At 34.0% G+C, this 140,963-nt stretch overlaps 11 protein-coding genes and 2 pseudogenes across 11 annotated transcripts; 5 read left to right on the top strand and 8 right to left on the bottom strand.

Annotated features, from left to right (window-relative positions):
* Positions 1 to 34,874: 34,874 nt before the first annotated feature.
* On the top strand, positions 34,875 to 37,099 carry LOC11430872 (L-type lectin-domain containing receptor kinase IX.1). The gene has a single exon (XM_003628824.4). It carries the CDS (start codon positions 34,901 to 34,903, stop codon positions 36,947 to 36,949), a length of 2,049 nt encoding a protein of 682 aa, XP_003628872.1. The 5' UTR covers positions 34,875 to 34,900; the 3' UTR covers positions 36,950 to 37,099.
* A 3,437-nt stretch (positions 37,100 to 40,536) lies between these two features.
* LOC11430871 (lectin 7-like) lies at positions 40,537 to 41,325 on the bottom strand. The gene has a single exon (XM_003628823.3). It carries the CDS (start codon positions 41,323 to 41,325, stop codon positions 40,537 to 40,539), a length of 789 nt encoding a protein of 262 aa, XP_003628871.1.
* A 2,232-nt stretch (positions 41,326 to 43,557) lies between these two features.
* On the bottom strand, positions 43,558 to 44,572 carry LOC11430870 (lectin 7-like). Its single transcript, NM_001424910.1, has one exon. It carries the CDS (start codon positions 44,544 to 44,546, stop codon positions 43,746 to 43,748), a length of 801 nt encoding a protein of 266 aa, NP_001411839.1. The 5' UTR covers positions 44,547 to 44,572; the 3' UTR covers positions 43,558 to 43,745.
* A 12,741-nt stretch (positions 44,573 to 57,313) lies between these two features.
* On the bottom strand, positions 57,314 to 57,919 carry LOC11437989 (lectin 7-like). The gene has a single exon (XM_003628819.4). The coding sequence runs from the start codon at positions 57,917 to 57,919 to the stop codon at positions 57,314 to 57,316; it is 606 nt and encodes a 201-aa protein (XP_003628867.2).
* Positions 57,920 to 61,634: 3,715 nt separating this feature from the next.
* Positions 61,635 to 62,417, bottom strand: LOC11419518 (lectin 7-like). Its single transcript, XM_003628818.3, has one exon. It carries the CDS (start codon positions 62,415 to 62,417, stop codon positions 61,635 to 61,637), a length of 783 nt encoding a protein of 260 aa, XP_003628866.1.
* Positions 62,418 to 64,774: 2,357 nt separating this feature from the next.
* On the bottom strand, positions 64,775 to 65,554 carry LOC11444812 (lectin 7). The gene has a single exon (XM_003628816.3). The coding sequence runs from the start codon at positions 65,552 to 65,554 to the stop codon at positions 64,775 to 64,777; it is 780 nt and encodes a 259-aa protein (XP_003628864.3).
* A 3,183-nt stretch (positions 65,555 to 68,737) lies between these two features.
* On the top strand, positions 68,738 to 69,740 carry LOC11440495 (lectin 11-like). The gene has a single exon (NM_001424926.1). It carries the CDS (start codon positions 68,773 to 68,775, stop codon positions 69,616 to 69,618), a length of 846 nt encoding a protein of 281 aa, NP_001411855.1. The 5' UTR covers positions 68,738 to 68,772; the 3' UTR covers positions 69,619 to 69,740.
* Positions 69,741 to 72,115: 2,375 nt separating this feature from the next.
* On the top strand, positions 72,116 to 74,368 carry LOC11445302 (L-type lectin-domain containing receptor kinase IX.1). Its single transcript, XM_003628813.4, has one exon. It carries the CDS (start codon positions 72,239 to 72,241, stop codon positions 74,192 to 74,194), a length of 1,956 nt encoding a protein of 651 aa, XP_003628861.1. The 5' UTR covers positions 72,116 to 72,238; the 3' UTR covers positions 74,195 to 74,368.
* An 8,002-nt stretch (positions 74,369 to 82,370) lies between these two features.
* On the top strand, positions 82,371 to 84,481 carry LOC25501401 (L-type lectin-domain containing receptor kinase IX.1). Its single transcript, XM_013590616.3, has one exon. It carries the CDS (start codon positions 82,384 to 82,386, stop codon positions 84,394 to 84,396), a length of 2,013 nt encoding a protein of 670 aa, XP_013446070.1. The 5' UTR covers positions 82,371 to 82,383; the 3' UTR covers positions 84,397 to 84,481.
* Positions 84,482 to 88,451: 3,970 nt separating this feature from the next.
* LOC11428254 (L-type lectin-domain containing receptor kinase IX.1) lies at positions 88,452 to 90,531 on the bottom strand. The gene has a single exon (XM_003628805.4). It carries the CDS (start codon positions 90,529 to 90,531, stop codon positions 88,579 to 88,581), a length of 1,953 nt encoding a protein of 650 aa, XP_003628853.1. The 3' UTR covers positions 88,452 to 88,578.
* Positions 90,532 to 98,231: 7,700 nt separating this feature from the next.
* Positions 98,232 to 100,445, bottom strand: LOC11437987 (L-type lectin-domain containing receptor kinase IX.1-like; annotated as a pseudogene).
* Positions 100,446 to 112,318: 11,873 nt separating this feature from the next.
* Positions 112,319 to 114,463, top strand: LOC11437986 (L-type lectin-domain containing receptor kinase IX.1-like; annotated as a pseudogene).
* Positions 114,464 to 130,937: 16,474 nt separating this feature from the next.
* LOC120577339 (uncharacterized) lies at positions 130,938 to 133,510 on the bottom strand. Its single transcript, XM_039828528.1, has 5 exons — positions 133,193 to 133,510; positions 131,618 to 132,149; positions 131,416 to 131,525; positions 131,197 to 131,250; positions 130,938 to 131,091 (listed from the first exon to the last, which is right to left on the bottom strand). The coding sequence occupies exons 2-5, from the start codon at positions 131,650 to 131,652 to the stop codon at positions 130,985 to 130,987; spliced, it is 306 nt and encodes a 101-aa protein (XP_039684462.1). The 5' UTR covers positions 131,653 to 132,149; positions 133,193 to 133,510; the 3' UTR covers positions 130,938 to 130,984.
* Between the last annotated feature and the right edge of the window lie 7,453 nt (positions 133,511 to 140,963).

Genomic DNA, 140,963 nt, shown 5'->3' with positions numbered 1-140,963 from the left:
ATTATTTATATTTCACTACCAAACTTCAGATTACTAGAGTTCATTCTCCCTAAAAATCGGAGAGTTAACATCAAGAAAACATTTTGACCGCTTGAAGAGTTAAAATCAAATTAATTAACTAAACAAAAATGTTGACCACAATTTTCCCCTTAATAAATAAAATATGATTTCGTTAATGAAGTGGTTTATGCCGTTATACCAAAAGGTTGACAAAAGACAGGTGATTTGGTGAAAATTGATATTAAAGTTACTACTTGCCCCCGAAGAACTTCTAGTCTAATAATATTCCTACTACTAAAATGGAGGCATTTGATGTGTACCTAATCCTTAATGGTAGAAAATTCACATGATGTTTAGATTCAATGCATCATCAACTTTTTTATCCTTAAGTTTGATAGTTTAACCTACATAAAACACACATTATATATAACAGATAATTGAGTTTTTTTTTAACCGGATATACTCCGCGCGTAACTGATGAGACTAATCCCGCGAGCATTGTCGCATCAAATAGACGGCAAACTCTCCCTAAGAATTTTAATGTTGCTGCATGCCTAATGCTGGATTCGAACTCATGACTTTGATTAAGCTAAAAGAAACTCGTGTTATCTCATGTAAGCGCTCTTGGATCAAATAATTGAGTTTAAGTGGTTAACAAAAATTTAGTATTTGAGAATTAATCGCTCTTGAAAATTCAAATTCAAATCATAATTTAAAATTATTCTTCAAACTTTGTTTATCACCTAATTCTCGATTGAACTATAGATTAGTGTATATTTTTATATAAACCAAATACTTAAATAGGAAGGAAAAAAAACGTATTTTGTAAGAAAAGACCTACCTAGTACATGTGTGTATACAAGAAGAATCTAAAATGCTTTTGTGGAAGAAAGTTAAGAAGAGCTTTCAAATTTCAGAAACCAAATTGAAAGCTAAGAAAAAGTCTTTGTAAAGCTGAGAAAAATAATTATAGGAACCACTAAGATACAAAGTTGGCAACCAAAACCAATGTTATGTCATTGTATACTCAATATAGAGTCAATAGTGCCCTCAAAGTATATGAATGGTACCAACCACTCCTTTCTAGACACGGTTTACCAACAAAAGCTTCTCCCGTGATACCTTTTCTTGAGGCTACTCATCAATCTGAACCATTACATGAGCTTAAAATAAATTATCTAGGATGAGGACCATTGATATTAAAAATTAGTTAGCAAATAATTGTGCTAATTATTTTATAGCTTGGATAATTTGGTAACATAAAAGTTGTTGAAAGTGTATTTTAAATCTAATTCAATATACAAACTTTTGTCGATGAACAATTTCAAAACATATACACTTTTGGTAGTTTTTTAAAAAAAAAAAAGAATCTATACTTTTGGTAGTTGAACCGTAAGTATTTTGGTGTCATGGGCGAAACAATGCCCTTGACAAAACAATAAATTATCCCTTTAAATATTTCAATATTTTTTCTTGCATTTTTTTTTTTGTAAAATATTCATTTACAATCGAAGTTATCTAAAAATATATTTCGACAAATTTAATCAAAACGAATTAAAAAGAAATATATCTATATAGTACTAACTACTAAGTAAAAATAATAATTTTGGTGCCGCTAAAAAAAATGGTGCCCTGAACCTCCGCCCCTTCCGCCTAACCTCAGGGCCACCCCTGTTGAATGTGTATTATATATGTTTTGTACTAGTCCAAAAGTTTAGTCGGTTATAAATTAAGACTGCTTTTTTATACTATTCTATGAGTTTCTTGCGCATTATATATAGTATGGATTATAAAATTCGAACAACATAAATATCCCATAAAAACCTTCAAATTACTTTGAAATAAATTTTTTTTCACACATTATTAACAAAACAATTTTTTTATAAGGAGGGTGTATATAGATATATTTGTGCTATACGGGGGTGTATATAGCAAATCATGCTAAAATGACCAAAATCATTACCCAGCATCAGCACAGCCCTTTATCATGTCAATGTTTGAAACCTTTTGATGAACTTTGCTATATACACCCCTTAGAAACAAAATATTTATATATACATCCCCGACCTTAATTTATTTTTTGGACCCCCTACCGACATGGGCCCTAGGCCGTGGCACCTCCAGCCTATGCTTAGGACCGGCCCTGCTCACAACGTATGTATCTCTTTATGCTCTATCTTCACTCTATCTTATGTACATACTCGAGTGTCAGAGCACCTCTTACAAATGGTATCAGAGCAGGTTAATACAGATCGTGCCTTGGGTCATTATAAAATTCAATAAAATGCAGTGGGACCATTGGGTTCCGGATATTTATTCTAAATGCCATATCTAGCTGAGCTTGATCAACTCAACCTAGTGTATGACAATTAGAACAAATGTCTGAGAGCTGAATAAGACCTGGGAGGAATGAAGTATACGAAAAAGGGAAGTCAGGGTGTCAAGATTTATAAGAAATCTTGGTATGGAAGTATTCAACGCCTAAAGGTGGTTGGTGATCTGTGAAGATGAAGATTTTTCAGGAATGGATATAAAATGTTATGGGTAAAATAGATTACTTTAACGTCATTGAAAAATACTTTGTATGTGGAAACAAGAGAAGAAAGAGGTTCAAGAATGATAAAGGGATGATCGTAACCTTAGCAAGAGCCGCAATATAAGAAGCATAAGTAAGGTGTAGAAGGAAGAAATAATTCTGAGTGCGAATTTGAGATTGGATGATTAGCAAGAGGAAATTTATTAGACGATTAACGAAATTTATAAGCCCTCAGAAGGAGTATAGGATGTAAAAAAAAGGAAGGACTCAACGCTCAGAACGGACATGATTTTAATGCCTGGGTTGTTAAGTGAATTAATTGAAGATAAGTAAATTATTAAAGAGCAGACGAAGTTAACCTCTCAATGCGATCTTTAAGTCACCAAACCTCTCCAGTACGTTGTGGTTCGGGGACGAACCAAGCGGAGGCTGGTGGGCATGTAACAACCAAAGCTAACGAGGGCAGAGAGTGGTCGTCGGTGCACAAGGCACGACAATTAGCGGCTCCCGACAGCTTCTAGACGAAACGAATCACACCATAATGAGAGGGATCCTGAGGCCGTGCAGGTATGAGACTGCATGATTGAAGGAAGGCTTATAAGAATTGTTTGGTACTACCTACATCAACAAGATGCATCTTCTTTTCGGTAGCTCTTTCCATAACAGCTTCATAGTTAAGCGTGCTTGAATTCAGGGCCGGCCCTAGGCATAGACGGGTGGTGCGACGGCCTAGGGCCCATGCCTGTAGGGGCCCAAATTTTTGTTATTTTTTTTAATTTTTATGGTGGGAGGTGTGGTATAGAAATATTTTTTTATATGGGGTGTGTATAGCAAAGTTAACAGAAAGGCCCCAAATATTGAAATTATGAAGGTTTGGGCTGAAGCCTGTTAATGTTTTTGACCCTTTTTTTCGTGATTTGCTATATATACCCCCGTTTAGCACAAAGATTTTATATCCATCCTCCTTATAAAAAATTTTGGTTGTACTTAATAATGTGTCAAAATATCATCATTGTAGAAATTGGTGATATTTTGTTGGGTCCTTTGTTGCTAAGAATGTGTCTCATTAATATTAAAAATATTGTGATATTTATTATTCAAGAAATTTGAATAATTTTATAACCAAATAAATTATATTTTAGTTGAAAATGAGTTTACTAGAGAAATTAATCTTAATCTTGTTTTTTAAATGTTCAAAAAAATTAAATTATATCAATATAGTAATTTCAACTTTCTTGAATTGATTGAAAAGATTGAGAAAATTTCAATCAATATAGTTAAAATTTCTTAGGTGCTAAAATTTTAGTCGCTATTTTTCAATATAGTAATGTCAACTTTTCTAGGTGTTAAAATTTCAATCTCTATTTTTAGGTGTTAAAATTTAAGTCTACTTCGCGATTTTATTTTGTTTTGGTGTCTATGAAGTATTTGATTTATTTTCAGATGTTACAAAAAAAAAAACATGTATTTGATAGTGAAAAACGGAAAAAAAAAAAACGAATTGAATAGTTAATAAAATCACATCAACGAACTAATTTTGTTTTATAGCATATTATGTAAGGAGCTCTTTTCTCATATTATGCCTAAGGTTTGAAAAACTCTAGGAACGGCCCTGCTTGACTTGGAGCAATTTTGGATGAGCGACCTTCTGAGTAGTTTTCTAGAAAGTGTGTGAGTGAGGATAAAACACGCTGAAAAAACTTGTATTGATTTGTGAGATCAATCGGCAATGCTTAAAGTCGTAGAAGATGTTACACAATATTTATTCAAAAAAAAAAAAAGATGGTACACAATATATAAAAAAAATGCATTTTCACACATGCAATGAAATTTTTATATACAATTAAACGTAATAGAAAAGAGAATAGATAATCCCGTTATTTAATCTAATATTGTATGACAATTTTTTATTGCTCAAAAAAATTGTCATGAGGGATCTTGTGATAATGAAACATACCTTTTATTCACTTTCTGCTCAATATACCAAAGATTCAAACCTAATATGCAAAATCAGAGAATGATTGTAGAGAAGTTGTTTCCTCGCTTCCCCTAACTTAAGTAAACAAATATAAAAGGTATAAGAATAAAATGAATTATATGAAAAAAGAGTAGAGACATAACTGATATATGATGATACTTACTGATGAAAGAATGATTATGATGGTTAACAAATAAGTAAATAGATGATGCTACACAATTTAAAGATCGCACAACAAGAACTGGTACTCAAAAGAATTGAATATTGAAGGATATACGAGTACTTAACTATTTTTCTTAAGAGAGTTTGATCACAAAAGTACACGTATTATGAGGCTAAACTATATTTAAATAGACCATATATTTTTTTTAATTTTTTTTAAGGAAGTTAAAATGAAATTATAACATTCAACCTTCTTTATTTATTATTTTATTTTTATTAATTGTTTTAAGTTTTTTAGGAATGTTTTTAATATCTTTTTAAAGAGATGACTTTTAGTTGTCATTTTTTAATTTATCATTTTTTTAATTTATCTTTTGTGAAGAAAAAAAGGTTGATTTGGATAGTACAATATTATAATAAATAAATTTTATTTAGATTCATGGTGGTGCTGGGGGTTTGAACCCCGACCTTACATATATACTTAGAGATTTGTTGTATGTTTCCTGTAATTTTTTCCGAACCACAACCTAACTCCAAATTTCATAATTTAAATATTATTTTAAAATTTTGATTATACTTTTTGAATTTTAACACGCTGTTCGATTTAATTTGTTACTTTATCTTTTTGTTGGTTCCAATGCTTATCAATGAAATATTATATTAAAATTTTAAAATTATTTGAATTTTAATAGGTTGTTTTAATTCACATAATTTACTTTGAATTCAAAATGTTGACTGATATTTTCTTGGTCAAAAGGAATGTTGACTCATTTAATTATTTTTAATTTTGCAATTAATTTAAAATTTTAATTGATCTTGATTTGAAATTTATTTATAATTTCCATTAATATAAATATTTTACTCAATATTAATATCGAAAAAATATATTTAAATTTTTTTAAAAAAAACCATATCCCAGTAATATCATTTATTCATTAAATTTACCTTAAATATTTGAATATTAGTACATAGGATTTTTTGTTTTGTTTTGTAGTTAGATGAATGACAAAGTCATTATAAACTCACACGCACGTGGAGGTACGGAGTTCGAACCCCGGTCATAACATTTCGGCCTAACAATTTCAACATCTTTGTCAGTAGAGCTAGGACTTGTGGATTAGTACATAGAATTTTATTACCTTATTCTAATACATTATCATATTTTGTTTTAAACACTTTTATTTTACAACCGTAAAATTTATTTAAAACATAAATCATTATCATTCAAGCCACAAAGAGTCACCTTGTGCTTGACACAAGTCACCATTTTGAAAAGGCAGTAATAATTATTAAGCGTTTTTTATTCCGTGATTTTATTTTTAGATATTTGTTCTTTTGAATTTTAACTTTATTGATTCTGAAAAAAAAATTGTTTTTTTTAAAAAATAAAATAGTATTTTTTAATTCGTCTTTTTAAAATTAGTTTTTGGAATATCTATTTTTAGTTTGAATGTTTTTGGACAAATATTTTTTGTCATCTTTTTAAAAAAGTTACCTTTTCATCGTTATATAGATTTACTTTATTTTATTTTGAAAGGTTACCATTTTAAAAAAGTATTATTTTTTAGGACAAACTTTTGATTTGGATTTATCTTATAGAAAAGGTAGTAACTTTTTTTGAATAAAAATAAAATATTGTTAATTAGTATTTATTTTTTTTACTAGTATACAAAGCGAGTGACGATCAAACTTTCAATCTCTTAGGAAAAAATAGAAAGTTAGGTTCGTTACGATCTGTAGTTGGTAACCACAATGTATCCGAAAGAAAGTGATAATGTTTCGAGGCAAATGGAAAGTCTCCATTAACTTTTCAACTGGAGAAGTGGTGGCCCACAAAATCTTGAAATCGAAGGGAGAAAGAAAACCTGGAATGACTACTCTTGAAAGTCATGATTAGAGTGACATCATGCTTTGGAATACATAGAGTTTTCTCAAAAATGTCAATTCTCTCTTTTGAATGTATTCAGTCGAAAATAACATTTTTTGGTGGCAATTTGTTAGTTGGTATTTTCACTAGCATAATTTAATGTGGCCAATATTAGTTGACTTTTATTCTGGTAGGAATCGAAACCTTTCCCTCAGTTAAAGGAGTTTTGACGAGATGTTGGACTTAGCATGAAAAAGTCTGGAAGCCTTAAAGTTCAACAAGATACGAGTCAAGAAGTAAAACCGTCGAAGTCAAGCAATTTCCTTTGGAGCGGGAAGATTCAAATTTCAAAAAGAGAAGCGGTTTCCTCAAAGGAGAATGTGGGAGACAAGCGGTTGTCTACATGGAAGGAGTGCTGATCGTGAGATTAGTTTCTTTCCAAGTTATTTCTTATGTATAAATAGTAGTTTTCCATAGGGAAAATGGGTCGCAAATCACCTATATAAAATTCTAAAACACTCGAAGTACCAGTGTGAGTGAAAAAAGTCATAAAGAATGTATGTAAAGTATTTGTCGAACCTCCTTTATTTTTAATGCATTGTATTTTACTGTTCCTTTAAGTTTCTGCAATTTAAACTTAATGCATTTACTTTGCTTTTAAAACCATTTTTCTGTCGAAAGACGCCACACAATTTCGTCCCATTCGTTAAGCAACCTATGAACTCGATGAACGCACGAAAACAAAGTGTACAACGTGTCCTAGAATCTCTAGTTTGGTCCTGCTCGTACGTAATAATCAAAGTTCATGACCTACCAATCTTGCAAGACTGATGAAGGATTTTTACCTCTCATAAAACTATTTACATGTAAGTATATATAGGATCGTGTCCATAGGGAGTTGCGTATTTCATAAGCATTTTCACAATATTTGTCACATTAAGTGTTTGGGTATAAATTGTTTGTTTGTGTAAAACTATTTTCCTAATCGACATAAAAGTAAAACGAGAAGAGATAGGGCTATTCCGCTTGCGGTCAGAGACATCAACCAAGCGTAACAGCTGCAATCTCTCGATCGATTAACGGATTCTAGCTTTTTAAACTATATTATCACAATCACTCGACAATATCATTCGTGTCCAAATGATATCGTTATTTCTAAGGGATCGTTTAAACATCGATTTCCCAAACATTTAAACGATCACGAAGTCGATTGGATAATTTAATCGACGATTTCCCAACCGATTAATTTACCCAAAAGCATTAAGTTCTAGATTAAAAGTGATTATCAAATATTAACATCCATGTCTAGAGTGATAACTTAAGATAGATTGTTATTTTATTTCTAGATTCAAAAGTATGTGTCCATATCATTTTGAATCTCAATAAAACAATAAAAGCAAGAATAACAACAATATTGAATAAATAAGCTAGAACCATATATTAAAAGATCAAAAGATTACATAATAGCTTGTTTGAATACCTCAAAACTACAAGAGTAAATGTAGCTACATATGTCTATGATAGCTTTGCAAAGGATGAAGAAAGGGTGAAGATTCCATGACAAGATCCATGATGTCTCAACAAATCTTGGCTTGAATCTACTCCTAACTACCTTGCTTTGTGTTTCTCTCTCTAGAAAAGCCCTAGTCTCTCTCTAAAACCAGAAAAATATGAATAAAAATGTAATTGAATCCATTGGAAAGAGAAGAGAAAACTATTTATATGGGCTGACTGCATGCCAGTTCGCTTAAGCGAAGCAGAGTTCGCTTAAGCGAACATCCAGGAAATCTCCAATTGATCATTGAGGTACTGCCACGTGGTCCCTATCTTCTGAAGTTGGATGAACTTCGCTTAAGCGAAGCACAAGCGAACATGTGAGCGAACTTTCCTGGAGCTCACTGGAACTTGGTCGCTTAAGCGAACTGACCTTTCTTCATGAGCGAACTGGAAGCGTGCTTGTAAGCGAACAGAACGGTTGCTCTCTGTAAATGGTTCGCTTAAGCGAACGGACCTTGGTTCAGGAGCTTCCTTCTTTTGGTCCTTGCGTGTCATTTCCTGCATAAATTGGGTAGAGTCCTTGCAAGTCACTAATTTACCTAAGTTAACACATGAAATATGTTACTTTTGAGCACTTATCAAAGACCAAAATCTCTAAGCTTGGAATTGAAATATGCATGCAACATTACATTAGTTGATTTAATATCTATATGTTGTTATACCCTGTTTTTGGACCTAAAAATACTGGGCCCAATTTCATCAAAAATCAACTGCATAGTTCAAATTGTCTCTGCCTCGCAGTATTTTCAATCACAATTTTACCTGTGTTTTTTCTTGTATAAAACCTTTTGAAATGTCTTTACTTGTCTTGTAAGTCACTCAAAAGTGTCTCTGAATCATTACATTGCTTTTTCTACAGTTTATTTCAAAATTTGCAAAAAGTCATGCAGAAGGGTATTTTGGTCATTTCCTGCAGTGGGACCCATTTTCATCCTTGTGACTGTCTCTGAGTCTTTTCAGATTATTTTTAACATTTCATCAGTAAACCTTGTTAAAATTCATTTCAAACTTGCGTCTGAGTCAGTGTCAAGTCTGTTTGAGTCAGTTTAGGTCATTTTTAGCCCTAGGGGCATTTTGGTCATTTCACACGAAATTTTGGCATAGAGAGGTTACTTTGAAGTACCTCATTTAGGTCATTGGTTCGTTTTAGTCCGTTTTGTCAATTTTATTTTTGTTTCGCTTTACGTTTGATCAAATTGCGTTTTTTTATTCAATTTTATTTTTTATTGCATTTTGGTCCCTCAATTGAGGTCCCAAAATTGCGTTTCAGTCCAGTTTCTTTTCCAATTTTCATTTCAGTCCTTTTTGGATTATTTGCAGTTTAGTCCTTGAAGTTTTATTTTTGCAGAAAGGTCCAAAGTCCGTTTTTGTCCAAGGCCGCGCCATTCTTTTTTTTTAGGTCCAGGTGTCACTTTCTCATTTGTTCAGAGGCACACATGTCAAGCTATAAAAGGTGTACAGTGCCACACAGATCCATTAATCACACGCCAACTCATAAACACAAATTCAATTTTCTTTTTCCAGCAACTGAATCAAAACAGAAAAATTTCTCAGATTCATCAAGAACACCAAGAACAAAAACCCTAACCGTTTTCCAGAAACCCTAATTTTCATCAGAATCACCATTTTTTTTATCAATCCTCAGAGATTCGTGTGAATCTTCATCACCGGATTGAAGGTTTTCCTGCAATTCCAAGTGCGAGCTCACATTGAAGCAAGCTCAAGCACTGATCACAGGATTTCCTCGCGTGGATCTAAGAAACATTGAAGCAAGCTCAAGCACGTAATCACAGAGAAGCAGAGAAAGAGTCAGAGAAGATGAAGAATCTGGACCGGTGAAACAAACAGAATCAAAATCATCAAGAACAGAATCAAGATTTCCAAAGATTTCCTCCATTAAAGGTTTCAACCAAAACCTTAGGTAAAACTCATAACCTTTTCTCAGAAAATAATATCATAGTTTAAACCTGTAAAAGATCACGCAAGCAAGCATATCAAAAATTTCCAGAATTTAGATAAAGCCGTAACCGTAAACACAAAATCTAGATCCGCAAGGATCTAAGTTTTGAAAGCAAGAACGAGTACCAGAAAAGTAATCAAACAACGAAACGATGTAAATCTTTAAAGATCTAAACGTTTTTTGTTCAAAAATCAAAAATCATTTCAAAACCGTATAAAGTTTTCCAAGATCTACGTCGTTTCGAACCGAATTTGAAAAAACGATTACCGGATTCGTGTTTAGGGTTAAAGGACGAATCAAAAGATGTAAAAATCTGTAAATTCTGGAAATTTTAGGTCACCGGAGTTCATAAACTCGCCGGAGAAGATGAAGCTTCCGGCGGACCTTCAAGGTCTCCGCCGTGGCTTCATCCTCGCCGGCGGCGAGGTTAGAGAGAAGTGAGAGGAGAGGGAAATTTAGAGAGAGAAGGAAATGAAAGAAATGGATTGGACCGGTATCCATGTCCTTATATAGACGCGTGAACCGGTCCGGTTTATTTCGTTTTCATTTTGAACCGTAGGATCTAGGGTTTCTTTTGTTGAATGGCTGTGATGCGTTGTTGCTGTATGCTTGATTTACGTTACCATGCGCTACGTGTTTTGAACCGTTAGATCTGGGTCCGGATCAATCCAACGCCTCTGAGGCCTTTGGATGATCCAGGTCCAGTCTGTTTTGGGTTTTGGTTTGGGCCTCAGTTTTCTTTCACGTTTTCTTGCTTTGTTTTGCTATTTGCACTGTTTTTCTTTGCTATTTGAACCAATGTCTTGATTAAAAATCTTGATAAATTTCCTAGAGAATCCATGCTCACTTCTTGATATTTTCTTGGTGTTTTATGGTATTTTTGCATATTGGAATTGGCAAAATTCTCGTATGATTAATCCATGGCATTTTAATTCTTTCTTGGATTATTTCTTATGATTATTTTGTCAATTCTATCATTGATTTGTGAATATGTGATAAACGCCATTTGACATGTTAATGTGAGGTGCTCATGCCTACAATCCTATGTTTACTTTGCTGTTTTGGATTGATTCATGAAACTTTGATTGTATGAGCAATGTATGCATATTCTAAAAAAAATGATAAAATGATAATTCTATCTCAAAATTGGTATGAAGCTAAGCTTGTTCGTTTCTAATGATCCTATGTTTATAGCCTGAGATAAAAGAAACTATTTCAAACTTGCTATAGCATGAGAATTAGAAGCTACAAATGCCTTAGGTTTCATATCAAAATTTTAGGTTTTATTACCATTTTATTACTATCTTTATGGCATTTTATGCGTTTTTGCCTCTTGCTACTCTTTATGCTTTATTTCACTAACAAGTTTATTTCCATGTTTCATGCATCTCATTTAGCATTCCCTCCACTTTCTTTAGCCTAGCATTTATTTTTTGCAAGTTTTAATTCATTTGGCAATGTAATTTGTTATCATTGGTTTGTAGCTTGGCAAAGGGGCCATAGAATGTATTTAGGTAATTTTTGTAATATGGACTATGGACACTATGACGCACCGACACGCACACACTCACCTTAGATGTATGCATAGGATTGTATGGTTAAATAAGCGTTTAGGTTTTAAACACTTAGAGAAAATCCATTTTTTTTAAAAAAAGAAAAAAACAATTGAACTTCACTTCAAAAATTTTCATAATAAATATGAAGTCAACACTTCATTTTTTCCTTTCTTTTTTCTTAAGAAAAATTCAATTCATCTTAATCATTTAGACTTTCTTTTCAATCACTAATCAAACCTCACTTTTTGCTAAATCTAATGCCCTTGAGGCCTCTCATCTCTATTCTTCAAAATCTCTTTTCAAACTTAAAATCAACCAATAAAAACAAAAACCATCTTTGAGCAAGAACTACGCCGGTTTTGATCCCGTAAAACGGTACGTAGGCAATGAGTCAAAACTCATCCAAGCCGAAATAAAAAATCAAATTCTACTTCTTCTCACCCCCCATTCTTAACTAATCACACTTTCTTTTTTTACAAATAAGCAATAAAACTAAAGCGTAGAAATAAACTTAGGAGAGCGGTTCTTATGGAATACCATAATCGCTCCGGGTGCCTAACACCTTCCCGTAGCGAAAACGACCCCCGAATCTAGAGCTTCTTAAGGGTTTTTCTCCTTTTACCCTTCCCAAGAAAAAGAGAGATATCAACGGTCAAAAGGTTCAAGTCCAATTAATGGCTTGGCACCCAAAAACCATGATAACAGAAATGGCGACTTCACTGGGGAATCTTTTTAGCGGGTCGCGCCTAGTTTTCCTTAGTTTATATTTACGCTTTGTTTTATTGCTTACATGTGTGAATACTTGTTTATTTTCATTTGACGTGTGGGGTGAGAATATCAAAAGTCCTAACCCGGGCTGAGTGAACTTATGTTTAGGTAGAGATATAATCGACAATTCGATCCGGGGGTTGCCTCGTGTATTGGATTATGCGATCAATCTCACATAGCTGAGGCATTTTGAGGGTGATATTGTCGGCGTGTGTTGTCATGCTTAGGCACTTCACTTTCAATCGTTCGACGAAGCTATGAACTGTAGTTACCAAACCCATCCTAGCCTTTTTAGGACGTAGTGCGGTGGCTAAATTGAGTGTTGTCTCAAACTTTAGTCGTCACGCGATACTACACTCAAACTAGACCTTCTCACAAATAATCATGGAACGGGTGTCGTCCTGTACTACCATGATATATGTGAGAGAGGTTGCAGTTTGGGAACTGTGTTAGAACCTTGGTTACTACTATCCAAAGCCTTAGTTCACCGGACGCCGTGTCCATCCGTGGCCCTGTTACTTTGAACCTCAACCCACTTTGTAACTAAACAACACAATCATGCATACATGCATTCATGCATAAACATTTTTCATGCATTCATCGAAGGGTTTAAACAAATGGAAATTTTTGTAAATAATCACAGGTATGAAGAAGACTAAGTGCTACAAGTTCAAGGAAGTGGATTTGGTTAGTCTGAGAGAGTTGGCACTCAAGGTCAAGAGTCAAACAGGGTTCCGACTCCGGTATGGGGGATTGCTTACTTTGCTCCGAACCGATGTGGAAGAGAAGCTAGTGCACACTCTAGTGCAATTTTATGATCCGAGCTTCCGTTGCTTCACTTTCCCGGACTTCCAGTTGGTTCCTACTCTCGAGGCTTACTCCGATCTAGTGGGTTTACCCATAGCCGAGAAGGCACCTTTCACCGGTCCCGGGACTTCTCTTACTCCTCTGGTTATTGCTAAGGATCTCTACCTCAAGACTTCCGACGTCTCCAACCATCTTATTACCAAGTCTCACATCCGGGGTTTCACTTCGAAGTATCTTCTTGATCAGGCTAATCTCGGTACTACTCGTCAGGATACACTCGAGGCTATCCTTGCTTTGCTTATCTACGGGCTCATTCTCTTTCCGAACCTCGACAACTTTGTGGACATGAATGCTATCGAGATCTTTCATTCCAAGAACCCGGTTCCTACTTTGCTAGCGGATACCTACCACGCCATTCATGACAGGACTCTCAAGGGCCGTGGGTATATTCTTTGCTGCACATCTCTTTTGTATAGGTGGTTTATTTCGCACCTTCCGAGTTCCTTCCATGACAACTCGGAGAACTGGTCCTACTCGCAGCGGATTATGGCCCTTACTCCTAATGAGGTCGTCTGGCTCACTCCTGCCGCTCAAGTGAAGGAAATCATTATGGGTTGCGGAGACTTTCTCAATGTACCTCTTCTTGGTACCCGTGGAGGAATCAACTACAACCCCGAGCTTGCTATGAGACAGTTCGGTTTCCCTATGAAATCGAAGCCCATCAATCTTGCCACATCTCCAGAGTTCTTCTTCTACATGAATGCTCCCACCGGACGAAGGAAAGCTTTCATGGATGCTTGGTCCAAGGTTCGAAGGAAGAGTGTGAAGCATCTAGGTGTGAGATCCGGTGTCGCTCATGAGGCCTATACCCAGTGGGTGATAGATCGAGCTGAGGAGATTGGTATGCCTTATCCAGCTATGAGATATGTGTCTTCATCCACTCCGTCTATGCCTTTACCTCTACTTCCCGCAACTCAGGATATGTATCAGGAGCATCTAGCTATGGAGAGTCGTGAGAAGCAAGTGTGGAAAGCTCGGTACAATCAAGCCGAGAATCTAATCATGACTTTGGATGGTAGAGATGAGCAGAAGACTCATGAGAATCTGATGTTGAAGAAAGAGCTAGCTAAGGCCCGGAGGGAACTAGAAGAGAAAGACGAGCTGCTTATGAGGGATTCCAAGAGAGCCCGAGGACGACGAGACTTCTTTGCCAGATACTGTGATTCAGATTCCGAGTCCGATGATCCTCCGACTACTTCCTATGCTTGAGGGCTTCATGTGTTTATCTTGTTGAAATTTCAAAGTCTTCCTGTTAAAAATACTATGTAGTTTTGATTATTTGCAAGATTTCTAATTTGTTTAAAATTCCTTCGATGAAAAAATAAGTCTTTTGCATTTGCATTTGCATATCATGCATCATATGCATCATGCATTGGTCACAAAGGCTTCCAAGCGCTCACTATCTCCTGGTTTCTCTGCCTCAGTGTGAAAAGTGGCTCGTGCTCAGAGGATTTACGAACCTGATAGAACCGATCGAACCAGAGAATACAGAAGAAAGAAAAGAGCTATGGAAGAAGAGAACGCTCAGCTTCGCACCGAGTTAGCCTCTCTAAAGGAGGAATTGGCTAAAGCTAATGACGTCATGACTGCTCTACTAGCTGCTCAAGAGCAATCAGCTACAGCTATCCCTACAACCACAGCTGCACCAGTAACTACAAGCGTGCTCCCTACCACTTCTGCAGACAATCGCTTTACTATGCCAGTGGGGTTTCCGTATGGGCTTCCACCGTTCTTCACTCCCGTTGCTACAGCAAGCACCTCGGGCACTGCTAACAATGTTCTGATCCCTGCAACAAATGCCGCCTCCATCATTGCTACTTTGCCACAAACAACAGCAGCTGTCACTGAGCCTCTGGTACACACTCTGCCTCAAGGTATTAACATCAACACACAGCACAGAAGCATCCCCGTAACCAAGACTATGGAAGAGATGATGGAGGAACTTGCTAAAGAACTCCGTCACGAGATCCAGGCCAATCGAGGGAATGCAGACTCTGTCAAAACTCAAGACCTTTGCTTAGTGTCAAAAGTGGATGTTCCTAAAAAGTTCAAGATTCCGGACTTCGACCGGTACAACGGGCTAACTTGTCCTCAAAATCACATCATCAAATACGTCCGGAAGATGGGCAATTACAAAGACAATGATTCCCTTATGATCCACTGTTTTCAGGATAGTCTGATGGAGGATGCCGCAGAGTGGTATACTAGTTTGAGTAAGAATGACATCCATACCTTTGATGAGTTAGCCACCGCTTTCAAGAGCCATTATGGGTTTAACACTCGACTGAGGCCAAATAGGGAGTTTCTCAGGTCCCTATCTCAGAAGAAGGAGGAAAGTTTCCGTGAATATGCGCAAAGGTGGAGAGGGGCGGCTGCCCGTATCACTCCTGCTTTAGATGAGGAAGAAATGACCCAGACGTTCTTAAAGACGTTGAAGAAAGATTATGTTGAGAGGATGATCATCGCTGCCCCGAACAACTTTTCGGAGATGGTCACCATGGGAACCCGCCTTGAGGAAGCCGTCAGGGATGGGATCATTGTGTTTGAGAAAGCTGAATCCTCTGTGAGTGCATCGAAGAGATATGGTAATGGACACCACAAGAAGAAAGAAACTGAAGTGGGGATGGTATCAGCTGGAGCCGGTCAATCCATGGCTACCGTTGCTCCCATCAATGCAGCTCAAATGCCTCCGTCATACCCATATATGCCGTATTCTCAGCATCCGTTCTTCCCACCGTTTTATCATCAGTACCCTTTGCCGCCGGGCCAGCCTCAAGTGCCCGTCAATGCAATTGCCCAACAGATGAAACAACAGATGCCGGTTCAACAACAACAACAAAATCAGCAAGCTAGGCCTACTTTCCCTCCGATACCGATGTTATATGCTGAGTTGCTTCCAACTTTACTCCAGAGAGGGCATTGTACAACTAGACAGGGTAAGCCCCCACCTGATCCGTTGCCTCCAAGGTTCAGGTCTGATCTCAAATGTGACTTTCATCAAGGTGCCTTAGGTCATGACGTCGAGGGGTGTTATGCTTTGAAGTATATCGTGAAGAAGCTCATCGATCAAGGGAAGCTGACTTTTGAGAATAATGTCCCACACGTCCTCGACAATCCTCTTCCAAATCATGCCGCTGTGAATATGATCGAAGTGTGTGAAGAAGCTCCGAGACTTGATGTCCGCAACGTCGCAACTCCTCTGGTACCTCTACACATCAAGCTGTGCAAAGCTTCTCTGTTCAATCATGATCATGCCAAGTGTCTGGGATGTCTCCGTGATCCTTTGGGTTGTTATACTGTTCAAGAAGACATCCAAAGCTTGATGAATGATAATCTTCTGACTGTCAGTGATGTTTGCGTGATTGTGCCGGTTTTTCACGATCCGCCTGTCAAGAGTACACCTTTGAAGAAGAATGCTGAGCCTTTGGTGATAAGATTGCCAGGACCAATTCCTTATGTTTCGGATAAGGCTGTTCCATACAAATACAATGCTACTATGATAGAAAATGGAGTAGAGGTGCCTCTAGCCTCCTTTGCCACAATAAGCAATATTGCCGAAGGGACTTCTGCAGCGCTAAGAAGCGGGAAGGTTCGTCCGCCGTTATTTCAGAAGAAGGTAGCTACACCGACCATTCCACCAGTTGAAGAAGCAACTCCAACCGTTGTTTCGCCCATTGCTACAGATGTGAACCAGCCTGGCAAATCTATAGAGGATTCAAATTTAGATGAGATTCTGAGAATAATAAAGAGGAGCGACTACAAGATCGTTGATCAATTGCTGCAGACTCCTTCGAAGATATCTGTATTGTCATTGCTCTTGAGCTCCGAGGCTCACAGGAATACCTTGTTGAAAGTGCTGGAGCAGGCTTATGTTGACCACGAAGTTACGGTAGATCGTTTCGGGGGCATAGTGGGAAATATTACTGCTTGTAACAACCTCTGGTTCAGTGAAGAAGAGTTGCCGGAAGCGGGAAAGAGTCACAATCTGGCTTTGCACATCTCGGTAAATTGTAAATCAGACATGATATCAAATGTGTTGGTGGATACAGGTTCCTCACTCAATGTAATGCCCAAGACAACTCTAGATCAGTTGAGCTGCCGTGGGACCCCGTTGAGGAGAAGTACTTTCTTGGTCAAAGCTTTTGATGGATCTCGAAAGAATGTGCTGGGGGAGATAGACTTGCCAATAACCATTGGCCCTGAGAATTTCTTGATTACCTTCCAAGTGATGGACATTAATGCATCCTACAGTTGCCTGCTGGGAAGACCGTGGATACACGATGCAGGTGCGGTTACTTCCACCTTACATCAGAAGTTGAAATTTGTGAAGAATGGAAAACTCGTTACAATCCATGGTGAAGAAGCATACTTAGTCAGCCAATTGTCTTCTTTTTCTTGTATTGAAGCAGGGTCTGCTGAAGGGACTGCTTTCCAAGGTTTGACCATTGAAGGTGCAGAGGCTAAGGAAGCTGGGGCCGCTATGGCTTCATTGAAGGATGCTCAGAGAGCCATCCAAGAAGGTCAGACTGCCGGCTGGGGCAAGGTGATACAGCTCTGTGAGAACAAGCGTAAGGAAGGTCTCGGGTTCTCCCCGTCATCAAGGGTTTCCTCAGGAGTCTTCCACAGTGCAGGGTTTGTTAATGCTATCTCTGAAGAAGCCACTGGATCTGGTCTCAGGCCTGTATTTGTTACACCAGGAGGCATTGCGACAGATTGGGATGCCATTGACATTCCTTCAATCATGCATGTTTCTGAGTAATGTGTCTTGTTGCTTTAATGCTTTGTTTTCAAAATAACAATCCTCTCGCTCTGCCCAAAGCGAGAGTGATATTTTCTGTAAGGGCATGTTTGTTTCGGCATTGCCGTTGATTAATAAAATTTTGTCGTTTCTTCCACGACTACTTTTTTTTTAGTGCTTTTTCCCTTGGAAACAATGGTAATGCCAGAAAAAACCAAAACGTTTGTATTTTCTTATTAATTTCAAAAATCTGCATGAAAAAAAAAAACTCTTTCTAAAATCATCCAATCATTATATGCAGGTTGAACCATAATAAACCCGTTGAACACAGTAATCCTACGGTTCCTCCAAATTTTGAATTCCCTGTGTATGAAGCCGAAGATGAGGAAGGTGATGACATACCATATGAGATTACTCGGTTACTTGAGCAAGAAAAGAAAGCCATTCAGCCTCACCAGGAAGAGATTGAGCTTATCAACATAGGTACCGAGGAAAACAAGCGAGAAATCAAGATTGGTGCTACTCTAGAGGATGGGGTTAAACAGAGGATCATCCAACTCCTCCGGGAATATCCGGATATTTTTGCATGGTCCTATGAAGATATGCCAGGTCTAGACCCTATGATCGTGGAGCATCGGATCCCTACCAAGCCTGAATGTCCTCCCGTCAGACAGAAATTGAGAAGGACTCATCCTGATATGGCTCTCAAGATTAAGAGCGAGGTTCAAAAACAGATTGATGCGGGTTTCCTAATGACAGTTGAGTACCCTGAATGGGTTGCCAATATTGTACCAGTGCCAAAGAAGGAGGGTAAAGTCCGAATGTGTGTTGACTTCAGGGACTTGAACAAAGCCAGTCCAAAAGACAACTTTCCGTTACCTCATATCGATGTGCTTGTTGACAATACTGCTCAGTCTAAGGTGTTTTCCTTCATGGACGGTTTCTCCGGTTACAATCAGATCAAGATGTCTCCTGAAGATAGAGAAAAGACGTCTTTTATCACTCCATGGGGTACTTTCTGCTACAAAGTGATGCCGTTCGGCCTAATCAATGCTGGTGCTACCTACCAAAGGGGAATGACTACTCTGTTTCATGACATGATTCACAAAGAAGTCGAAGTATATGTGGACGACATGATTGTGAAGTCAACAGATGAGGAGCAGCATGTTGAATATTTAACAAAGATGTTTGAAAGGTTGAGAAAATACAAGCTGCGATTGAATCCTAACAAATGTACATTCGGCGTCAGATCCGGGAAGTTATTAGGCTTCATTGTCAGCCAAAAGGGCATTGAAGTCGATCCTGATAAAGTCCGGGCCATCCGAGAAATGCCAGCTCCACGGACAGAGAAGCAAGTCAGAGGCTTCCTCGGACGTTTGAATTACATCTCCCGATTCATATCTCACATGACCGCAACCTGCGGGCCGATCTTCAAGCTACTCAGAAAGAATCAGCCTGTTGTATGGAATGATGAATGCCAAGAAGCTTTTGATAGCATCAAGAATTATCTGCTGGAACCACCTATCCTTGTCCCATCCGCGGAAGGAAGGCCTTTGATTATGTATTTGGCAGTGTTTGATGAATCCATGGGATGTGTACTTGGTCAACAAGATGAAACCGGGAAGAAAGAGCATGCTATCTACTATCTAAGCAAGAAGTTCACCGACTGTGAAACTCGGTATACAATGCTTGAGAAGACTTGTTGTGCTTTAGCTTGGGCTGCCAAACGCCTGCGTCATTATTTGGTGAATCATACAACTTGGTTGATATCCAGAATGGATCCGATCAAGTATATCTTTGAGAAAGCTGTTGTTACTGGGAAGATTGCACGCTGGCAGATGCTTTTGTCTGAATATGATATTGTGTTCAAAACTCAAAAGGCAATCAAAGGTAGTATTCTTGCCGATCATCTTGCTTACCAACCTCTTGATGATTATCAACCAATTGAGTTCGACTTCCCCGATGAAGAGATCATGTATTTGAAATCCAAAGACTGCGACGAACCGTTGATTAATGAAGGTCCAGATCCCAATAGCAAGTGGGGTTTAGTCTTTGATGGTGCTGTCAATGCTTATGGTAAAGGAATTGGGGCAGTCATTGTATCCCCGCAGGGGCATCACATCCCTTTTACCGCCAGAATTATGTTCGAATGTACCAACAACATGGCTGAGTATGAAGCATGTATCTTTGGGATCGAGGAAGCAATTGACATGAGAATCAAACACCTCGACATCTATGGAGATTCTGCGCTCGTCATCAATCAGATAAAGGGTGAATGGGAGACCCACCATGCTAAGTTGATTCCTTATCGTGATTATGCGAGACGTTTGCTGACATATTTTACAAAGGTTGAGCTGCACCATATTCCTCGTGATGAGAACCAAATGGCTGATGCTCTTGCTACTCTATCCTCCATGTTTCGAGTAAACCATTGGAATGATGTGCCAATAATTAAAGTGCAACGCCTTGAAAGACCTTCGCATGTGTTTGCTATTGGGGATGTGATCGATCAGGCTGGTGAAAATGTGGTTGACTATAGACCCTGGTATTACGACATCAAACAGTTCTTGCTAAGCCGTGAGTATCCGCCGGGTGCTTCCAAACAAGACAAGAAGACCTTGAGAAGATTGGCCGGCAGATTCCTGTTAGATGGAGATATTCTGTACAAGAGAAACTATGACATGGTATTGCTAAGATGTGTTGATGAACATGAAGCAGAGCAGTTAATGCATGATGTACATGACGGTACCTTTGGGACCCATGCTACAGGGCATACTATGTCAAGGAAGTTGTTGCGAGCAGGTTACTACTGGATGGCCATGGAGCATGATTGCTACCAACACGCCAGAAAGTGCCACAAATGTCAAATCTATGCTGATAAGATTCATGTGCCTCCGCACGCCCTCAATGTTATTTCGTCCCCGTGGCCGTTCTCAATGTGGGGCATCGACATGATTGGAAGAATTGAACCGAAGGCTTCAAATGGTCATCGTTTCATTTTAGTGGCAATTGACTACTTCACCAAGTGGGTTGAAGCAGCATCTTATACCAATGTGACCAAGCAAGTGGTAGCTAAGTTCATCAAGAACAACATCATCTGTCGATATGGTGTTCCCAGCAAGATCATTACTGACAATGGTACCAACCTGAATAACAATGTGGTGCAAGCTCTTTGTGAAGAATTCAAAATTGAGCATCATAACTCTTCTCCTTATAGACCTCAGATGAATGGTGCAGTTGAGGCCGCCAACAAGAATATCAAAAGAATTGTCCAGAAGATGGTAACTACTTACAAGGACTGGCATGAGATGTTACCCTATGCTCTGCATGGTTACCGTACTACCGTGCGCAGTTCAACCGGGGCAACCCCTTTCTCTCTTGTATATGGTATGGAAGCAGTTCTTCCTTTGGAGGTGGAGATCCCGTCTCTCCGTGTGATCATGGAAGCAAAGTTATCTGAGGCTGAATGGTGCCAAAGCCGGTATGATCAGTTGAATTTGATTGAGGAAAAACGTATGGATGCCATGGCTCGTGGACAGTCATACCAAGCAAGAATGAAGACTGCTTTTGACAAGAAAGTCCATCCTCGAGAATTCAAGGTAGGGGAACTTGTATTGAAAAGGAGGATAAGCCAGCAACCTGACCCAAGGGGCAAGTGGACGCCTAACTATGAAGGTCCTTATGTTGTCAAGAAGGCCTTCTCCGGTGGTGCTTTAATCCTTACACACATGGATGGTGTAGAACTTCCAAATCCAGTGAATGCCGATATAGTCAAGAAATACTTCGCCTAGAAATGTGAAAAGAACAGCGTGGTAGGTCGAAAACCCGAAAGGGCGGCCTAGGCAAAAATGCGCTTCCCGGTGGATCGAAAACCCGAAAGGGCGGTCCAGGCAAAAATAAGGGACAAAAGAAACAAATATGAAAAGCTCGCTGAGATTGTACGCAACTCAGGCAAGAATGAGCGTCTCGATGAGCCGAAAACCCGGAAGGGCGGTTCATGCAAAAATGAGATTGAAACAAAAGGCAAGTAACTATATCTGGCCAACCACCGTCCCCCTTGGGGCATCTACAACTGTTAATGACCATCTTCATCTGAATCTTCTGTACTTGTGAATTCAAAGTTTTTTGGGAAATGTAATGATTACTGTGTTCAATGTACCACCAACCAATAAAATTACCATTTTCCAAGCTTTGTGAATCCGTGGAGTCATGCCTTTGGCTGACCACCACTCTTATACATCAATTTGAGCCTTTGCTTTTGTTTGAAAATTCTATTTTTTTCTTCTACTTTCAAAGCTATATACAAAACATTTTCTTTCTATTTTGATAATGACAATGCTTGAAACAAACATTTTGAAAATTGAAAACTTTTTGTCTATTTTGAAAAGCAAACCTGAGCAACAGGGTACATTCAAATGAAACATGCATGAGTGAGAGTATGTTGATGTCTATTTCAATATGTGTTACAAGCAGGTTCTCCTCCAGGATAGTCTGTGGTCAATGGCAAGAATGAAAAAACAGAATGAAAATGCATGAAAATGAAAAGGCTCGCTAAGTCGAAAACCCGAAAGGGCGGCTTAGGCAAAAATGAGCACCCCGCTGGATTGATAACCCGAAAGGGCAATTCAGGCAAAAATGGGGCATTGAAAAGAATTTATTTCCCCGGTGGATCGAAAACCCGAAAGGGCGATCCAGGCAAAAATGGGATGCAAAAATGAATGAAATTAAGAATATAACATGCAAAAAGCATTGACCACAGATGCAATGTCTACAACATACCCAGCACTGAAATGCCCAGCACAACGGCATTTTCCCCAGTCAGGTCTTCCAAGATTCTATCTCCAGCAAGTTGCATATCTACCTGCCCTCAGCTATGGTTCCGACACGTCTCCCAACGACGTCATCTCCAAAGAGGATTTCCAAGAATGTGTAATATAGCACGAGCCACTACGTGCCCAATACTCTAATGTCTTGTCTTCCCCGTGAAGTCGTGCCTACAAACTGCCAACAGTCATGCATTACAAGCATTCATACATGCATAATCATGCATATTGCGTACCCATGCGTTTAATGAAACTGTTATATCATCCATGCATATCGCATTTCCAATGTCAACATCAGTCTCAATTTCTACCTTTCAAATCAAATCGACGTCAAGTCAATCTCAATCTATATTTTGTCAAACAAACTAATCCCCAGTGAATATGTTTCTGTTTGGTCAAGTGGCTAGTTCAAGTCCAAGAACAGCTTGTACCTATCAATTTGCTTATGTTATCGGTCGAGTGCCCAGCTCAATCCAAGAGCAGCTTGTACCTGTCAATATGTTTCCGTTTGGTCAAGTGACTAGCTCAATCCAAGAGCAGCTTGTACCTATCTATCTGTTTGTCTCCGGTGGAGTAACCAGTTCGCATCCAAGAACAAGCTCGCACCTGTCTATTTACCATGTTTTTCAGTCGGGTGACCAGTTCGAAACCATAAGAACAACTCGCACTTTCCAATATCCCCAAGTGAGTTACCAGTTCGAATCCATAAGAACAACTCATGTTTGTCCAGTAACCTCTATCCCCTGTGAAGTGACCAGTTCGAATCCATAAGAACAACTCGCAGTTGTCTGTTTGTTTCATTCCCGGTCAAGTGGCTAGTTCGAATCCAAGAACAGCTTGTACCTGTCCAACTTGTTTCTAGTTTCCCGTTACTCTGCTATTCACTATCTTTGTCAATGTCTACCAATCCCGCAATGGATACGACACATTTTGTTAATTCCAATCTCCATGAGGTCTTGCATTCATAATCCAAATGATGCATAGCATGCATATTATTTGAAAATGGGTAGGCGTATTTTTACGTCCAAACACAGTGCAAATGTTAATATTTAAGTAATCTTCGTCCTGTCAAGCCAAAGACTCCGTCTCTTGACTCTCCAGACAAAGAAACTTAAATAGGGGCAGCTGTTATACCCTGTTTTTGGACCTAAAAATACTGGGCCCAATTTCATCAAAAATCAACTGCATAGTTCAAATTGTCTCTGCCTCGCAGTATTTTCAATCACAATTTTACCTGTGTTTTTTCTTGTATAAAACCTTTTGAAATGTCTTTACTTGTCTTGTAAGTCACTCAAAAGTGTCTCTGAATCATTACATTGCTTTTTCTACAGTTTATTTCAAAATTTGCAAAAAGTCATGCAGAAGGGTATTTTGGTCATTTCCTGCAGTGGGACCCATTTTCATCCTTGTGACTGTCTCTGAGTCTTTTCAGATTATTTTTAACATTTCATCAGTAAACCTTGTTAAAATTCATTTCAAACTTGCGTCTGAGTCAGTGTCAAGTCTGTTTGAGTCAGTTTAGGTCATTTTTAGCCCTAGGGGCATTTTGGTCATTTCACACGAAATTTTGGCATAGAGAGGTTACTTTGAAGTACCTCATTTAGGTCATTGGTTCGTTTTAGTCCGTTTTGTCAATTTTATTTTTGTTTCGCTTTACGTTTGATCAAATTGCGTTTTTTTATTCAATTTTATTTTTTATTGCATTTTGGTCCCTCAATTGAGGTCCCAAAATTGCGTTTCAGTCCAGTTTCTTTTCCAATTTTCATTTCAGTCCTTTTTGGATTATTTGCAGTTTAGTCCTTGAAGTTTTATTTTTTGCAGAAAGGTCCAAAGTCCGTTTTTGTCCAAGGCCGCGCCATTCTTTTTTTTTAGGTCCAGGTGTCACTTTCTCATTTGTTCAGAGGCACACATGTCAAGCTATAAAAGGTGTACAGTGCCACACAGATCCATTAATCACACGCCAACTCATAAACACAAATTCAATTTTCTTTTTCCAGCAACTGAATCAAAACAGAAAAATTTCTCAGATTCATCAAGAACACCAAGAACAAAAACCCTAACCGTTTTCCAGAAACCCTAATTTTCATCAGAATCACCATTTTTTTTATCAATCCTCAGAGATTCGTGTGAATCTTCATCACCGGATTGAAGGTTTTCCTGCAATTCCAAGTGCGAGCTCACATTGAAGCAAGCTCAAGCACTGATCACAGGATTTCCTCGCGTGGATCTAAGAAACATTGAAGCAAGCTCAAGCACGTAATCACAGAGAAGCAGAGAAAGAGTCAGAGAAGATGAAGAATCTGGACCGGTGAAACAAACAGAATCAAAATCATCAAGAACAGAATCAAGATTTCCAAAGATTTCCTCCATTAAAGGTTTCAACCAAAACCTTAGGTAAAACTCATAACCTTTTCTCAGAAAATAATATCATAGTTTAAACCTGTAAAAGATCACGCAAGCAAGCATATCAAAAATTTCCAGAATTTAGATAAAGCCGTAACCGTAAACACAAAATCTAGATCCGCAAGGATCTAAGTTTTGAAAGCAAGAACGAGTACCAGAAAAGTAATCAAACAACGAAACGATGTAAATCTTTAAAGATCTAAACGTTTTTTGTTCAAAAATCAAAAATCATTTCAAAACCGTATAAAGTTTTCCAAGATCTACGTCGTTTCGAACCGAATTTGAAAAAACGATTACCGGATTCGTGTTTAGGGTTAAAGGACGAATCAAAAGATGTAAAAATCTGTAAATTCTGGAAATTTTAGGTCACCGGAGTTCATAAACTCGCCGGAGAAGATGAAGCTTCCGGCGGACCTTCAAGGTCTCCGCCGTGGCTTCATCCTCGCCGGCGGCGAGGTTAGAGAGAAGTGAGAGGAGAGGGAAATTTAGAGAGAGAAGGAAATGAAAGAAATGGATTGGACCGGTATCCATGTCCTTATATAGACGCGTGAACCGGTCCGGTTTATTTCGTTTTCATTTTGAACCGTAGGATCTAGGGTTTCTTTTGTTGAATGGCTGTGATGCGTTGTTGCTGTATGCTTGATTTACGTTACCATGCGCTACGTGTTTTGAACCGTTAGATCTGGGTCCGGATCAATCCAACGCCTCTGAGGCCTTTGGATGATCCAGGTCCAGTCTGTTTTGGGTTTTGGTTTGGGCCTCAGTTTTCTTTCACGTTTTCTTGCTTTGTTTTGCTATTTGCACTGTTTTTCTTTGCTATTTGAACCAATGTCTTGATTAAAAATCTTGATAAATTTCCTAGAGAATCCATGCTCACTTCTTGATATTTTCTTGGTGTTTTATGGTATTTTTGCATATTGGAATTGGCAAAATTCTCGTATGATTAATCCATGGCATTTTAATTCTTTCTTGGATTATTTCTTATGATTATTTTGTCAATTCTATCATTGATTTGTGAATATGTGATAAACGCCATTTGACATGTTAATGTGAGGTGCTCATGCCTACAATCCTATGTTTACTTTGCTGTTTTGGATTGATTCATGAAACTTTGATTGTATGAGCAATGTATGCATATTCTAAAAAAAATGATAAAATGATAATTCTATCTCAAAATTGGTATGAAGCTAAGCTTGTTCGTTTCTAATGATCCTATGTTTATAGCCTGAGATAAAAGAAACTATTTCAAACTTGCTATAGCATGAGAATTAGAAGCTACAAATGCCTTAGGTTTCATATCAAAATTTTAGGTTTTATTACCATTTTATTACTATCTTTATGGCATTTTATGCGTTTTTGCCTCTTGCTACTCTTTATGCTTTATTTCACTAACAAGTTTATTTCCATGTTTCATGCATCTCATTTAGCATTCCCTCCACTTTCTTTAGCCTAGCATTTATTTTTTGCAAGTTTTAATTCATTTGGCAATGTAATTTGTTATCATTGGTTTGTAGCTTGGCAAAGGGGCCATAGAATGTATTTAGGTAATTTTTGTAATATGGACTATGGACACTATGACGCACCGACACGCACACATTCACCTTAGATGTATGCATAGGATTGTATGGTTAAATAAGCGTTTAGGTTTTAAACACTTAGAGAAAATCCATTTTTTTTAAAAAAAGAAAAAAACAATTGAACTTCACTTCAAAAATTTTCATAATAAATATGAAGTCAACACTTCATTTTTTCCTTTCTTTTTTCTTAAGAAAAATTCAATTCATCTTAATCATTTAGACTTTCTTTTCAATCACTAATCAAACCTCACTTTTTGCTAAATCTAATGCCCTTGAGGCCTCTCATCTCTATTCTTCAAAATCTCTTTTCAAACTTAAAATCAACCAATAAAAACAAAAACCATCTTTGAGCAAGAACTACGCCGGTTTTGATCCCGTAAAACGGTACGTAGGCAATGAGTCAAAACTCATCCAAGCCGAAATAAAAAATCAAATTCTACTTCTTCTCACCCCCCATTCTTAACTAATCACACTTTCTTTTTTTACAAATAAGCAATAAAACTAAAGCGTAGAAATAAACTTAGGAGAGCGGTTCTTATGGAATACCATAATCGCTCCGGGTGCCTAACACCTTCCCGTAGCGAAAACGACCCCCGAATCTAGAGCTTCTTAAGGGTTTTTCTCCTTTTACCCTTCCCAAGAAAAAGAGAGATATCAACGGTCAAAAGGTTCAAGTCCAATTAATGGCTTGGCACCCAAAAACCATGATAACATATGTTATGAATAATAAAGTTAGTGAATGTCCATTCTTGATCTTCCAAGTTCTATAACTCCCATTAGTGGAATGAATTGTTAGTGCTCTTTGATTGCATGTGAACATTCACTTGCTTATTTGTATCCTATAAATAGGACTCATGTTTTGATGTAAAGAGACATTTGTGAAGAAAACAATATACTCTATTGTTCTCCCTTTATCTTTTTCTCTCTAGTTTTCTATGTTGTACAATATCTTGCAATACTTTGGATTAATTTCATAACACGTTATCAGCACGAAGCTCTATCAATCGGAGGAGCAGAGGCTTTGCATTCGTTACAGTGAATATTGATGAAGAAGCAAAACCAGAACTTAATTATAGGTAATTTTATATGAATCTTTCCTTTAAGCTCCTTTTCAAAATGATCACTCTGAGTGTATCAAACAATCACTGAAGGAATGCTTAAATAATGATTCATTTTGATCATTTGTGATATATTTTTCGAAGAACAACAAGATCAATGAAAGCTCCTGAAGAGTTGTAATATTGTTAGATGAAGGAAGAAAGTTACACATTGAGATTTAATTATATTAATCTAAGTCTCATAAAATTTCATTGAGTTTTAAGATAGCCATCTAAATGGATATTATATTATAAAAATGGAGATATTAAATATCTCTGTATTACAAGATATCTGGAGAAAATAAGTGTAGTGGAAAAATTATTTTTGTCTTTGATTTGACTACACTTGTATTAGTGCAATGGAAGCACATATTATTGTAAATCAGAAGTTTACAAATTGTTGGCAAGACCGGTTGGGTTATCTCGGATCTATTATGTTGGCATAAACTAATTTATGAGATTATTATGTCAACAAATTTGACTAAGCAGAGTTTATCATCTGAACTTTTCAGAAAACATTTGATAAGTATCATTTGTCAATTGATATTGAATAACTGGTAGCATATGTTCATAAAAATGGACTTGAAGATCCATTCTTTAGACGTCTGAAGTTAATTGTAAGATTGATACTTATGAAACCATACCTTATAAACTCTAGTTTGGTTATGAGATCATACCTTATAAACTCTTTTGGGAATCAATAATCTTGTATGTTGAGATATTGATTTGCATCAAACCAACACATTACTATATAGGCTTAATAGTAGTTTTAGCCCCCTAACTTTCCCAAAGTTGCGATTTTGGCCCCCTAAGAAAAAAATTACAAAACCGCTCCCTAAGTGATTTTAGACATATATTCTTTAGACACATATTCACCCGAAGTGAATTCAAGAACTTTTTCATACTTGATTAAGTTCAGTAGCACATGAAAATGCTTAAATTATATGAAATATGTGCTACAATATATTTGTATGGATCACTTGACAGTGATGATTATATTAAATTCCCTGAAGGATTTCATATACGTAAGACATACTATCAAAGTTATTAAAAAGATGATATCATTTGTCCATTTTAAGGATATGAAAATGAATTTCTTATAATCAATTTTATGATAATCGTATAAATATTATTAGAACTCCTGATGAGATTCTAAAATTTGTTATATAAAGGTCGATATGAACAAATCTATATTTGATTATGTAATAGAATGATTGTGATGTCACTTGATGTGAGTAAAGATCACATCCTCAAGAAAATTATGAACAATTTGAATTGATCAGGTAAGGAAACTAATGTATTTTGCTTATTATATATATCATGGTATTTTATGTTTGTCAATGTTAGTAAATACATATATTGCAGCAAAGTCAAGCATACAATTTGTATCTTAAAGAAACAACAGTATCATCCGATCATTTGAAAATGTTAGCAAGTGGAGAATACTCTTTGTTAAGGATTATGATTTCACACATACAAGAAATCTGATTTTCTAATTTTATAAGGAGACTCTTTCTACAACTCCATGTGAAGACAATATCTCAAGAACTGCTAATTTGTACTCCCTCCATCCCAAATTATAAGAAAAAAAAAATAAAAATACACATATTACGAAAATAAAAACATAAGAATTTGGAGTATAGTATTTTGTATTTTCTTTGGAAAAAGTTTTATAGGAATATGTAAAAACAATTTCCATTGGCTATTGGTTATGGAAAAATGAAAGAGAGAGAAAATTGAATGTAATTTGCATTTAATTTTATGAGAATAAACCAAAGTTTGTATTGGAAAAGAGATTTTTTTAGAAAACAAGATTAAATAGGATAAAAGTTTGTCTTTTTTCTTATATTTTGGGACAAAGAAAAAGATTTCTTTTGCTTATATTAGAGGACGGAGGGAGTAGAAAAGCATGGAGATATATCATATCTTTCTACATAGTCATCGTCAAGTAAAGATTATTTGACCTTCCTTAACCATGGTTTTAACCCATTGAATTTTCCTGAAAAGGTTTTTAATGAGGCAGATTATGACACAAAATGATGTTGTACTCATAGTTATGTATCTGCAATTTGGCACTTTAGATTGGGACTTTGGCCCAATCAAAGATTGTCAAATATGCACAGTTTGTACCCTTCCATTTGTGTTGATAATAAAGGTGCCTGTGACATTTATCACTTTGCCAAACATAAGAAATTGCCATATACTTTAAGTCCTTCCCATACTTCTACCAATTTTGAACTTTTTCATTTGATAAATGGGGTCCTTTAGCTATTTCTTATAATTATGGTCACAAATATTTTTAAACCATTTTTTTATGACTATAGTAGATTTGTGTGGTTCATTCTTAAGAATAAAACTGAAGTTTCACAACATGTTCGAAATTTTCTCACTCTTGTTGAAAACCAATTTCACATTTTTCCTAAATTTTATTAGATCAGATAATAGTCCTGAGTTTGCTTTACTTTCATTTTAAATTTCTAAAGGTATTTTACATCAAAAATCTTGTGTTGAAACACCTAAAAAAACGCACGAGTTAAGAGAAAACATCAACATATTCTTAATGTAGATAGAGCTATCTTATTTCAGTCTAAATTACCTAAAAAAAATTGGTCATATGTTGTCCTTCATGCTGTCTGCCTTATCAAAAGAGTTACCACTCCCCACCATAAATCTCCATATCATGTTCTTTATGATCATGTCCCTAACATTCAATCTTTCAAGGTCTTTGGATGCTTATGTTATGCATAAACTCTCCAATCATGTAGAACTAAACTTTAGTATAGATTTAGAAAGTCAGTTTTCTTGGGTTACAAGTCAGAATTCAAAGGATATGTCTTATTTGATCTTCATACTAGAGTGATTTTCATATCCATAAATGTTATCTTTAATGAAACGATTATACCTTATACAACTTCTTCTTCTTCTTTTGTTGTAAAACATGCACCTTCTTATCTCAATGGTTATGTTTGTCCTACATCACAAAACATTCATACTACTTCATCCCATCATAAATATTCTATTCATATTTTTTGTCATATGATGATAATTTATCTAATGCTCACCCTCGTTTTGTTGTCTCTTCATTATCATCCTGAACTCAAATCTTTTACTTAGGCAAACATGATCACAATGATCCTTATTCAAATATTCCAGCTTATAGAAGATTAATTAGAAGATTCTTATACCTCAATACCACCATAATTGACATTACATTTATAATTCAACAGTTGAGCCAATTTCTTAGTAATCCAACACATATTCACCGCAATGTTTCTACGAGAACAGGTCGTGGTATATTCTTTCCCATAAATTCACCTCTTCAATTGCAAGGTTTTTTTTTTCCAGATGCTGATTGGACAAGTTGCCAAGATACTAGGAGATCTATATCAAAAAGAAAAATTCTTGATCAAGTGAAGTCATGCATTTGGCTAAATTGGCTTGACACATATGAGACTAATGTTGTTTTGTGTTGTTGAACATCACAAGAAGAGACAAAGCCAGAGTTTATGTTTAGGGGGACAAGTGAAAAAGTATGATTTATTAAAGAAAAATACATTTCCAACGGCACACACCATATAATCAAGAAGTTTAAGAAATAATAAGATATATTAATTTTAGGCTAAAATATGGTTTTGGTCCCTGCAAATATGCCTCGTTTTGGTTTTAGTCCCTGCAAAAATATTTTGTTGTTTTTGGTCCCTGCAAATATGTCTCATTTTGGTTTTGGTCCCTGGCTCCACTTTTGTGATAATTTGCACATGTGTCACATGATGACTTAACTATTTATTAGAGAAATAGTCCCTGCAAAATCTTTTTATTTTGAAAAAGGTCCCTGCAAAATATTTTGTTTTTGGAAATAGTCCCTGCAGGGACTATTTCCAAAAACAAAATATTTTGCAGGGACCAAAAACAACAAAAATTTTTTGCAGGGACTAAAACCAAAACGAGGCATATTTGCAGGGACCAAAACCATATTTTAGCCTTAATTTTAATACCGTTAAACAAATATAAAAAGAAATTACTTTTACCTATGAAGTTGTGCTCATAGTTGTTTCACAGAGGCATTAAAATCACCAATTATCATATCTAGGGTAAACTTTTTCAACAATCTCATCTACAATATAAACAATCGTGTAACCTCTCATAAAACCATCTCATCTTGTTGTGTAGCCTTGTTTTTATAATTTTTATTGCTGAAAATGCACGTTTTATGGTTGCTATTGACACTGAAAGAGTCAACAAAAGTAACAACACTTTGTCATTTAATCAATTAGAATTTGATTTACTGGTGTCAACTAATTATTTACTTAATTCATCAATAGTATACAACATTGGAAAATTGACATCTCTAGGCATATCAAACTCATATACAGTGTTGTAATTCTTTTATGTTGCCTCCTAAATTTGTTTTCTTTCTAGTGTGATTTGTGACTCAACAACGATGGTTCAAAAAACTCTTTATTATGAAGATAATACTTTTAATTAATTAATTCTAATGCTTGTTTTGTATTTTACTTGGTTAAATAACTTGTAAATTGAGTAAAAGAAAAGTCTATTATACAATATCATATAAAGTTTATAAAAGAAAAAATGTCTAGAGATAAAAAAAAATATAATATCATACTACTATATATATTTTTTTCTTGAATTTTTTTAAGGAGACCATGCCTCTAGTGGTCCATCTTCTAACTCCGTCCTGAGCACTAGGCATGGCAACAAAACTCATATACCCGCGACTACCCGCCCGAACCAAATCCTTTTTGACGGGTTTTTCCCGCTTTGACTGGGTTTCGGTATAGGTTTGGATTTTACCCGATTCCAAAACACGGGTACAGGATGGGTAACGAGGATATAGGCACCCACCCCGAACCCATACCCAAACTTGTCCTGAATGTAGAAAATAAATATATTACCCCTTTTATATAAATAGAAACCGAAATTCTAAATCATTTCACTCACACAGTCATAGTCTCAGTATTTCAGATGACACTCACTTATCATAGTTCTCTCTTATCTCCTTCCATATCTCACACTTTTGACCTCTCTCTTCTCCATCACCATAGTAATCGATCGACATCGTCTCATTCCTAAATAATGCATTATAACATTGTGTTCGGGCCTGAGAAATTCTTTTATTTTTAGTAAAATAATTATACATTTCAAGAATGGGGATGGGGCGGCATACCTGAACCCGTCGTGGATGAGGATTATATTTCATTTCTCATCCCCGTTGGGTATGGGTAGGGTAACGGATAAGTATTCGAGAGTAGGGTATAGGGACGGGAAGGTAAAACCCGTCACCACCCCGCCCCATTGCCATGCCTACTGAGCACATGTACAATTGAGACTAATGTAATTTTCATATTAGAGTTTTAGACAAAAGCAATCAAAGAGTACCGAGTACGTGATGCATTTGGCTTGACCTAATTTTGTCAAGGAGTAATGTGATTTTCATACGAGAGTTTAAGACAAAAATATTACATTTTATTCAACCAGGGTGTTAACCCAGCAATGCCAATTTGCTGTTTTTGTTCTGTTTCTTAAATAAAAACTTTGGAGAAATAAAATGATGTTAATATCAAGATGTACCTCTAAAAAAAATTAAAAACAAGATGTTTTTTGTTGAGGAAAAAAATGAAGATGTTAAGTTTTTTTTTTGTTTTTGATAGGAAAGATGTTAAGTATTATATATATATATATATATATATATTATTAAATGAAATAATTTATATTTAGATGATTAATGATTTTAAAATTGGAGAAACAAGTTCAACCGATCAAATAAAAAACTAACCTCGACTGTTTGAATTTCGATTATACTACAGTATAGTTGAACAAGCTGGCTAGGGTAAATATGTGACTTCTAGATTCAAGCAAATCATAAAAACCCTATATTTCTATTTCCTTCCCATCATATATTTAAATAAAAAAAAAATATATATTTGGTCTAAATTTTGTCAAAAAAAGAATATATTTGGTCTAAATTTAGATCAAACAAATGTATCTTTGAACTTATATTTGCGACCGGATAATAGTATATCCAATTTATTGCATATATCCAAACATTGCAAACAGTTTATTCAAATCAAAAATAAAAATTTGTTGTATAGTTTTTGAAATATATTCGACTTTGAAAATATCCTTCTTTAAGAAAACATTATTTTCTCATCTTTAATTTTTTTTGGATAATGCATTGTTGAATATTCTGAGGATATAGCCGGCACCAGCATTACATGTTTGGTATATCCCATCTCTGATCTTACAACTGTATCTTCTTGTTGTGTCAGATTAACTTGCCAAAGTATATACACTTTGTCTTGTTCCTTTTATCTCATTAAATATGTCAATTTGACAATGTCTTCAAATATATAATAAAAACAATGTGCCGGCCGATTGAGCATTTGCTCTCAGAAAATATTAGTGAGAGTTGGACTAATTCAATTAATTATCTGTATTAAAATATTTGAAATTATTTTCCAAATGGAAAAGCAATAAATATAAGAAATTAAAATAAAAAACTTTATGTACTATGATTAGTTATGAATGCTAACTTTTTGTATTTGTCTTTTATGTCCTGCATTGCAAGTTCAGATGACTTTTATTATTTATTAAAAAACAATACTCTACTTGGTCACATCACTTAACATAAAATAGTTTTATAAGTTTAACTAAAACATTTTGTAAATACTTATGTTACTATAGAGTATGTCCAACTTTATACATATTATAAACTATTTTTATAAGTTTTTCTAAACACCTTTGTAGATACTTATGTTATACTAGAGTAAGTCCAAATACTGTACCAATTATTGAGACTCTTCCATTTGTATTTTGTTCCAATTAATTACCAACTATACTGAGAACATTTATTAATAAATATGCTAATGTCACTACTTTTAATTAAATCAATTTAATTAATAAAGCATTGAACTCAACGTTGCATATAGTTGAGCTAAACTTTGACAACAACACCATCATTGTTTGCTTCAATTCCTTCTCTACCTTCCATCCATGGCTATCTTCACCTATGCTTCATACAATAATCAAACCAAGAACACCTCATTTTCCATGTTAATCATAATTTTCACTTTGTTCTATGCGTTTTTCAATCCTGCACACTCAATTTCCTTTAACTTCACTAGCTTCCAATCAAACCTATATCTAATAAAATTCCAAGGTGATGCATTTTCCTCAAACAATGTTCTTCAGCTAACAAAAAACCAACTTGATGGCCCTATCACAAGAAGCGTCGGCCGCGCTTCGTTTGATCAACCTTTGAAGCTTTATGATAAAGAAACAAAAGAGCTCACTGATTTCACAACACATTTCACCTTTATTATGAGAGCTGTTAATTTATCGCTGTTTGGTGACGGTCTATCGTTCTTCATGGCTCCGTTTCAATCAGATATCCCAGAGAATTCAGCAGGTGGTTACCTTGGTTTATTCAGTAAGGAATCTGCACTCAATACTAGCAAAAACCAAATAGTAGCTGTTGAATTTGATAGTTATAGGAATGATTGGGATCCAAATTCTGATCATGTTGGAATCAATGTTAATTCGATTCAATCGGTTCAAAATGTTTCTTGGAAGAGTAGCATAAAAACCGGTGCGGTTGCGAATGCTTGGATATCATATAACTCAACTACAAAAAACCTTTCTGTTTTTCTTACTTATGTTAATAATCCAACTTTTCATGAAAACTCTACTCTTTCATATAATATTGATTTGAGTGAAGTTTTGCCAGAATATGTTAGGATTGGTTTTTCTGCTGCTACAGGTCAATGGATTGAAATACACAACATTCTAACTTGGTCTTTCAATTCAAGTTTGAAAAGTGGTAATGGAAAAAACATCAAGGTTGGTTTAGGAGTTGGTTTAAGTGTTGGTTTTGGTTCTTTAACTTGTTTGGTAGGTTTGTTATGGTTCACTTTTTGGAGAAAAAGAAAAGTGATAAATAAGGGAGAAAGGGACAATAATAGAGATTTTGACGCTTCTATCGATGAAGATGAATTCGAGAGAGGAACTGGTCCAAAAAGGTTCACTTACAAAGAACTAAGCAATTCAACAAATGGTTTCGATGAAAAAGGAAAGCTTGGAGAAGGTGGATTTGGAGGTGTTTACAAAGGTTTACTTGAAAAAAACAACAAATTAGAAGTGGCTGTGAAGAGGGTTTCAAAAGGGTCAAGACAAGGGAAAAAGGAATACATATCAGAAGTAAGAATAATAAGCAAGCTAAGACATAGAAATTTGGTTCAACTCTTAGGTTGGTGTCATGAAAAAAGTGAGCTTTTACTTGTTTATGAATACATGCCTAATGGAAGTCTTGATTATCATCTATTTGGTAAAGGGGTGATGCTTACTTGGAGTGTAAGGTACAAAATAGCATTAGGTATAGCATCATCTCTTCTTTATTTACATGAAGAGTGGGAACAATGTGTAGTGCATAGAGATATTAAGTCAAGTAATGTAATGTTAGATGCAAATTTCAATGCTAAACTTGGTGATTTTGGTCTTGCAAGACTAGTAGATCATGAACTTGGTTCTCAAACAACTGTTTTGGCAGGCACAATGGGATACTTAGCACCTGAATGTGTTACAACAGGGAAATCAAGTAAAGAATCTGATGTTTATAGTTTTGGTGTTGTTGCACTTGAAATCACATGTGGTAGAAGATCTATTGAGTCAAATGAAGAGGCTAAGAAAATTAGGCTTGTGGAATGGGTTTGGGAGTTATATGGAAAAGGTGAATTATTTGAAGGAGTTGATAGAGGATTAAATTTGGAATTTGATGAAAGGAAAATGGAATGCTTGATGGTAGTAGGGTTATGGTGTTGTCATCCAGATTTTACTATGAGGCCTTCTATAAGACAAGTGATTAATGTTTTGAATTTTGAAGCTCCTTTGCCAAGTCTTCCTTCAAAATTGCCAGTGCCTATGTACTTTGCACCTCCTATGGAAATGTGTAGATTTTCATATACTTCAGATGGTCTTACAAACACAACAAAAGGATCCTCTACTTATTCATCAATTTCAGCAGGATCTAGAAAATCTCTATTGTAGGAATGAAGTTTTAATTTTTAATTTTTTTTATGTAAGTGTGTATTTGGCTTGTGATGTAGCAAAATAAAGTTTGAAGTTGAACTCATCCATTTTATGTAAATTACTTAAATTCTTTATAATTAGGTCAATCTTTATAGCTTTGTTTGCCAATCTTTGCACCATTTCATGTAATTTTTTCACATGCTCTCTGGCAACTATATACTTATTTCTGTTGTGACTCAAAAGCTTGTTCCTTTTGATATATTATGTAACCGAAGTAATTAACATTTTCTTAGGTATATATATATATATATTTAATTTTAAGGGAAACATTTTCTTGGGTATTATAAATTTGATACATTCTCAAGTGAAAATTTATTCTACTCTACTGACAAGGCTTGATGATGCTTTATTGAGAATACTTAATTACATATGACCTTACATTGATCTTCTTATATAGTACCACATCAACTGCTTAATCACACTACAAAAAACACCTAGAAAGCTACATTTTCAGTGGTTAATGTTTTGAAATTTGAAACTTTTGGAACAGTGAGCATTTAACGGCGGTTTTGAACCGCCGCAAAATTAGTGGCAGCCGATACCGAAGCAAAGTAACAACTTTTACAAAAACCCACTACAAACAAGCAAAAACATTTTGTTTTCCATACATATTTCCGGCAGTTTTGGCCACCGCAAAGAACAAAAAACCGCCCGAATTTTCTAGGGCTTTTGGCCGTCGGTAACATTTGCAGGTAGTATCATGTTTTCTTTTTGTGTATGATCTTCAATTTAGTCTCTTAGCTATATAAATATAATAATTAAGTACTCCTTAAAGTATATGAAATCCGTCATTACATAGTTCTTGATGTTAAAATTTTAGAGACTATTTACGAATTTTCATATATTTCAGAGACTAAATTGATAGGTTCCTATTTAATGACTAATTATACCTAAATAGTTTTGAGATTAAAATAGAGAGAAAGTGAAGGTAAGGACTAAATTGATGGTTTATTCATTATTACGTTATGTTAGGATTTCCATTCTAAGATATAATACTTATGTGAGAATATGATTTCCATACTTGCAAAAGTGTCAAAACCTTTCTATTATTATGGACATGTATGAACACAAGTAATTGATGGTCATGTTATGATTTTAATGACATACCTTTGTGTTAAAGTGAGTATTCGTCCAAGTCTCAGGTTGAATAGTGAGAAGAATAAAAGAGGTAGTGAGTTATTATAAAAGTTTTATATGAGTTATTATCAACATAATATCTCTAGTCACCTAGGTGCACTTGAGTTCTCTAGTCTCTTAGGTGTATTTGGAGCTAGTGTAGTTATGTGTCTTGAGGGAGTTTGTAATTTTTCTGTGTGAAAATTGTAATTGAGATAGGGTTTGCAACTTTCTGCTCAAAGCTGTAATTGAGAATTCGCCATTTTTCAGTGTGAAAAATTATAATTGAGAGGATTGAAATTTTGTCTTTGTCCAAATTGCAATTTGAGAGGTTTGGAATTTTGTCAAAACTGCAATCACTAACAGATCAGAACAATCCCCCAATAATGCTTTGTTAGAAATACATCTTCATTACTGACGAAATAATTCCTCAATAATGCTTTGTTAGTAATTACTGACGGAATAATCCCTAATGTTTATGCAGATTTGCATTATTGACGAAAATTTCCACCAGATATATCACTAATTAAGGGAATTCTTCACTACAAAGGATAATTTTATCATACCCACTAATAAACTCTCTTTCTCATATCATTAATAAGGGATAAATTTATAAAATTAATCATAATTTATGTTTTGAATACAAAATTAACTACATTTGTTAACATGTGTGAAAATGACAAAACAACTTATTATAAAACAAGGAGGGATGCAGTGAAAAAGGAGAGAGATTAAATGAAAGAGAGCTTGCAATTTGGTCCTCATAAAAAGACATATATATACCTTTAGTCCCTGCAAATAGGGGTCATTTGAAACTTGGTCCCTGAATTTACTAATCATTTCAAACAGTCACTGCAAAATTTAATCATTTAAAAATTGGTCCCTCAACCCAGTTAATTACTATCACGTCACTGCTAGTTGAAGTGGCAGTCTGACTCAACAAATTTTGGCGTGAACAGACGAAAATACCCGTGAAGGTCTCAGCCAAACGCAAAATGAAACATTTACCTTTAATTGGTTTGGACGACTCGTGGTTTTTACCCTTACATTGAGGGGTTTTCCACATTAAAATTTCGGTGTTCACTTGTATCTTTTATTTGCTTTCAATGCTGCCATTTATTTGTTGTAGCTCCTCATAGATTCTTGCAAGTTTGAGAAATTTTATTTCCGCTGCGCATTTGTGTGTTACCATATATATATTTATGTTTTATTTTCCCATCAAAGAGGGAGCCTCGAGGTTATTCACACTACATTTATTCATTTGAGCATACTACTCACCCTCAAGAGAAAGCTTTTGCATGGATGTACACTTGCACCACCGTTGACACATCGGTCCCTTTAATAATCAAGCTATGATGCAATGAGTGATTTCCATTGCTGGGTCGTGAGGGGAGTCAGGGGAACAATGCATTGGACTAAGTGTAACCATACAAGTGACGTTGGATATCATATCTTTTTCAAAAACCCCAAATCAATATGCGCGTGGGTCCTCTCATATGTTTCCCAACATCCAATTTTCCATTTAACGTGGAACTTTGAACCCACACTAGACAAATAACACATCTTCCTTTGGTGGTTGGTTGTCTTGACTCAATCATTCCCAACAAATTCTACAATCTCGCCGCCTAATTCCACATCATCCTCACCTTCAACATCACCGATTACATCACCATGGGCGCCTTTCTCTCCTCGAATCTACGTGCTCCCTCATAGACTTGCCTTTCCCCACCCATCCACTCACCCTGACCAACCATGGGTTCTTAAATTTGAAAAACCTACTAGTGATGTTAGCTAATGTGTATTATATAAAATTAAAAACATGAATTGTTGTTTTAATGTGTTTTATTCTTATGATAGGGAGACTCCAATTTATGTTAAAGTGATGTTAGGTATTTCTTTGTTTTAACGATTTTTATTGAGCACAACGAAACCTAGACCGTCCCTTGTCGCATCCATCCATATTTTGGAGATGAATCTTGTGAATCCGTAAAGGGAAATGTTGTGTGTAGCGAAAATACAATTCACGACATTATGTGGCATTTTGTGATTAGCCATTTAATACCAATCTACCGTGTTTTCCGGCCAGGTTAAAGATTAAGGCTGTTGCAATTAAAAATTAACACACTCGTGAAGTTTCCGCGATAAAAAAATTCGCTTTGTTTAGCAGTTCTCATCCGTAAAATTAATTAGGAGGCTTTGCACTAGGAATTGAGGGAGAGTTTATAAAGTTCTCAGTCCTGATTTATTCAATAAAAATATTGTAATTGATAATATATATTTTTTATGAATATTATATATTTTTTATTCAATACCTTGCATTGCACGGTATCATAATAATAATAAGCATTATATAGTTCAGTGCAAACAAATCAAATCACCAACATTATTCTGAAAATTAAAACACATTATCTTGTGAGCTTGCAACCACATTACTGGAAGCTTGACTTAAAAGTCCATGAAAGAATCTTGTGCAATTCAACTAATTGTCCAGTTGCACCAGAAAACCCAATTCTAACCCATTCAGGTAACACACTCCTCAAATCAATGATAAATGAGACACTGCTAGAAGTTCCATTCACAAAATTGCCTCCAGGGTATCTTACCACAACACTTAAGTTTTTCTCCACAGGCTCGTAATTCACAAAAGCAATTGCGGTGAAACCATTCGCAACACTTCCGGTTTTCCATGGAGCTGTTGTTACTGAAGCAATAGAGTTCACATCAATGCCAACATGGGGATACACTGGATCCCAAGGATTTCCACCAAAGGAATCAAATTCAACGGCAACGATTCGATTTTGGTATGTATTCAAAGCAGTTTCCGCGTTGAATAGTCCAAGGAATCCACCACTCGAATTTTTCGGGATGTGAGAGTTGAATGGTGCAATGAAGAAGGTAATTCCATCTCCAAAGAGTCCGGGGCCGGTAGGTGCAACTACAAAAGAAAAGACGGAAGTGAAGCCGGCAAGGTCACCGGTATGTGCGTCCCAAAGACGCACTGGTCCACCCCAAGAGGCTCTACCAGCGCTATTTGGGACGACATTTGTGAGATGGATGGACCCGTTTGAAATGAAGGCGTTGCCTTCGAGTTCAATGCTTGTTTTGTATGGGTCAAAATTTGAGACTGTGAATGCAGCTGAGTTTACATTTTGAGCTAAAATAAGGAAGGAAATGATGGTAATGAAAAGGATTTGAGTCCTTGAAGTATTGATTGCCATGGTTCTAAATTAGTGAATTTGGCACTTAGAATTAATGCCAATATATTATGAGATATATAACCAAAATGTGAAAATATTTATAGGAGAAGAAATACCTAAAAAAAAAAGTTGAACAAAGGCAGGCCATGGCCAGCTAAAGAAACTTCCTATTCAAATCATGTTATTTTGAAGAATCTAGTCGATTTTGAACGATTTTAATTGATAAACCATAAAACATAAATCATGAGACTCTTCCCGCTCTAAAAGTTGACTATAAACACATCTTATGGAGAACCTATATAACAAAAATGTAAATCATTGAATTGTCATAAAATAGTTTTATAAATTTACCTAAACATTTTGTAAGTACTTATGTTACTCTAGACTATAGAGTCTGTCCAAATAGACATATTATAAACTATTTTTATAAGGTTTTCTAAACACCTTTGTAGATACCTATGTTATACTAGAATAAGTCCAAATACAGTACCAATGTGTGGTGCATAGAGATATTAAGTCAAGCAATGTAATGTTAGATGCAAATTCAATGCCAAACTTGGTGATTTTGGTCTTGCATGACTAGTAGATCATGAACTTGGTTATCATACAACTGTTTTGGCAGGAACAATGGGATACTTAGCACCAGAATGTGTTACAACAGGGAAGTCAAGTAAATGATCACACTACAAAAAGCACCTAGAATCCCACATTTCCAGTGATTAATGTTTCCAAATTTGAAACTTTTAAAACATTGAGTATTTAACGGCGGTTTTGAACTGCCGCAAAATTACCGGCAGCTGAAACCGAAGCAAAATAACAAGTTTTAAATACACCTGCCGAAATTGCTACTAAAAAACCGCTATGAACAAGCAAAAACATTTGGTTTTCCATACATATTTCCGGTTGGCCACTACAAAGAACAAAAAAAATGTTGGAATTTTCTAGGGATTTAGGCCATCAGTAATGTTTGCGAGTAGTATCATGTTTTCTTGTTGTGTATGATCTCCAATTTAGTCTCTTAGCTATATAAATATAATAAGTACTCCTTAAATTATATGAAATCCGTCATTATATAGTTCTTGATGTTAAAATTTTAGAGACTATTGACGAATTTTCATATATTTCAGAGACTTAATTGGTAGGTTTCCTATTTAAAGACTAATTATACTTAAATAGTTTTGAGATTAAAATAGAGTGAAAGTGAAGGTAAGGACTAAATTGATGGTTTATTCATTATTACGTTATGTTAGGATTTCCATTCTAAGATATAATGCTTATATGAGAATATGATTTCCATACCTGCAAAAGTGTCAAAACCTTTCTATTATTATGGACGGACATGTATGAACACAAGTAATTGATGGTCACTTGCACCCTCAAGCTATGATGCAATGAGTGATTTCCATTGCTGGGTCGTGAGGGGAGTCGGGGGAACAATGCATTGGACTAGGAGTAACCATACAAGTGACGTTGGATATCATATCTTTTTCAAAAACCTCAAATCATTATGCGCGTGGGTCCTCTCATATGTTTTCCAACATCCAATTTTCCATTTAACGTGGAACTTTGAACCCACACCAGACAAATAACACATCTTCCTTTCGTGGTTGGTTGTCTTGACTCAATCATTCCCAACAAATTCTACAATCTCGCCGCCTAATTCCACATCATCCTCACCTTCAACATCACCGATTACATCACCATGGGCGCCTTTCTCTCCTCGAATCTACGTGCTTCCTCATAGACTTGCCTTTCCCCACCCATCCACTCACCCTGACGAACAGTGGCTTCTTAAATTTGAAAAACCTACTAGTGATGTTAGCTAATGTGTGTTATATAAAATTAAGATGAATTGTTGTTTTAATGTGTTTTATTCTTATGATAGGGAGACTCGAGTTTAAGTTAAAGTGATGTTAGGTATTTCTTTGTTTTAACGATTTTTCTTGAGCCCCACGAAACCTAGACCGTCCCTTGTCGCATCCATGCATATTTTGGAGATGAATCTTGTGAATTCGTAAAGGGAAATGTTGTGTGTAGCGAAAATACCATTCACGACATTATGTGGCATTTTGTGATTAGCCATTTAATACCAATCTACCGTGTTTACCGGCCAGGTCAAAGGTTAAGGCTGTTGCAATTAAAAATTAACACACTCGTGAAGTTTCCGCGATAAAAAAATTCGCTTTGTTTAGCATCGCTCATCCGTAAAATTAATTAGGAAGCTTTGCACTAGGAATTGAGGGAGAGGTTATAAAGTTCTCAGTCCTGATTTATTCAATAAAAATATTGTAATTGATAATATATATTTTTTATGAATATACCTTGCATCACACGGTATCATAATAATAATAATAAGCATTATATAGTTCAGTGCAAACAAATCAAATCACCAACATTATTCTGAAAATTAAAACACATTATCTTGTGAGCTTGTAACCACATCACTGGAAGCTTGACTTAAAAGTCCAAGAAAGAATCTTGTGCAATTCAACCAATTGTCCAGTTGCACCAGAAAACCCAATTCTAACCCATTCAGGTAACACAGTCCTTAAATCAATAATAAAGGAGACACTGTTTGAAGTTCCATTCACAAAATTTCCTCCAGGGTATCTTACCACAACACTTAAATTTTTTTCCACGGGTTCATAGTTCACAAAAGCAATTGCATTGAAACCAGTCAAAATACTTCCGGTTTTCCATGGCGCTGTTGTTACCGAAGCAATAGAGTTCACATCAATGCCAACATGGGGATACGCGGGATCCCAAGGATTTCCACCACTATTTCCACCAAAGGAATCAAATTCAACGGCAACAATTCGATTTTGGTACGTATTCAAAGCAGTTTCCGCGTTGAATAGTCCAAGGAATCCACCACTCGAATTTTTCGGGATGTGAGAATTGAATGGTGCAATGAAGAAGGTAATTCCATCTCCAATGAGTCCGGGGCCGGCAGGTGCAACTTCGAAAGAAAAGACTGAAGTGAAACCGGCGAGGTTACCGGTATCTGCGTCCCAAAGACGCACTGGTCCACCCCAAGAGGCTCTACCAGCGCTGTTTGGGATGACATTTGTGAGATGGATAGACCCGTCTGAAATGAAGGCGTTGCCTTCGAGTTCAATGTTTGTTTTGTATGGGTCAAAATTTGAGACTGTGAATGCAGCTGAGTTTACATTTTGAGCTAAAATAAGGAAGGAAATGATGGTAATGAAAAGGATTTGAGTCCTTGAGGTATTGATGGCCATGGTTGTAAATTAGAAAATTTTGGTACGAAGAATTAATGCTAATATGTTATGAGATATATAACCAAAAGGTGAAAATATATATAGGGAAGAAATACCTAAGAAAAAAAAAGTTGAAAAAACAAAGGCAGGCCAAGGCCAGCTAAAGAAACTTCATATTCAAATCATGTTAATTTGAAGCCAGATGATTTACAATGAACATATTAGAGGGTGTGTTGGATTATTAAGGAAGGGATGATTAAAACAATGAAATTCCGGCTTTTAAAAAAAACAAAAAACAGCTATGTATCTTGTGTTGCATTGTAGGAATAGTATTAGTAGCTTGTTAATCAAATAGTGTAATGCTTGTACAATTGGCGTCATTCTAATATATTTGTCTTGGTCATGTCGCCATTCTAACATAGGTACAAGGGGAAAGTGTTGATTTGAAAATATAAGTTTTAATTTTTTTGTCAAAAATAAAAGTATTAAATTTCATTTGGTTAATTTTGTTTGTAAGTATTTTTTAACCGATAATATCGATTTTGTTAGGTTGGATATCTTTACTTGAAATATGATAGGTGTGTGTGTGTGTGAATTTTATTGGTGCTTGTCATTTAATGATGAGCGACTAATTCAGCTCATACGTAGAGACATGCGCACTGGTCAAGCGTTATTCCCTTGGGAATCGAATTTGGTATTCCCTAAGGATGTCTATTTTATAGTCCATGACTTTATTAACGACTTTATACATTTTTACATTTATGATGTTATGGTCAATGTTGTGAATTCGTTGAGAAAAACCACACCAATAAAAACTTGATGCGTGGAGCAAATTAATACCAAGTAATCAAATCAAGCGGGTAGCAAATAATCCAAACAAAAACAGCAAGAGTTAAAGGAGAGAGAGAGAGAAAGAACACAAGATATTTGTTTACCCAGTTCGGTCTAATGATGACCTAGTCTGGAGGAGAGAGCAGCTCTCCGTTCCACTATAATGAATGAGTTTCTTTACAAAGAGATAATGAGTTTCAAGAATCAGTCTTCAAACCTAATTCTACCCAAGTCCCAGCCTCTTCTCGTGACCAAGAGACTCAATCCTAATAGTGTTTTGTTCAAGGTGAATCAAAACAATCCCAACCCTAGAGTTGTTACCAAGAGAGATTCTTTATAAACCCTAGTTTGTTTATTGGTCTAAACCTTGTTTTTCTACACACTTTTATCATCTGATACAAGGCTGTATTTATAGTGGAAAGTAAACCCTTATAAAACTGAAACAAATCTAACTGAAAATACGTTTTATTTTTATCTTCAGCGCGACCATCGTGGCGCGATGAGGCTTCATCGTGGCACGAAAAATCCAGTGTCTTCCCAGGAATCTTGCTTCAGCCATCGTGGCGCGATGCTTCTCCATCGTGGCACGATGCTCCAGATTTCTGATTTTAAGTTAACTCTCACAATTCTCCACCTTGACTTCAAATCAGCGATGATGCCAGTTTAACCATCAATCACCTTGCTGCTCTCTCCAATCCTTCATCTATGCTTCAATGAAGTTTATCAAGTCCAAGCAATGCTTGAATCTTGATCTTGGTAATGATTTGGTGAACATGTCTGCTGGATTGTCTTCCGATGCCACTTTCTCTACCATGATCTCCTTAGTCTCAATCATGTCTCTGACGAAGTGCAAACGAATGTCAATGTGCTTTGTCCTCTCATGATACACCTGATGATTTGCCAAATGAATGGCACTTTGGCTATCACAATGTATCTTCACACATCCTTGACTAATCCCCATTTCTCCAATCATACCTTTCAACCATATGGCTTCCTTGACCCCTTCAACAAGGGCTATGTACTCTGCTTGAGTTGTTGAAAGAGCTACAACTGATTGTTGATTTGCCTTCCAAGTTACCGCTGTACCGAACAATGTAAACACAAAATCTGACAAAGATTTTCTAGTGTCTACGTTACCTGCATAGTCCGCATCTACATATCCCTCCAAAGCATCCCTACCTGGTTGTGACCTTGTATACCTTAGACCACCTCTCAAAGATCCATTCAAATATCTCAGAACCCACTTCAAAGCTTGCCAGTGCATTTGACCCGGATTTGCCATAAACCGACTTATCACACTGATTGCGTAGGATAAGTCCGGTCTACTACAAACCATACCATACATGATGCTTCCAACCCCACTTGCATAGGGAGTACCCTCCATCTTGCTTTTCTCTTCATCGGATTTAGGACACTGCTTTATAGATAGCTTAGTGTGGTGACCAAGAGGAGTGCTAACGACTTTAGAATCTTTCATTCTGAACCGCTCCACCACTTTCCTCAAGTACCCCTGCTGAGATAAGAACAACTCACCTTTGTTCTGGTCCCTTATGATATCCATACCAAGTATCTTCTTTGCATTACCAAGATCCTTCATCTCAAATTCATCATTCAATTTTTCCTTAAGCTTCTGAATCTCTTGCATGTCAGAACTTGCCATAAGAATATCATCTACATAAAGGAGAAGATAGAGAATGACTTTCTCATTCCTTCTCATCATGTAAACACAACTATCATAGTTGCTTCTCACAAAACCAGCCTTTACTAGGAACTCATCAAACCGACGATACCACTGCCTTGGACTTTGCTTCAACCCATACAAAGATTTCTTCAACAAACACACTTTTGTATTGTCTTCTACAAAACCTTCTAGTTGTTGCATATAGATAGTTTCTTCCAACTCTCCATGTAGAAATGCGGTCTTCACATCCATTTGTTCTAACTCAAGATTATACATGTTAACAATCGCCATAAGTACCCTTATAGAACAATGTTTTACTACCGGTGAAAAGATTTCATTGTAATCAATCCCTTCCACCTGAGTAAAACCCTTCGCTACAAGTCTTGCCTTATACCTTGGTGCTTCGACCCCTGGTATACCTTCTTTCTTCTTGAACACCCACTTGCTTCCCACTACCCTTTGATTCTCAGGTAATGAAACAAGTCTCCAAGTCTGGTTCTTCTCCAATGAAAGCATTTCCTCATTCATTGCCTTCAGCCAGTCCTTGTTTTCATTGCTTTCTAATGCCTCCCTGAAGTTCTTTGGTTCCGAGTCTTGCAATTCTTCAGCCACATTCAAAGCATAATAAATAAGGTCAGCATAACCGTATCTCTTAGGTGGATTAATGTGTCTCCTCTCCCTATCTCTTGCTAGCTGATAGTCAGGATTCACTATCTCTTGGCCTTCACCCTCATCAGGTACTGGAGTCTGATCCTCCTCTTCCCTTTCATCAGTGATAGGCTCCACCTCAAACTGAAGTTTCTCTGTCCCCGTTTCTGAGCTTGTATCCAGGTCTTTGCACTTCATCCCCATGCGGGTCTCATTAAAAGTAACATCCCTGCTTATAATAAATTTTGATTCTCCAGGTTCCATCTTCCACAGTCTATAACCTTTCACACCTTTAGGATAACCCATGAAAATACACTTCACAGCTCTAGCATCAAGTTTGTCTTGCCTGACATGGGCAAACGCTAAAGCTCCGAAGACTTTCAAGTTAGAGTAGTCTGCCGGTCTTCCACTCCAAACCTCCATAGGTGTCTTGAGATCTATCCCTGTTGATGGACATCTGTTAATCAAATATGCTGCAGTACTAACAGCCTCTCCCCAGAAACTCTTGGACAATCCAGCTTCTAACAGCATACACCTCACGCGCTCCAACAGAGTCCTGTTCATTCTTTCAGCAAGACCATTCTGTTGAGGTGTGTATGCCACGGTTCTATGCCTCTTTATACCTTTCTTCCTGCAAAACTCATTAAACTGTTCTGAAACAAACTCCAAGCCATTGTCAGTTCTCAACACTTTCAGTTTGGTACCAATCTGATTTTCTACAAGTGTATCCCATTCCTTGAATTTTTCAAAAGCATCACTTTTCTTCTTCAGAATGTAAACCCATACTCTTCTAGAATAATCATCAATGATAGACATGAAATATGAACCTCCCCCATGAGTCTTCGTCGATGTTGGACCCCAAAGATCCGAATGAACATACTCAAAAGGCCTACTAGATTTATGCACCCCCACTCCAAACTTCACCTTGTGTTGTTTTCCTAATGTGCAGTTATCACAGAAATCTAGCTTGTTCAATTTTTCATTCCCTAGCAAACCTTGTTTAGCTAGCTCCACCAAACCCCTCTCACTGACATGACCTAACCTCAAATGCCAAAGTTTAGTTATGTTCTGAGTGTCAACACTAGCAACCGATGCATTTGCTATTACGGTAGAACCTTCTAAAATATATAGACCTTGTATTTCAAACCCCTTAGCCATAACCAATGCACCATGAGAAATTCTCATCACACCACGTTCAATTCTAGACCATCAAACATGCTTATGGATATTAAATTTCTCTTAAGTTCAGGAATATACCTCACATTCTTCAAAAGGAAATCACGATCATCAAACATTTTGAGTCGGATAGTGCCCATACCTTGAATTTTACAAGCCTTATTATTACCAAGGCGAACTACTCCACCTTCTTTCAGCTCTAACGTTTCAAAGTACTCCTTTCTTGGACAAATGTGATAAGAGCACCCAGAGTCCAAGACCCAGCTCTTTTCAGGTTCCCAACTTGTCACAGTTAGTGCTCCAGCACTCTCATAACCTTCATCTTTGCTTGCAATCTGAACGGATGATTCTCCACCTCCATTGTCCTTTCTCTCCGGACAATCCTTCTTAAAGTGACCTGGATTATGACAAATAAAACATTTGTACTGTGTTTTATTGCCATCACCCTTCGACCTAGACTTTGACCTGGAATTCTTGCCTTTCCCTTTTCCTTTGTTGTGACTTCTCCCCCTTGAGATATTCAAGCCTTCTCCACTATCATCAACCTTCAACTCTTTGAACTTGGTTAACTCTTTGGTTCTCAAAGCTGCTTGAACTTCCTCCAAAGTGATAGTGCCCTCTTTGCCATAAAGCATAGTATCCTTGAAATTCTCAAAGGACCTAGGTAAAGCACACAATAGGTGTAAGACTTTATCCTCGTCTTCCAGATTAACATCTATGTTCGCCAAATCATCAATAATCTTATTGAACTCCGTCAGTTGCTCCATTATAGGTTTTGACTCCACCATACGATAAAAGTAGAGTTGTTGTTTCAGGCACTGTCTATGTGCCAAAGACTTGGTCATGTATAATGAATCAAGCTTATTCCACATAGACACAGCAGTAGCCTCCCTTGATACTTCTCTCAACACCTTATCCCCAAGACACAGAATGATAGCGCTGACCGCCTTATCATTCATCTCCGTCTTCTCAGCAGGTGTCAGATGTGCAGACATCTGTGCTTCTCCCTTTAGTGCTTCAACGCACTTTTGTTGAATTAAGATTGCCCTCATCTTCACCTTCCACAACCCGAAGTCGTTACTACCGGTGAACTTTTCAATATCCCACTTCGAACCCATGATACCTGGCTATTGATTTGACCTTTGCCCCACGGTGGGCGCCAATTGTTGTGAATTCGTTGAGAAAAACCACACCAATAAAAACTTGATGCGTGGAGCAAATTAATACCAAGTAATCAAATCAAGCGGGTAGCAAATAATCCAAACAAAAACAGCAAGAGTTAAAGGAGAGAGAGAGAGAAAGAACACAAGATATTTGTTTACCCAGTTCGGTCTAATGATGACCTAGTCTGGGGGAGAGAGCAGCTCTCCGTTCCACTATAATGAATGAGTTTCTTTACAAAGAGATAATGAGTTTCAAGAATCAGTCTTCAAACCTAATTCTACCCAAGTCCCAGCCTCTTCCCGTGACCAAGAGACTCAATCCTAATAGTGTTTTGTTCAAGGTGAATCAAAACAATCCCAACCCTAGAGTTGTTGCCAAGAGAGATTCTCTATAAACCCTAGTTTGTTTGTTGGTCTAAACCTTGTTTTTCTACACACTTTTATCATCTGATACAAGGCTGTATTTATAGTGGAAAGTAAACCCTTATAAAACTGAAACAAATCTAACTGAAAATACGTTTTATTTTTATCTTCAGCGCGACCATCGTGGCGCGATGAGGCTTCATCGTGGCACGAAAAATCCAGTGTCTTCCCAGGAATCTTGCTTCAGCCATCGTGGCGCGATGCTTCTCCATCGTGGCACGATGCTCCAGATTTCTGATTTTAAGTTAACTCTCACAGTCAATTTAAAATCAAAATTTGACCATTAATTAGCAACATTTCTGATTAAATGACCTTAAAATTGATTATGGTCATGACCTTAAAATCGAGCTTTTGTTGTATCCGCAGGAAATTCCTTGGATTTCTTATACAATCAAAATGAGTAGAGGTGGATACAAACAAAGCAAAAGAAATTTTGGAGTGTGCCCCTCCAAAGAAAGAAAGAAACTGTAATTTTTTCCTAGCAATGTCATGTGAAGGTTCGTTTCGACACGATGAACAAAGGTTTTTACACTTTTATTAAAGCCGAAAGAAGAAGAAGAATTCCGATTGGATTCTGATCATCAGAAGGATCGTTTGAGGAAATCAAAAGATATTTAGTTAATCATTCTATCATGACACGTATTATGAAAGTAAAATCTTTGAAATTATATCTATCAACCTTCAAAATTACTATTGAGAATTTGCTTGCACATGAGGATTTGAATGACAATGAAAGAATAATATTTAACTTAAGTAGAACTCCAATTGATGCAGAAACTGTGTATAATGTTTTGAAAAATTTTGTTTGGCTTTATATTACTCTTGTACAAAGCTAAGGAATTACCTAAACTCTTTCGAGGTAATTGTAACTTCTCATTATAATACTTTCCTTCGTTTCATAATACTTGTCGTCATTTTTGAGGAATTTACATATACCAAGAAATCAAATAAATTTTGTTATTTTTGATGAAATTATGTGTTTTTCAATAATACTCTTAACTATTTATTATTTCATTCTATTATTTCTCTCTCCACAATAAACATGCAAGATTATTATTGACAAACCAATAATTAGTGTTGCATTAAAAATTCACTGTTTGTAATGTTCTTCATGTAGGAGGAGCTAAAGAAGCATATAGAAGAGGTAGAAAATTCAGAATATTTCAAGTCATTGAAGATTCTACAAATTGGAAAAACGATACATACTCAAAAGTGAAAGGGCCTGAAAGAATAGGACATGTGAGTTGTCTTGACACACTTCATCTCAACACATTAAATGCCACTAATTCCTTACAAGTGATAATTATATTTCCAGTTATATCATTAATAGCCATTTCTCTAACTATTAATTACTTTTGGTCTATTCAAAGGTTCATTGATGGAGAAGAGGAAGATGAAGATGATCTGATCTTGGTGGGACATGAAAGGAAGAAAGAGTATGCATGAAGAAAATGATAGGATTGTTCTTGATAGGGTAGAACCATATAAACATCTGTGTTTTTTTTTCAGTTTATGCATGTTATGAGTACTAAAGCCATGAACAATGAACAAACCACAATCTCTAAGAGTTCCTAATTGCTTGGAATTAATTACCAATTTTTTTTACAAAATATAAATGTTTTAACAGGTATTAACCAACCAATTTGTATGATGGATAAAAATATAATATAGGGCATTAACAAAATATAATAAATAAATTTGGGGGTTCACGTTTAATTTTTTTTTTTGGGGGGATTTCATAAAAAAAAAAAACGTGGGGTTTGTTTTTACCTACGACTAGAAACATTGTAGGTAAAAGTACTAGTCTGCAGGTAAAGCTTGTACAGACACACACAACTCAACCGTAGGTAAAGTTACTGTCTATAGGTATAACATGCACAAACAGAGACAGTAAATTCCATCTTTTCAATAGAAAGCAATGGCCAAACCAACCATGCATCCCAATGAGAATAGAAGCAACTCGCTTCCGTTGTGGTCGTCGGCCGCTGAGGTAGACCCTACTCCTCTCACCCCTTTTTTTTAGCAAGGTGGGAAGTTTATCTGGGGCGGATGCCTCCTAAAGAGTAACGACAGAATTTCGATGCAACTCGTTAGGTATGGTGCACGGCCACTATAGCCGACAATGTTATTGCTACCTATACCCACGAAAATTAGCCTGTTGTGACGGCTTTTGCCCATCACTACAAGTCAAGTTCCTTGTAGCGCAATTAGTTAAATTTAATCACAACATTGTAAGAAATACTGACTTTTCCATTTTCCTACACATTAGTGTTCCTTTTTAATTTTCTCCAAACCAAGGCCATTTAAGTTTTTATTGCATGTCATTTTATTTATGTAAAAAGAAACTTTTACACATTTCCATTCATTCTAAAAAGTGAGAAGTTGTCATTTATCTTTTTTTTTTTGCTATATCACTTTATTGTTTTTACTTTTTTTTTGTGGCAAATCACACATTAAAGGTTGTGATTGGAAGATACAATGTATATACGAGATAATTGTTTGTCATTAATCGATCAGTCAAATTTAACTTTTTAATATCTTTTAAATAAATATATAATAACCATAGGTTTCTATTTATAATTTTTTATAAAAATTATATATGAAACAAAGTGTATGTTACTAAAGAATTACTAAAATTTCATAACTAAAAATTAGTGTTTTTTTAAGGCTTAATTAGATAAATGGTCGCTTAAATAATTATGAGATTTCAATATATATATGGTCCCCTTATTAATTTTCGCCCCATTATGATCCCATAAGTTACCTCTGTCGGTCAAATAAATTCATTATGTTAAATATTTTGGGAAAAACGTTAACATTCATATCCCCTTCATCATCAAACCCAGAAAAATTCATCTTCTTCATCACTGAACCTAGAAAAATTCATCAACTACATAATAAAAATCCAAAAAAGTAAAAAATTGAAAAAAAACTCAAAATATTAAACACTTCATTCATCACTTCATAAAAATTGTCCAGACATTATTCATCACCAGACCATCTTTGACATTAAACCAAGCAAATCACCTGGAGATTCATCTTTAACCCCACATTGAATTCATATTTCTCTTAGAGTGTGTTTGGATGGAGGAATGTTTTGAGGGAATGTAATGTTTTGAAGGAATTCAAATACCTTGAGCTGAATTACATTGTTTGGATAATAGTTTGAAGAATTTTCAAAATGATGGAAATTTATGAGGTATTTTGTTCAAGTTAAATGTAGGGAAATTCAAATGAAACCTAAAAGTTAAGAATTTCAAAATTATTCATTGTCATATTTTTTCAAATTTTACATTTTGGTCCTCAAACTTTCCAAAATTTTCAACTTGATCCCAATAAATTTATACAAAATTGCAAATTGACCCCTCAAATTTTCCAAAAATTATAATTTGGCCCCTCAAAATTTTTGAAATTTGCAAATTGACCCCTAATTTCATTTTTCAAATTTGACCCAAAAATGATGACAATAAATTTTCTTATTACTCCATCCAAAAAATAATATTTAAGAATGAAAACAATTTAATTGAATCATTTGAATTACCTAGAATTCTAAATTCTTCAAAATTTCTCAAATACTCCATCCAAACACACTCTTAAAGTTTTGACAGTTAATTATTTTGAGTGAAAATTATTAAGGCTAAAATATGGTTTTGGTCCCTACAAATATGTCTTGTTTTGGTTTTAGTCCCTGTAAAAAAAATTGTTATTTTTGGTCCCTACAAATATGTCTCATTTTGGTTTTGGTCCCTTGCTCTACTTTTGTGATGATTTACACACGTGGCACATGATGATTGAACCCATTTATTAGAGAAATAGTCCCTGCAAAATCTTTTGATTTTGAAAAAGGTTCCTACAGGAACTATTTTCAAAAACAAAATATTTTGCAGGGACCAAAAACAACAATTTTTTTTAAAGGGACTAAAACCAAAACGAAGCATATTTGCAGGGACTACAACCATATTTTAGCCTTAAATTAAAACAAAAAACACAACATGATTCAAGATTCAAGCTCATCATTACCTTTTTACGGTGAGCAGAGATTAAGTTCAACATCATTAAAAAAAAACTACATAATTTAATTTTGGATTTAAAGTGAGAATCAATAATATTATATTTCAATAAAAAAAAAAAAAAAATTCTTCATAAAATTAGGTCCAGAAGTTTCAAGAAGCACAATTATCAATGGCTACTACTGAGATATATTTTCTATTTGTACACAAACAAGTGGCTGCACTTAATCACTCCTCAATTGATTTATGAATGTTGGATTTGATTATCTGAAACCAGTTTTGCGGATCTGGCTTTACCTTCACTGGTGGCAGGAAGCATTAACATCGAAATTCGAATCAATGAATTTGTTGAAGCTTGAATCCAAACAAGTGAAGTGTAGAATCCAAAAAAGTTATTGATTTGGTTTCTTGGGTTTGTTTGAAGCTCAAAGTTGGCTGCTTCCCATCTACTTCAATGCATGCGAATTATGTCAAATTTACGGTGGCAATAATTTAACGGCCACCGTTGCTGCTTTACGGCGAGGACAACGGCAATAATTTAACGGCCACCGTTGCTGCTTTACGGCGAGGACAACGGTTGGAAGGATTGTGAGTGGTCGGGCGGGTGGTGAGGTGAGAGATCCATTGGAATTGCAGTGGCTTGATGAACGAGGGTAATTTGGGAACTAAAAAATTTTCATTGGAAAAAATACAGTACAGCCAGTTTTTGTTGAAGTCTCGCACGCTAGAGGGGTTTGATGGGTTTTTGTTTCGTCCCTCCATTTATGAAAAAGGCCTGTGTTCCATTTGATTGGATGTTTTTATTGATTTTCATGAAGCGAAGAAGGAAATATTTAATTTTTTGAGTTTTTTCAATTTTTTACTTTTCTGGATTTTTATGATGTAGATGATGAATTTTTAGTGATGAAGAAGATGAATTTTTTGGGTTTGATGATGAAGGGGATGATGTTAACCTTTTGCTCACAATATTTAACATAATGGATTTATTTGATTGACGGAGGTAACTTATGGGACCATAATGGAGGGAAAATTAATAAGTGGATCATATTGAAATCTCATAATTATTTAAGGGACTATTTATGTCATTAAGACTTTTTTTATCTACCTTTGAAGTAAAAAAGAAAAACAGCGTTAAACCCAAATGAAGCAGTAAATATTAATTTAATAACTAATTATTAACATTTGTTATTAAAAAAAACTACATCAATTATAATTTTTTATACACTTCAATTTTTATTTAGTTGGGATTTGAAACTTGATCTTTTAACTCTCTTTCACATCATTGTTGTCATAATATTTTTTTGCAAATGAATCATTGAAAAGTGACGTTGGGACAAATATATTTGTCACTGATTTCATACTTCATTATTTTTTAAAAGTAATTCAATCTCTCACATAAAAAAGAATAGGCTTAATCACAATTTTGGTCTTCCAACTTTTATTCATTTGCAAAATTAGTCCTTCCATTTTTGAAATCACCCAAATTTGTCCCTCTGTCAAATTTGTGTACCTGAAAAATGACGAAACTGAAGTCAAAACTACAATTTTAATGGGTTTTCTTGTCATTTCAAAAGTTTTGATCACACCACATCATCATGTTGTATGCTATATTATTTAAAAAAATGTAAAATCAACATTTTTAAGTACAAAGTTTTGGTGAAAGGGCTAAAACAAAGTGATTTTAAGATGGGGAACCAATTATGTGAGTGGGTGAAAATAAAGGGAAAAAAATTGTAATTAAGTAAAAATAATAATTATGATATATTCCATTAGGATTGAAGGCAATCAGTTGCCACATTTGTAAAGGAAAAAAAATAAAATTAGCCGTTGATTTCTATTTATGCTACATGTCATTCAGCTCGATAAAGAAATGTTGATCCGCATTTCCTTTGGAAATGGAGAGGATTCGACGCGCTAAACTTACTTTTAAAGCCAAATGCCACTTTTGGTCCTTTTAGTTTGACCAAATTCTCTCCCTCCCGCCCTCTCTCTCTCTCTCTCTCTCTCTCTCTCTCTCTCTCTCTCTCTCTCTCTCTCTCTGTGTGTGTGTGTGTGTGTGTCACCGCCATTGTGTCGTCGGCCACCGCCATCGGATGATGACTTGCAGAGACGGGTCCAAGTTCTGATACCGGGGTTGAGCGCCCGAGCACAACGGAGACGAAGAAGAGGGCGCGACGGAGGTGGGTGCAGAGTGAAACTGTTCTTCGTCTCAGATCTCGCCACTAGTCTGAGGGTAGAATGGATTATACGGTGAGTAGAGATCTAAGGAGACACCGACGAAGAGAGTGAGGGACGACGATATTAAAAATAAAGGGAATCGGAGGAAGGGGACGGTGGCCAAAGGAGATTGAGGGATTCCGGCGAAAGAGAGGGAGGAACGGTGACGATGGATGTTGGTGGCAAAGGGTAGAGGTGCATATAAAGAGGGAAAGAAAGAGAGGATGGTTTGGTGAGAGAAACTAGGATGAGAGGGAAAGGGCAATGAGACTAAGATTGTGTTTGAAATTACTAAAATATAATTGTCACATGGGTGGTACATTGGAAGTAAGATATATAAAAGGATGTCAATGTATAATTTCTCTTTTAGTAATTGATACAACTATATATATAATTGTCCTATTGAGTACATCATAAAAGGAATGATACATGAACATTATTTTTGTACAACCAACAACTTCTTTGCTGTTTTTTAATACATTTTTTAATACTTTTTTATTGATTTTGATTTGCGTGCTCCTCACAAAGTCAAAGGTTGTTGCATAAGTTGTCCAATTTTAATTGTACATATAACACAACTCTTATCATAATTCCCAACATAGAGTACATTTATATAAATCAAGATATAAACTTATATAACTAATTGAATCTATACGAATACTTGTAAGAGCTGAAAGTCCAAGAAAGAATCTTGTGTGTTTCAACCAATCCTCCCGTGGCACCGGAGAACCCAACGATAATCCAATCAGGCAGATATCCCCTCAAATCAGCCACCCATGAAAGGCTAATTGTAGTTCCATTCACCGTATTTACAATGACGCTTAAAGTATCATTACGATTATCATAACTAACTGTAGCAACCACCGTTGATAAATTGCTCTCAACACTATCAATTCCCCATCTCTCCGTTGTTTCGGAACGGATGGAATTTGCATTAATACCCACATGCGCATATGGTGGGTCCCACTCATTTGCAAACGTATCGAATTCAACTGCAACAATTTGATTTATAATTGGTTTAAAAGCCGTCTCGGGGCTGAAAAGGCCAAGATACCCACCACTCGAAGATTCAGGGATCTTCGAGTGATTTGGTCCAGCCATAAAAAATGCAATTCCATCTCCTTTACTTTGTCCATTTGATGTTACAAGAAAAGAGAATGTGGTTGTAAAACTAGCAAGTCCAATTGCAGGGTCAAAAAGGCGTATTGGAATAGCATAAGAGGCTCTGCCAACACTATATGGCATGTTTATGCCGTTATTTACTTTAGTAAGTTGAATGGTACCATTTGATTCAACGGCATCACCTTCGTAGTTGATGATGTCGTTTATATATGGACCGTAAAAATTCGAGAGTTCAAAAGATAAATCCCAATTGCGATGTAGCATGAGGAGTGGAAGAAGGATTAAGAAAACGGGTTTTGTATTGTATAGAGGCATGGCTTTCTACAAATTTGTTAGCATGAAGAAGGGTAAAGTCTTGATACTATATATAGATTTTTTTTTCGAAAATATATATGCATAGAGCTGTATTTATGGCTAGAGTTTTTTTGTGTCGAGCGAAGAAAATAAAATTCTGTGAATCTCATCTTACAATGTTAATGTTGACATTTGATAAACATGGAAAATGGTGATTGAAACAATGTCATTTTGGACATTGCATATCAGTTTGTTGGTTGTATTTGCCAACTATACATACATACATATCTTGAAACATTTTTGTTTGGTTACATTATTATATGTTTTTAGTTTCTATAAATATATCAAATTTTATTTAGTTCTAATAAAAATTAATTCGGGGCTAAACTTGTTTCCCATGAAGAAATATCCAGTAACAAATTTCTACTTATGAACATTTAAATCCATTACGGGTCAATTCACAAATAAATTCAGGGCACAACTGTTATTTCCTTCGTATCAAAGGAATCTCATTTTGTAAAGTGAAAAATCAAATCAAAACACCATTGACGATTTTGATTCAACGATTCATCAAAGTAGTCACACTGGAATCAAAATTGTTCCATTTAATATATCTCCTAAATTCAAATTTAAATTCAAATTCTAATTCTAATTCTAATTCTAATTCATGAAATTCATAAGATCCTCTTTTAAGGAGAATCATAATATATATCGGTAACCATGCTCTCATGCAACGGTTAGCAAATTTTGATTTAAGATGTTGATATCATGATTCTCACTATGTCTTGATATATCCGGCTTAGACGTAGAGACATGCACACTGACCAAGTGTTGTTTCTCCTAAGAATCGAACCCAGTATTCATCGGATATGTTTATGGAAGTCGGATACGCTTATGGAAGGAACTCCCCGAATACAGTGGAAAAATATATATGAACTCGTTATGCAAATTTCTTTAATGTTTTTAATACTCTTGTGTAATTGACTTTTGCCTCTCTGCTTTTTTTTTTTTTTTTTTTTTTATCCTTTGATGGTGAGAATACTTTTATGTCATGAGAAAGTAGAATATCCCATTTCTGTTATGTGAAAAAAATAAATGCTCTTTTCTTTTCAACGGGTTAGGATTTTCTCCATTTACGTGTTTCTCCATTTCTTCAATTTGGAGAGACAAAGACACATAAAATTTTAAAAAAAGTAAAATATAATTAATGATGGTTGGACCCACTTAGTGGTAGGACCCACTATCTTTTTTTATTTTTTTTGTATATCTCTCTCAAACTTGCAAAACTCCATTTATTTTACCAAATAAAGAAGATCTTCACTCCTTTTCAACTTTTCATACTTTTAGTTACAATTCGGTTTTGTAACCAGCATTCAAAAGGGAGAAGAGAGGAATATCACTTATTTTTAATTTTAAAATAAGACCCCATTGAAGTTAATTACCATTAGACCAAACAACCATCATATTAGGTCAACTTTAATTTAAAGCCAATCTATTAGTTATTAGTTAGATGGACCACGCTTATAGATTACTAAAATAATCTACCATATGGACGATTAAAATTGTACTAATAATGACATATCATCTTACGTTATTCTTAGCATATTTTTCAGTCATATTTTTGCTACTTTTAAGTGGAAAATACTCAGTTTTTAAGCTTAAACCCAGGTGGAAATCAAGTCTATAAATACAACTCCTCTCAATCAATTTTTTTTATTCATAACAAAGCAGTTCAAGAGGAAGATAAGAACTAGAAGCTTCAAGGGAGGAGTATTTCTCCTCACTCTAAGTCTCTATGGTATGTTTTACTTCTTTTGTAATTTGTCTTTAGTTACCATGAGTAACTAAACTCTATTAGAGTACAGTTCTAGGATGAACATCTATTTTATTTTTTTATATTTTTTTATTTTAATTTCTTTATTCAATTATTTTATGAATCCTGTTTAATCTTATTATGCAAATTCTTAATTTCACCCGAAGTGAACCAACTCTGAGATAACGATAATAAGGACAGTGACATAACTGACATTGATGAAAACCTACCCGAATCAGGAAGTAGTTAAGACAACGGTGTAACTACCCAAATTAGAGAAATAGTAGTAACAACAGTAATTGAACTAGCATAATAACTTTACTCTTTGTACAACCTTGATAAGATAGACGTGATATAACTGCCCGTTTGTAGAATTAATGAGATGGAGAGTATGTTGATGTACTTATAAGATTCATAGATTAAGGAGAGCCTTTAGATGACAATTTAGGAATTCTTCTTCTTTTTTGTTTCACTTACCTCTGAGAGAGAAAGACCCCACACTAATAATTCTTACGAAGTGTACAAACCCTATATGATTGATCACTCTATACCGTAGCGTGCGTATCACCTTTGTTTGATCAACATGTGCAACTTGACAGCTTAAAGGGAAATAAAAACGAATGAACTCATCACTTAAATGGAAGACATTTAACCAATCCATGAATAATGCTTAACTATTATTTAAGTCCAACAAATGAATAGAGGGGATTCGAAGGATCCTAAATGCACTAACATTCTGCAATAAAAAACATGTTACTTCTAGACTATTTCTTTGAGCAAACAGGTCAAATTGCACAAACTCCCCTCTTTATCTTTTATTTTATTGTTTTATTTATTGTTTTCTGTTCTTAAATGAGTAACGTGAATTGCCTAGTTGAAACAACAATACATGTTGATATGATACTCTACTTACACTTTATTACTTGGTAAATGAATTGCCTAGTTAGGATGCGGATTGCACACACTTCCAACATGCCAGTGGTAGAGATTGTTTAGTACTGATTTTGTGAAGGTTTAATTTTAACCGACCAATATGAAAATGATGGTTGAGATTTAAAACCGCATGCAATTGTGAAATTTTTCTACAGCTATATTTTGTGTTTGTGATTAGTTGAAAACAATACTGAAGAGAGAAGAAAAGAATTGGAACCACTGTTCTACAAATCGAGTGTTAATTCGTAAACTCGTCCGAATTTACGTTTTTAGGTGGCAAAAAGGTGAAAACTCGGAGGTAAACTCGATTTTTGGTGAAATCGAAAAGTTTGACGAGTTTGACCGAGTTAACACGTGTAAACCCCTGTAAACTCGGAGTAAACTCGTCCGAGTTTACCTTTGAATTTTTTAATTTTTTTTTGTTTTTTATTTTGTCTCATTTTCTTTCAAAATCCAATTATTTTTTCAATCCCAAAGTGCTGAAATGTTGCCTTTACGGTTAACGTAACTCGTTTGTTCCATGTTTGTTATGTACAGAAGCTACGCCAATGCGTGATAATGACATACATTGAATTTTAGGAAATGCATTCAGAAGCTTGTTATTATTGATTGATTTGAAATCATTTAATATATGCTTAAGTATTTAAATGAAAAAATGGAACAATTGAAGTTAAAGTTACAACAATATGCTATAAACTTATTATTTTGATTTTCGTAAAATATGCAAGTATGCACATGAAAGAAAAATAGTTAGAAAATTCCCTCGTTAGAGAAGTAGGGTACATTTCCTACTTAATTCTAATTCTTGCTAGAGTTGAAATTCCAAGAAAGAATCTTGTGTGTTTCAACAAATCCTCCCGTGGCACCAGAGAACCCAACGATAACCCATTCCGGCAGAAATGCCCTCAAATCAATCACCTCTGAAAGGCTAATTGTAGTTCTATTCACCGAATTTACAACAACGCTTAACCTTTGTGAAAGAGCATCATAATTAATTGTAGCAACCACCGTTGTTAAAACGTTATCACCACTCTCAATTCCCCATCTTTCCGTTTGTAGCGAACGAATGGAATTTATATTAATACCCACATGCGCATATGGTGGGTCCCACTCATTTGCAAACGTATCAAATTCAACGGCAACAATTTGATTTTGAAGGCTATTAAAAGCAGTCTCAGGACTGAAAAGGCCAAGATACCCACCACTCGAAGATTCTGGAATCTTCGAGTGATTAGGTCCAACAATGAAAAATGCAATTCCATCTCCGACGATTTGTCCATTTGATCTTACAATAAAAGAGAATGTGGTTGTAAAACTTACAAGACCAATTTTAGGGTCATAAAGGTGTATTGGAATAGCATAAGAGGCTCTGCCAACACTAAATGGCTTGTTTATGCCGTTTTCTACTTTAGTAAGTTGAATGGTACCATTTGATGCAATGGCATCACCTTGGTAGGTGATGATTTCGTTTCTATATGGACCAAAAAAATTCGAGAATTCAAAAGATAAATTCCAATTATGATGGAGCATGAGGAGTGGAAGAAGGATTAAGAAAACGGGTTTTGTATTGTATAGAGGCATGGCTATCTATAAATTTGTTAGATGTGGAGAAGAGTAAAGTCCTAATACTATATATAGAATTTTTTTTTTCGAAAATATATATGGCTAGAGTTTTTTGTGTTGAGCCAAGAAAATAAAATTCTTTAATATCATCTTACAATGTTAATGTTGACTTTTGATAGAACAAGGAAAATGGTGATTGAAACAATGTCATTTTGGACATTGCATACCAGTTTCGGTAAATGCAATTTACATAGGATTGAAATCTACGACGGTAGGAACAATTAATCAATGTAAATACACAAGTTTGTTAGTTGCATTTGCCAACTATACATACACATCTTGAAAACATTTAGTTTTGTTGCATTATTTTATTTTTGGCTTAAATGCAATTTTACCGAAGCAAAAGTTAACTATTATCATTAATCAATTAATGTTCAATACAAGAAGGATAAAAATAAAAAAACGGCGACTAGCCCAGGAACAGACCGCCCTAGCTAAAATATGAGCAACCATGTTTGCTTATCTGCTAACAAACTTCGCCTCGAAGTTGAGTTTAGTTGCATTATTATTAAATATAGAAAAGTTAAAAATGTTTTTAGTCCATATAAATATATCAAATTTTGCTTTTAGTCATCTTAAAAAAATGAAGTTTGTTAAAATCGTTGATCATTTTTGCTCCATTATAGATCCTTGATAACAAAGAATGAAGTTTGTTATAATGGAGAAAAGTTAAATCCTTGATCATTTGGTGAGCATTGATCTATAATGGAGCAATTGACGAAGTTTAACAAAATCCTTGATCATTTAGTGAGCATTGATTGAAAATTGAGGATGAAGACAAAGCTCTACTCCTGTTGTGTGCATTACCTTAATCATGTGATCACTTCAAGAATACCATGCTCAATGGGAAAGAAGATATTGTCACTTTGGAGGAAGTCCAAGCAGAGCTGAGAACTAAGGCATTAACCAAGTTGAAGGGCTTGAAGGTTGATGATAGTGGTGAAGGCTTGAGTGTGTCTAGAGGAAAGGGTGGAAGTAGGGGAAACCTTGCAAACTTAAAGGTTGGTGACAAAGTGAAGTATAAGTGCTTCAAGTGTCACAAGACCAGTCACTTTAAGAAGAATTGACTTTAAGAAGAATTGTCTTGGGTGGGAGGGCAATGATGACTTCGTGTAATTGATAGTTTCCTCACAGAACTACAAGAATGCAAGTGCTCTGGTGGTGTGTTGTTTGGAAGAAGGTGGTGTATCTCATCTTGGAAACGATCATGAAGAGAATGGAAGGCATTTCGAGGTTTGAAGAGATAAAGGTGGAAGTGGAACCTTGCGGAAGTACATAATGTAGATGGATGCAAGGGTAAGAAGCAATGTGGTTGGTTATTAAAGTTGCATCACCATTGATTTATAGTCAAGGTGAGGAGAATTGTTGTGTGTGACTAAAAACCTTGTTGTAACTTTTCTCTTGTTTATCAAGAAAGTCAAAGACGCTACTTGTTTCTCAAGAAAACATAAAAATAAGAAGGATGAACAAATATTGACCTGATTTTTTCTCTCTTATCCTTTATCTTGTTTTATTGGCTGTGCTTGTTTGATCTATTTTGTTAAAACAGGAAACTTATAGATGTCTGCATCCTGATTGACCCTAACAATGTCTTCTTCTTTAGCCATTGTAATCTGTTAAAGCTTCCCCTCACTTTTATTAATCTTTGAAGCCGTGATACTGTCTTCTTCCTCCCATAGATGAATATTTCTTCCTTATCCATTGTAATATGATAATGTCTTCTTCCTTATCCAATATGTAATCTCGTAAAGCTTCCCATGTTTTCTTCCTGCAAGAGAATTACGAATAGATTGGATTGGAATAGATTTTTTCTGACAAGAATTTACCAATATCATTGTTTTTCCAATTTTTTATGATCTCTTGAATATGATGCTCATTGTAGTAGGGGGAAAAAAACCATCCCTAAATTTTTTTGATTGTCACTTTCTTGACCTATATTTTGTTGATTATGATCTTCAGCAATAGTGGACTATCCCTAAATTGTAAAACTATCAACAACCTAATCCTCAATTTGCATACATAATCTAAAAACAGACTATACATTTGGACGGACTAAAATCAAAGTGTTCGTATAACGTAGACCAGAAAGATACAAAAATGATGCAAAAAGTACTTTTCTTATTTAATCCAAGGGTCTTGTTAACAATTGCTTCCGAAACACTCTTAAATGATTCCAAAATAAGAAATTTTTCATAAAATTTTTAAATATTTCAATTTTCAATGTATTGATTACACATATTTCAATAAAAGAATTAACATTCAAAGCTGTCAAAAGTTCCCCAAAAACACAGGTAAACATTTCCCATAATTTAATTCTAATACAAGTTAGAGCTGAAAGTCCAAGAAAGAATCTCGAGTGTTTCAACCATTCGTCCCGTGACTCCAGAGAACCCAACGCTAACCCCGTCGGGCAGAACTTCCCTCAAATCAATTTCATGAGAGAGGCTAATTTTAGTTCCATTCAAGGAACTTAAATCTACATTTAACTGGTGTGAAAGTGCCTCGTAACTAACGGTAGCAACCACCGGTGTTAAAAAGTTCACAACGTTGTCAATTCCCCATTTTACCATTGTTACCGAACTACTTGAATTTACATAAATACCCACATGCGCAACTGTATGGTCCAGCTCATTTTGAAAGGTGTCGAATTCAACTGCAACAATTTGATTTTGAAAGGTATTAAAAACAGTCTCGGGACTCACAAGACCAAGATACCCATCACTCGAAGATTCTGATATCTTCGAGTGATATGGTGCAATGAAAAATGAAACTCCAACACCAGGACTTTGTTCATTCGATGTAACAAGAAAAGAGAATGTGGTTGTAAAATTCGCAAGACCGATTTTGGGGTCCCAAAGGCGTATTGGAAGAATATAAGAGGCTCTGCCCGCACTATAAGGCATGTTTGTATCGTTTTCTATATTAGTAAGTTGAATGGTGCCATTAGATTCAACGGCATCACCTTGGTAGGTGATGATGTCGTTTCTATATGGACCAAAAGCATTTGGGAATTTGAATGATGAATTTGAATTGCGATGCAGCATGAGGAGTGGAATAAGGATTAAGAAAACAGGTTTTGTATTGTACAGAGGCATTGCTCTCTATAAATCTGTTAGATATGGTGAAAGCTGAAGTTTCAATAATATATATAGTTTTTTTTTTTATTTTGGAAAATATATATGTATAGAGCTGTTTTGTGTGTGGTATGTAGAGGTTTTTTGTCAGCGGAGAAAATAAAATTCTTTAAATCTCATCTTACATTAATGTTGACTTTCGATAGTACTAGGAAAATGGTGATTATAACTATGTGATTTTGGACATTGTATAAGACAGGTTTCCCTAAATGCAATTTACCTAGGATTGAAATGTAACAATCAATCAATGTAAATAAAAGTTTAATTTGTTGGTTGCATTTGCCAACTATATACATATTTTGAAAACATTTTTGTCTAGTTGATTTATTAACAAATTTTGAAGGGTTAAATAAATTTTTGGTATCTATAAATATATTAATTTTTTGTTTTTAGTCATCGTTAAAAAAAAGTACATGTTTTAATTCGATAAAAAATTTGAGTACGAGGAAGTCATGAAGTTGAGGAAGTCGGAGAGCTGATCGATGACAACATGTCGTTGAATGAATATCGGCCGCAAATCGAGGAAAAGGATGCCCCTAAGAAGAAATGTATTGATCTAAACACTCAAGACGCTTTACTTTCTAGTAACAAGCTTCTTAGTATTCAACTAGAACATTCACAAAAATGTTGGATGCAAGGGAAGTGGTGCAACTCTCAACAAATGCAACTTGCGATTTGTACAAGCAATGTCATGAAAGTGGGGAATGTCTCCCTGCAAGTTTGGTGTCATCAAAAGAACAAGTAAATCACATGGGATCCTTTATCAGGGAGCAGAGAAATACGTATTCTAATACTTATAACCCTGGTTGAACAGATCATCTGAATTTTTCCTACAAAAGTAACAACGCCCTCCAACCTCCACAAGCTAATCACCCTTCTCAAGGTAATCAACATCAGTAACCAAGGTTGAGTAGAGGAGATGATCATTCAATATGTGAAGATAACTCAGGGTCATATTGAAGGACCGACTAAGGCTCGCGAAGAAGCTCAGAAGATCAATGAGGCGGCTATGAAGAACATGGAGATTCGAATTGAGGACACTATCCTATGTTATTTTTAACTCATTTTACTTATGATTTGACCCAAACTAGAGGAGTTTTAGAACAATTGTATATGGTTTAAGTGATATTTTGTAATTATTTCATTTTGAGTCATGTAATTCTAGTTTTCTGTAAACCAATTCTTAGGTGTTTTTGTTGTATTTCACTGAAAAATCAAATCATTCGGCAAAGCAAGACACCTTATGAAAAATTGGAAAGACAATAAATGAAGATGCAAGAGGCCTTAGTAGACATTATAAATTGAGGAAACTTTGTCTCAAGACCTAAGATGAGTTTGGATGAGAAAACACACTAAAAAAGACAAAGAAAATGCAAGAAACACACTCAAAAAAGGTGTTGTATGCCTCGGGCGTGCTGCAATGTGCCCCAAGGGTGTGCAAACCATTGTTGAAAAGCAATGTGTTTACTCACACCCGACACACGCTAGGCCATGTTCGAGGGGCATGTACCTTCGTGAAATAAACAACATTTTGCTGTTTTTGGCGGCGGGTTTGAGGAAAAAGTCGAAATTTTCAACCCAAATCCAAATGGAAATCAGCCTAGGAATACAATTCCTTTCATTCATAAATTCTCATTCAAAACAAATCGGTTCAAGAAGAAGTTAAGATCTAGGAGCATCAAGATCAGAGAAGTCTCTCATCCACTTTTGTCTCTAGAGTATGTTTTATTTCTTTTGTAATTTGGGTAAGATTCTAAGATGGAACTTTATTGATTTGTTGGATCAATTCAATCCAAGTCTTTTATTCAATTATGTATCGAGAACTATTTAATTTTTATATGCAAAAGTTATTAATGGTCTTTTGAATTCTAAGGAGTATGACATACCTAGAATCTTATAACTGAACATAGAAATAAAGGGTGCACACGGTGATCCTGGGGACACCACTGACCACTCTTTTTCAAACGTTGCATTATAAACTTTTTTTTCTTTTCTTTTGTATAAGATAGATGACATATGGATACTCATTTGTAGAACTACTAGGATAAGAAAGAAAATGTGATGTACTTCTATGATTTATAAACAAAGTTGTAGCCTTTAAATGACATTTTAGGAATACCAAATCTTTTATGTTTCAATTACCTTTGAGAGATTAAGACCCCACTCTAACAACCTTACGATTACATTAATATTTTTTTTCTTCCATTTTATCATTATTTATTGAACATTGTAGTTCATAGTTTACTACACTACACACTCTATACACACGGTCGATTCTAAGACTTTTGTTGGTATGAGTGAAAGAATAAGGTTGTGCCCTTTGAATTATTCAAATGCCTTTCTTCTTCAAAAAATTTGTTGCAAAAAATCCATTCATAAATAAGGTTCTTTAAATAATTTTTTCAATAGAATTAATCAAAACGAGTTAAAAAGTAATATATAAATATACAACTAAGTAAAAATAATAATTTTTATACCCTTAAAAAAATGTTGCGTTGGGCAGCCGTCACTCTCACCGATGCTTAAGGCCACCCCTGACTCTACACATCGACCACCCACAATATTACCGTATTAAATACTAAGCTAATATATATATATATATATATATATATATATATATATATATATATATATATAGACACACATTTAATTAGTAAGGCTACAACCTTAATGGCCTTATACTATACACGAGCCTGACTGGTATAAACAACATAACACACACAATAACTAAGTTTTCTCCTTCTGAAAATTTTGCTTAGCCATGTATTAAAAAAGCTAATAATCTATTTGATAAAGAAAAATTACACTAAAAGAACCTCGTTTAGGTTAACATTTGCTTACATGTCGTGTTGCTAAGTGTAGATTTTTTTTTTTTTAACAAAGCTAAGTGTAAAGATTAAAAGTACCTCGTTATCATCTTGTCAAAATTATTTGCTAGGTAAATGTTAAACATTAAAATCTAGAAATCAATATATCAATATATAAGTACAAATATATGTAGACAACACACATGCTTAGTCCTAGGCATAGCCAATTATTTGAGACACACCAAAATTCCGCATCTATATTTTTTTGGATCAATATTGCATGATTGTTTTTCACGTACCAACTACTATATATACCTTAGTTGTGTTTCCATGCATTATTCACACTTTTATTTCATCATTAACAACACAAACATGACTATTAATGCTATTCCAAAACTCTTTGCAACCAAAAACTCTATTTCTCTTTCAATAGTAATCTTTATGTATTTACTCATTCTTGTTGCCAATGTAAAATCCGACTCTTCCTTCAATTTCCCTAATTTTCAACCCGAAGCTTTAAAAAAACTCGGTTTCGCAAACGACGCCACATTAAAAAATGGAGTAATACAATTAACTAAAAAAGATGCTTATGGTGATCCACTCAAACACAGTGCTGGCCAATTTGGATTGCTAAAACCAATTCGCCTTTTCGACCAAACCACCGGAAAAGTTGCAAGTTTCGTAACTGAATTCACCTTTTCGGTGAACTCAAACGGTAGACAAGATCACGGCGATGGATTTGCTTTCTTTATGGCATCACCAAAATTCAAAATCCCCAACAAAAACAAATCAGAAGGTGGATTCCTCGGAATGTTTACCCGCGAAACTGCTTTATATACCAAAGAAATTGTCCTTGTTGAATTTGATAGTTTTGCAAATGAATGGGATCCAAATCCTTCGTCAAATTTAGGAATCGGTTCTCATTTAGGAATTGATGTTAATTCGATTAAATCAGTTGCTAATGCACTATGGTTAAATGATTTTGATGATATAACAGTAGGAAAGGCTCGTATAGAGTATGATTCTAGTGACAAAAATTTGAAGGTGTTAGTAACTTATTCTGAAAAGGGAGCATTTAATGGGGATTCTAGTTTGGTGTATAATATTGATTTGACCACTTTTCTTCCTGAAATGATTGAAATTGGGTTCTCTGCTTCTACTGGGGATTTAGTTGAGACTCATGACATTCTCTCTTGGTCTTTCACTTCAAACATGTAGTACATGAGGGAACTTTATATATTGTTCAAAATAACCTCGTATACTTAGAGGATTTATAATAAAGTGTATGTAATTGCTATAAGAATAAAGTCAATAATAATAATAATACTTGTTTCTTATGTTGAATGCATAGAATCTATAAATAGTACGATGAATGTAAGTTTTATAGAAAAATAAATGAAGCACTGAGTTTACTGACACAATGTTATCATAAGTTCCATATTTTGCTCCAAAAAAGAAGTTGCACATTTTGCTCAAACAAAATAAGAAGTTGCACATTTAATTTGAAAATGTATTCATAAATGGTGGACAATCGCCATGTTATTATAAGACATCCCATGGTCGAAAATCATAATGTTATTATAAGACGTCTCACATTTAATTTTAAAATGTATTTATAAATGGTGGATAATCGTTATCTTATAAGACAATTTTGTAGTGTTGAGGAAGATCGAACTTAACTCTTCAACAACGCATGATATTTTATTGTCAATATAATCTGTTGCATATTGACTTCAAAATTGTGATATGAGAAAATCCATAACCGTGACACAATTATGGAGGCGTGTCACGATTCTGTTGGCAGAGAGCATGGTTTTTCGGGAATAAAACTGTGATACGATTTGTGGCAGGCGTGCCACAATTTCAGGATAAGCTTTTTGTACCTTGGGTCGTACGTTACGAATCGTGACACGATTTTGACTCTTACAGGATACTATTTAAGGGTTTTAGTTCATTTTTGAATGAGAGCTTGAAGAGAGAGAAACTTAGGATTACAAAGGAGGTAACTTTAGAGTTGAGTGTCTTTGTAGCACGGTTCTCTTAGGTTGGGAAACATTGTTAACACCTTGGGTAGTGAGATTTCACAATTGGAAGGATAAAAAAGCTTTCTTTTGTGTTTTCTTTTAGGATTCAGTGAGAGTGTGGGTGACTTGAGAAATGTGTAGAAAGTAGGTCTTGTTCTTTATGAGCTTTTAAAACTAATTTCTTGTAACCCATGTGTATTACTTCCATCTTAGTGGATTGGAGAGCTGCTCTCATCCCCAGAGTAGGTCATTTTGGACCGAACTGGGTTACCAATCTTGGCGTGTTTATTTCATTCTTGCTTTCTTATATTTATTGCTTTGTTTATGCTTGTGGTGCTGTTATACACTTAGATTTAGGTTTATTTGTTGTTGTCGTTACTTGAGGCTACTTGACTCATTGATTACTACTTCCTTTAATTTGCTCCACACATCTTTGTTTTCATTGGTGTGATTTTATCCGAATTCACAACATAATTATTATCTTTTAATGGGTCACTCTTTGTGCGTCATGTTGAGGTTTTGTAGTATTTTTGTCAAACATATACATGCAGATACATATATTTGTATGAGTAAGGATATTTGAACAACCAAAAGTTGACATATCTTGAGACAACTCTTTCTCTCATACTTTTACTATATTCATTCTCTCCCCCCCCCGCTCTCTCTCTCTCTCTCTCTCTCTCTCTCTCTCTCCCCCTCCCTCCCTCCCTCCATCCCTCTATATTGCTTTTGTCCCAAAAGAAGAAGAAAAAGTTGTCATAAAAGTAGTCAATCTTTGGTTGTTAAAATATCATTACTCATAGAAAAATATAGATGAGGAAAAGAAAAAGAGAAGAATATGATCTTTGTTTCAAGGTATCTTCTACAATGCAATAAGGTCCTATGTATAGGACATAAAACTTATAGGTTACAAGTAAGTGAATAATCACATCAAAGACTATTATCATTTAACAAGGCCATCCACTAAGGAGAAATCAAGTTAAGGAAAAAGAGGACAACATCATTGGCTAGTATGTGTGTCACTCTGATATATGTCATTCTTTTTTAACTTGGACTATTCTTTTAACTTATTCTTAGGAACTATTCTTAGAGCTACTTTCGTGGAAATAGAGATGCATTGTTTCATAGCTTTTATGGTACCGTGATTCCTTGCGACATGTTTAAAAAATACACCGCCATTCTAAACACATATTGCTTAGTGGATTTAGGACTAACGGAATTCTATATATTCCCATTTTCAACGCTTCGTAGTTTTTTGTGAAGATGTGGTATCAAAATCTCATGGTGGTCCTCCTCATTATTAATTTATTGCATCCGACGCTTCATTAATTGTCTAATAATTCGTATTAGAGTTTTTATTACTTTTGTATAAAATGTCAAAAGTCATTTAAATTAGTATTTGCCGGAGAACAAGGAGGGTAGTGGATGTAACATAAAAAAACATTATTCGCTTTGGTTTATACTCCTATGTTAGTCGTGTAAACATGCATTTTCCTTAGTTTAATGAAAATTTGATGTCACACATTTTAAAAATATTACTATGCATTGACTCTGAAGAAAAAACAAAATCAGGTGCAAATCATTTAGGTCATTATATAATTTGTTTTGCTTTCTCACCAAGTAATAACTATATATTTTATTACGTTGTTCAATTCAATCTGATTGAACTTGTCACATTTTATGCACCTTTTATATTCATTTATATAGCTGTCTCTTGCTGCATCAATTTTTCAAAATATCATTCATATGTTGAAGATCATTTGGATTGGCAAAACTCATTGTTTCTGTTGATTTCTTTAGAAATTACTCAAGGCATGGCTCCTTGTTTCTATACCCTTCCATTGTTCTTCTTGTCCTTAATTTTATTAACTTTCCATGCTTATTCAATTCACTTCCAAATTCCCAGTTTTAATCCAAATGATGCCAACATAATCTACCAAGGTTCTGCAGCACCAGTTGATGGAGAAGTTGATTTTAACATCAATGGAAATTATTCATGTCAAGTTGGATGGGCTTTGTATTCCAAAAAGGTGTTACTTTGGGACTCAAAAACAGGTCAACTCACTGACTTCACAACTCACTACACTTTTATCATCAACACTCGAGGTAGATCACCTTCATTCTATGGCCATGGCCTTGCCTTTTTCTTAGCTGCTTATGGATTTGAAATCCCACCAAACTCCTCTGGTGGCTTGATGGGACTATTCAACACCACAACAATGCTTTCATCTAGTAACCATATTGTTCATGTGGAGTTTGATTCTTTCGCAAATAGTGAATTTAGCGAGACAACAGAGCATGTGGGAATCAACAATAATTCAATCAAATCATCAATATCAACACCTTGGAATGCAAGTTTACATAGTGGAGACACTGCTGAGGTATGGATTAGGTACAATTCTACAACCAAGAATTTGACTGTATCTTGGGAATATCAAACGACCTCTAGTCCTCAAGAAAAAACTAATCTTTCATATCAAATTGATTTCAAGAAAGTTTTACCTGAATGGGTTACAATTGGATTTTCTGCTGCAACTGGTTACAATGGAGAAGTAAATAATCTTTTGTCATGGGAATTTAATTCCAATTTGGAGAAAAGTGATGATAGTAATAGTAAAGATACAAGATTAGTTGTGATACTAACAGTCTCTTTAGGGGCTGTAATTATAGGAGTGGGAGCATTGGTAGCATATGTAATACTAAAGAGGAAAAGAAAGAGAAGTGAAAAGCAAAAGGAAGAGGCTATGCATTTGACTTCAATGAATGATGACCTTGAAAGAGGAGCAGGGCCAAGGAGGTTTACCTACAAAGAACTTGAGTTGGCAACCAATAACTTTTCTAAGGATAGAAAGTTGGGTCAAGGTGGTTTTGGAGCAGTTTTTAAAGGTTACTTTGCTGATTTAGATTTACAAGTTGCTGTGAAGAAAATATCCAGAGGGTCAAGACAAGGAAAGAAAGAGTATGTAACTGAAGTTAAAGTTATTAGTCAACTGAGACATAGGAATCTTGTGAAGCTCTTAGGCTGGTGCCATGACAAAGGTGAGTTTCTACTTATTTATGAGTTCATGCCAAATGGTAGTCTTGATTCTCATTTATTTGGTAAAAGAACACCTCTTTCTTGGGGTGTAAGGCACAAAATAACTCTTGGATTGGCCTCTGGTTTGCTGTATCTACATGAAGAATGGGAGAGGTGTGTGGTACATAGGGATATTAAATCAAGTAATGTTATGCTAGATTCAAGTTTTAATGTTAAGCTTGGTGATTTTGGGTTGGCTAAATTAATGGACCATGAACTTGGGCCTCAAACGACGGGGCTGGCCGGAACATTCGGCTATCTAGCTCCAGAATATGTGAGTACAGGAAGGGCGAGTAAAGAGTCAGATGTTTATAGTTTTGGGATAGTTGTCTTAGAGATAACCTCCGGAAAAAAAGCTACTGAAGTTATGAAGGAGAAAGATGAAGAGAAGGGAATGATTGAGTGGGTTTGGGATCATTATGGAAAAGGAGAGCTACTTGTGGCAATGGATGAGAATTTGAGGAAAGATTTTGATGAGAAACAAGTAGAGTGCTTGATGATTGTTGGATTATGGTGTGCTCATCCTGATGTTAGTCTAAGACCATCAATTAGACAAGCCATTCAAGTGCTTAATTTTGAGGTTTCCATGCCAAATCTTCCGCCAAAGAGGCCAGTTGCAACCTATCATGCTCCCACACCATCTGTAAGCTCCGTAGAAGCTTCCATAACCAATAGCCTTCAAGACGGTCGTTAATTGATGTTTTATCAATGGAATCATGATAATGTTAATTATTTTCTTTGCATAGGTTTATTAAAATAATATTGTCTATACTAGTACGATGATATTTTATTTATTGATTTAAATTTGAATGTATATTTGCAAGGTTTGAATACAATATGATTTGAAGAATAAATAACTTTATCACAAGTAGTTACATGGTTACGTGAAAGTGGAGTGTATACTACCACGCCTCGAGGAAGTCAATAGGTACATACTCCCTCCGTCCCTTGGCGACCTCTGATTTAGATTTACATAGAATGATCCAAGTGAAACAACAAATAAAATACTTGAGACCATGTATGGATTGAATAGAGAGAGGACCATGTATGGTATGGCATAGTGACATATATCACATGCTGAATTTTTACCTATGGTTACAAAAGGAAAATTTTGATGTAAATTAAGAAATCTATGATTGCATAAATATCCTACTCTAAAATGGCATAGAGCTTCTTATGGAATAAAAGTTGAATGAGGTATTGTTTGTGTAAGAAGGAAGTACAATTTCTCAATCAAATCAGTCGAACCAATGATGTTCAAGCTCCACGTTTCATGAATCAAGCATTTATCATTATCAAAATTTACAATGCAATCAATATCTATGCATAATTTTGGAAAAATAGCAGGTTTAGATTAAACTCATGGAGAAATAACACATTCAGTGCAATCAGAACAGGTGAAAATTGCATTGTTCCTGAGAACTTTGTTGTTTCCAAATATGTTACCATTTGCTAATCTAATATGTAGTGCTGAAATTTGCTTGTATGAATCAAGGTATCTTAACGACGAACATATGTGATCCATTTGAACCAATACAATCCAGAAACCAATTGTAGAATGACTCAAAGAAAAGAGACTCTAAAAAAATAAGATACTCAAAATCTTTCGATTTTTAAAATTTTATGAAGTTCCCTTTCAAAAAACAAAAAATTTATGAATTCTCTCAGGATCATTCTGTCAAAACAAAAAATTATGAAGCCCCTCAAAAAAAACTTATGGAGAAACAAAAAATAAAAATATTTAAAGAAATCTGTAGGAAATTCCGCAGGAAAAGTGATAAACATTCCAATCTACCGCAGGAAAAGCATCAGCAAGTTACAGTTACCTGCGGATATTCTTGCGGTTAACTGATCCGCAGGAAATTTCCTCAGTGCAAAAGAACCCGTAAGAAAATCCTAAGGTTGACCCTGCAGATTTCTTTCGTATGAAAATCCGCTGGTAAATCGATAGATTCTAGTAGTGGTTTGTTCTAACGAGTTGCCAGATTCACCTTGTTCGGATTTATTTTAATGTTACTATTTATTTGGGTTCAGTTAATAAGTTCTTAGTTTCTAGGTTCCACCAAGTAGAATTGCATTTGTTTTCTTTGTAACTGTTACCACGTTTTTAATACGTGAGTTGAACTTTTCATGTAAGGCTATATATGCCACCTCTATGTTATTCAATAAAGTTAGTTTTTCATTCCACAAAACTCTAACACACCTTACTAGAGGATGCATTCTGATTTGTGTTAGAACCTGATGTTTGAAGGAGATTAACAAACTGATTATATTACTCCTTGGTGAAGCCATAGGATTCAGTACCCTTATAACTCTTTGAATCATCAATTTCGTCCCCTTCTTCATTGAATTCAAGTGAGGAACCACTAGCCATAGCATGATTCTTTCCAAAATGTGGAGGAAATCCATGTTTCCTATAAAAAATTAAACTTCAATTGTGTGGTCACTTCTACCACAACGAGTACAAACTCAATTGTTACTATAAACGCGAATCTTGCTTCAAACCAAAAAATTTACATTATAATTCAAAGATATGAATGTATTCACCTTGTGAAAACCTTTCTTTGAGCCCATTCCAGACATCGATTGCAGTTTCAAGAAAAATGTTGCCCTACGCAGTGGTTTCTTCAAATGAATTCAAAATCCACGAATGCACAAGCATGTTGGAACAATTCCAAGCCTTGAATTAACCCTATTTATGACTCCAAAAAATTGGTATAAGGGACTTAAGAATTTTTATATATAAGATAAGAGATCATTTTAAAAATAGCAAAAAATTATGAAAGAAATTTGCAACAACTTTTTTGGATAATACTTTATTGTATAATAAATATAGTTGGAGTTAGTAATTCTATTTATGAGCCAAAAATCTAATTGGCTCAAAATTCTATTTATCTTATTGAATTTATAGCTTCTATTTATCTTATTGAACGTAAATTCTATATAATTTTTTAACTATCTTATATATCTTATCTTACATATAAAAGTTGGTAAGTTCCATAAACAACTTTTGGAGCCAAAAATAACATTAATACTGTAATTTTATATATATTTTAGGCTTAAACGCACTTTTTACCTCCTAAGTTTGCAAAAGTTGCAATTTTAGCCCCTTTTAAAAAAAATAGCAAAAGTGACCCCTCATGTTTAGCCCCTTTTGCAAAACTCCAATTTTGACCTGGTCAACGCCATGTGGCACCTTCACTTGAGTGAGTTGGATGCCACGAGTGTATTTTTTAAATTAAAAAATATACAGCTGACAACTTTTTATGCTGAGTGGCTTGACACATGGCGTTGACCAGGTCAAAATTGGAGTTTTGCAAAAGGGGCTAAACACGAGGGGCCACTTTTGCCATTTTTTTTAAAAGGGGGCTAAAATTGCAACTTTTTCAAACATAGGAGGTAAAAAGTGTGTTTAAGCCTATATTTTAACTAACTGAACCTAAATTTATTATCTTATCTTATGTATAAAAGTTGTTAAGTCTCTTAAACAATATTTGGAGTACAAAATATTTATAAAATTTTAATTTTATATCTATTTTAACTAATTGAACCTAAATTTACTATCATGCATAAATTAATTACATTCGTTGATGCATTTGTTTTTTCTATCTCTATTTTTGGATCTATCATATTGTAATAGATTGAGAAAGAGAATTTATATAATTCTCATCAACAATCTCTCTGATATGATAATACGAAGTCTAAATTACATCGAGAGTTTTTTTTTTTGGAAGCATTATCAATGATTTTTTTCATATCAAGGATTGGACCAAGGGTCAACCCTAATCCCTTATCTTTTTACATTAGTTTTAGATGTACTTACAAAAAGCATCAAACAACTAGAACCAAGATGTATGCGTTTTGTACATGATGTAGTCTTAATTGGAGAGTCGATGGAGGAATTGAATGAGATGTTGGAGACTTGGAGACAAGTCTTAGAAGGGTATGACTTTCGTCCGAGTAGAAGCAGACATAGTATATTTAATGTGATTTCATCAAAAGACGAAGTAGTTCGACCTTAGAGGTGAAAGCTGGAGATCATATCATACAAGTTACACAGTTTAAATATCTTGGGTTCATGGTACAAAATGACTGAGATATAAAAGCAGATGTACATCATCGTATTCAAGTTGGATGGTTAAATTGGAGAAGAGACTCGGATGTTTTATGTGATACAAACATACCGATTAAGTTAAAGTGAAAAAATATCAAACAATTGTTAGACCAGTGATGTTTTATGGAACAGAGTATTGGGCGGTTTAACTAACACGAGAATAGAGTAAGTTTGCAAAGATGAGGATGTTGTGTTGGATGTGTAGTAAGACTAGATGAGATAAGATTAGAAATGACAACATTGTAGAGATAGTTGACGTAACACCTATAGTATAAATATTGTGGAAAATATGTCTAGGTGGTTTTGACATGTTGAGAGTAAAGATGTAGATTCTGTAGTAAGAAGAGTATATCAAATAGAGGATAGTCATATTACAAGAGTTGTAAGAATACCTAGAAAAACTATACGACAAACTATTAGGAAAGTTTTTTTTTTTTTTTGGTCAAGTAGCCTTGTGGCTAGATTCACACACATTATGTATGGAGAAGTGGGGAATCCGGGGTTCGAACCCCGGCCCCTGCACAAATTATCATTGGTAGCTACCAACTGAGCTACACCTACGGGACACCATTAGGAAAGTTTAATAGATTAATGAGTTGGATCTAAACATGATTTATGATAAAACAATATGACGTATTTCGGTCCATGTAGTCGATCCCACTTAAAGGAATAATATTTGGTTGTTGTTGTCGTTTTTTAGAAGCATTAACTCATGCTCAACAACTATTATTTCATTTCATGATCAACTACAACATTTATTAGTCAATAAGACAGTCAACTTCTCGTACATCGCACGTGTCCAAGTATTGGTTAAGACAAAAAGATACACGAGAAGAGGCAAAATGACTAAGTAAGTCAAATTCCAAATTTTCTTCTTTAATATAGAATCATTCCTAGATTATAAGAGATGAAAGAAATCCCAAGTAAAAAAAAAAAACTTTCTTCTTATGTCTTTCTTTACAAGATCAATAAGAAAATCAACTTGAGTAGAGAGTTCCTCTAATTCAGAGTGCAATTCTTCAAAATTCTTAATATTCTCTAGATCGGTCTTGTACATATTTTTTTAGTTTTTGGTTCGGATTATAGTATTTAAATGAAGGTAAAAATAATACACTGCAATTTTTTATATTTCTTATCGTTCTCTAGATTGGTGTTGTATGTATATTTTTTAATTTTTAGTTTGGATTATATTATCTGAACGAGGATAAAAGTAGAAGTTTGAAAGACACATGAGAATGGCGAAGGGTAAAAATATCTTAGAAAATACTGGATGGAGGAGGCTCCAAATATTATCCAGACCTAATTGTACATTGACAAATTCTTCTAAATCCTGCATTTTTATTTTATTTTTGACGAAACCTTGGAATCTTACCCGGTGTAAGTTACACTGAAACTTCTCAAAAGTAGAAATATAAATAAACTCTACATTTTTTATTTTTGACGAAACCTTGGAATCTTACCCAGTATAAATTTCACTGAAACTTCTCAAAAGTAGAAATATAAATAAAATAAAACGGAATGAAGCAACGTGTAGAAATAAAATTAAGATTAACAATACAAAATTACAATTTATCACCTCACGACATTTGTATAACTAACACTGAATCAATACAAAAGTCAAAACTTACAAGTAAAATATGATTCAAATTCTAAGTAATTTTTTCCTTTTAGCTGAATTCCAAAAATTTTCCAAGTAGAAACATTAAACTATAATGAAATCAAACCTCTCTATTGTGAGCCGTCCTTTAAAACTATAGTTTGTTCTCCTTCATTCTTTAAAGAGGGTGATTTAGGGTTAAATTTTGACCACAAATCATTCCTCTAAATAATTTTTCTCCTCCCTTTTATTTAAAAAAGTGATTTTCGCATCTATTTAATTCTTCTTTCGGGATTTCGTCGACTTAGTGCGAGTTGTTTTGTTTATCATCTTTGTGTTGTGTTTTTTGTCTTTTCTGTCTTATTCTAGTGTTTGTTTATTTAGATTATTAGATCACCTTCGATCCAGTGCAGATCTAATCAATACTTTAACTTCATCAATGTTGCAGATCCGAAAATTTTAGTATTTCAGAGAATTGAATATGACTAATTGAATATAGTCATATTCGTATGCATTTGTATGTTGTTGTTTTATGCTAACGTAGATGTTGTGAGTTTGTTCGCAGATTCATCATTTTTATTTTTAGTGAATTTGTACTGCATCGCTGTATTTTATCCATTTAAAGGAATGATTATCATTTAGTAAAAAAAAAGATATAAACATCATATACTTTAAAAAATATATATTTATATATGGAACAGAACAGACCAACATGTTACAATTTGTAGCCGGCCGGCACATAAAAAAAATTAATCATTATTAAAGAAAATAAAAAATTTATTGATATATTTGTTTTCTACAAATTTATATTTTATCTCTGTTCAACACATCATTTTTTTGAGAAAATCTATGTTCAAAACATCAATGTTATAAGTTTTTAGAAAAATCACAAGCTGCAATTACAGTCTTACCCATGTAACTTGCATAGGGGGGAATGACTTGAGCTACTCAGGTGCAACCGCTTGACAACTACTTGCCCTCTTTGTCTAAAATCATTTGAATCTTTTTCTTTTATGTAAATGTTGACGAGTGTCTTAAGAGCGCATCAAATGTTATCGGGTATCAATGTTGTATATTATTCTTGTTTCATTATATTGATGGTTCATTCCCTGTTCTTAATGATTATTTTATTTAGAACGAGCTAAACATATACTTTATATATAAGGACTAGGAATAATGTATATGTAGATGCTAATTTTTAGACATGGTGTATGCTTCCAGTTGCATATACTTATGAGTCTTAATATGCCATCGAATTTATTTACTGAGTGAGACATCGGAAAATAGATATGCAGTCCTCAATTTGTAATTCATGGTGGTGTGAGGTAAAAATGGGAAATGAGGGAGTTTGTAAAATTGCTGGTATAGGAGAATGTTAGACATGTTCCTGATATTCGTCTCAACTTGATTTCGATCCAGGCCTTGGATATTAAGGGTTATCACTCTAGACCGTTAATATCTTATTAAGGACTTAGAAGTCCTTCCAAAGGGTCTAAGGACCCCCTTAGATGCCTCAGCGCCCTTTTAAAGGGTTCTAAGGCCCAGGGCGATGCCTCAGCTAGCTTTTAGAAGCCTTTAGAGCTTGGCATAAAGACTTAAGTACCTTCATTACTTACTCTTATAAGTTAGGATAAATCAGGCCTATAGAGGGCTATAAATAGATTGTTGTACTTAAGGTTTAGTATTGTATTGGTCTGATAACATCTACATAAATTCGTCAATATTTAACTGGTGGTTGTGATGCATCTTACGTTATACTTGTCATTACACCCATCAGAAACATCTACATAATATCCAAAATAACTAGCAAACCCTAGCCGTCAAAAATCACCGCTCCGAGTTGTTTTTCCTTCTTTTCTAATTGAATTAGTGATTTCATATATATTTACCATTTTCTTTCGTCTGTTTTTGTGATTTCGTCGTCTCTGAATGACACTGTTGTTTTGATTTTTCGTCTTTGTGCGGTGTGTTTTTGATTTCCCATCTTAGTGCGGTGTTTATTTGATTCAGGTTGAAAGATTAGATTTGAGCAACTGCAGATCCGATCAATGAAAATGACTTTGACGTTGCAGATCCGGACACATGAGTATTCCGGAGACTTGAATATAGTCATATTATTCATATTTGTAAGCATAAGGTACTTTGCCGTTTTATGCTATTAACATGGATGCTGTGAGTTTGTTCACAGATTCAACCTTTTTGTTTTTAGCGAATTTGGATTTGTATTGTATCGATGTACTCTATCAATTTGAATGAATGAATATCATTTATTTTGGTAAAAAAAAACTATGAATAAAGAAACTATGAGGTAATCATCCGATCAGTGATTCGATATTATAGGTATGCTTTGGGCATTTTTTCTTCTTCAACCTCAAAGGTTCTGAAATAAAGAAAAAAAAAGACAGTTTATATATTTGAGATATAAAATCCAGAAAAGGGAACTAGAGATAGAATGTTTCCATATTTTTTTTCGGGCATATTTAGGACGATAAAAATAAGTTCTCCCATAAAAAACAATTATGAATTTATAAAGCGCCTCAAACACAAAAACAAATGTAATTTTTCGACCAGGGATAAAATAATTAAGAATTTAAAGTGCTTCAAACACAAAAACTAAAATAACGAAAAGTTCAATCTAAAAATCGAATTGTAACTGAATTTGTTCAGAGACCTCTATAAAAATACATAGAAAGGATTTCCATATTTCGTAGCATTCTGAATAAGTCTCGATTTATTCTCATTTTTCAACCAAAATGTGCAAAATCGCAACTTTGTTTTGAGTAAACATATAACCACTAGTCAAATTTCGTTTCCAAATTTTGTAGGTGTAATTAGAATATCATAAAAACATTAACCACCAAATTTTGGAATTTTTAAACGAGGAGCATATTAATTATTAATTTTATAAAAAAATTATTTGGTAGAAGGAAAATTCATAATACTATCACCTAATATTTATTGGACCTGGTGAGATTAGCTCGGTTGATAGGGACAATGTATAATATATGTAAGGTCCGAGGTTTGGATTCAATCCACCGCAAAAAAATAAATAAATAAATAAATAAATCTAATATTTATTGAACGAGTCATGTGTTATGAACTTTTTATATTCTTTCATGTAGCTGTGATTTGATGCAAACCATTTTCATCATACTATCATCTATCGATATATATGTTAAAGATTATCTCAAAATTGTCAAAGCTCATCGTTTCTGTTGAAACTCAAAGCATGGCTTCCAGTCTCTATATCCTAACCCTTTTCTACATGTCCTTAATTTTCTTCAATATCCCAGCTAGCTCAATTCACTTCAAATATCCCAGTTTTGATCCTAGTGATGCCAACATAGTCTATCAAGGTTCTGCAGCACCTCGTGATGGAGAAGTTAATTTCAACATCAATGAAAATTATTCATGTCAAGTTGGAAGAGTCTTCTATTCAGAAAAAGTGTTACTTTGGGATTCAAACACAGGAAAACTCACTGACTTCACAACTCATTACACTTTTGTCATCAACACTCAAGGTAGATCACCTTCATTATATGGCCATGGTCTTGCCTTTTTCTTGGTTCCTTATGGATTTGAAATCCCCCTCAATTCTGATGGTGGCTTTATGGGTCTATTTAACACCACAACAATGGTTTCATCTAGTAACCAAATTGTTCATGTAGAATTTGATTCTTTCGCAAATCGTGAATTTCGCGAGGCAAGAGGTCATGTGGGAATCAACATTAATTCAATCATTTCATCAGCTACGACACCTTGGAATGCCAGCAAACATAGTGGAGACACTGCTGAGGTATGGATTAGGTACAATTCTACAACCAAGAATTTGACCGTATCTTGGAAATACCAAACTACCTCAAATCCTCAAGAAAATACTAGTCTTTCAATTTCAATTGATTTAATGAAAGTTATGCCTGAATGGATTACTGTAGGATTTTCTGCTGCAACAAGTTATGTTCAAGAATTAAATTATCTTTTGTCATGGGAATTCAACTCCACTTTGGCCACAAGTGGTGATAGTAAAACAAAAGAGACAAGATTAGTTATAATACTAACGGTTTCTTGTGGGGTTATAGTTATAGGAGTGGGAGCATTAGTAGCATACGCATTATTTTGGAGGAAAAGAAAGAGAAGTAATAAGCAAAAGGAAGAGGCTATGCATTTGACTTCAATGAATGATGATCTTGAAAGAGGAGCAGGGCCAAGAAGGTTCACCTACAAAGAACTTGATTTGGCAACCAATAACTTCTCTAAGGATAGAAAGTTGGGTCAAGGTGGTTTTGGAGCTGTTTATAAAGGTTACTTTGCTGATTTAGATTTACAAGTTGCTGTGAAGAAAATATCAAGAGGATCAAGACAAGGAAAGAAAGAGTATGTAACTGAAGTTAAAGTCATTAGTCAACTGAGACATAGGAATCTTGTGAAGCTTTTGGGTTGGTGCCATGACAAAGGTGAGTTTCTACTTGTTTATGAGTTCATGCCAAATGGTAGTCTTGATTCTCATTTATTTGGTAAAAGAACACCTCTTTCTTGGGGTGTAAGGCACAAAATAGCTCTTGGATTGGCTTCTGGTTTGCTTTATCTACATGAAGAATGGGAGAGGTGTGTGGTTCATAGGGATATTAAATCAAGTAATGTTATGTTAGACTCAAGTTTCAATGTCAAGCTTGGTGATTTTGGGTTGGCTAAGTTAATGGACCATGAACTTGGGCCGCAAACAACTGGGCTGGCCGGAACATTTGGCTATCTAGCTCCGGAATATGTGAGCACAGGTAGGGCAAGTAAAGAGTCAGATGTGTATAGTTTTGGGATAGTTGCTTTGGAGATAACTACTGGTAAGAAAGCTACTAAAGTGATGAAGCAAAAAAATGAAGAGCAGGGAATGATTGAATGGATTTGGGATCATTATGGAAGTGGAGAGCTACTTGTCGCCATGGATGAAAATTTGCAAAATGATTTTGATGAGAAAGAAGTAGAGTGCTTGATGATTGTTGGATTGTGGTGTGCTCATCCTGATGTTAGTCTTAGACCATCGATTAGACAAGCAATTCAAGTGCTTAATTTTGAGGTTGCCTTGCCAAATCTTCCACCAAAGAGGCCAGTTGCAACCTATCATGTTCCTTCATCATCGGTAAGCTCTGTAGAAGCTTCCATAACCAATAGCCTTCAAGATGGTCGTTAATTGATACTTTATCAATGGAATCATGATAATGTTACTTATTTTCCTTGCATAAGATTATAATAAAAAGTTATTGTCTTGACTGGTACAATGATATTTTCTTTAATGGTTACACTTTGAATGTATTATTATAAGGTAAAATATAATATGGTTTGAGGAATAAAAAACCTTATGTTAAGGGTGGCAATATGGTTGCGTGAAAGTTGAGTATATATTATACCTTAAAGAAGTCAATAGATAAATACAAGTTTTTTTTTTTTCTTTTTTTAACTGAATCAAGAGTAAGAGTAAGGAGGATATCAAGGAGAGATTGGACATCCTGACTAAATCGGCACCCCCAAGCAACTCTCATCATATGCTACTTACTCATAATAATATATATTATAAAGAAGGGAAAAATATGTACAGGAGGGGGCCAAACCAAGACCCTATAAGAAAAAGTCAAAAGGAAAGCAAAAGATGACAAAACAAAGTTACGGAAAGCGAAAATTAGGTAACCCATAACGGTCCATAAAAAAGTCATCACACATAAAACTGGAAAAAATCCCACCAAAATCAATTATTATGATGACCATGATTCACAAGCATGTTTGCGCAGCCCTTACCTTCGTTGAAAATTTTATATGAAATCACTTGAAGACTAAGAGAGATACAATTTGAAAGCATTTATAGATTCAGAATTGCCAATTTGCCTCATATTTCAGTACTCATTTGGGGAGCATTAAAAGAAGGACACTTAAAACGGGTTTAATAAGCTCTATTCAACTTTTTTTCCTTTGACTCTTAGACAAGTAGTTCATAAACGGCTCTTCTTGTTCATCATTGGATGTTGTAACCGCTTGTTAAAAAAATAAGATCTATTGTTACAACCTGGCAGTGATCACTACAACAAATCTGATAATTTTTTAGGGATATTTGTCAGGGGCAAGTACCCTTGGAAAATTTGCGTGGGGTGAAGCTAGGAGATGCCCTTCGCAAATTGCATTTGTGCATCCCAAGGTGATACATGAATGTGCCCCTCGTTTTTGCATGTTGGCTCCTGGCAAAATGAGAGCAGGAGTTTTGAAATTCAAATAAAGAGCACATCATATGGGTTTGCAGATATGGCAGGCCATTTGTCAGGGCCTTTCTCAGGGGATAACCCTGGATTTGGACAAAAAACATCTTTTGCAGGAGGATTTGACAATGGGCTAACATGTTTATGAAAAGGTTGCAAACCCAAGGGCTAACCCTTGGCAAACTGCATTAAGGCCCTGTTTTATTTTCTTATTTGACTTTTCTGTAGACCCTAGTGACTAGGCAGAGACTTGCTTTTGCCAGGGGCACCCCTATTTTGAATTGTATCTTTAGGAGGTAGATACGTGTATCTTTGAATTATAAGTGGTTGAAATTAAGAGTATCTTCTTTAAGTGTTTCCCGTTTGCATGGAAGTGATAAACTAGTCAAATGTGGAAGTGGGAAGAGTCACAATCAAATCATCATCTCTGAAAGGTATGTTTCAATTTTTAAATTAATGTAAATTATAACTTCTTGATATTTTACTTCTTGAGGATAAGCAACGATATAAGTTTAGGTTTGTGATGATGGAACGCAATATGATATTTTATGCTATAATTTTAGTAATTTTTTTTTTTTTGTGCATTTAAAGGAAAATTAGAAGTGTCGTTTGGAGGAGTTGTCAGTGGTTTGAGGAACATTTTATGTTCTTTTCATTTGAGTTGTTATAATTCAGTTTTATCCTAATTTATGCAACTTCACAAGTGTTTTGTGTTTTTTTAGTGAGAATCATGTAAATCGCCAAAATAAGACATCACATGAAGGATTGAGGATATGAAGATTGAAGATTAATGGTTCTTAGAAGGTCTTTGAAGACAATACAAAATGAAGAAAATAAATTTCAAGTTCCAAGCCATTGCAAGATGGACAAACACTCAAAAAAGAGATGAAAACTGCAAAATTTGCACTGGATGCACTAGGTCATGCGCCCCATACATGAGACATCTTCCTTTGCTGCCTCATGTGCCCCTTTGTCTCATATTGTGCAATCTTTTTCCATAAAATGCATAAATGTTCATCATATTCATAGGTTACTTTATGAACAAGATGAAGAAAATTGTTTTGTGTATTAAAAAAGTTGTCTTTCGACAGAGATAAATTAAATAAAGGAAATGCAAGTAAAAGACTTAAAAGTTTAAACGCAAAAATTTAAAGAAAAGCTAAATTGCATTGCATTAATGTAAAGGTTGTTCGACAAATCAGATTACACACATTCTATATGACTCTTTTCTCTAGATGATGGTACTTCGAGTGCTAGAATTCTATAAGTGATTTGCGACCATTTTTTTCGTATGAAAAATTACTATATATATATATATAGAAAATAATTGGCTTAATTGGATTTTTAGTCCCCTAAATAATTATCAGTTTTCACTTTGGTCCCATAACTCGTAAAATTAACATTTCGGTCCCTCTTGACTAACGAAGCAAAATAAGAGGGACCGAAATGTTGATTTTACGAATTATGGGACCAAAATGAAAACTGATAATTACTTAGGGGACCAAAAATCCAATTAAGCCAAAATAATTGCATAACCTAAACTGCTAAAAACTGCATGTCTTCGTCGAAAATTGCATGTCTTCCACGTGTCTGGACACTTGAAACCAACTTCTTCGCTGATATAACTGTCTGCCAGTTTCCACCTTTATTTCAAAAACTTCTAATGCTTTTTCGAACCATGGCTTATGTCGAATACTCTCAGCATCTGTCGAACTCAGCAACTTCAATCATGGACTTATAGAATTTTTGCAGCTTTAAACTTTCTTTTACCTGTCGAAATAACACTAGATAAAAATGCAGGCTAATAGTACTATAAATATAGACCCCTGTGCACTCTTTTATTAATTAATAAAGCTGGTGGTACAAAGCAAGGTTTCAGCATTAGAGCTTCAAGACAAAGGATCTCCATCCTCCTATTGCTCTCTCTAGGGTGTGGTTTTCTTTTGTTTTGTATTGTTGCATGTTGTGATGTGCAACTAAACCTTTTATTAGGGTTATACGATGAACCCTACTTATTTGTTGGATTCAATTAATAAAAATTTTAATGTAGTTTTTGATTCAAGTGTCTGATTTAATTTGTATATCTCTGTTTCTATATCATATTTTAGATAGAACATGTTAGAATTGACAATCATAATTCCGTCTGAACTAGACAGTAGTAAATTTCTTATTTTCTCAATTAAATTCTTTTAATAGAATCTAAGTATGAATTTAGGACTATGAATCATCTTACGGGAATACCACAATTGTAACAGGTTGAATTTTGGCAATATTAAAAAAAAAAAAAAACTTTCACTGATTTATCACGGGGTTATATTTTACTTTCTAATATCGAAAGACATGTCATAAACTAATAATCAACCGAGTTAGTTGCAACTAATACGGATGTTGGGGGGTTCAAGGTTTCCCTAATCGCCGTTAAACTTCTGAATCACAAAAACTAATCTCACATTGGGCAGGACAATTAAAACCCTACAAAACAACTTCATCTTTTCTAAATTATTTACTTATAATAAAGTTTTATTTATTAAGTTGAACAACAATCACTATGGAGATAATAACTTACACGACTTTATTAGTTGAGTACGATTTGGTACATTTTCCAACTCATACACAGTAAAACCCTCTTTCACAAATGGCTCCGTTTTCGCAAACTACATCAAATTAGTTTAAATATTGCATGTTAAAGAAATTACATATTTTTCTCTTTTTTGCTCATTTCTCAAAAGCTAATTCACCCTCCAAACTAGACAAAACTTGTAAATATTTAACTTAGTTTTTAATTCTGTTTTTAGTTTGTATAATACAGTTTATTATTGATTACTTGTACAGTTGTTTAGATTGTATATTTGTATAATACAGTTTCTTATTGAATATAAGTTCATTAAAAGATTCTTCCCACATAGCAATTAGCAAGGTTCATGATGCTAAGACGGCAATCTCTGTTTTCACTCAAATGAGAATAAAACACAACAAATACACTATATTTACAAAAACAAAAAGCAAAAAAATGATATATTATTTAAAAAGACTGTTTCTAATTTCCAACTTCAAACATTCATACACAAAAAATGGATATACATATGTAAAACAAGAACGGACACAAACACCAGATTTATCATTATTATTTAACGACCATGTTGAAGACTTGTGGTTATGGAAGCTTCTACCGAGCTTAGAGTCGGTGTAGGAGCATGATAGGTTGCAATAGGCCTATTCAGGGGAAGATTTGGCAAAGCAATCTCAAAATTTAGCACTTGAATTGCTTGTCTAATGGATGGTCTTAGACTTACATCAGGATGAGCACACCATAATCCAACAATCAACAAACACTCTACTTGTTTCTCATCGAAATCCTTTCGCAAATTCTCATCCATGGTCACAAGTAGCTCTCCTCTTCCATGATGATCCCAAACCCACTCAATCAATCCCTTATCTCCATCTTTATCCCTCATAACTTCAACAGCTTTCCGTCCAGTTGTGATCTCCAAGGCAACAACCCCAAAACTATACACATCTGACTCTTTGCTAGCCTTACCTGTACTTATATATTCTGGAGCCAAATAGCCTAAGGTTCCGGCAACCACTGTTGTTTGGGGTCCAATCTCATGATCCATTAGTTTAGCCAACCCAAAGTCACCAAGCTTAACATTGAAACTAGAATCTAGCATAACATTACTTGATTTGATATCTCTATGAACCACACACCTCTCCCATTCTTCATGTAGATAAAGTACCCCAAAAGCCAATCCAAGAGCTATTTTATGTCTTACACTCCAAGAAAGAGGTGTCCTTTTTCCGAATAAATGAGAATCAAGACTACCATTTGGCATGAACTCATAAACAAGTAGAAACTCACCTTTGTCATGGCACCATCCTAAGAGCTTCACAAGATTCCTATGTCTCAGCTGGCTAATAACTTTAACTTCAGTTACATACTCTTTCTTCCCTTGTCTTGACCCTCTTGATATTTTCTTCACAGCAACGGCTAAATCTTGATCGAAAAAGTAACCTTTATAAACAGCTCCAAAACCACCTTGACCTAATTTTCTATCGTCGGTAAATTTATTGGTAGCCAAATCAAGTTCTTGGTAGGTAAACCTCCTTGGCCCTGCTCCTCTTTGAAGGTCATCATTCATTGTTCTTAAATGCATAGCCTCTTCCTTTTTCTTTTTACTTCTCTTTATTTTCCTCCAAAGTAATGCATATATTGCCAGTGCTCCCACTCCCATAACTACAATCCCACACGTGACTGCTAGTATCACAACTAATCTAGTCCTTTTTGTATTATTATCATTATCACTTTGTTCCAAAGTGGAACTGAATTCCCAAGATAGAAGTTTGTGCTTTTCTCCAATGGAACCTGTTGAAGCAGAAATTCCTATAGTAACCCATTCAGGTAGGACCTTTATTAAGTCAATTTCATATGAAATACTAGTTTTTTCTTGAGGATCATAGGTGTTTTGATATTTCCAAGATACATTCAAATTTTTGGTTGTAGAATTATAGTTAATCCATACCTCAGTAGTTTCTCCACTATGTAAACTTGCGTTCCAAGGTGTTGACACCGATGAAATGATTGAATTGTTGTTGATTCCCACATGCTCCGTTGTCTCACCCCAGGGACGATTTGCGTAAGAATCAAACTCCACATGAAGAAGGTTACTGGTTGAATTCATTGTCGTGGTGTTAAATAGACCAAAAAAGGCACCAGCAGAATTAGGTGGGATTTCAAATCCAAAAGGAACCAAGAAAAATGCAATTCCATGGCCATATCTAGAACTATTTTGAGTGTCGATAATAAAGGTGTAATGGGTTGTGAAGTCAGTGAGTTGACCTATTTTTGAGTCCCATAGTAAAACTTTCTTGGAAAATATGACTCTTCCAACTTGACTAGTATAATATGCATCATTGATGTTGAAATCAACCTCTCCATCGATTGGTGCTGCAGAACCTTGGTAGACTATGTTGGCATCACTAGGATTAAAATGAGAAATTTGGAAGTGAATTGAATTAGAAGGGAAAATTAAGAAATTTAAGGACAAGAAGACTAGGGGAAGGGTATAGAAACTGGAAGACATGTCTTGAATTTCTTTGAGTTGTAATCATACAATATAAATACAAATATTTTATGTTATAATACAAATAGAAATATTATATGTATATGATTTTCAATGAAGGTTCTTTGTCTTGGATTCCTACGTAGTACAAGGGACAAAGCAATGAAGACAAATCTAACAAAACAACATATGTGGACATTTGTGATTAAATAGAAATATGAGGGAAGATGTCTTTCACAATTTTCATGCATGTCAATTTACTCCATGACGAAAATAAAATTTAAAGTAATCTCTTGTCTTTTTATATTGGTGACAAATAACACCCGATTCAATATATGACAGAGGGACTAATTTGTCTCTAATATGAAAATGTGAGAGACTATTTAGGTTTTATTTTTTCCATGCACTAAATTGACCCTCACGAACCAAAATTAGTCTTTCATTGGAAAAAAATATATATATGTTGTATTACTGGCGTTGAATGGGTACAACCTACCCAGCTTGAACAATTCAATTCGGAAACATTGTTAAGTGATTAAGAAATCCAAAGGAACACACATACAATAAGAGGTGAATTTATTTTTTTCACAGTACAAAATTCATTTAAGTGTAAGAAAATTTTATAGATCGACTTTTGTCCTTAAAAAAAAATCTGTTTCTTTGAAAAACAAATCTAGACAATTTCGTGCATGAACCACACCATTAAAAAGATTGCGCTTTTTTTTACTATTACTTTTTCCACCTTATGTGTTTCTCACGCACCCTATTTTTTCCCCCAAAATACCCTTGGTTTAGATTTTATAATCCGAACATGATTTCAAGAAATTTTCGAATTATATAATCCGAAAATGACTTTTATTACCGGATTTTTAATTAGACTTTGGTTTATGTTATATTATTTAGATGCAAAAATCATAAAATAAAAGGACAAAATGATACACATAAAATCTCATTTTATTATTAGATCAATACATTTATAATAAAGTTGAAGCTTAAAGCTTATTACATAGAATATTCAAACACTTCAAGCTAATTTATGATATTGGTAAAACTAAATCTGCAGCACAAGAAGATGGAGGGGGCGGGGAAGCTAAACTAGTGGCGCAAGCTCATGGGGAGGAAAGGAGGAGGGGATAGGGAAAGAGAAAGAGATGTTGAGGGGGGGGGGGGGGGGGGTGCTGGGGTAAGGGTTGTTTCTTTTCAAGGGCGAAAGAGACCTTGAGGGTCATCCTTGCACCCAGACAGATCAACCTAACACCCAAACAAACTGCACTTCTTTGCAGCGCGTTGCCATCCTTATTGACCGTTCATACAATCCCTAAGTTTCCAAAGTAGCCTCTTTTTATGAAAGACCAACGATGGAATCACATTGTTGTAGAAGGAAGAGGAAGAGAAGAGGAGAGAGTGTGAGATGACGGTGTGAGAAATGGTGAAAGTTTGAAGACTATTTATAGGAAAAAATTGTGCATAGAGTGTAACTACACTTAATGTTGAGTCAAAAAACTTGTTTCAATGGGGTTTTACAAGTCATTAATGTTGGTAAAAACTTTTGAAAATGTGTTTTATGTGGTGCAGAATACCGGGCAAGAAACTTACTTGGTTCGGATTATATAATCCAAAATCATGCCCATGGTTTTCGGATTATAGAATCTGAATTTATTCGATACTGGGTGAAAATGAGGGAAACATCGTGCCTTATGTTGGGTGAGGGACATTTCAGATTATAATCCGAAAATGTTTAAGACATGATTTTTTTTCTCTGGTCCACATTACACTGGCATTTTATGTGGTCCAGGACGCCCAGATACCTCTATAAATAGGTGAACCACAAAAAAAAAAAAAAAAAACCATGGAAAACTTTGTCTTTATCAAAACACCAAGCTAGCTGCAGTTTACTACAACGGGGGGCAAACCACCTCATCTGTTCAGAATTCACACTGATGTCACCCTATCTGGGTTGAAGGGTCAATTGGATCAAATTACCCGCCAACTCAACTACAAAGACACACGGAGGGTGGATTATGTTGAGTATCGACGTCCATCGACCGACTCAGCGAGGAGTGTGTGGTTCACCCGGATGAAGCTCATGAACGACGACGTGAGAACCATATTCTCAATCTTTGGTCAGTATAGTAATAGAGGGCCGATCGAGTTGGACGCTTTGTTGGTCAGATCTGTTTTTACAAATTTAGAAAAGTTTGATCCTGCCTAGGAACTACGAAGAGATCAGGGCACTATTCAACGCACCATAGGAAGACATTAATTTAGCTTATTTGTGATGATAAGCTATGTTTTATTTAATTATGTGTTTTATGTTGATTTTATTATGTGTTTTATGTTGTCGAATTATGTTTTATCTATGGTTAGTTATATATTGTTGAATTAAGTTGTTTTATTATGTTTTAAATAATATATATATATTCTTTAAATTTTCATTATGTTTTACTTTACGCTAAAGATGTTCATTTAAACGCTAAAATTTGAAGATTATTCATTAAACATAATTTTTTAGGGTGTAAGTGCAATTCAGATAATATAATCTAAATTCCTTGAGCATAAGATTCTTTTATGTGGTCCACATTGCACCGATAGTTTCTGTGGTCCGCAACGCCCATATACCTCTATAAATAAGTGTTTATGTTATCATTACCAGCAACACACACAAAAACAACATGGAAATTGTTGTCATTGTGTTGAAGATCTCTCTCATGCGGTCGCAAATAGATAGCTCTTTATTTGAATGAATGATGAAGATCTTCGACATGCTGTCAAAAATATATAGATAGATACAAAGCATGATGAAATTTTGAACTTGATCTAGTTGCAAATCTAATCCCGAAGAGGTTTTTATGAACTTGATCCAGTTGGGCTGCCGATCGAAATATATCAGTTGGCAGGCCTGCAGGATCAAGTTCAAAAGCACCTCTTCGAACACCATCCTAGAATATTATGTTGTTTATGTTGTTTTAAGATGTTTACTTATATTTTTATGCCTCTTTTAATTATTATTTTCATGTCATCATCCATGAAAACCCTCCAAAAACACAGTCTAAGTTTGTTTGGATTATATAATCTGAATTTTTTTTAGACAGGTTCGGATTATATAATCTGAAAACCCTCAGCTTTTTTCGATGGCGGCGTTTCACCAAAGTTTTAGACGGTTAGTGGTGTATTTAATGAATTTTTGGACGGTTGGACGGTGGAAAACGTTTTATTTGACCGTAGTTATGATCTAGGACATGTTTTAGGCTGTAAATAGGTTTGCATCTTCAACAAATTCCTTCATTCTTCACTTCACCTCTTTTCACACAAAAAATCACAGATAGTAAGTTTTCGGATTTTATAATCCAAACAATCTGATAAGTTTATATCCCAAGTTAATAATCGAAATATCATAAGTTTTCGGATTTTATAATCCTAAGTTTTCGCAGTTTATAGTTGAAATATTCTAAGTTTTCGGATTTTATAATCTGCAAAATGCTAACAATCTGGTTTAGATTATATAATCCGAACCAGAGGTATTTTTGTCATTTTTGCAGGGCGCGTGAGAAGTGGGAAAATAAATAGTCTTTTTTATTTATGTTATCATTTCAAAATGGACAATTAGGTCTCTTAGCATTTTTATTTTTTTTTATATTGCAGTTCAGTTCACAATAATAAAAATATGACAAATATTTAGAACATACAAACAGGGGAGGATTCATGACTAATTACCGTGGCTAAAATAACAGATTTAAAATGCTCATTGAAATTAAAAAATCATGTCCTATTTCACCCAAAACGACAGTGTCAATATTCTCACTTTATGACGTTAACACATTATGGTTGTTCTATATTATTAAAAATCATGTACTATTTGCTCATCTTTTTTTTTTAGGGAACTTCTACATCTTTTTCTTTTCTTGTTTTTAATTTCTTTTGTTTTACCAAACTTTTCACCCTGTTGTAGTATGACTCAAAATTTGATGGATGGAGAATATTGTTGCTAAAAATATAAAAGATTTGTTTCAAATATATTTTGTGCTGAAAATATATTTATGGACAATAAATATATTTTTGTATCGTATGAAGAACGATTTGATGCAAATATATTTTGAAAGAGAATATTATATTTTTGATGCAAATATTCTTTCACTGAAGGAGAAAAAAAAAAGTATCTTCAGTGTGGTATTTGTTCCAAATTTATGAGTTATACTTTTACTATAAATATAGACCTTGTATCAGGCTAAACTTTGAGAGAGAGATAGAGGGGGCTGAAACAAGGGTTTAGAATGGCAACAACAAAACTAGGGTTTGTATAGAGTTTGACTCTTTGGAACAAACACTAGGGTTTGAGGGTTGATTCACATTGGGAAACACTATTAGGATTGAATCTCTTGGTTACGGGAAGAGATTGGGGCTTTGGGTAGAATTAGGTGGTAGACTTATTCTTGCAACCCATTGATTTCTCTTTGTAACGTTACTCATCATATAGTGGATCGGAGGGCTGCTCTCTCCCCAGACTAGGTCAATTTGGACCGAACTGGGTCAACAAATTCTTTTGTGTTCTTCTCTTCTTTGTGTTCTTCTCGCCGTTGTTTTCTACTTTTGGCTTGTATTTAATTGTTTCATACACTTTGTTTTGGTTGCTTGATTATCCCTTGCTCCACACATCAAGTTGTTATTGGTGTGATTTTTCATCGAATTCGCAACAATCCCTAAATATCGTGGTTTGAAAGTTCCATGGCTTATGAAGATGTTGATTAAGTACTTAGTTATTCTAGTGGGTTCACTGCTTATTCCCAACTCTTGTTTTTTGTTTATGCAGCAAGAAAGCTAAAGCTTGGTAAAAAGTGATTTATTTTCCCTGTAGAAGTGATTGTAACTTGATTGTATTTGTCATAATGCTGTTAAAAATGTATTCTCTGTCAATTGTATAGTCTTATTGTTTGTTCCAAACGGATGGTTGTGTTCCCTATCCCATTGGCTTAAAAATAATTTGCTTTGATAATTCACTTGTGATATCTTTGATAATAAGTATGATAGTCCCCTGTTGCATTGGTGGCATTTAAATGCCACCCTGTTGTTGTATTATTGTTACATATCATTGATTTAGTGAGTGACAAAACTGCTAGTGCGAGTAAAATAATTAGAATCTATTAAGTGACATAATGCGGAGAATTTCGTTAAAAAAAGTGAAATCGTGTGGAGAATGGATAATAGTTCATAGTTGAGGAGAATTGATTCTAACTAGAGTGATACCTGTGCTAAGCACACAAAATTAACATATTTATAAAAGTTTAATAAAAAAATATATTATTTTAAATTAAATTAAAAATAAATTTACACAAAAAATCATACATTTCACACTAAAATAGGGTATATTTAAGTTATTCAGTATATAAGTTGATATAAATTTAAAGTAAATTTCGTATAAAATATAGTATATATACAATACGTGTTAAACGATGGTTGACTCGCCTAATAAGTAGTTGACTCGTTTGTAAAGTTGTGGGTTCAACTCCCGTTACTATGTGATCATTTTTAACACTTATTTTACCCCGTGTTCTTGCATCTGACAATAATAATTGTCAACTCCAATGTATCTTTTGCCCCTTTTCAATTATCATGTGCCATCTTATTCCACGTATCATTTGTGATTCCTTGTACATGACTGAAACCTCCCTCTAAGATATTGTGTTGAAAAATCCTTTATTTTTCACCCTTCAAACGCCACCACTTGATATTTGGAGATTCCTTGTGGTGTATTCTCTTCACACCTCATATGATCCTTAACTCTGTAACCTAGACTCCATGTTGAGTACCCAAACTATTTCTAGGGATGCCTTTCCAATCCAATCATATCTTACTGTCTGATCTCGTAATAAGAAAAAAAAAATATCTAAAAACATGCCAACTCACTCTTGCATGTGATAAAAGGTTCAACCCTTTTATTGAAGCAGGTATTCGCTATAGTAAGATCAAAAGCCGGCGAGAAATCCAATAGGGGATTACATATGCATTAAATGCCCTAAGGCCATACCCTCAATGCAAGCCCTCAAAACAATTTGATACACTCCCTACATGCCAATTTATATCCACTCATAGAAAAATCTTTTCTCTTAGTGGTATATCCTAAAATAATCCTTCTAACTCCTTCCGCAACTTTACTTTAAGGTGTTCTGCTAACCCAACCTAAGGTGCGTAAGAACTAATGACATTAAATGTATCTTGTTCCATTACAAATTTTATGGCTAGCTATGATCCGATCTCCTACCCCTTTTACCTCCAAAACATGCTTCTTCCACTCCTTGTCAACAATAATTCCTACCCGATCTCTCGATCTAACTTTTTTCGTGTACCAAAGCGTAAATCTTTAGCTATCTAATTCTCTTGCTTTTTCACCCACCCACTTAGTTTTTTGTAGGAACATAAAATTGATCCTCCTCCAAATCGCAGTGTCCACTATTTCTATAGGTTCTTCTATTTCAAGTTTCGAAAAGTATCTTACTATCATGAACTAACTTCTTTAGCCGTATCCGCTCACGAAAATGTGGAAACCGTTGCTTATTTTTCACTGCAGGTGGGAATGCAACAACCCTTGTTCATTGACATTTTACTCGAGCTATACATGTTGCTTCTTAGCAACGACCTGGCCTTTACATTTGTTGCCCAAACTTAACAAGACCCTCTCCTTTTACCCTGGGCTTGGCACTGAGCAAATTTTTATCAATTGGAAGAAAAGTTGTAATGGAAGAATACTGGAAAAAAAAAAACGTAATTCAAATCAGTCAAATTTTATCAGAATTAGATAAAATAATAATGCTAGAGCAATATTACCCATGCGTAAGTAAAACCGTAAGGATCAAAAACCAAATGATTTGGGACCTGATTGGATTGAGCTTATTTTGAGCTTATGAAAAAGAGCTTATGCAAATAAATAAGTTTTTATCTTAATTCATAAGTTCTCACTAACAAAAGGTATACCTTCATAAACAGTTTTTTCATAAACTACATTAACAAACTTATAAATAATACATAAATGCATATTTATTTGCATAAGCTCTAAAATAAGCTAATCCAAACACGACCTTGGTTAGAGTGGATAAGAAAAGTTCTAATGGAAGAATTTGAATGAAACAATTTTAAACCAAACTTTACTTCCAAGTTTCTAAAGCCAATTAAGCTACTCAACTTCAATGGAAACTTACACTTATTTTATCTAAGGAAAATGCTAAAAAATGCCCTTAATGCATTGGATAAGAGAATAAAAATATAAATATTGTGTTGGAAAATGATAAAAAGTGGTCAAGTCAACTTATATAAAATTTTAAAATCGTTGTTTTTAATATAAAGCAACTAATTTTGATTACCTTAACAAAGGTCTTAAGGACACTTGTTTGCATGACCCTTTATCTAATGGTGTTAGATATTGTCCCCAAACTAGGTCTTACAACAACAATTAACATGAGATCCATACAATTGAAATTCACACCTAATATAAGTGTCTTGCCAAGTTTAAGTTCATTAGATAGCACAAATGATCATCATGTCAAAGGGAAATAAGATTTGAATGGCTCTTGGATGCTCATGTGATCAAGAACCTGTCACCTGGAAAATCTATAGGAGATGGTGTTTGAAAAAATAGAAAGATCACCACATAACACATTAACAAAACAGTGTTGCCTGTACGATGCATATGATTTTTCATATATTAAAGAATCAAAATCGCTCAATAAAAGTGTCGGATTAAAATCACACTATCTCATTATTAGGATACCCTAATTTGAAACAAAGCAAACTACAAAGAATAAATACAACAAATAATATATTTACAGAGACCGAAAGCAAATAATAATATATATTTTACAAACACTCTATTTTCAAATTCAAACTTCAAATAAATAATGGAAGAAAAGCAAGGACAAGAAAATGAGTTCATTGATGAATTATCAATTAACGACCGTCTTGAAGGCTTGTAGTTATGGAAGTTTTTACAGAGCTCAAGAGTGGTGGAGGAGCATGATAGGTTGCAACTGGTCTCTTTGGTGGCAAATTTGGCATGTCAACCTCAAAATTAAGCACTTGGATTGCTTGTCTAATCGATGGTCTTAGACTAACATCAGGATGAACACACCATAATCCAACAATCAACAAACACTCTACTTGTTTCTCATCGAAATCCTTTCGCAAATTCTCATCCATGGTCACGAGTATTTCTTCTCTTCCATAATGATCCCAAACCCACTCAATCAATCCCTTATCTCCATCTTTGTCCTCCATAACTTCAACGGCTTTCCTTCCAGTTGTGATCTCCAAGACGACAACCCCAAAGCTATAGACATCAGATTCTTTGCTAGCCTTACCTGTACTTATATATTCTGGAGCCAAATATCCTAAGGTTCCAGCAATCACTGTTGTTTGAGGCCCAAGCTCATGGTCTATTAATTTAGCCAACCCAAAATCACCAAGCTTGACATTGAAACTAGAATCTAACATAACATTACTTGATTTAATATCCCTATGTACCACACATTTTTCCCATTCTTCATGTAAATAAAGCACACCAGATGCCAATTCAAGTGCTATTTTGTGCCTTAGACTCCAAGAAAGAGGTATTCTTTTACCAAATAAATGAGAATCCAGGCTACCGTTAGGCATAAACTCATAAACAAGAAGAAACTCACCTTTTTCATGGCACCAACCTAACAACTTCACAAGATTCCGGTGTCTCAATGGGCTAATGACTTTAACTTCAGTAACATACTCTTTCTTCCCTTGTCTAGATCCCTTCGATATTTTCTTCACAGCAACCGGTAAATCTGGATCAAAAAAGTTACCTTTATATACAGCTCCAAACCCACCTTGACCCAACTTTCTATCCCTAGAGAAGTTATTAGTGGCTAAATTAAGTTCTTTGTAGGTGAACCTCCTTGGCCCTGCTCCTCTTTCAAGATCGTCATTCATTGAAGTTAAACTCATAGCCTCTTCCTTTTCTTTTTTTCTTCTCTTTGTCTTTCTCCAAAGTAATGCATATGCTGCAATTGCTCCCACTCCCACTACTACAACCCCACCGAACATCAAAAGTAATCTTGTTTTTTTTTTATATACTGTCATCACTATTTACCAAACTGGATTCGAATTCCCATGACAGTAGTTTACTTAATTCTCCAACGGAACCTGTTGCAGCAGAAAATCCAACAGTTACCCATTCAGGTAGGACCTTCATCAAATCAATTTGATATGAAAGATTAGTTTTTTCTTGAGGACTAGGGGTAGTTTGATATTCCCAAGATACAGTCAAATTCTTGGTTTTAGAATTGTAGCTAATCCATACCTCAGCAATGTCTCCACTATGTAAACTTGCATTCCAAGGTGTTGATATTGATGATTTGATTGAATTATTGTTGATTCCCACATGCTCTGTTGTCTCGCTAAATTCACTATTTGCGAAAGAATCAAACTCAACATGAACAATTCGGTTACTAGATGATGAAACCATTGTTGTGGTGTTAAATAGGCCCATCAAGCCACCAGCAGAATTGGGTGGAATTTCAATTCCCACCGGAACAAGGAAAAACGCAATTCCATGACCATATGTAGTACGATTTTGAGTGTCAATGATAAAAGTGTAATGAGTTTTAAAGTCAGCGAGTTGACCTGTGGCTGATTCCCATAGCAATACCTTTTTGGCATACTCGACCCTTCCAACTCGACTTGAATAATCGTCATTTATGTTGAAATTAATTTGTCCGTCACTAGCTCTTGCAGATCCTAGGCAGACAACAATACCATCATCAGGATGAAAACTAGAAATTTTGAAGTGTACTGAATTAGTAGGAAAAATGAAGAAAATAAATGAGAGGAAGAAGAGAGGAAACATATAGAAATTGGGAGGCATGCTTAGAGTTGTGAAGAAATCAGAAACGATAAGCTTGGACATTGCGTCAATGACCATCTACATATAAATCATTTCTTAAAAATGTTGCAACAGTGACAGCTACATATAAAAGAAAAAATAAGTTCATAGTTGCATTTGACTTGTTCAATCAAAATGAATGGAAAGATTTTCTTTCTCGGAAAAAACTGACATAATAAAAACACATGATTAAATATAGTGTTTTATTTTTCACGAAACGAAACTAATATCATTTCACTTTCAATAGGATGTAACATGAGCAATACAATTAGGAACATGATAAAAGATGGAAATAAAATAAGAGATGGAAATAAAAATAAAATAAGAGATGGAAATAAAATAAATAAAAAAGACTAATAATAACATAAAAAAGTGGGCCCAAAAAATAACCAAAAATGAGGTATTTTAAAATACTTCTCTGCCGAAATTTTCTTTGAAAAATCAAAGAATATTTCGGGTCAAAGGGAGTGTGAAAGTGGGATCTTAGATCCAAAATTAGGATATGACATTATTATTTAATTATTTTATTGTGACTATTTGGAATTGAAATATAATGTTATATTCATGAAAATTTTGAGTGTTATGCTCTGATGGTTCTATGACCAAAGTGGAATTAGGTGATATATTATATTCTTTAAGGTTTTGAATACTGTGTTGTGATCATATGATATGGTTTTAATTTGATTTCTTGCGTGTTCTTCTCAGTTGTTTGATATTGTTATATGTTTTCGAAATTCACCCTTTTGTTATTTGTGTTTGTTTGCCTTGGACCTCCGTTTGCAAAATTGTTGTTATTTCAGGATATGTTTAAATATCTTGTACTAAAGTGAAAGCTTCTCTTAAAAAATTTATTATGTTCCTCTTTTGTTATTAAGACATCGTTTTCTTTAATAGGTGACATCGAGTTTTAACGAATGTATTGTATTTTACGCGTGTATCTATAAATAAATTGGTAAAACTTTTGTGATTTTCCAAAGTTAGGTATTGATGGTCGGATTAGGCAAGTGTATCAAATCGTTTACCAAATAAAAAAGTGATAAGTGAGTATCGTATCCATAGGGATTATAGTTTTGTCCAAATAACTCCTCTTACTTATTTGAAGTTGACAATAAAATAAAGAGATAAGGATTAAGAGATTTGCAATTTTTATCTATTTAAAACAGAGCAAGTTACTTGTTTTAAGCTGTAGAAAAGTAACAGCGATTAGAGCATTTTTCAAATCCCCCCTATTTATTTGTTGGATATTTAATTATCATATATGTCGCATCTAATTAGTCTAAGTGAACTATGTAAGTGATGAGGTTGTTGGACGTTTCTAACTTAGTCAGTCGTCAAGTTGCACCTGATGATCGCATGGTGATCCTTACATGTGGGGCTTACTCTTCTAGTTGATTATACAAGGTGATCTTTACGTGTGGGGTCTTGTAAATTCAAAGGTAATTGAAGCATGAACTTAAATTGGCCTTCCGGTTTTTCCTAAGGCTATGAAGTGCCAAAGTTCCATTAAGTTAGCCCATCCATGAATCTTAAGTATCTCAACACACACTCTCCCACTCAATAGTTCTACAAAAAAGGTATGCCCTATCAACGTCTACCTTACCAAGGGTCGAGGAGAACGGTTATATTAAGTTCAAATTATTTCCTTCAAGCAACCGATTGTTTCCTTAATCTCTAACTAGTTACCACCTAGGTTCAGTAGATTTTACTCAATATTATTAATGTCACCTCCTAAGTACTTACTACTAGGGTCAACTCGTTTTATCTTTCACTAGCTATTAATTAATTACTAGATAGTTATTAGTATAAGGACATAAATTTAAAGATATAAACATCCATATAGTAACAATAATGTTAGGCCATGTTACAACCTAAGTATATAATCTAGGGTTGCGTCTACTACATAAATAAATCTAGACTAGTAAAACTAAATAGCGAAAATAAAATAACTAAATAAACGACATATAATTAAATAATTATCCAAAAAAATAAATAGGAGTTAATCTTATAACTCTAACCTATAACTACTTAGTTACACATGGTAACTAAATACAAGATACAAAAAACAAAAAAAAAAAATACCCTAGAAAAGATAGGAGAAGATAGAATCGCCTTCCTCTTGAACTGCTCCATTTATGAACGAGAAATTATGAATGAGGAAGGCGATATTTATATAGGGAAAGTTTTAACCTGACTTGGTCTAAATTAAGTATGGGTTTTCCAAGAGCGAAAAAGTCACAAAAAGTGATTTTCTTCGCAAGTCAACATGCACCACGCGCTTTAGGCATGCGCCTGGGCGTTTATGCCTTAGGCAACCATGCGCCAGGAGCTTTCTAAACCGCATTTATGTGCCAAGGCCTTTTCCGAAGCGCCCATGCACTTCAGTGTAAAACTCTGATTACATACTCAAATATAGAAAACATTACAAATGTCCCGATGTCCCGAAATCATAGGCAATTACTCTAATACTCCTCTGTTTTCCTGGTAAAACCTACTGAAAAACATGCTAAGAATAACGTAAGATGATTTGTCATCAGTTATTAAGCCAAAATTTATTATAATGAAATTTGAAATCTTCAATCGAAGATTATGTAAATGGGTCGTGATATCCTTTACCTTTTGAAAATAATTTTTTAAACTTATATTTATATCCTCGTTATACTATCTTTTTTACATATCTTCAGTTAACATGTAAGCCCTAATTTTAACCTAAACCCTATTGCATAATTTTACTGTTTTAACCCTAATGTTCACACCTAATCTCCTATTTTCATGAACAACCCTAATGCTCTCACCTAATCTTCTTATCTTCTTATATATTAAAGTTAACATGTAAGCCCTAATTTTAACCTAAACCCTATTGCATAATTTTACTGTTTTAACCCTAAGGTTCACACCTAATCTCCTATTTTCATGAACAACCCTAATGCTCTCACCTAATCTTCTTATCTTCTTATATATTAAAGTTAACATGTAAGCCCTAATTTTAACCTAAACCCTATTGCATAATTTTACTGTTTTAACCCTAATGCTCACACCTAATCTCCTATTTTCATGAACAAAGCAAATCGGCATCGCTTTATTTCCCCTATTTCTTCAAAACAAATCGCCCTATTTTTTCAACAAAACAAATCGCCCTATTGGAATAAAAGGGTTTTGAAAGATTATAGCAATATTTTTTTGTTAATATTACACTTTTCATCCAAATTAGAACTGAACTCTCTTTGTTAAATATCTACCACAAAAGGCACCAGAATTTTGCAATCTATATAAACAGGTGGAAGAAACATTCCAACAAACAGTTAAAGGGTATCATTTACGGTAAAGGCCAAATATTCGATAAAAGGAAAATTATTTAAATAAAACATTTTACATGTTGAGGTTAAGAATGAGCTATTTTTAGGTACATAATATAATATTAACATATAATTTTTACAAAAGAATGAAGTAACATTTTGTCAAAAAAAAAAATATGAAGTAACATACCAATAATATAACATTGACATATAATTTTAACAAAAGAATGAAGTAACACACGATTGATAAAAATTAATATTTTTAAGGTGAATAAGTGTGGTGTATGAGGTTCGAATTCCAACATCTGCGTATATTTGGGACCACATATTTCATTCTCTTTGATATGCATTGAGATTTGTTTTTGTCTGCTACATCTACAATGTATATGATCCGTGCGCCGCACGGATGGAAAGTCTAATAAACTTTAAATATGTTATTTAGGGTTTGAGGCGTCACATGTGTTGCTTCTGAATCTCATAGTTCATGGTTGCTAGCATGATGCAACAAAATTCTAGAGCGTCGTCAACATGCTTCTTATAAGCATCTCTTGCATCCTTTAAAGTAGAAGTGGGTAGTTCCTCTTCAGGAGTTGGTCCATTAAGATAGAACATACAGTTTCTTCTCACGTTTAAGGAAAATCTTCAAGTTTCGGTGCTATCGAAAAAATTTGTTATATATAACTAATCCTTCTCAAGGAGTATTTTCTAGTGCATTACAATACAGATTTCACTTCATTTTTGAGTCTGAGGGATGATCCCTCAAAATTTAGTTATTTAGATAGGAACTCCTCTATATTTTATCTTATACAACTTTCAAATCAATTAGGTTGAGTAATTCCTTCGTTTATCTATCGTATAAATTTTCCCCCAACCCGTTGCTACTTTAATCTTGTCTTATTAAAATAATTTTGTTAATTTAGATCTAAGGAATACAAATTTGGTATCTTAGAAGTTACCACATTGTAACTTTAGTATAGAAAATGTACGTCACAGAAGCGAACTTACACACTTTGATATTAATCCTGAAGAATGTTATCCTTTAGAAAACAATCAGCTTAATTTTTTTGAAGGATTTTAATCTCACCTCACCACGGCTTATGTATCACATGCAAACGTCTCTCAAAACATACAAACATGCATAATATATAAATAAATGTGAGATGGTTATAGCCACCTAACACATAATTCTCTCAAGTCGGTAAGAGAATCTTAACTAATCTTATGAATGGTCATGCTTCTCCAAGCTGACCTCTAATCTAAGGATGTTGTCACGCTATGTATAACTTTTTCCTTCTTACTTTCTAATTATATTACATTTAAAAAATAATCGTTTTACATACAAGGGAGTGTATGATAAGAGAATGTACATACAAAATTCAAACGAGAGCAATGACATGCCGGCTGTATTTTTTAATTTTCAAAATAAATTAAAACAAAAGGATTAAGGCCATAACTATTCACCAATTGTTAACAATAATAAACACACTTTATTATTATGCTAAAAAACACACACTTTATTATTATTAAATTATTAAATTGAAACTATTTAAATTAAATAATTAAATTAAATTTGGCGATTGATCACACTACAAAGGATGGCTCAAAACTATTGATTCATATATTAATTTGTGTCATATTACATTACTTAGAAGATTTATTGAATCATATATTACTTAGAGGACGACTCAAAACTAAATATACTCAAACCGGATAAATTATTTGGGTTAAACCCAACTAGCAGAATGGAGAACCATTGTTGATGTTGTTGAAATTCAAAAAGAAATCATCTAACATATTTGTCATGTTTGGGATTAAAATGTCGTCTTCATTCGAGCTTTCAATCAATTTTGCTTCTCTATCAGGGATTTTTGATTCATCTGAAAAAATATTAGAATTTTCTCTCTCTAGCTCATCAAACGGCACCATTATCATGTCAGATGAATCCAATTTTCCAGCATTTTTGATAACTTCATTTTTGAGATAAGGCATGTTTGATTCACCAGGAAAACCCAAGTTTCTAACATTTGAGCAACATCCAACTTCTCGAACAACATCTAATCCTGAATTTGATGACATATTCCAGCAGGAGGTACCAACAATGGAATTCCGATTATTTGCTGGTTTTTTGTGATTGTGTTCTCCTATATATGTCACTTCATAAGTGTCCTCTCCAGTGTTTATTTTTTCCACTAATTTTTTTGCTAAACAATCATTGAAACTGCTACATTTAAAGTAGCTCCTGAAAAGTCATTCATTCATTGTTTTTATATCAAATATCACCAAATCGTAACATTTTAATGGCTAAAATCATATAGACAAATACTATATAAATAGGCGATGCTTTCAAAAAATATCTTTACAATCCCACGATACATGAAATAAGACATTAAAAAATGTTGTAAATGTAAGGGAAAATAGGAGTTTTACAATTCTAAAGTGAAAGATATAGACATGTGAATGATGCACTTAATATTCATTAAATTTTACAAGTCTGAAAAATAAGTGAGATTTAAATATGTTTCTGTTCCCTAAAAATATATAATTTTTTAAAAATTTAGTCTTTCTAATTTTTTTAAATATATTAAATTTTTTTAATATTTGATTTCTTTTTTTTGGTGGTATCCAGAATTCGAACGTCGGACATTACATATATTATGCATTGTCCCTACCAACCGAGCTAACCTCACAAGGATTAAATATTTGATTTCAGCCCATTAATGTAAGGGTTAAAAATTAATATTAAAGGAACCAAATTTAATATAAAACAAAATTGCACGAACTAAAACAAATACCAAGCAATAAAGAACAAAAGGGAATATTTGTGATAGTCAAAAACAAAAACAAAAAATCAAATAGGTTAAAAGCAAAAAATGATACTTTTGTTTTACTAAACAAAAGATGATACTGTAATTAAAAAAACAAAAGATGATACATATACAAACATATTAATATAAAAACTAATCTTGTTACATAAAAAAATTGAAAGTGACATTTATTTTGTGAGAAAAAATATATTTTGCAAATGTGTCTCTCACTGAAAAGAAGAGAGTAACAATTTTTTATTCTTTTGGAATTGAAAAGAAAACGCAACCGCTATTAAGACTATATTTGTCACATTTAACTAAAATTATTTTCAATGGGAATGATCAAAATGCATGTGGTCACTAATTAAAACCCTTGGTTTGGGTGTGGGTGTGTGTATTAGGTAACAAAAAATTTAATATGAGAAAAAAGAAAAATATGATAATGGTAGAGTTTTGAATGAATAAAAACCTTGGATGTGGAGATCCTTTAATGGGTTTTTGTCCATATTTTCTCCATCTCCATGAATCTTCTGAAATCTTATTTGCCTTCACATAGTTCACCACTGTCATTTGGTTATTATTTTTTCTACAAGAAAAGAAAGGTAAGATGATTTTCGGTAAAAATGGGTTATGTAAAAATATTTTAATTATTTCAATAAAATAAAAATATATTTACATATAAAATATATTAAATAGTACGAATAAATTCTTTACCTTTTTCCTGATTTAATTTTTTGTTGTTTCGGATTTGTATTTAGTAAAGTTGTAGAACTGGTTTGGGGTAGTAGAATCGGTAGCTGATTGTGATTTCTATGGGGTTCTTGTGGAACTAGTGGATGGTTGAGTTCATTATGAAAATTGGTGGTTGTCGTCTTAATGCAGGAAATAGAGTTGAAAACAGACACTCGATTTTGGTTTGCTTGAACCTGTTGTTGTTCGACAACCATTGGAAAATTAGAAACGGTTGAATATTGATTGATTCCATTTGTCTCAGAGTTATTCATGGTTGTGGTGGTGGTGGTGGTCGGAATGATAGGGGTAGTGGTGGTGGTGGTGTTGATAGTGGCTATGGGGGCAGTGAAGCTGATGGGGGTACTGGTAATGGAGGTAGTGGGGTTAGGAGTAGTGATAGCGGAGATTGGTATAGTTGTTGTGGGATTAAATTGGAGTATCCATTTTTCTAACTCAGTGAACTCACTTGGTTGCATCTGTTGTTGTTCAACGAGTGTTGGAAAATTAAAAAACATAGAATTTTGATATGATATTCCTTGAGAACTAGTATTAGTGATGGTATCAGTGGTGATGCGATTAGGGATGGTAGTAGTCGAGGGGGTGGTGATAATGGTGGTAGTGGACGACGAGGTGGGGATAGTGGTGGTCGTGACTGAGGGGGTTGGGATATCGCTTGTAGTAGAGATAGGGATAATTTTTGTGGGATTGGAACATATTATCAATTTGTCTAGTTCGATGAAGTCATTTGGTTTGAGTGGGAATATTTGGATTGTGCTATTTTCTAGGGTAAGTGTAAAATCATCAAAGCAATTTGGCGTGGTGTTGTGAGGGGATATGGTATTATTTGTGATAGTGTTGGTGGTGATTGGTAGGGTTGGCGTTGCAGTTTCGCAAAAGGTGGCAGGAGCAGTATAGGTGATAGCTTTGCAGCTACGCACAATAGAAAAGAGATCCCAATCATCATTTTCCATGAGAGAAGGGGGAAGGGGGAGGAGGGCAATTTGATGGTGGAACAAGTTGAAGACTTAATAGCTATTTATAATAAGAAAAAGAATATTTTTAATGAAAAATATTTGATGGTGGTGTGTGAACAAGTTTAAGACTTAATAGATATTCCCATAGACAATTGTAACTTTTAAATTATTTCTTATCTTTTTTTAAGTATTTTACTAATTTTCTATCATTTATTATATATATATATATAATGAGAAAAAAAATTATTATTAGTCTGATTAATCTGATGAAGTAGAGTCGGATCAAAAGAGGTATATGAAGACCTAGAAAAATTATAAGAGAAACTATTAGCAAGATTTAGAGGTTAATGAGTTGGATCCAAATTTAATTATGATATAACGTTATGACATAATTTGATCCATGTAACAGACCATACATAATGAGATAAGACTTTGTTGTTATTGTTGTTGACAAGTCTTTTTACTCATAAGTAAATGACATATTTAGTTGTTGTTCATAAGACCTATCCAGCCTAACAATGTGTACATTGTTATGCTTGATATTTTTCGTTGTTATTCGGGATCCAACCTGATATCTCCTATTTGTGTGTATGTTTCAATGTGTTCTAACAAATGTAGATTTTCTATGCATGTGGTTTAAGAAATGTAGGTGTTTCTTAATATAGTGTCAAACTCTTCCATTTAAAACTTGATATGAGTCACACATGAGCACATGGATGAGATGATAAGGGTTTTTTTAAGCTTAATTGAAGATCTTGGGTTTGAATCCAACTCTAATAATGCAAAAGTAAATTTGATATGAGTTAATGAATACTAAGTACTCTTTGTCATGATTCATGCATCCTCCGGTGCATGCCTTCCTTTTGCGTCACAATCCCTTTATGATGCGTTTATTTTATTTTTCTTTTGACTAATTATGTTTCCAAATATCGGTTTATGAATTTAATGCACACTTTTCTTTTAATGAGATTTGTCGTAACTCTTAATATTATTGCATTATTATATATATAAGTTGACTTTTTTATTTTCTTTTTTAAACATTAGAGTAATATGTTATATTAATCGTCTAAAATCCATCTTATCTCTAAGTTTCTCTTCATCTTTCACCGAAAAGAGGTGGTGCTGGGATCTTTTTTGACACAGAATCACCCGTATGCATTTTTACTGCAAACTCATAATAGACCTGTGCATAACCATGGATCGGCTAATATTACCGTAATTATATAACAAAACTAATTATATTGTTAGTTTTGTGAAATGTTAAAGATATTAAATAAAAATTATCAACATTAATGTAGAGTTTTTATTCAATATTTGTTTATTTTATATGCAAAAATTATCAACATTAATGTAGTATTTTTATGTGTTCATATATCTTTTGAAACAAATTTTTATGTCTCTATAGGTGAAAGTTGGTATGATAAATTTTAAAAATTCATGTGTATTTTCAAAATACCCAAAATAATGCAGTATTTCTATTAAATATTTATTTATTTTGTATAGGGTTAAATATGTTTTTGTCCCTATAAATATGTCATCTTTTCATTTTAGTCCCTCTAAAAAATTTCTTCGACTTATGGTCTCCCAGAAATTGTACATCTTCACTTTTGGTGTCTCTTTTAAAGTAAACTCATATGTAGAATTCATATTTTTTTAATAAAATTTTCCAGAAAAATGTATAATATTATAAGAATCTCTCTAAAAAAGGACACACTTATGGCTTTGAATGTTTGAAGATGGAGATGAAGATAGAGAAGAGGAAGAGACAAGAAGATGAAGAAAGGTGAATAAAGGTAGGTCTTGGTGGTGCACTATTACATCTAGTATAGATGCATTGTCTAATGGTTGTCATTTTGAAAGAAAAAAAATCAAACGGATAATATTAATCAAATTAACGACATCTTTGATGGACCACTTACAATGTGTATCCCCTTTATACATTGGGTTAACATTTTTGACGGAGAGAATTTATTTAGTTCGCGGAGAATAACTTAAGGGACCAAAACTTAATGTTAATTAGTTAAAGGACCATTAAGAAAACAACAAATAAGTTAAGAGATCAAATATGTGTAACATCCCGTTTTTCGCTATAAATATTTATTTATTTAATTATTTATTTATTATATATGTTTAATTGCGTGTTTGTGTGTTTGATTTGGGATTAGTGGATTTTTAGACGAAAAGGGTATTTTAATCATTTTAAGATTAAGGGAATTTTGGTCATTTGATGAGTGAGGGTATTTTAGCAATCTTAGAATTGAAGGGAATTGTAGTGATTTTGGTGTGATGAGTTATTTTAGTAGAGTTAGTAATAACTTGGGGTAATTAATTAAGATGGTAATGTATGAGTATTTAAGGGAGATTTTCAAAAAGTAATTTTGTAGTAACTTAGTAACATTTTAATGAGATGAAAAATTATCAGAAAGAAATCAGTGTTGTGTATGCATTTTTATTTTTTTTTGTCTTTGAACATATTAGTTATTTGACTATAATTGGGATGTCAGCCACTTTTCTTATTTTGGGAAAGAACTGTAGTAATTTGATCAACGCATATATCTCGAACACGATTTTTTTATTTTATTTATAATTTGTTATTTAGGTTCAAGAGTCAATTAGTCGAAAGGTTTAATTTTACTGTCCATTTGCGACAGTTCTATTCAAAGATAAAGCGTAACTTTGCATAAATTTAACTCACTGAAATGGGGTCAGGGAAAATCGGAACTGAGACCTTAAGAGGGCACACTCTAAAGTCTCATGCCAACTGCTAGACCAACTCAAATGGATTCGTAAACACAAAAATTAAACACAATTCCATCTAGAAAACTTGGGGATGTTCTCTTGGCAGATGACCCTAATCCTTTAGTATGCTGGACTACTACTTTTGAGTCAAAGATCCCAAATTGGACAACACGATTGAGTCACACACAGATCCTGAATTGGACTAAGAAGCTAAAGTTGACTATATATGTTGTTGTGGACATGTTGGTTCTTTGATTGCCCCTTTTTGAGTATCTAATTTCCTATTTCATGACCCCTTTCACAATGAAGAACGTCCTTTTAATAAAGAATTTTATTTCAAAATAATGTTATTTTTCTTTTTTTTTAATGTAGAATTAGTTTTTTTTCCCAAATGTACTGTACCTCTTAATTACTATTACGTACGTTATTCTTGAATTATATTTTACTAAAAAAATACATCAATAATTAATAAAGTTACTTTAGCAAGTGTCATGTTTTGTGACAACTTTATTACATTTTTTAATCTTAGTAAAAATTTTAAGGGTTAAATATATTTTTGGTACTTACAGATATAGCAATGTTTTGTTTTAGTTTTTTAAAATTTTCTTTAAACTTTTAGACCTATAAAATTTCAGTCGCTACTTTTGGTCCCTATTTTTAAGTCAATTTTTGTATTTTTTTTTTTTAAATGAAATTATGTAGAAATGTGTAGAATATTGTAAAATTCTCCGATTTTTTTTTCTTTCAATTTTTTAACAAAACACAAATTAAATATGAATTTTTAACACAAAAAATATAAAAATTCATATTTAGATTCATGTTTTGTTAAAAAATTCTAAAATTTTTTTTGAGAGATTCTTATATTAAATATTTTCTACAAAATTTTATTCAAAAGTACAAATCCTACATATGAGTTCATTTTAAAGGAGGTACCAAAAGTGAAGATGAAAAAACTTTTAGAGGACTAAAAGTTGAAGAAGAATTTTAGAAGGACTAAAACGAAAAAATTGACATATTTATAGAGACTAAAAACATCTTTAACCTAACTTTTAATAGACATTTATTTTAAAATAGATGAAACATTTATTTATTTATATATATGTTTCGAAGTTGGAATTGGGAACATATTCATCTCATCTCATTGATGTTACTTTTCAAAGAGTGGAAAGTTGGGTATATATACACATATAGGTTTCGTACCCATTCAATGCTAGGTAACTAGCATAATAAAAAATGTCAACATATATGTTGTTTTGTACTGTTGGATTTGTTTTCATTGCCTTCTTCCTTTTACTACTTTTTTTAAGGAATCTTCCTTTTACTACATAACATTTTTCTATTTATATTTATATACTTACAAGTCAAGAATGTATGCAGTTCAAGGCATGGCTCCTAGTTTCTATACCGTTTCCCTTTTCTTCTTGTCATTTATTTTCTTCACTTTCCCTTCAAATTCAATTCACTTCCAAATTACCAGTTTTAATCCTAATGATGCAAACATAGTCTACCAAGGTTCAGCAGCACCACGAGATGGAAAGGTTGATTTTAACATTTATGAAAAGTATCCATTTCAAGTTGGAAGGGCCATGTATTCCAGAAAGGTGTTACTTTGGGATTCAAAAACAGGTCAAGTCACTGATTTCAAAACCCATTACACTTTTATCATTGACACTCAAAATAATTCTAGGCATGGTCATGGACTTGCATTTTTTTTGGCTCCTTTTGGATTTGATATTCCACCAAATTCAGCTACTGCTTTTATGGGCCTATTTAACATGACAACCATGGTTTCATCTAGTAACCAAATTGTTCTTGTGGAGTTTGATTCTTTTCCCAATGGTGAATGGGGTGAGACAACCGAGCATGTGGGAATCAACGTTAATTCAATCATGTCATCTGTGTTTACACCTTGGAATGCTAGTCTACACAGTGGAGACATTGCTGAGGTATGGATTAGTTTCAATTCTACAACCAAGAATTTAACAGTATCTTGGAAATACCAAAGAACTTCAAATCCAGAAGAAAAAACTAGCCTTTCATATGAAATTGATTTAATGAAGGTTTTGCCTGAATGGGTTACCATAGGATTTTCTGCTTCAATAGGTAACATAAGAGAATTAAATAATCTTTTGTCATGGGAATTTAATTCCAATTTGGAGAAAAGTGATGATAGTAATAGTAAAGATACAAGATTAGTTGTGATACTAACAGTCTCTTTAGGGGCTGTAATTATAGGAGTGGGAGCATTGGTAGCATATGTAATACTAAAGAGGAAAAGAGAGGAAGTGAAAAGCAAAAGGAAGAGGCTATGCATTTGACTTCAATGAATGATGACCTTGAAAGAGGAGCAGGGCCAAGGAGGTTTACCTACAAAGAACTTGAGTTGGCAACCAATAACTTTTCTAAGGATAGAAAGTTGGGTCAAGGTGGTTTTGGAGCAGTTTTTAAAGGTTACTTTGCTGATTTAGATTTACAAGTTGCTGTGAAGAAAATATCCAGAGGGTCAAGACAAGGAAAGAAAGAGTATGTAACTGAAGTTAAAGTTATTAGTCAACTGAGACATAGAAATCTTGTGAAGCTTCTGGGATGGTGCCATGATAAAGGTGAGTTTCTACTTGTTTATGAGTTCATGCCAAATGGTAGTCTTGATTCTCATTTATTTGGTAAAAGGACACCTCTTCCTTGGATTGTAAGGCACAAAATAGCACTTGGCTTGGCCTCTGGTGTGCTTTATCTACATGAAGAATGGGAGAGGTGTGTGGTACATAGGGATATTAAATCAAGTAATGTTATGCTAGATTCTAGTTTCAATGTTAAGCTTGGTGACTTTGGGTTGGCTAAGCTAATGGACCATGAGATTGGACCCCAAACAACAGTGGTTGCCGGAACCTTAGGCTATATGGCTCCGGAATATATAAGTACAGGTAAGACTAGCAAAGAGTCAGATGTGTATAGTTTTGGGGTTGTTGCCTTGGAAATCGCAACTGGAAAGAAAGCTGTTCAAGTTATGAAGGAACAAGGTGAAGATAAGGGATTAATTGACTGGGTTTGGGATCATTATGGAAGAGGAGAACTACTTGTGACTATGGATGAGAATTTGCAAAAGGATTTTGATGAGAAACAAGTAGAGTTTTTGTTGATTGTTGGATTATGGTGTGCTCATCCGGATGTAAGTTTAAGACCATCAATTGTGCAAGCAATTCAAGTGCTTAATTTTGAGGTTGCATTGCCAAATCTTCCACCAAAGAAGCCTGTTGCAACTTATCTTGCTCCTGCAACGCCTATAAGCTCAGAAGAAGCTTCCATAACCACAAGCCTAGAGAATGGTCGTTAATTTCGATGCAGGGGTTTCCATAGTATTTTTATTTTGGTCCAATTTTAATAATTTATGTTTTATTTTCTATTTTGGTTTCAGCCCATTAGGGTTTTGTTATTTCCCTAGTATTTAAGCTTAACAGTTGTAACCTAACAGACAGTTTTTTCATTCAATAATATTTTAGAGAGTTTTCATAATTTCTGCTGGACTCTAGAACCCTATTTTCACAAGTTTTTTTGCTATTAATATCATAGTTTTATAGTTGTTCCCTCATTCCTTCCATTGATGTCATGTTTCACAACAACACATATTTACCTGAAACCTTAAAACATTAGATATATGAATCACCTCTTTTATATATCCAACATTTCCTCCATGTTATCGCGATTTTCGGGTGTCAAGTCATAAATTAGGCTTGAACCTTTCAATCTTTGATATTCTCTATTTTTTTCTTGGGAAGGGCAAAATTGAGAAAAAACCCTTAGATTCTAAGTTCGGGGGTCGTTTTCGCTACGGGAAGGTGTTAGGCACCCGGAACGATTATGGTATTCCATAAGAACCGTTCTCCTAAGTTTATTTCTACGCTTTATTTTTATTGCCTACTTATTGAAAGAAAAGAAGTTTTATTTGAGTGAAGAATGGGGGAAGAAGATGATTGAGATTTTATTTTACTTGGCTTGGAGGAGTTTTAACTCATTGCCTACGTACCCTTTTAAGGGATCAAAACCAAACGTAGTTCGTTCTCGAAAATTGTTTTTGTGTGTGTTTGGTTGATTTTAGTTTTTGGTTGAAAAATGGCTTTGAAGAAGAGAAAGATGCCTTAGAGGCATAAGAGAGAAAAATAGTGAATGGTTGGTTCAATTGTTTAAAAAAAAAGTCTAAGTAGGAATTAGGATTCATTTGGATTTGTTTAAGAAAATAAAGGAAAAAAAGTTTCAATGGAGTTTTGACTCCAAGGTTTGTTTGGAAAAAAGATTTGAGTGATGGAATTGGTTTATTATTCTTTTTTTTTGAAAATTGGCATTTGTCTAAAAATCGCGTTTCCTAAGCATACATCTAAACGGTAAGCATGCAACGTGTGTGCGTGTCGGTGCTTGTGTCGGTGTACATCACTTATAGTGTCCATAGTCCTTTACATTGAGTCCTAGATACATGCTATGGGCTTGCAAGAATGTAAACTAAACTAAACTAACTAAATTTATTACAAACCAATTGGCATAGAAATGAATACAAAAAGAAGACCTAAACTAGGAGCAATGAGGGTACAAAGATTAGGTGCTTATGGAATGAGTGAGATATGAAGCATAAGAGTTAGTAACACAAGTACAAAATGATAAAAAAGAATGCAAGCAATATAGAATTGAATAGCACAAGAGAAAGAAGATAATGCAATGAAACAAAGTGGTAAAAAATACACCTAGAATTTAGGTATAACACTCATATATGCATATGACCTATAATTCCCTCATTATAGCCATTTTTGAAAGGTTTGAATTTAAGCTACAATGTGAGGATCATAGGAGTACACACAAGCCAAGCATTATATCATATTCCTAGGGATATTTCCACACATTATTTCGCATGCAAAAATATCACAATATGTAAAAATGCATCAAGAACATATATGGAATTTAATGAGCAAAAATTAAAGAACAAAGTAAAGAAAATAAATGCAAAAATAAGCAAATAAATTCTAATACTTAGAGGAAAAATTAAAATGATAGGGAAATATTTTTAGAAACTTTTTAGAAGCATAAAACACCAAGAAAATGTAAAAAAAAGTATTTAAAACACAATTAAAAAGCAATTAAAAAAAAGCTCAGCAGGATTTAATCTGGACCGTTGGATGAATCCAGAGGTCCAGATCTAGCTCCCAAGATCACATCACAGCCACTGGATCAAAGATCCAAGGGTCCGGAAAAAAGCACAAAAGATAGTGTAAAATTGCAGGAAGCGCAGTGACCGTTAGATCAAAGATCTAACGGTTCAAACAGAAGATGCAACATACTCCACACAAAAGATCACACACAGGAAACAAAATCAAATACACAACAGCCATCAGATCTTGGAACAATTCAGATCTGATGGTTCACAATACGAAGGAGCATAGCAAGAGCATGCACGCGCGCGCGTGGGAACAGAGGAGTATATAAAAAGGAGTTTCAACAAAAAAACACAAAATCCTCAAAAAAACCTCTCTCTTCTTTGGATTCTAGAGAGAGAGAGTCTGACCTCTCTCTAGAATCCGGTCGTCTTCTCCGGTCATGCTCAGCTTCTCCGGCGCGGTGGGCGGCCACCGGAAAATTTTCCTTGCTCCGATTCAAAAAAAAATTTACATTTTCAAACATCCTTTTTTCTCCTATGCATGAATCTGAGCTTAGTTTTTTGAAAAAGAATTTCAACCGGAGTAGATCTGAGTTTGAAGTTGCGGTTTTGAATGAAGTTTTTCTTTGTTCTTTGTGCTTTTTTGGTTACGTGCTTCTAGAATCCTACAGATTTACACTTGATTCTCCTTTTTTATCTGTTCTTGCGGAAAAAAAAGGTGAAGTTTGAGTTTTACCTGTGGTTTTCTTGGTGATTCCGAACCGGATCTTCAAGGAAAGCTTGATTTTAATCTTGTTCCGTTGATTCTGGCTTGGTTTCTTGCTGTTCCGATCCTCTCTTCTTCTTCACAGGTTCGATATGTTGATTTTCGTCCCTCTTCTTCGTCTCCGGGAAAGCCTCTGCGATCGTGCTTGAGTTCGCCGCTTTCAGTGGTGGACTCACACTTGAATTGCAGAGCAACGATTCAATGATGATGATTCCTTGACGAATCTCTGAGAATCAAAGCCATTTCAATGGATTCTAGCTCTGGAAATTTCTAGGGTTTTTTCTTTGTTCTTGAGACTTTTTCTGTTTAGATCTAACTGAACAGAGAGAGAAAGTTGAAATCTGTTTCTGTGATGTGGCAGTGATTGTGTATCTGATCTGGAAATTTCTGACACTGTGTTTATATTTATAGCTGACATGTGGAGCTGAGAACCAATGAAAAAATGACATCTGTTTTGGACTTAAGGACCTTGCTGCAAAAAGGAAAAATAAAAGGACTAAACTGCAATAATAAAAAAATGGACTGAAATGAAATTTTTAAATGTTTTGGACTAAAAATGCAATTTTAGAAACTGTCTCAGGGACTAAAATGCAATTAAAAATAAAATTGGACTAAAATTGGTAATTTGAAAAAACGTAAAGTGAAACCAAAAATAAAATCAACAAAAGGACTAAAATGAACCAGCTACAAAAATGAGGTATTTTAAAATACCTCTCTGCCGAAATTTTGAGCGGAAAAGACCAAAATGCCCCTAGGGACTAAACTGACTCAAACTGACTCAGATGCAATTTTTGAAATGATTTTTTAAACAAAGACTCAACAATAATTCGTACAGGCAAGTTGAAAAGACTCAGAGGCAAACACAGGGACTAAAATGGGTTCCACTGCAGGAAATGACCAAAATACCCTTTTGTATGATTTCTGAAATAAAATGCAAGAAAATGTAATACGATGTTTCAGAGAGTTCTTAAATGACTTGTAATGCAAGAAAAGACAGACAGAGGCAGTAAAATACGTTTAAAAAGAGAGTAAAGATTCAGAGTAAAATAACAGAGAATTGACAAATATCAGTGAAGAGAAATTTGAACAAGTATTTTTAGGTCCAAAATCAGGGTATAACACTCCAATCCTAGTTGATCTCAATGGTTGGTGGAACATTTTGTATTATTTTCATTTTAGTCGTTGTAATTTAGGTTTATCCTAAATCATGAGACTCCATAGGTGTTTTGAGTCTTTTTAGTGAGAAATCATGTAAATCAGCAAAACAAGACATCACGTGGAGGATCAAGTATATCAAATATTGAAGATCAATAGTTCTTATAAAGTTTTTGAAGATAATACAAGTCGGGAAAAATTCATCTCAAGTTCCATTGCATTTCAAGATGGAAGAACGCTCGAAAAAAGACGAAAAATGCAAAATTCACGCAGGGTATGTTTGTCCTCCTCCTCTTGTTCTCTCTATGGTATGTTTTTCTATTATTTTATGATGATGTCAGTTGTCACGTGCCACTAAACCTTTGATTAGGGTTCTAGGATGAACCTCTTCTTATTTGATAGATTCAATTAATAAAGTTTTTTATTCAATTTAAGATTCAAGTGTCAAATTTAATTTGTATATGTTTGTTTCTAATTCTTTTACAAACCAACAATGAAACTTATCTATAGATGGATTATAAGATTTAAAACCCTACAGTAGTAAATTCCTTAGTTTCTTCATTAAATTCTTTTAATCGAATCTTAGTATGAATTTAGAGTTTTAACTCATCTTAAGGGAACGTTGCAATTATAACTGGTTAAATTGCGGCGATATAAAATTAAAACTTCCATTGCTACATCACGGGGTCATATCCTACTTTTTTAAATCCAAGACTGGTCATAAACTAGTAATTAGCCGCATGAATTCCAACAAAGAAAAGAGAGGGGATTCAAGGATTCTCTAATCACCGTTATAATTCTGAATCATAACAACATAATCTCGCATTAGACATAACAATTAAAATTCTAAAAACCCCATTATCCCTTTATTTGCTTTTACTTCTAATATATTCCTCTTATTGCTAAGTTGAACGACAATCCTTGTGAAGACGACAAACTTATCATTTTATTACTTGTTATGATTTGGTGTACTTGCCAATTCGTCCATCAGCCAATGTGAATAGTTCATAAGGATTGGTCAAATCTTGAAATGTCGGTTCACCCATGTGGTGGCATAGTACTACCGAACTCCTAACTTAGTACTTCATAGTAGAATGGTACCAAATAGTGAAGTATGGAATATAGGTCATACACAACATTGTAGTGAACTATAAAATAATGTGAGTATGTTTATGATATTATATTCTAGAAGAATTTGAATGTTATTTTTTAATTATTTTATTTTGACTATTTGGGATTGAAATATGATGTTATATTCATGAAAATTTTGAATGTTATATTTTGATGGTTCTCTGACCGATGTGAATTTAGGTGATATATTATATTCTTTAAGATTTTAAATATTGTATTGTAATATGATATGTTTTCAATTTTATTTCTTGCATGTTCTTCTCAGTTGTTTGATATTGTTATATGTTTTTGAAACTCACCCCTTTCGTTATTTTTATTTGTTTGCCTTGGACCTTCAATTGCAAAATCGCTGTTTTTTTTCAGGTTATCTCTTAAAAAAATTATTTTATGTTCCTCTTTTGTTATTAAGACATTGTTTGCTCTAGTAGGTGACATCGGGTTGTAATGAATGTATTGTAGTTTACATGTGTACCTATAAATAAGCCAAAATTTATTATAATGAAATTTGAAATCTTCAATCGAAGATTATGTAAATGGGCCGTGATATCATTTACCTTTTGAAAAATAATTAGACTCGTATTTATATCCTCGTTATGCTATCTTACTTATATATAAACCTTAAATATGTTATTTAGGGTTTGAGGTGTCACATGTGTTGCTTCTGAATCTTATAGTTCATAGTTGCTAGCATGATACAACTAAATTCTAGAGCATCGTCAACATGCTTCTTATAAGCATGTCTTGCATCCTTTAAAGTATAGTGGGTGGTTCCACATCAGGAACTGGCCCATCAAGAACATACAGTTTCTTCTCATGTTTGAGTAAAAACTCCAAGTTTCGATGCTAGTATAAAAATTTGTTTTATATAATTAATCTTTCTTGAGGAATATTTTCTAGTGCATTGAAATACATATTTCACTTCATTTTTTAGTCAGCGAGGGGTGATCCCTCAAAAATTAGTTATTTAGGTACTCCTCCCTAGTTTATCATATAGGCTAAAATATGGTTTTAACCTCTGCAAATATGTCTCGTTTTGGTTTTAGTCCTGTAAAAAAAAAAATATTTTTGATCCCTGCACAATTATTATATTATTTAATTGAAACTATTTAAATTAAATAATAAAATTAAATTTGGCGATTGATCACACTAAGCAAAGGACGACTCAAAACTATTGATTCATATATTAATTTGTGTCATATTACATTACTCAGAAGATTTATTGAATCATATATTATTTAGAGGATGACTCAAAACTAAATATACTCAAACCGGAAAAACTATTTGGGTTAAACCCAACTAGCGGAATGGAGAACCATTGTTGATGTTGTTGACATTCAAAAAGAAATCATCTAACATATTTGTCATGTTTGGTATCAAAATGTCGTCTTCATTCGAGCTTTCAATTAATTTTGATTCATCTAAAAAAATATTAGAATTTTCTCTCTCTAGCTCATCAAATGGCACCATTATCATGTCAGATGAATCCAATTTTCCAGCATTTTTGATAACTTCATTTTTGAGATAAGGCATGTTTGATTCACCAGGAAAACCCTGCAAGTTTCTAACATTTGAGCAACATCCAACTTCTCGAACAACATCTAATCCTGAATTTGATGAGATATTCCAGCAGGAGGTACCAACAATGGAATTCCGATTATTTGCTGGTTTTTTGTGATTGTGTTCTCCTATATATGTCACTTCATAAGTGTCCTCTCCAGTGTTTATTTTTTCCACTAATTTTTTTGCTAAACAATCATTGAAACTACTACATTTGAAGTAGCTCCTGCAAAGTCATTGATTGATTATTTTTATATCAAACATCACTAAATCGTAACATTTTAATATCTAAAATCATATAGACACATATATAAATAGGCGATGCTTTCAAAAAAATATTTAAAATCCGACTCCGTCCCACGATACGTGAAATAATACATAATAAAAAATGTTGTAAATGTAAGGGAAAATAGGAGTTTTACAATTCTAAAGTGAAAGATATAGACATGTGAATGATGCACTTAATATTCATTAAATTTTACAATTCTGAAAAATAAGTGAGATTTAAATATGTTTTTTTCCCTAAAAATATATAATTTTTAAAAATTTAGTCTTTCTAATTTGTTTAGCTTTTTCAAATATACCACATTTTTATTTCAGTGTTTGTTGTTTTGTTTGGTCCCTGCAAAATTTATTCATGTTGAAATATTTGATTTTAACCCATTATATAAGGGTTAAAATTAATATTAAAGGAACCAGTTTTAATATAAAACAAAATTGCATGGACTAAAAAAATATCAAGCATTAAAGAACAAAGGGGGAATATTTATGATAGTCAAAAACAAAAACAAAAAATCGAAGAGGTTAAAAGCAAAAAAATGATACATATGCAAAGTCTTAAAATATATATTAAAGTAAAAACTAATCTCGTTACATAGAAAATTAAAAGTGACATTTACTTTGCAAAAAAAATATATATATTTTGCAAATGTGTCTCTCATTGAAAAGAAGAGAGTAACAATTTTTTATTCTTTCGAAATTGAAAAGAAAACGCAACCGCTATCAAGACCATATTTGTCACATTTAACTAAAACTCTTTTCAATTGGAATGATCAAAATGCATGTGGTCACTAATTAAAACCATTGTGTTAATATTAGAAAAAAGAAAATTATGATAATGTTAGAGTTTTTTATGAATAAAAAACCTTGGATGTGGAGACCCTTTAATGTGTTTTTGTCCATATTTTCTCCATCTCCATGAATCTTCTGAAATCCTATCTGCCTTCACATAGCTCACCAATATCACTTGGTTATTATTTTTTCTACAAGAAAAAGATGATTTTCGGTAAACATGAGTTATGTAAAAATATTTTAATAATTTTAATAAAATGAAATATATTTACAATATAAAATATATTAAATAGTAGGAATCAATTCTTTACCTTTTTCCTGATTTAAATTTTTTATGTTTCGGATTTGTACTTAGTAACACCGTAGAACTGGTTTGGGGTAGTAGAATCGGTAGTTGATTATGATTTCTCTGAGGTTCTTCTGGAACTAATGGATGGTTGAGTTCAGGGTGAAAATTGGTCGTTGTAGTCTTAATGCAGGAAATAGAGTCAAAAACAGACACTCTATTTTGGTTTGCTTGAACCTGTTGTTGTTCGACGAGCATTGGGAAATTAGAAACGGTTGAATATTGATTGATTCCATTTGCCTCATAGTTAGTCATGGTTGTGGTTGTGGTGGTGGTAGGAATGATAGTGGTAATGGTGATTGGGGTGTTGATAGTCGTTGTGGGGGTAGTGAAGGTGATGGGGGTACTACTAGTGGGGTTGGGAGTAGTGATAGTGGAGATCGGGATAGTTGTTGTGGGATTAAATTGGAGTATCCATTTTTCTAACTCAGTGAACTCACTTGGTTGCATCTGTTGTTGTTCAATGAGTGTTGGAAAATAAAAAAATGTAGAATTTTGATCTGATCCATGAGAACTAGTGTTAGTGATGGTATCAGTTGTGATGTGATTAGGGATGGTAATGGTTGAGGGGGTGGTGATAATTGTGTTATTGGTCGACGAGGTGGGGCTAGTGGTGGTAGTGATTGAGGGGGTTGGGATATCGCTTGTAGTAGGGATAGGGATAATTTTTGTGACATTGGAACGAATGATCAATTTATCTAGTTCGATGTAGTCATTTGGTTTAAGTGGGGATATTGGGATTGTGCTATTTTCTTGGGTAAGTGTAAAATCATCGAAGCAATATGACATGGTGTTGTGAGGGGATATGATGTTATTTGTGATTGTGTTGGTGCTGATTGGTAGGGTTGGCGTTGCAGTTTCACAAAAGTTGGTAGCTTTGCAGCTACGCACAATAGAAAAGAGATCCCAATCATCATTTTCCATGAGAGGGAGGGGAGCAAGCAATTTGATGGTGGAGTGTGAATAAGTTGAAGACTTAATAGCTATTTATAATAAGAAAAATAATATTTTTAATGAAAAATATTTGATGGTGGAGTGTGAACAAGTTTAAGACTCAATAGATATTTCCATAGACGATTGTAACTTTTAAATTATTTCTTATCTTTTTTAAAATTATTTTACTAATTTTCTATCATTTATTATTATATATAATGAGAAAAAAAATTATTATTAGTCTAATTAATCTGATGGAGTAGAGTCGGATAAAAAGAGGTAGAGGAAGACCTAGAAAAACTATTTGGAAAGATTTAGAGGTTAATGAGTTGATCCAAATTCAGTTATGATATATGCTTAATTACACTTTTGGTCCTTGCATTTTGACCAACTCACGAAATTGGTCCTACCTCTTTTAAATCGAACAAAATCGTCCCTAAACTATATAATTTTTGCAGTTTTAGTCCTATCTCCCTATTTCCAACTCCAGAAACGCACAGAAATGACAGTTTTAGTCCAACCACCTATGCTCAACCATGAAAGAAACAAAGAATAAATCATGTGGGTACAAGGAATCTACTTCGTTCAGCACACAAACCAAGAAAAACCCTAATTTCTAAGACATGTTTCAGGTATGTAACATGTCTCGGAAATTAGGTTAGTGTGCTTAATAAAGTAGATTCCTTGTACCCACATGTTTTATTCTTTGTTTATTTCATGGTTGAGCATAGGTGGTTGGACTAAAAATGTCATTTCTATGCGTTTCTGGAGTTGGAAATAGGGAGATAGGACTAAAACTGCAAAAAAACATATAGTTTAAGGACGATTTTGTTCAATTTAAAATAGATAGGACCATTTTCGTGAGTTGATCAAAATGGTAGGACCAAAAGTGTAATTAAGTCTATGATATAATGTTATGGTGTAATTTGATCCATGTAGCAGACCCTACACAGTGGGATAAGACTTTGTTGTTAGTGTTGTTGACAAGTCTTTTTAATCATGAGTAAATCACATATTTAGTTGATTAGATTGTGATATCTCCTATTTGTGTATTAGTTTTCATTTGTTCTAACAAATGTAGATTTCCTATGCATGTTGTTTAAGAAACATAGATGTTTATTAATTTGTGTCAAACTCATTCATTTAAAAATTGATGAGTCATACATGAGCATATGAATAAGATGGTAAGGGATCTCTTTAAGCTTAATTGAAGGTCTTGGGATTGAATCCAACTCTAATAATGCAAAAGTAAATTTGATGAGTTAATGAATACTAATTACAGTTTGTCATGATTCATGCATCCTCCGGTGCATGCCTTCCATTTGTGTCTCAATCCCTTTATGATGCGTTTTCTTTTTCTTTTTCTTTTTGGACTAATTATATGTTTCCAAATATCGGTTTCTGAATTTAATGAGATTTGTCGTAACTATTAATATTATTGCATTATTATATATATATATATATATATATATATAAAAGTTGACTTTTTTTATTTTCTTTTTCGAACAATAGGGTAATATGTTAAATTAATCATCTAAAATCCATCTTATCTCTAAGTTTATCCTCGTCTTTCACCGAAAAGAGGTGGTGCAGGGATGTTTTTTTGACACATAATCACCCGTATGCATTTTTTATATTGTTAGTAATTTGAAATGTTTAAAGATATTAAATAAAAATTATCAACATTAATGTAGACTTTTTATTCAATATTTGTTTATTTTATATGCAAAAATTATCAACATTAATGTAGTATTTTTATGTGTTCATGTATCTTTTGAAGTAAATTTTTATGTCTTTATATAAGAAAGTTGGTATGATAAAATTTTAAAAATTCATGTGTATTTTCTAAATACCCAAAATAATGCAATGTTTCTATTAAATATTTATTTATTTTGTATAGGGTTAAATATATTTTTGGTCCCTATAAATATGTCAACATTTAGTTTTAGTCTTTCTAAAAAATTTCTTCGACTTATGGTTCGCCAAAAAAAATTTATCTTCAGGTCCCTTTTTTAAGTAAACTCATATGTAGAATTAAAAAAAAAGATATATATATATATATATATATATATATATATATATATATATATATATATATATATATATATATATATATACACACACATACATACATACATACACACACACAAGTAGGGAGACTAGGGGAATGCACTCCAGGAGAACAGCTACGGATGAGAAAGAAAATAAGCAATTCAATTTGGAACCAAGCCATAGCCATAAACTGATGTCAAAGTCACAATACAAAAATAAATGAGAAGTTTCATCCATCTAATAACACAACACACAAATTGAAACCATCATACAATCTCGAATCTTAAAATTTTCATCGGTTAGGAGCTTTTGATGCATTAAACGCAAAAACGAAAAAGGAGTGCGAAGGCGGAATGCAAGAATTCCAAATAATAGTGCTTTAGCGAAGAGTATCTATGTTTTCATTTATTAGGTCTTAGACGAACTTATATCAAGCTATTTGAACTATGTGGTTGTATAAACTTTACAATTCTAGTATTTATTTAGAATTACTTGTGCTTAATGCGTTTTGTATCTTGATCAAATATGAAATGAACTTAAATCTCAATTGACTACTAGTCATAGCTATTGAATTTAATCTAGTAATTTTGTTCAATCTAACAGACTTTAGAGGTATTGGGTTGTTAGGTTGTGAGAACTCACCTAACAGATTAGGGGGTTGTGATGAAGGAGCATCATATGATATTTTTTGTTATGTTTTTAATACTTTTATTCGTATTTAAAGACAAATAAGATGAGAGTTAGAAGAGATGTCAATGCAGAATATTCCATGATAACTTCAAATTACTTGCATTGTTGAGCCTAATTAGAGATCTGATGTTGAGACAACCTTTATCAACAAGTCTACATATCTTCTTCAAAGAAATTATAGCAATTTTTCATAGCATATATGTTGAATAAATCCTTAAGAGAATTCAAACCTGAGCTTTCTTCTTTGTAGTATATAATCAAATCATCAACATAAAAAGAGAGAGAGATGTATTCAGATGTTCCTTGTCCCTTTGATTCTCTATACTTTGCCTACTTTCACAAGCTTTGTTATGCTTCTACTTAAAACATCTTCAACTAAGCAAAATAGAAGTAGGGAAAGAGAATCCCCTGTTAGAGTTAACTTAAAATCAGGATCTGCAGGAATCGTGGCACGATGGCTAGGCAACGTGGCACGATTGGAGGTTTCAAGTTTGAGGCAAAGCACTGGAAAAATCGTGGCACGATGGGATCGCATCGTGGCACGATGGGATCGCATCGTGGTACGATGGTGCGTTGGCAGCGAAAAACAGAAACGTATTTTGAGTGCAGATTTGTTCCAAATTTTAAGCGATACTTTTACTATAAATATAGACCTTGTATCATAGCAAACTTTGAGATAGAGGGGGCTGAAACAAGGGTTTAGAAAGGCAACAACAAAACTAGGGTTTGTATAGAGTTTGTCTCTTTGGAACAAACACTAGGTTTTGAGGGTTGATTCACCTTGGGAAACACTATTAGGATTGAGTCTCTTGGTTACGGGAAGAGGCTGGGACTTTGGGTAAAATTAGGCGGGAGACTTATTCTTATAACCCATTGATTTCTCTTTTGTAATGTTACTCATCATATAGTGGATCGGAGGGCTGCTCTCTCCCCCATACTAGGTCAATTTGGACCGAACTGGGTCAACAAATTCTTTTGTGTTCTCTCTTCTTTTTCTCTCGCTGTTGTTTTCTACTTGTGGCTTGTGATTATAATTGTTCCATACACTTTGTTTTGGTTGCCTGATTATTCCTTGCTCCACACATCAAGTTGTTATTGGTGTGATTTTTTCATCGAATTCACAACATCCCCCTTCCTGAACCCTCTAGTAGCATTGAAATAACCATGAGATTTCCCATTAATGGAAACTGAGAGAAAAGATGATTTTAAAGTAACTAGAATCCATTTTCAAAAAGCTTCATTGAAACCAAAGCTTCTAAAAACTTTTAGCAGGAAATACCATTCAAGAGTATCAAAAGCTTTTCTAATGTCAATCTTTTATGTTTCTATCATGAATGAACAACATCTGCTCCTTGTAAACTATTGAATGTATTATTGTAGCCAGTCTATCTGCTATAATTTTAGTAATGATTTTAAATTTGAAATTGGCCATAGAAATTTGTCTATATTGATCATAGAAATATCATTAGGAGTTGTTGGAAGCAAGGCTATGGTATTAGAATTAAAATCAGGAAGAATCCAACCAGTAGAAAAAAAAACTCCAAAACTGCTTTGAAAACATCATCTTTGACAATATTCCAAAAAAAAAATTGGAAGAAAAAGGCGCCAACACCTGAGAACATGGTGAGCTATCCTTGTTGAGGAAAAAAACTACATCTCTGATTTCAATGTGAGAAGGAAGCATTGTTAGCATAACTTTGATTTCATCTGTGATTGAATGAGGGATAACTTCTTCATCAAGCAATTGTTCCTTCAAAACAAAGTTAGTACAAAACAAATTTTTATAATATGTAACCACATGTTCTGATATTTGAATTACTTCCATGAGTAACCACATGTTCTGAAGCATCTGAGGGGGAAATTGTTAAAATATGTAACCAGATGTTCTGATATTTTTAGGGTTTATGGTTATTCTGAGCGGATTTTACAAAACAGGTTAAGGACTCTTCAAGTACTAAAGGTTTCCTATGTTTTTGAGGAGAGGGAATAAGTGTATTCAAGGTGTTGTTGTTTAAGTATTTGAGGATAGGATGTTGTGCCCACCCAAGATTATAAGTATTTGAGTAAGGGTTCCCTTTTTTGTATTTCCCCATGTAGTTGGCTTCCTTACTCCCTCCTTTAGGTATACACTCACCATTTGTATGGACCTCACCAAAAAAGTCACATCTCATAATTGGTGCTTGTTGGATTTGTTGAACTTGGTCTTGTTGGACTTGATTGAACTTGATCCATACTTATGGATTTGAATGTATGAAGATGGGGATAAAGATGAAAAAGAGAAAGAGAGAAGAAGATGAAGAAAGGTGAATAAAGTAAGGTGTTGGTGGTGCACTATTAGATCTACTAGATATGCATTGTCTAATGGTTGTCATTTGGGAAGAAAAAAAATCAAACGGTTAATATTAATCAAATTAACGAGGTATTTGGCGGACCACTTACAATGTGTATCCCCCTTTATACATTGGGTTAACCTGCGTGAGTTTACTCACGCTGCATAAGTTAACTCATGTTGAAAGTACCTAGCGTGATTTAAGTCACGCAGAGGTACTTTAGTTAATTCAGTTGGGAGTGTTTGTTTTTTGTTGTAAAAGAGCGATTTTCAAACAATACTACTTATCGGCCATAAAAGCTTCCGATCCATCAAGGAAAATATTAAGTGTTTTACTTTTTCCACCCTATGCCTTTCCTTGCGCGCCCTATTGTTTATTTTATTTTTCATTTTTACCCCTTGGTCCGGATTTCGTTTTCTGGATTGTATTGTTAGAATTTTGCAGATGTATCTGGATTTTAAAATCCGGAATAGTGTTTTTCCAGAACTTTACAATTTTAAGCTTTACAATTCGTAAAATAAAATGCAAATAAAAAAAAAACAGAAATAAAAAGACACAAACATAAAAACAACTCATTTTTATTAATATATGAACAATACATTACAATAATTTTCAAGCTTTTTAAGCTTATTACATAAGATCCTAAATCTATTTCTAATCTCCTAAGAGCCTAATTCTAATTTCCTAAGAGCCTAACCACTGCTATGTGATATGACATAGCAATAGGTTCCCTATTGCAGGGAAACCATAGGAGTAGGGAAGAGGAGGGCGGGAAGAAGGAAACAATGCCCTTGAGGGAGGTAGGGGGTGCTCAAACTTACGCCCAGACAGGCCAAGTTAAGAACCACACTGACCCACACGACCCCTAGATGAACCGCACTTCGTTGCAGCACGGTTCCATCCACATTGACCGTTCATACAAACCCTGAAAGTTTTCAACGAGACCCTTATCTATGAAAGGATGGCAGTGGTAGTGGTAGTTGAATTCATAACCTTGTGAAAAAACATTCACTACTACAATAATGGCACTTAGTAACACTTGAAAATTGTAACTAAATCAAGAAAAATGTTACTAATTAAATTTAGCAACACTTGAACAATTGTTAGGTAAAGCCCGTGTTACTAAAGTGTTTTAGTTACATTTTATAGTACTGTAACAATCAAAAAGTGTCGCAAATGGTACCTTATTGTAACACTTTTTGTATCACTTGTAACAATAAAAAAGTGTTACATTTATAATTTTTGAGGAGTTGTAAAAAGTGTCGCAAAATTGTCTAAACTAATTTTTTTAATTTACCAAATTTGTCTTTGCTTAGACTTCATTCATATTTGAATTAACCAATATTAGATACAAGTTTTAATAACTAGTTTGAATTACATACTCTATAAAAGTTCCCCTCTTCGCTGTTCTTATTCTTGCATGACGAAAATAAACTATGCAACACAATTTGAACTATACAACACAATTTGAATCACATACAAAAATGATTACAATTAAGTTTTCATCCAACACAATTTCCCCCCTTCTCTTTAAGGTCATCAAGCTGCACATGAGAAATGCAAGCCTTCTCTTTAATCTCCTTTGTCTTGTGTCGTTGCTTATCCGCAATCATCTTCATAATGTTCTGCCTGCAAGATTGCAGACATCCCTTCCTTATCTCATCACCAGTATTGTGCAACAATTTTAATGCAAAGGACGATTTTGTCATGAAAATCATTATCAATTGAATGTGGCAAAACTGAAACTTACCAAGCTGCAACGTTGATACCATGCTCAACAAGGATACTAAGAAAAACAAGTGTAATAGCTAATAGAGATAATCTTAGAATTCACAATTCAATTAGAATAAACAACAGCAGGGAAATTTGCATTCAACAGAGACTTCATAGATAGTGGAGACAGAACTCAATTAGAATAAACTCCCCAAATTACATGAGCTTTTGTATCTGAACATGATAGGAGTTTAACTCTAATAGAGATAATCTTAGAATTCAAATCATATATCAATTCAAACATTGTACAGTGATAGAAAAGTATATATGGCACTGGGAACACATTTGAAGGAACTTGGTGGCTGTCATAGATTCAGTGGAGGATGTCTTCCTAGTGGCCACTAATCTTAAGGTGTCACATGAATAACATTCAACTATTTGCTATGTCCAATTCCATCTTTTTATTTGAGGAACTCATGTTAAAAAGAATTGTGCTAAATAGCTATGGTGTTCTACTGTCGCAATAAAATGGCTCATAGGACTTGCATCAGTGTATACTCCCTATTTCTCGAAAATTGATGTCTAAAGACTACACTATAGAGAGTGTGAACTGTACAATCTGCACTAAATGATACTCCCTATTACACTTCTTACGAAACAACTACCCATCGTGAAATTCATGCCGATGACACATCTAACTGTCATAGGGTTTTGGAGCTATTCAGCATGTTGTGCAACACTCCCCTCACTATATCCCGAATCCCACAACACTCAATAAGAGTTTCTACAAATTAAGTTGAAAGACACACTCATTGCAAGCCACAAAGCGTCACCCTTAGCATTAACCCCTGCATTATGTATTTTCTACATAGATGGCAATTGGCATGTTTGACCATCTAACTATGATTTTGTAAAATTTTACCAGCGAGGCAAATATGTTCAACTATTCCATAAAATAAATTAACTTGATTGGTTATCTTTTACGGTTTTCAAAAGTTGTTTGTGACACAATCTTTCAAGAAGTAAACAAATGGAATTAGTTCATATTCACCAAATGAGATTATCATAGTCCAAGTCAACAAAAAAGCTTAAAAATAAAAACAAAAATAAAATACCTCATAATTAACATTGTAACAAAGATAAAATACCTTTAATGAATCGTAGATGAGTGGAAGAGACTCTGAAATATGTTTGAACATTTGCGTCTTGTTTCATTCGAATAGGACTGTGTCGTTGTCATGGTTCCCTTAAAAATTCCTGGAAATATAGACCAAAGATAATTAAGTGGCTTTGAGCTAGGAATCAAATGTTGCTGTTACAATACTAGATATCAGTATGATGAGTATCAGAATTTTTGCTTACCGAAATATAACATTGTATTAGTGTTTTTCTGAGTGAAGAGAGCAAAGTTCAATTCTGTGACGAATGAAATGATTGTATTGTTGATTCTTTCAGTGATAGAGTACAATATTTAAATAATGCTTACAAAAAATTAGAGGAAATTCAACTAACACTAACTGTTACAACTGAAAGAATTATATAAATATTGTAAAAGGGGATCAAAGAGAAAAGAAACAATACCTGGAAATATCTTTTGAAGATAGAATAGAGTAGATATTCCATCTTCATTCTCCTTTTGCAATTCAGATGTACTATAAAGCACAGTTTCACTATAGTATGGAGTGAAAACACTATAACAAATAAAACACAAGTGACATATGTTAATATTTAAACAGACAGAGAGAGTTAACACAATAAAGTATATGCATATGCACTCATATACCTGAATGACAATGTTTCACTAACAGGTTTCCCCATTAGCCATTACTTCTAATTTCTAATTTCTCATAGAAGTAAATCTGAAAACAAAAAACATTATAAATTCACAATTCAAACTTCATAGCAAACAAGACATCCTTGATGTGATAAGAGTCTCCGCTCTTTGAGATTAAAAACGATACCGAGCTGCGAGGCAACGACTTATTAGCACCTTATCACAGTACTTCAAATTGACCTCTCTCAGTTGTGTGCATTTTTCAACCACATGCGTCACTCATTTGTCTGTGACACCTTCACAAAATTTAAGTGACAGTTGCAAAAGCCCGCTACAACTCTTTGAGATCCAATAGAGTGATTTATTCAACTCTTGTAAATGACAAGTCCAACACCTCCAGTTTGGGAACTTCAAAGTTCAATGTATGTAGCTTCAGTCTTGAACAACGAGTTAAATTCAAATGTCTAATGTTACAACATATCATTAAAACATGAACAATACCTTCTTCAGATACATCTTTGCAATGGCTCAAATCAAGTAGCTGTAAATTTAGGAAACAATCAACAATGAGGAACAGGTCAGTGCGATTGATAGATTCAATGAAGGAACGCGTGAGAGAGGTTAAAGTTTTAATGTTTTGAGAGAAAGCTTGCAACCCATTTGTCGGGATGGTGGTTTGCACTGAAAAAACGAGTGATGTGAATCTCAATGGAAAACTAGAGATTTGGCATAGAAGCTTGTTGAGGTAACCCGAGTAACAAAGCTTAATACCATAGTCTAAATCTAGAACAATTCATCACTATATCTAAAACTAATTCATTTTCTGCCTCATGTAACAAAGCTTAAAATTACAAACTCATTTCTATGAACAACAAACACTAACATGTCGACACACTACTCATTAATTACTACTACTTCTCAACACAAAACTTCAGTTAAATTTCTTATACTTACGCACGCGGCAACATCAATCAAACGCAGATTTAAAAAAAAATACAAAACTGTGAGCAAAATAACAAATCCACTCCCTAATTATTGTTAGGAAAATCAGTTCAATTTCTTATTCATACGAAATTCGAAAAAACTCAGTTCAAAAAATCACAAAATTGAGTTTGAAGAGTAATCAGCAAATTCTAAACAACTTTTTTTTCAATCACAAATCCACTGGAACAAAAATTGAGTTAAATTGCGAATGAAAATCATGGATCTGCAGCGACTGTGAAGTTTATTTCGATTCATAACTCAAAAAATTGAGTTAAATTTCAATTTATAACAAATCCACCAATCCACTCTAGGATAATTTCTTATTCTTTGGCAACATCAAACATATGAATTTCAAAGAAATTATAAATCACAAATGCCAAACAGAACAAGAAGAATTTGAGTTAAATTGTGAAACGAAAATTAAACACATAGAATTTCAAAACAAAATTCAAACAATGTGAACGAAATAGATGATTCATAACAGAAAAAAAAAAAAAAAAAAAAAAAGCACGAATCTAAGATAATTGCGATGAAATCTAAGCGAAATCAAAACCGAATGCGCGAAAAATGGGAAACCGAAGAAGAATTCGAGAGTTTTACCTGCGTGAGCGAAAGAGGAAAAAGGATTTGTGAAGCTCGATCAGTGAAGTGTGAAGCTCGACGGTGAGATTCAGTTCCGTGAGAAGCTCGACGGAATGAGAATGCGTGACGGTGGAGCTTGACGGTGGTTCTGACAGAAGTTCGACGGTGGTTGAGAATGCGTGAGAAGCTCGACAGAATGACAAATTCGTCGGTGAAGCTTGATGGTGGTTGATGGTGTGAGCGTGTCGGTGGTCGAAGGTGTGCGATGGTGGTGAAGCTTGACGGTGGTTCTGCTGAATCACGGTGGTTAGATCTCTATGAGAGAGAAAAGTGATTTTTGAGGGAAGAGAGAGAAAAGTGTTTCTCAATGGTTTATAATACTTTTTTTATTTATTTTATTTTGATTATTGTTGACCAAAAAATTTAACACGTGAATGAATAATGAATGGGTACTTGTTACTCTTTTAATACTTGTATTTATTTTTTTTATTTAGGGATGGTGCCTTTTTCTTTTTCTTTTTTTTTTTGAAGGAGGGGATGGTACTTGTTGTATTGGATGTAACACTTTTACTCAATTGTTACTATATTACTATATCAGCTAACAATTTTTCAAGTGTTGCAATCACCTTGTTACTAAAAGTCATTATTGTAGTAGTGATTGTTTGTTTATTTGTTAGATACGGTGTTCTAAAGATATTGAATGCACAATAATACTCCATTAAAACAAGACTCTCAATGAAGGATTAGTCCAACTGATTTAGTTCATAACCAAAACCAGAGAAATTTGCTTGAAACCAATACTACCATGTATGAAATTTTACTTGATAAATCATATGCATCATAATAGCTTCCTTTTGACTATAAAATATATTATTGTGTTCTTTATAATTATAAACTAGATGCAAGTCAACTACATAACTTGAAATTTATGTCTTGATGCCTTACTACTAGACCAGAAATGCTCAACCAATTCCATTTGATTTTCAAATAATCCCAAAAAATTCACATTCAAAGAATAAATGCTGCAAAGTTTCTTCTCCTCTACAATTTCCCATATATGTATGTTCATGCATTGCATATCCAAGACCACTTGTCAGAAAAATTATTATCCAACAAAAAATATTATAAGAACATATCCTCCTCCCACACAAAAATTCCATCCTCTAAATTTGTTCCATCCCTCCAACATCCCACCCGATCTAGCCATCTTTGCTACAGATACATTTTAACTGATACCAAATCAAATCATTCACTTCACTCTCTCTAAACAAAGATCACCCTGGTAACATATTTTTATATGTATCTGACACCCCTATTTTATTTAAATAAGTATGTGTTTTTATTATATTTTTAGGGACATTTTACTACTTTTATTTATTTTTTGATAAATAGGTAAGATCAAGTAAAATGGAGTAAATGATGAAGAAATAGTTGAAATTTTCTATAAAGTTTTAGTTGCTATTCTTAAGGTTCTAATTTGATTGTTTTATGCAAGCGACATCCTTTTTGGGAAACAAAGGAAGGTGATGCATCCACAAGATTAATTAGATAAGGGCATTGAAACATGACAATAGTCTAAATGTGACGAGTGGAGAAAAAGAATTTTAATTCTGATCTATAAGAATAACAGTGTACACAAAATTGTGCAAATTATAGCTGATCAAACTTATGAATCATGCTATAAAGTTTTGAGAAAGAGTGATCTAACAGAGATTAAGAAAAGAGACTCAAGTTACTAATAATCAATTTAATTTTATGTTGGGAAGTCGACCATGGAAGAAATCTATTTACTACAATGTGTGCAAGAGATATATCAACAGATAAAAAGCAATTGCACTTAATTTTCATTGATTTGTAGAAAACATATAATAGAGTGCCTAGAAAAAATATTGGCTCGTCATTGATAAGATCTGCGTTTGTTTTTATCATGATGTAGCGCACCCTTTCAAAATTAAGTAATAAGAAGAAGGTTGAGAAAGATCCTGGTATTCCTAATGATTGACCTTTTCAGGAACAAAGGTTAAATTACTTGAAGGAAGTGATATTGCTTAATTGGAACAAAAGAAAGAAGAAGGTAAAGACCGTGTATTTTTTTTTCTCTACTCTTTTATGTGTTTTTGGATAGGAAGAAAAAATAATAAGATTTTTGTGATTTATTTTTTGAATAATGATGGGTAATTTTATTTAAATGTAAATATGTGAGATGGGTCTTTGATTAAGCTTAATTTTGTAGATATATGTTACGTGGACAACTATTAAATTTTCTTACTTTTTGTGAGTAAGTTATAACTTTTTTGTTATGTAATTTGTGATTCTCTATAATTGCAGGGGACTACTTTTTTATGGGTGATAGCTTTTTAACAATGAAGAGGTACGTGAAAGTTACCATATGATCTTATTTTCACAATAAATATCCACATATTCATAGATTTTTTGCTTTAAGTTGGTGGCATATAATTCAGTGTACATGCTTATTAGTTAAGTCTATAACTAGCTTACATGAAGCCTTGTTCATAAGATTTTATAACTATCTTCAAGGAAGCCTATTGTTCATATGCTTATTAGATCAATATATAACTAGCTTCCAAGGGAGCCTTAGTTTAATATAAAATTATTAGTAATTTGGGATTTGTGACGTGTTATTCAATTATATTTGATTGAATGTTTGGATTGGGGTGAGTTTGATGAAATTAGTTGTGTGTTGAAACCATATAGGTGGCACTGGTGTTGGTGTGTTGTTGTTTATGTTCCTGATTGTGTGAGAGCCATTTCATGTATATAACTAAGAAAACTAGAAAATACTAGTATAAAGCAGAGCATATTTGATATTATATATGTATATGAACTTGGTGTCGATATATTTTTTTTTTTCCAATTCCCAATTTAATTATCCTATAATGGCAGGGATGCTTTGAAACAATTGTAGGAGGTACAATTTTCTAATCCAAGGTATTAAGTTCATCCTTCTAACCTTTTCATTGTTGTTTCTTAAAGAGGAGTCATGCATGTGTTTGACAAATTGAATACTCATGCACAAATATAGGTGTCAACTTCTTTCACATGGTCATGAATGTCTCTTTGTTACTTCTTAAGTAGTGTTTTTGTCAATTTGATTAATATTGTGACCCAAAGGATTACTCCTAGTAATCAAGGTTGGTTTCATGGGTTGACTTGTACTTTTAGGCTTGTGCATATAAGTCATAAAGTTCTTACTCTTTTACTTAACAAAAGGTTGGATTCTTTCAATTTTTTACTTTAACTTTGTGCTATTAGTGAACCCTTATCTAATGTGTGTTAAAATATTTGCTCGCAAGGGATACATTTTGGTTACTGCAGATGGCAGGGGTCAATCAACAAAGGGTAACTATAAGTATTCTTTGCGAGACTGCTATTTCTATTGAAATCTGAAGAATCCATCAGTATGTTTGCTGCTCTTATTTTTAACTGCAAGCCAAATATAAAATAAGTTGAAGGTTATGTCTTTCATGTAGTGTTTGAGTATGAGACTATGATTACATAGGAGTAGGAAAAGGATATCTACTTTTGACTATTGACATTGATTCTGATCCACAGTTAGCAATGTACGTAGTGGCAGTTGCATTGCAAATGCTGCAAAGACTTAAATCATAAATGCAGACACTTGTGGTGGTCTCAAGGTAGGCTCTCTCGTCTCCCAAATTTGGTGGTCAATTGTAGCTGCTTGTGTTTGGGTGGGTTGTGTTGGTTGTAGTTGATTTCTGGTTTGTTCTGTTTTGGTGATTAATAAATTGTTTGCTGATTGAAACAAAATGACAGTGTTAGTGATAGTATTAGTTATGGTTCAATATTGTCTCTTTACAACAAAAAGTTCTGCACATACTCACTCAAACATTATACGTTGCTTCTAACCATTGTATTTCGAGAATTTATTATTTAGAGTAAGCGTAGAAGATAGACATCTTGTACAAACAAGCAATATATTTAATTTGTCTTCTTTGAAGATCTATGAATAATGTGCTTACAATGAAAATATTAGGCCATCATTTAAGTACATTGATTGAATATTTTTTTTGTTTTTATTTACGATCGAAGTTGTTTCACATGAACTGTACAGTTGCATGCTTTGTGGTAGAAATTAAAGAACTCATTAAGTGTATAATCATGTGTTGTTACAATACTGTTACCATTCTTGCGTGTATGGCGTTATTAAGAACATGCTAAAGTATCAGGAACAAATATATGATGTTTCATGATTATGTGCCTTGATTGGAAGAGGATTTGAAGGATTGGAGCTCTTGTCCATCGATTGGCAGCTCACTGTCATATTTGTTAAGGTGGGTACTATTGAGTACCCTCATGCTCAATAGTATTCACATAAGCTAAAAATGACCAAGATAATTAATTTGTGTTCCACCTTTATTTTCTGTTCAAGACCGATCATTATTGATTCATATTTGTTGTTTTATGATGGTATTTAAATTTACATGGTTCAAGTTTATGGCAGATGACTGTCAATGACCATGCAAATACTTTGTTGCATTGACTAGACAATGTTATAGTTAATTAGTGGCAAAATTATGGTTATAGTTAGAGAATCCACTGATATATAAGTATATCTAAGTATATCTCATCCCACTCCTTTTAATTTTTTAGGTAAAGGATAGTGTGGGCTCAAAGTTTGACTCTTGAAGAATGAACACCTAGATTATTTTTGTAGATTCTATTTATGTATACCGATGAATTTTACCTTGGAAACTGTGCCTTTCACTCATGTGCAAGGCAAATTATTTTATTTACCCTTGTAATTCGACTCATATATTTATATTATCTAGTATTAGATTGTAATATCCTATATAAAATTCTAGAAAATTATACGGGGTATTATAGCTTGTAGTTGAGTGTGTAAATAAAAGAATTTTTATTTTTCATTGAATGTATGTTATGACTTTTATCGCATCAGAAAAATGAAGTCATTTAATAAAAAATATATTTGTTGTACCAAAAAATATTTTATTTTTTTTTTACAAAAACAAACTGATATTCATTCATTCAAATCGATAGGTTACGTCATTCAACATCGCTAAAAACGTAAAGGATGAATCTGTGAACAAACTCACAGCATCTAAGTTAATAGAATATAACGGCATAATGCTTACAAAAATAAATGATAAAATTAAAGTGACCGGAATACCCATGTCTTCCATGCCTCCGGATCTGCAACGTTGACGCTCAAATCTTTGATTGAATAATTGATCTTTCAATATTAATCAAATGAACACCGCAACAATACGAGGAATCAAACAACGCCGCACAAGACGACGAACAACAAACCGCCACACTCAAATGACGAAATCGCGTAGAGAAAACCTAGATCTATGTGAAAAAACACTTATTTAGATTGAAATAGAGAGAAAAAGATGAAGAGAGGTGATTTCAGGTCAAAAATTGACCCAAAATCACCCCCTCAATGAAGAAAATGGAAGAGAAAACCTAGAGAGAAAAATTAGGGTTGTTTGAATAAGAAAAAATGCACCAAAACAGAAGTTGTACCAAAATATATATATTTGTTGTTTTCTCCAGATTAAAAAAAGTTATAAAAATATAATTTTTAAATAAAAAACAAATTTCACATCTATTTCAATTATAACTGATGTGAAATATGTAGATTTCACTTCGGGGATCTTAAATAAGCCATTGTGAAATACATGTTCAGATTTAGAAAAAAAAGAGGTTCCACTTCAGTTGGAAGGAACGCGGAATCGGGTTCGTACCCAATGGGAAATGATACTGACATACAACATCACCTTTAGTGACATCGGTTGGGACCCGATGTGAAATGTCAATTTCCACTGATGTGAAATGTCATTTATGTAGTAGTGAATGAATTCAAGTTAGGTGATTGAAACATACAAGAGCCTTAGGTGTTTTGTGTGATACGAAAGTCCAGCTGGAGTTGAAAGGAAATTTTTTATAGACAGTTGTAAGTTCGACAATTTGTATGTCATAGAGTGTTGAGCGGAGAAGAACCAGCATGAGAATAAAATAAGAGTAGTGGAGACAAGGATGTTGTGTTGGATGTGTGATAAGACTGTATGTAATAGAATTATAAACAAAAGTATTATGGAGAGATTTGGGGTAGCACGCTTAGTAGATAAGATGGTGGAAATATACTTAGTTGGTTTGACATGTAGAGTAAAGACCTTCAATGAGAGAGTATATCAGATAAAGGATAGTCAGATCACAAGAGGCAGAGGAAGACTTATAAAAATTCTAAAAGGAACTATTAAGAAATATTTAAAGGTTAATTAGTTAGACCAAAATATGATCTATAATAAAATATTATGATATAATTTGACCCAAGTAATTGATCTCACTTAATGGGATAAAACATAGTTGTTGTTGTATTTAGTTTTGTGTTTTTAAGACCCTGATTATGAAGGAAGGGAAGAAAAGAAAGGAATAATATAGAGGACGAGATTATAAAAGAATGAATTTTGAGTTTTTGGGATGAATTTTTTGGATTTTTGGATAATTTTGTTGAGTTTTTTTATAAAGGTAATGAAGAATTAGGTTTCTTTTGAGTTTTCGGCAATTTTAAATTTTTTAGGTAAATAGTGATAAGTGCGGAATTTTGTTTTTATTAGCTACTAAATAAACTAAGAAATACATATATGTTGAAACATAGAGTACTGTGTGTGAATTGAAAATCAAAACTATAAGTACCATGTTGGATAGTAGAATAGAATAGTGAATGTAATTCGAAATCACTTAAGCCTCACATTGCTTAGTTTAGACACATGCATTATTTAGTTCCAACATTATAAAAGGAGCGATCATGACTTTTTCCTAAATGCACCTGAGATTTAAGAATTTACAAGTTTTCTCTTTTCTTTATTCTTCTCAACACACTTTCAAACTACTTCTCCCCTTTCTTTTCTTTTCCCACGATAATTTTTCTCTTATAGAAAATTTTCTCTCTTCAAAGAAATGTTTCCCTTCGATATATGAGTGGTTATAGTACCAATTTAAAGTGGTTATAGTACCATTGTACCTTCAATTATGAGAAGTTCTGGTACAAATTTAAAGTGGTTATAGGATCATTGTCCCTTTAGTTAAGGAGTGGTCATGATATCATATTAAAGTAGTCGTAGTACCAGATCTTAGTGTCATAGTACCGTACTATAGAGGTCTTAGTATCATATAGAGTGCTCTTAACACCATATTTGATGGTGTATTTTTAGAACAGACTCTAGTGCAATAGGACTCTGATACAGTTGTAGTTGGGTTGTTTTATCCTGAAAACGTCGTGGTTGATAGTCTGTATGCACAATTTTAAGCAATGTCACAAAAAATATTAAGGAGAACAACCTAATCCACAATTCATCCCAATAATCTCTTTGGTAGCTGAAAAATAATTTTTTTAACTATTTTTAAATATTGTTTCATCAATAAGTAAAATGTAAAGCATAAAGGCACAAGGACAAAAATACGAAAATAGTTGTTTGATTTATAGTTTGAATGAGTTTAATAAAAATATATACAAGAGTGATATTTGTAGGAAACACTGGTCCTAGTGACCAAAATACAGTGGCTTAAAGTATAGGGTTAATTAAGTTTTTAGTCCCTATAAATATTCATAGTTTTGTTTTTAGTCCCTACAAAATAAAATCACACTTTTTAGTCCCTGTGACATTTTCCTTAAGCATTTTAGGGACTAAAAATGTTGATGGAAAAATTTTATAGGGACTAAAAATGCTAATAGAAAATTTTATAGGGACTAAAAATGTTGATGGAAAATTTTATAGGGACT

Source organism: Medicago truncatula, chromosome 8 (genome assembly GCF_003473485.1).
Source record: "Medicago truncatula cultivar Jemalong A17 chromosome 8, MtrunA17r5.0-ANR, whole genome shotgun sequence".
NCBI classification, from domain to species: domain Eukaryota; kingdom Viridiplantae; phylum Streptophyta; class Magnoliopsida; order Fabales; family Fabaceae; genus Medicago; species Medicago truncatula.
Note: the sequence above shows the minus strand (reverse complement) of the source record. Positions and strands in the feature narration are given on the sequence as shown.

Coding starts and splice junctions, on each gene's coding strand:
- LOC11430872 (XM_003628824.4), top strand. CDS start 34,901: ATGGCTATCTTCACCTATGCTTCATACAATAATCAAACCAAGAACACC.
- LOC11430871 (XM_003628823.3), bottom strand. CDS start 41,325: ATGGCAATCAATACTTCAAGGACTCAAATCCTTTTCATTACCATCATT.
- LOC11430870 (NM_001424910.1), bottom strand. CDS start 44,546: ATGGCCATCAATACCTCAAGGACTCAAATCCTTTTCATTACCATCATT.
- LOC11437989 (XM_003628819.4), bottom strand. CDS start 57,919: ATGCCATATAGTGTTGGCAGAGCCTCTTATGCTATTCCAATACGCCTT.
- LOC11419518 (XM_003628818.3), bottom strand. CDS start 62,417: ATGCCTCTATACAATACAAAACCCGTTTTCTTAATCCTTCTTCCACTC.
- LOC11444812 (XM_003628816.3), bottom strand. CDS start 65,554: ATGCCTCTGTACAATACAAAACCTGTTTTCTTAATCCTTATTCCACTC.
- LOC11440495 (NM_001424926.1), top strand. CDS start 68,773: ATGACTATTAATGCTATTCCAAAACTCTTTGCAACCAAAAACTCTATT.
- LOC11445302 (XM_003628813.4), top strand. CDS start 72,239: ATGGCTCCTTGTTTCTATACCCTTCCATTGTTCTTCTTGTCCTTAATT.
- LOC25501401 (XM_013590616.3), top strand. CDS start 82,384: ATGTTAAAGATTATCTCAAAATTGTCAAAGCTCATCGTTTCTGTTGAA.
- LOC11428254 (XM_003628805.4), bottom strand. CDS start 90,531: ATGTCTTCCAGTTTCTATACCCTTCCCCTAGTCTTCTTGTCCTTAAAT.
- LOC120577339 (XM_039828528.1), bottom strand. CDS start 131,652: ATGGGGAAACCTGTTAGTGAAACATTGTCATTCAG. Junction 131,526..131,617: donor AGTGAAACATTGTCATTCAG/GTATATGAGTGC, acceptor TATTTGTTATAG/TGTTTTCACTCCATACTATA. Junction 131,251..131,415: donor TCTTCAAAAGATATTTCCAG/GTATTGTTTCTT, acceptor CATTCGTCACAG/AATTGAACTTTGCTCTCTTC.